The 144179-nt window shown below is 45.2% G+C and overlaps 4 protein-coding genes and 1 long non-coding RNA gene across 8 annotated transcripts in view; 3 read left to right on the top strand and 2 right to left on the bottom strand.

The window, feature by feature from the left end:
* Positions 1-38107: 38107 nt before the first annotated feature.
* Positions 38108-38617, top strand: LOC138769851 (uncharacterized). Its single transcript, XR_011359331.1, has 3 exons — positions 38108-38161; positions 38315-38383; positions 38548-38617. It is a non-coding gene; the product is annotated as an uncharacterized lncRNA (long non-coding RNA).
* Positions 38618-40581: 1964 nt separating this feature from the next.
* LOC138769783 (sulfotransferase 2B1-like) lies at positions 40582-87322 on the bottom strand. Of its 3 annotated transcripts, none has more exons than XM_069948467.1 (7): positions 87299-87322; positions 60999-61210; positions 50399-50610; positions 47275-47401; positions 44951-45045; positions 43320-43500; positions 40582-40744 (listed from the first exon to the last, which is right to left on the bottom strand). In XM_069948467.1, the coding sequence occupies exons 2-7, from the start codon at positions 61132-61134 to the stop codon at positions 40626-40628; spliced, it is 870 nt and encodes a 289-aa protein (XP_069804568.1). In that variant the 5' UTR covers positions 61135-61210; positions 87299-87322; the 3' UTR covers positions 40582-40625. The 3 variants fall into 3 exon arrangements, with proteins under 3 accessions (XP_069804568.1, XP_069804567.1, XP_069804569.1); XM_069948466.1 differs by lacking the exon at positions 87299-87322 and adding an exon at positions 83742-83819; XM_069948468.1 differs by lacking the exon at positions 87299-87322 and adding an exon at positions 77284-77305.
* On the top strand, positions 87155-97215 carry LOC138769782 (uncharacterized). Of its 2 annotated transcripts, none has more exons than XM_069948465.1 (5): positions 87155-87398; positions 89956-90115; positions 91587-91846; positions 94051-94575; positions 96374-97215. In XM_069948465.1, exons 1-5 carry the CDS (start codon positions 87306-87308, stop codon positions 96896-96898), a joined length of 1563 nt encoding a protein of 520 aa, XP_069804566.1. In that variant the 5' UTR covers positions 87155-87305; the 3' UTR covers positions 96899-97215. The 2 variants fall into 2 exon arrangements, with proteins under 2 accessions (XP_069804566.1, XP_069804565.1); XM_069948464.1 differs by having other exon boundaries at positions 94048-94575.
* A 1576-nt stretch (positions 97216-98791) lies between these two features.
* On the bottom strand, positions 98792-108549 carry RPL18 (ribosomal protein L18). The gene is made up of 7 exons (XM_069948470.1): positions 108441-108549; positions 105854-105940; positions 105663-105770; positions 104254-104352; positions 100921-101044; positions 100103-100172; positions 98792-98919 (listed from the first exon to the last, which is right to left on the bottom strand). The coding sequence occupies exons 1-7, from the start codon at positions 108441-108443 to the stop codon at positions 98844-98846; spliced, it is 567 nt and encodes a 188-aa protein (XP_069804571.1). The 5' UTR covers positions 108444-108549; the 3' UTR covers positions 98792-98843.
* A 14785-nt stretch (positions 108550-123334) lies between these two features.
* The window catches only part of SPHK2 (sphingosine kinase 2), a 21125-nt gene continuing 280 nt past the window's right edge, over positions 123335-144179 (top strand). The window contains exons 1-6 of the mRNA XM_069948463.1: positions 123335-123726; positions 129561-130235; positions 138704-138853; positions 138936-139030; positions 142361-142476; positions 143370-144179. The exon at positions 143370-144179 is cut by the window's right edge and continues 280 nt beyond it. Coding sequence (XP_069804564.1) covers positions 129821-130235; positions 138704-138853; positions 138936-139030; positions 142361-142476; positions 143370-144179 — 1586 coding nt within the window. The 5' untranslated portion in view covers positions 123335-123726; positions 129561-129820. The remainder of the gene's footprint in view (positions 123727-129560; positions 130236-138703; positions 138854-138935; positions 139031-142360; positions 142477-143369) is intronic.

The following is a 144179-nucleotide window of genomic DNA, read 5'->3' as shown; positions in this document are numbered from 1 at the left end:
TTATCGCTCTGTGTAATAAATGCAACGATCAGCCGATGACAACGATCGGCGACTAACGATATACATTACCCATCCACGTTCCAGGGCTGCTCCTGCCATCCGCTTCTCCCGGGGTCCCGCGCGCTCTAGCTTCACAGAGGCCTGTCAGCTGATAGGCCGCTCAGCCAATCACAGGCCGCGGCGGCCCCGGCCTGTGATTGGCTGAGCGGCCTACCAGCTGACAGGCCGCTGTGAAGCTAGAGCGCGCACGGGACCCCGGAGAAGTGGACGGCAGGAGCAGCCCTGGAACGTGGATGGGTAATGTATGCCAGTTTAGCAAGGGCTGCAAGGACATCGGTAACGATGTCCTTGCAGCTCTTGTCAAACGATTATCGGGCCGTGTAATAGGCCCAGTAAACGAGCAACGATCTAGCAGATCGCTGCTCGTTTACAGGTATTATCGGGCCCTGCTCGGCCCGTGTAATACCACCCTAACTCTGCAATGCTTTACCGTATCCGCACATTCTGAGACTGTTTTCCCGTGACAAATTGCACTTTATGTTATTGTATTCAATTGGTCAATATATTAGGTGTCTTTTGAGAAAAAAATGCTAAATTTTATGAAAAATTTGCATTAGTATGACTGAAAATTTCGGCTTTTAGGGTGCATTCACACGCTCAGGATCTGCAGCAGATGTGCAGCAGATTTGAAGCTGCAGATTCAAAGCAAATCAATTCTGGGCCATCAAATCTGCTGTGTATCTGCTGCAGATTCAAATCTGCACCATCAAATCTGCTACAGATCTGCTGCAGATCCTGTACGTGTTAACGCTCCCTTAAAAAAATTAGTCATGCCACATAAATGAGTTACTGTCACATTAGCAATAAGTCTGCTATGTTTTGGCGTGATTCGGTAAACATGTTTTACTTTCTTAACATGTTACAAGGCTTAGAAGTTTATCAGCAATTTTCAAATTTTCATGAACATTTCCAAAATCTATTTTTTTAGGGACTAGTTCATTTGTGAGGTGAATTTGAGCAGCTAGTATGTTAGAGTCCACCATAATTCACCCCATATTAAAAACTGCACCCCTCAAAGATTTAATCGAGAGGTATAGTGAGTATTTTGACCGTACAAGAGTTTGAGGAAAGCATTTCTCATTAGGACATAAAAATGAAAATTTTAAAACTATTTTTCTCCATTAATATTTTCTTTTAGTTTAAAATTTCATATTTTCACAAAGAACCAAGACAAAAATGCACCCCAAAATTTGTAACACAAGTTCTCCTGAGTACAAAAATACCCCATATGTGGGCATTAACCGCTTTTTGGTCACATGGTAGGGCTCGGAATGGAAGGAGCTTCCTTTTTACATTTTTAGTGCAGATTTTGATGAAGCAGTTGTTTTTGGGTGGTCATATTCTGACAGCTATAATGGTTTTACTTTTTTAGCTGATATAGTTGTATGAGGTCTTGTTTTTATGGGAGAAGCTGTACTTTTTGTTAATATCAAACTTGTGATATGTGCGATCTTTTAATCATTTTTGTTCTACTTTTTGGGGGTTGAGATGACCAAAATTAGCAATTCTGGTGATATTTTTTAGGGTTTTCTTCCCCGGTGTTCACCAAGCACAATAAAACTTAATATGGTTTTAGAGTACAGCTCATTACGAATGCGCCAATACCAAATATGTATGTGTTTTTTTTTTTTTTTAGCTTTTTGTAATGCCTTTATTGGGGAAGGATCACTTTTTATATTTTCACTTTATTTTATTTTTATTTATGTTTTTACACTTTTATTTTTATTTATGTTTTACGCTATGTTTATTATATTTATTTTTTCACTTTATTATTTTGTTCCTCTAGGGGACTTAACACTGGGATTGTTGGATTGCTAATATAGCACATAGCAGTACATTAGTTTTACACTGACAGCCTGTGAGACAGAGTCTGTGGCTCGATCCCACAGGTTACCATACTTGGGGCCATGTTCAGCAGGTACACATTGGGACCCTGTACTTTAATACTGCTATGTGCTATACCTGACACTGACAGGTATAGCACATAGCAGTACTGATGTAGTGCTATGTGTTATACTAGCCATCACAGGGTCCCAATGTGTGCAATCTATAGGGGTGACAGGAGGAGGGAGCTCCCCTGTCACCCATGGGCACTGCCCGCAGTGCGATTGCGCGGTCTGAGCAGGCTAATTTAGCCTCTGGCGCTCTGCATCTTTATCTGATGTGGCCCCCCTGATGTGTTGGATGTATATTGTTGACAGGAGGTGGGGCACCCCCTGTCACCCATTGCGACCCCCGCCGTGCGATCGTGGGGTCCCGATTTGTCTCTAAACCTACTGATTCAACTGCAACCTGGGAGATCAGCTGCACCCTCTGACAGGCTGTCAGACACTGACACTTACAGAGCCTGCGACCAATCTCACAGGCTTCCGTAGCTGCAGTTGCCGGTTGCAGTTGAATCAGGAGGTTCAGAGACACATCGGAACCCCACAATCACATGGCGGGGGTCCCGATGGGTGACGGGGGGGCGGGTGACAGGGGGGGCGGGTGACAGGGGGGGGCTCCCCCCCTCCTGTCAGCAATATACATCCAACACATCTAGGGAGCCACATCAGATAAGGATACAGACAGGGCCGTATTAACAGCTGCTGCTGCCATAGGCACTAAACCTGAATACGCCCCATCTTCACTCCTCATCACATTGATATCTGAGCAGTCTTAGGCTACGTTCACACTGCGTATGTTTCCGTCCATAGTGCGAACCGCGAATATACGCACGTAGTTTTGAGGTTGATGCGTTCGCTTGAAAGTATACGATATACGCCCGCACAGTTCACACTACGTATGAGCTTACGGCCGGATCGTATACGGCGCCGTGAAAAATTAACAAGACGGAAATGTTGAAACTCACGGCCGTGGATCTCAGTGCGGACCTGTACGAAGTACTTATTTCTGCCAAATTGAACTTGATTTTTCGATCCAAAAGATTCTGTGTGTTTTATTGGGCTGGGCGAAGATTTCCAAGTAAATGACCTGTTTCAGATCGCTACGAAACAAGCTACGGGAAGCATAACTGTACTACGGGCGTATGTTCGCGGTTTGTACGCATCCGGCCGCATGTCTACTTTTCCCACACCCGTAGTTTCAGCCGCACATGTACGGCAGCGTACGAACTACGGCGGGACTCATTCGCAGTGTGAACATAGCCTTAGGCTGCATTCACACATTAACTGTACGTCACCACATGCAGCAGATACCAAACACTCATGCGGTAACCAATAGGCGTATGGTCAACAATCCTGGTAACAGCACATGACTAGTGGGGAAGAAATGGGAGGCTGGTTTCTGCCACATGCTTAACCCCAACACCCCACCACCACCTTGAAAATACACCAGATGTACTGGCATGTCTGAAGGGGAGGTGGGAGAGTAAAAAAAAAAAAATAAAGTTTTTTTCTTCCCCCTGCTCCCTGGTGCTGCCCCCCTGAAAGCTGCTGCCCTAGGTACCGGACTACGAGTGTCTAGTGATAAATACGGCCCTGGATACAGAGTGCCGGGGACATGTTCTCCACATCGGCAGATACACAGCCCCAGGCGCCACAGGTATCCAGCAGGCTTGGGCATATATCGGGACCCTGTGATCGCACTGCGAGGGTCCCGATGGGTGACAGGGGGGCTCCCTCCTCCTGTAAAACCTATAATACTGACCATGGCATCTATAGGGTTAAACTGACCGGTTTTGTCTCCTAGCTGTTGCTAGGAGACCCTGGGTCCTGCCAGTAGCCGGGAACAGTAAACATCACCTTGCGATTTTGCATGGTGCAGGTTTACATTCATGGCGTCCTGGGACGTCAAAATACATTAAGTACTGGCATTTCATGACGTCCAAGGACTTCATTCTGGGGCAAGGAGTTAAAAAAGATGTCAGTCAGTCATTTAATATAAGCCATGGACAGCAAAGGACATCGGTGGAACAGCGGCAGAAAATATATAAACTTTCTAATAAACCATTTACCACATTCAGATACCCTGTGGGTCTCTGATGGCAATGCCCCTTTATAGCAGCATTTAAAGATCTCATCATAATACAAAATATTACATGTATGTGATATTTATGGCATATTTTATTAGCCTGTTTTTGGAAATTTGGGTTATGTAACATTAATGTATAATAATAGCATAATGTTATATATTAATAGAAGGATAATTCATATATTGAGAGGTATTTGAAAAAAATTATTTTCCCTCCATATAATCATTCTGTCCATGCATAAACAGCTGCTAGTTATCAGTATTATATAGGAAGATGCAGCATCATTAGCATGTATGTATGTATGTATGACATCATGATGATGTCACAATGCTGAGCAGGGGTAAATTCCAGCTGACACGCTGGCTGTTACCTTTGATGGGCAAAGGATGGCGTGGAGAACGTCGAGGGATGGTAAGTATCACAATATATTTATGTTCTGTCTATGGGCAATGGAGAGAATTTATATGGATACAAATTCTCTAAATAAACATTCTAAAAACAATTCTTTCTTTTTCAGGGATTTTAGAGCTGAGATTTGCGTTTTTAATTATTTTCATAATTCTGTTCCTGATCTTCCTGGGATGGCTGATCGAGTATCTGTGGTAAGTTACTGTGATGTACTGTATGTTATATCTTGCCTTTGTTCTGTAATGGGAGTCACTCCTTATGGTCTCTGTTGTTACCGTATAGCACAGGGACATCTTTATAACCTTCTGCATTTCCTTTTTAGTATGAAATTCATAGCCTGGAGAGAGATAAGGGCTGCTAAACTGCCTGCCCAAGGTAAGTCTATTTTTATGACCCATCTATCAATAATATAACTCATCTACATGGTGTCCATGTTACTGTCAGGAGTGGAAACTTGTCTTTTTTACCTGTCTTATGTACAATTGCACCATTCACACTGTAAAATAATTTACATCTTCTATTTTACAGAAAAACCTCAGAAAATAATTCCTGAGGATGGGGTCATCGTATGGATTCACTCAGTGGCAGGTTAGATTGGTAAGTATATACTATAATTCATCATCATCATCAATGTAAAGAATATCATGAACATTATCATCAATGTGATTTAGAACACCAACATGATCTGATGTATTGTCTTATTATCTAATCTAACCTTATCTATTATCTAATCTATTTTTTTATTTATTTTTTTAGAACATCCAGAATCCTGAAGCAGAGGGAAGAGGGGAATATATTTTACATCTTGCCGACACCTGCTTTTCCAAAAGTGTTCTTAACTTGTATTTACAGGTTTTTACCAGTAAACCAAGTTATCCTGGTTAAGCTATTGGACTCTGGTCTATTTTGTCACACCTGCACCTATACACCTGTTCACACTTGGGTTATCCTCAAACCTCAAGCGCAGAGCCGGTTTATCTGGGGTTGGGTTGCAGCGGGGAGAGCGCTCCTTACCTGCCTTCCTCTATTGGTCCTTGCCACCTCTCTCCCACTGCAGTAATTGAGCAGCAGGAGAGAGGCGGCAGGGACAGATAGAGGAAGGCAGGTAAGGAGCCCTCACCCTGCTGCACGGCACAAGGCAGCAAGGGCGGGCGGGAGGGGGGAAGGCACATGAGTGGGCATCGGGCAGCAAAGGGAGGGAGGCACATGAACGAGCATCGGGCGACACGGAAAGGGGGGAAGGCACATGAGCAGGCACCGTGCAGCACGAGGAGGGAGACTGGCACATGAGCGGGCACAGGGCAGCACAGGGAAGGGAGGCACATGACCGGGTAGCACTGGGAGAGAGGCTGGCACATGAGTGCGCACAGGGAAGCATCGGGAGGGTCAGAGGCACATGAGCATGCACCGGGCAGCACGAGGAGGGAGACTGGCACATGAGCGGGCACAGGGCAGCACAGGGAAGGGAGGCACATGACCAGGTAGCACTGGGAGAGAGGCTGGCACATGAGTGCGCACAGGGAAGCATCGGGAGGGTCGGAGGCACATGAGAGGGCACCGGGCAGCACGGGGAGGGAGGCTGGCACATGAGCAGGCACAGGGCAGCATGGGGAGGGTGGGAGGCACATGAGCGGGCACAAGGCAGCACAGGTAGAGAGAAAGGCAGATGGGAACAGGATACATGGAAGGGGGGGCTATTATCAAGATTCAGGTTACTAGGAAGAAGCAGTGTGTGTATTACGGCATAGATTGGTGTTGCACCCCTGACAAATAATGTTCTCCTGAGTACAAAAACATCATTCAGTGACTCACAGGTGATGTCTTTTTTGATCTGAGGCGTCACTTTCCTTTTCCTCTCTATCTGGCCCAGGCCACCAGGAAGATTTCTTGCAGCTACAATTCATCTCTTCAGAACCTGCCAGACAAACATTTTAGGCTCCGCATATTTCTAGTAACTTTCTAGCCTTTTACTCTCCTATAGGCCCCCAAACTGTAGTAATTCTGCTGCTTGGTGCACTAAAGTCAGTAGGTATGTGGGTTGCCCTCTGCTGTTCCTCCCATATAAGAGTAATGTCCCCCTGCATTGCCCCACGTATACTAATAATGTCCCCCTGCATTGCCCCCATATAGTAATAATAATGTCCCCTGCATTGTCCCATATACTTATAATATTGTTCAAATCCTCCAGCTTCCGGTTTTTACCTTAAATTGGTCGAATAGATGTTTTTCAATAATCAAATACTTGTTCCCATAGACTTTAATGGGATCGAATATTCGATCGAATATTCGGGAGATATTTGTACGAATATCGAATATTTTACTATTCGCTCATCACTAATATAAGTATAATAATGTCTTCTGCATTGTCCCATATACGTATAATAATGTGCCCTGCATTGTCCCATGTATGTATAATAATGTCCCCTGCATTGTCCCCCCCAAAATATATATGTTGAGCCTGGTTATATACAACATTGGCAGTGTTATATACAGAGCCTGGTTATATACATTGGCAGTGTTATTTACAGCCTGGTTATATACAACATTGGCAGTGTTATATACAGCCTGGTTATATACAACATTGGCAGTGTTATATACAGAGCCTGGTTGTATACAACATTGGTAGTGTTATACTGAGCCTGGTTTATTACAACATTGCAGTGTTATTTACAGCCTGGTTATATACAACATTGGTAGTGTTACACTGAGCCTGGTTATATACAACATTGGCAGTGTTATATACAGCCTGATTATATACATTGGCAGTGTTATATACAGCCTGGTTATATACAACATTGGCAGTGTTATAAACAGCCTGATTATATACAGCATTGGCAGTGTTATATACAGCCTCGTTATTTACAACTTTGGCAGTGTTGTTGGCAGGTACATAGACAGAAAAATTTTACCTGATACAACTCTGAAGCAGCAACATACAATTGTCCATGTGGAAAACAAGCAGAATCCAGATTTACGCTGCCACCTGCAGTGATCAGACTTGGGCCCTGTTTATTGCCATTGCAAATTATGCTTAACAGGAAACTGCAACGTCTAAAAGGTATTGTTTCATGTGAGTTAATAAATTGAATTAGTGTATACCTGTAGTGTATAGTTGGGGGGGGGGCTGTATACCTGCAGTGTATAGTTGGTGGAGGTCCTGTATACCTGTAGTATATAGTTGGTGAAAGTGCTGTATACCTGTAGTTTATAGTTTGAGGATGGTGGATACCTGTAGTTTATAGTTTGGGGGTCCTGTATACCTGTAGTATAGAGTTTTGAGGTCCTGTATACCTGTAGGTTATAGTTGTGGGGTCCTGTATACCTGTAGTGTATAGTTTGGGGGTCCTGTATACCTGTAGTGTATAGTTGGTGAAGGTGTGATATACCTGTAGTGTATTGTTTGGGGGTCCTGTATACCTGTACTGTATAGTTTGGGGATCCTCTATACCTGTAGTATATAGTTGGTGGAGGATCTGTATACCTGTAGTGTATAGTTGGTGGAGGTCTTGTATACCTGTAGTGTATAGTTTTGGAGTCCTGTATACCTGTAGTGCATAGATTGGGGGTCCTGTACACCTGTAGTATAGAGTTGGTGGTGGTCCTGTATACCTGTAGTATATAGTTGGTGGAGGTATTATACCTGTAGTGTATAGTTTGGGGGTCCTGTATACCTGTAGTATAGAGCTTATGGAGGTGCTGTATACCTCTAGTATAGAGTTTTAGGGGTCCTGTACACCTGTAGTGTATAGTTTGGGGGTCCTGTATACCTGTAGTATATAGTTGGTGGAGGTCCTGTATACCTGTAGTGTATAGTTTTGGGGGTCCTGTACACCTGTAGTGTTTAGTTTTATGGTCCTGTATACCTGTAGTATATTGTTTTATGGTCCTGTATACCTAGAGTGTATACTTTTGGGGTCCTGTATACCCGTAGTGTATAGTTTGGGGGTCCTTTATACCTGTAGTATATAGTTGGTGGAGGATCTGTATACCTGTAGTGTATAGTTGGTAGAGGTCTTGTATACCTATAGTGTATAGTTTTGGTGGTCCTGTATACCTGTAGTGTATTGTTTTATGGTCCTGTATACCTGCAGTGTATAGTTTTATGGTCCTGTATACCTGTAGTATAGAGTTGGTGGAGGTGCTGTATACCTGTAGTATAGTGTATAGTTTTGGGGGCCCTGTAAACCTGTAGTGTATAGTTTTGGCGTCCTGTACACCTGTAGTGCATAGTTTGGGGTCCTGTATACGTGTAGTATATAGTTGGTGGAGGTCCTGTATACCTGTAGTGTATAGTTTTGGGGGTCCTGTACACCTGTAGTGTTTAGTTTTATGGTCCTGTATACCTGTAATGTATAGTTTTATGGTCCTGTATACCTAGAGTGTATAGTTTTGGGGTCCTGTATACCTGTAGTGTATAGTTTGGGGGTCCTTTATACCTGTAATATATAGTTGGTGGAGGTCCTGTATATCTGTAGTGTATAGTTTTGGGGTCCTGTATACCTGTAGTGTCCTGTATACCCATACCTCCCAAGTGTCCCTCTTTTGGAGGGGCAGTCCCTACTTTTGACCCACGTTCCTCTGTCCCTCTTTTCCAATTACATGTCCCTCTTTTTGACCTAGGAATTAGATTTGCATAAATAAACCTTTCATGTTGCTCTAGAACAGGGGTGTCAAACTCAAATACACAGTGGGCCCAAATTAAAAATTTAGACAAAGTCGTGGGCCAACCTTGATATTTATTGAAGAGGGCATGCGGCGCTCCTGGCACTGTCAAATTAGCGTGCTATGTTCCTGGCACTGTCAGTGGTGTGTATCACCCAGCACTGTGCACTATGATAAATGATAAGATAAATTGCTATGACATGGATAAACCCCAACCCCAATGGTTACCCATTATTTTCCCCCAAGCAGTAGGTAATCCCATAACTGTGCCCTATGCAGTAGCCAACCCCTCCAATAGTGTCCCACACAGTAACCAGCCCTCCCAATATTGCCCCACATAGTAGCTAGCCCTACTATTGGTGCCCCTTATTGTAACCGTATAGTAGCCAGCCCTCCCAATGGTGACCCATATAATAGTCTACCCCCCTCCAAATGTCCCATATATTAGACAGCCCTCCCAGTAGTGCCCCATATAGTAGCTAGCCCCCAATAGTCCCTTATATAGAAGCCAGCCCTCCCCAATAGTGTCTTTTATAGAAGCCAGCTCTCCCGAATAGTCTTATATAGAAGTCAGCCCTCCCCATAGCCTCCTATGTAGTGGCCAGCCCTCCCCAAATCTCATATATAGTAGCCAGCCCTCCACCATAGCCTCTTATGAAATAGCCAGTCTTTCCCCATAGCCTCTTATTTAGTAGCCAGCCCTCCCCAATAGCCTCTTATGTAGTTGCTAGCCCTCCCCCATAGCCTCGTATGTAGTAGCCAGCCCTCCCCCATAGCCTCTTATGTAGTAGCCAGCCCTCCCCAAGTCTTGTTTATACAAAGAAATAAAACAGTGCTCCATAGCACAGGTCAGACAGTAGGGTAGGTAAGAGCACAAATATAGAAGCTCTCACCTGGTGTGGTTGTGCAAGGGGAGGCACAATACTCACAGATGGCTTGTAACAGGACAGCAGCCTCGCCCCAGATGAATCCAAACAGGATCATATGCAATGCAGAAAACACCTCCTCTCCGATTAGGGAAGTACAGGGGCGCAGGTCCAAGAATAGCCAGCCCTCCCCCATAGTCTCTTATGTAGTAGCCAGCCCTCCCCAAGTCTTGTTTATACAAAGAAATAAAACAGTGCTCCATAGCACAGGTCAGACAGTAGGGTAGGTAAGAGCACAAATATAGAAGCTCTCACCTGGTGTGGTTGTGCAAGGGGAGGCACAATACTCACAGATGGCTTGTAACAGGACAGCAGCCTCGCCCCAGATGAATCCAAACAGGATCATATGCAATGCAGAAAACACCTCCTCTCCGATTAGGGAAGTACAGGGGCGCAGGTCCAAGAATGGACCTGTGCCCCTGTACTTCCCTAATCGGAGAGGAGGTGTTTTCTGCAAGTCTCGTTTATAGTAGCCAGCCCTCCCCCATAGTCTCTTATGTAGCAGCCAGCCCTCCCTCATAGCTTTTTATGTAGTAGCCAGCCCTCCCCAAGTCTCGTTTATAGTAGCCAGCCCTCCCCCATAGTCTCTTATGTAGCAGCCAGCCATCCTCTATAGCCTCTTATGGAGTAGCAAGCCTTTCCCCATAGACTCACCCTTCCTGTAGCCCCAGCCGGTGTGAGAGGCGCCCGGCGCCAGATGCGCGCGATGACGTCACCGCATTTCCGGCGTCTGGACGCTTCTTACATACTGCTAGGCCGCAGGCTAAAAACTGCCTGTGGCCTACAAGATTATAATATGGGAGGTCTGAGTGGCCGTTCGGACCTCCCATATTATAATCTGTCATGTCGGCGGGCCAAAATTAATAAAAGAGTAGAATAGTGTGGCGGGCCAAAAATAATGGTACCGCGGGCCAGAGTTTTACATGCCTGCTCTAGAAAGTGTCTGGATTCTTACTGTATAATAGACCCAAACTTACATATTATCATATGGTGCAAGCTGGATCCTAAAAATTGTTATATCCACATAAATCATGTGACATTATGATTCATGATTCTATGGCCCCATACACACTCTGTAGGTGTTTCTGATCCATTTGGGGACATGATCCATGCTAAAACAAAACGATAAAGCCATTGTGCGTCTGTGTCACCTATATGACAGTGGGTACCTGCAAATGCAGACAGGAACTGAAACACATTTGTAATCCTGTCCACAGTTTTGGGTCCGCAATTACAGACAGTGTTACTGATGTGTGGGACCTAAGGATGCAGTCACACTTACAGGATCTCCTGCAGATCTTTTGGGCTTAGGGTCAAACGGTTCAGGCGTTTGGAAGTCTATAGGGGGCAGACGGACAGACAGACAGACTTTCATTTTTATGATTATATACATATATATATATTGTCCCCTAATAGATGGCCCCCTCTCCCCTATGTTGCCCTCCTTATACATGGCCCCCTAACTTATATACCCCCTTATAGATGACCCCCTCTACCCCCTTCCTTATAGATGGCCCCTCCCCCCCCCCCTTACTTATAACCCCTTATTGATGGCCCCCTCTCCCCCCTCCCTTGTGGATGGCCCCTTCTCCCCCTCTTATAGATGTCCCTCTCTTCCCCCCCTTATAGATGGCCCCCTCTCCCCTCTGTGCACAGCACATATAAAAAAACATCACCTGACAACCTGCTCCCCCATCGAGCCTCTCTCCTCCTGGTCTGCCCCCAGTTGATGCGCGGCTGCTGGGGGTGTCCTGTCCTATCCTCGGCAGCGCACGCATCAAAGAGCTCCCTGTGCGCCGTGGCTGGGACTTCTGGCACAGGGAGCGTCTTTAACAATCGCTTCCTGTGCCGGAAGTCAGGGCCACAGGCTCATGCTGCCGGGGATAAGACAGGACACCCCCAGCAGCCGCTCATCAGATAGGGGCCTGTAAGAAATAGCCTCTTGTTACCATAGGCAAAACAATGCTTGCGGTCACAAGAGAGTGCAGTGGATTGGCCCCCCTCGTTGCGGGCTGGGTTAAGAGGGAGGGAGAGTGGTGCCCACATCCCAAAGCTCACTGGGGTCAGGGCTCTGGGGGGGGGGGGGGGGGGGAAATAAACGGTGAGTGCGCCTGGTCCTAGAAATGCCCCTGCCTTGAGATTATTACAAGCAGTGAATGCTGTGACCGACCTCCGTCCAGCAATAGTTATCGTTCTCATGTCTTTTTGTACGTCGGTGTTTTAGTTAAGTCAGTACACTGCATTGGTTTCTACATGTTTTACCTGACTGCAGTCCAATTGTATCAGCAATCGCAAATACAACAGAATAATCAATTTCTGGCAGAAGCCAAGTAGCCCTGTGCTCCCTGTCCTGCCCTTCATGTGATGTAGAGCAGAGCGATTAGCTTCCCCACTATTACACAGGATCCAGACATGAGCAGAAGAGGCCAGAGCAGGAACCACGAACAGGGAGCTTTACCCCTCACAACAACTACAACCCCCATCATATCCGGCCAGCAGCTCATGATAAGAGTTTTGCAGCTTGTCTCTCCACATTGCAGAACTACAAGCCCTATCAGATCCTCCTTGCTGTGTATGATGGGAGTTGTAGTTTTGCGCCCTATGTCTCTTCATGCTGCAGCACTACAGCCCCCATCATGCCCTGCTGGTAGTCCTGATGGGAGTTGTAGTTTTCCAGCTTTTGTTTCTCCAGATTGTAGAACTACAACCCTTGCCATGTCCTGTTGGCAGCTTATGATGGAAGTTGTAACTTTGCAGCCTGTGTCTTTTCAGGTTACAGCAGTACAACCCCCATTATCAGGGCCGGATTAAAGTTGGTGGAGGCCCTGGGCGACAATTTTGGTGGAGGCCTCCCCCCCTCCCTCCCCAAAAAAATAAAAACAAAACAATATCGCGATCTATACAGATGTCAGCTTACTGTAGGCGACTTAGCACAGACCCCCTCCTCGCTCCTGGCTGTGTGACTCAGAATCCTCCTCTGTTGTGCAGAGGAAGATGCCAGGCCCTAGAGACAGGGAAGGGGTGCGGGAAGGGGGTGAGTATCAGGGTGGGTTCTCACATTGTGTTTGTGTTAATAACGCAATGTGAGAACCCAGCACTTTCTGTGTGCTCTTAGCCACTGTGTTAGTGCCATATTATATAGCCTGATCTCCAGGGTAAGTAGCGCCGTCCTTGCTTATAGAGCCTATGATAAGGCTCGATCAGCCATCAGTCGCGCATCACTATTAAACGTAGCGATGCTGTAGTTCTCCCCCCCCCCAATCCCCAGTGGTGTCCTGGTAGCTGTAGTTCACCGCAGGACCCTGCCATAGATGCAGGCCTGTATTTAGAATTCATGCTGCCCTAGGCACTTTGCATGCTGAGGCACCTCCCCCCCCCTGGGGCCCCAGCGTGGTGTATGGTGTATGCATGGTGTATACCCTGGTATGGCTGGCAGGCTGGCACCCCAGCAGCGAATACTCAGCACCCAGTACTACTGAGCGGCACCCCCCAGCTGTTAGTAGTATTGGGTGCTGGGTACTGGGGTGCCTGATGCTCTGCTTGATGCCCGCTCTTCTCATCAAACAGACGTGAAGGAGGAAGGAAGGGTGCAATCTGTGGGTGACAACCATCAGCCCTGAAGGTCCAGCAAGCAGCTGGGGTGACAGGGGGAGGGGGAGCAGCTGGGGTGACAGGGGGAACAGCTGGGTTGACACTGACAGGGGGAGTGGGAAAAGCTGGGGGGGAGGGGGAGTAGCTGGGGTGAAAGGGGGAGGGGGAGTAGCTGGGGGACAGGGAGAGCAGCTGAGGTGACAGAGGGAGGGGGAGCAGCTGTGGTGACAGGGGAGAAGCTGGGGGGCAGAGGGAGAAGATGGGGGGCAGCTGGGGTGATAGGGGCAGGGGGACAGGAGGAGGAGCTGTGGTGACAGGGGAGAAGATGGGGGGCAGCTGGGGTGATAGGAGAGAAGCTGGGGGGCAAGTGGAGAAGATGGGGCAGCTGGGGTGATAGGGGCAGGGGGAGAAGCTGCGGGGGGCAGGGAAAGAAGCTGGGGAGGCAGAGAGAGAGGCTGGGGGGCAGGGTGAGAAGCTGGGGGGGCAGAGAGAGAAGCTGGGGGGCAGGGAGAGAAGCTGGGGGGCAGGGATTGAAGGTAGGGGGCAGGGGGATTGGCCGAGGGGCTGGAGGTACAGGGAGAAAACTGGGGGGCAGGGGGATCGGCCGAGGGGCTGGAGGGGCAGGGAGAGAAGCTGGGGGGGGGGCATAGAGAGAAGCTGGGGGTAGGGGGATCGGCCGAGGGGCTGGAGGTACAGGGAGAGAAGCTGGGGGGCAGGGGGATCGGCCGAGGGGCTGAAGGGGCAGGGAGAGAAGCTGGGGGGGGGCAGAGAGAGAAACTGGGGGTAGGGGGATCGGCCGAGGGGCTGGAGGGGCAAGGAGAGAAGCTAGGGGCCGGGAGGATCGGCTGAGGGGCTGGAGGGGCAGAGAGAGAAGCTGGGGGCAGGGGGATCAGCTGAGGGGCTGGAGGGGCAGGTAGAGAAGCTGGGGGGCAGGGGGATCGGCCGAGGGGCTGGAGGGGCAGGTTAGGCAGGCTGTCCAGGTGAGCTTCCGGCAGACAACCTGTTACACACAGGCACGGAAGCTCACAGCAGCTCAGCGCAATGATGTCACTGTGCACCGATGCCGAGCAGGAAGTCGGGGCAACGCGGGCTGCTGCTGTGAGCTTCCGTGCCTGTGTGTAACAGGCTGTCTGTTGGAAGCTCACCCGGCTGACACCCCCACCCCCCGGGCACGGACATTACCGGAGGGGGGCGGCAGAGGAGGGGGGTTGAAAAAAAAACAGCCAGAACCCGGAACCCTGCTTCCGAGTTTGGGTTGGTGGGGGCCCCGGGGGCACGTGCCTCTGATGACCATTCCTTAATCCGGCCCTGCCCATCATGCTCTGTGTCTTTCCTGATTGCAGAACTACACCCCATCATGTCCTGCAGGCAGTCATGATGGGAGTTGTGGTTTTGCACCCTATGTCTCTCCATGTTGCAGCACTACAGTCCCCATAATGTTCTGCTTGCAAATCATGATAGGAGTTGTAGGTTTGCAGTCTTTGTTTCTCCAGGTTGCAGAACTACAACCCCCATCATGCCCTGCTGGCAACTTATGAAGGGAGTTGTAGTTTTGCGGCTGGAGAATCAAAAGATCGGGAAACAATTAGTGCTGGGTGAAGAAGGCAAATCGAATTCCAACAAATTTAAATAGCCAAACTATAGTAGCTACAGTACTGGGAACTATTAAAGAAGGATAAATTTGTTAAAAGTGTCAAAAATTTAAAAAAATCTAAATTTAAAAAAGGTGTCAGTCAGCCAGTCACTTATTTAATATAAGCCATGGACAGTGGACATCGGTGGAACAGCGGCAGAAAATACATAAACTTTCTAATAAACCATTTACCACATTTGGATACCCTGCGGGGAACTGGTGTAAAGTGAAACAGGCTCAGTTGCCCCCTAGCAACCAATCAGATTCCACCTTTCATTTCTCAGAGATTCTTTAGAAAATGAAAGGTAGAATCTGATTGGTTGTTAGGGGCAATTAAGACAATTCTACTTTATACCATCTTTGATAAATCTCCCCCTATGGGTATCTTAGAGCAAACTTCTCATCATAATACAAATATTACATGTATATGATATTTATATCATATTTTATTAGCTTGTTTTTGAAAATTTAGGTTGTATAACATTAATGGATAATAATAGCATAATGTTATATATTAATAGAAGGATAATTTATATAGTGAGAGGTATTTGAAAAAAGTCCAGATATTTTCCCTCCATGCAATCATTCTGTCCATGCATAAACAGCTGCTAGTTATCAGTATTATATAGGAGGATGCAGCATCATTAGCATATTGCATGTATGTATGTATGACATCATGATGCTGTCACAGTGCTGAGCAGGGGTAAATTCCAGCTGACACGCTGGCTGTTACCTTTGATGGGCTAAGGATGGCGAGGAGAACGTCGAGGGATGGTAAGTACCACAATATATTTATGTTCTGTCTATGGGCAATGGAGAGAATTTATATGGGTGCAAATTCTCCAAATAAACATTCTAAAAACAATTCTTTCTTTTTCAGGGATTTTAGAGTTGTGGTTTGCATTTTTTATTATTTTCATAATTCTGGTGCTGATCTTGCTAGGAAGGCTGATTGAGTATCTGTGGTAAGTTACTGTGATGTACTGTATGTTATATCTTGTCTTTGTTCTGTAATGGGAGTCACTCCTTATGGTCACTGTTGTTACCGTATAGCACAGGGACATCCTTATAACCTTCTGCATTTCCTTTCTAGTATGAAAATCATAGCCTGGAGAGAGAGGAGGGCTGCTAAACTGCCTGCCCAAGGTAAGTCTATTTTTATGATCCATCCAACAATGATATAACTCATCTACATGGTGTCCATGTTACTGTCAGGAGCGGAATCCTCCACTATTACTTGTCCTTTTTACCTGTCTTATGTACAATTGCACCATTCACTCCGTAAAATAATTAACATCTTTTTTACAGAGGACAAGGTTATCATATGGATTCACTCAGTGGCAGGATAGAATGGTAATTATATACTATAATTCATCATCATCATCATCATCATCATCATCATCATCATCAATGTAAAGAATATCATGAACATCATTATCAATGTGATTTAGAACACCAACAGGATCTGTTGTACTGTCCTGGACCTAATCTTATTATTAAAACTAACCTTATCTATCATCTAATTTTTTATTCATTTTATTTTTTTCAGAACATCCTGAAGGAGAGGAGAGAGGAGATTTTTTTAAAATAAAATATTTTTTTCTTAAATTCTGCAAATAAAAACTTTAAAAAAACCTATCTGTAATGGATTTTCTGTCAAAGTTTATGATAGAGTGGAGAAAAAAAAAAGGGGATAGTGCCTAAAACGTAACTTCTAATAAATATGATTAAGATGCACCGATAACAATGTGCCCATCACCAAGCTACTTATGATTTACAGTATTGGTTGGATCGTCGCACATCCGGAATGTGTACAAAACCAACCAAAAATTAAAAGTATATTCATATATACAAGGTGCTGAGCTGTCCCGCCCCAAAATAGATGTCCAATATAACGCTTAGATCTTCCAACGCGTTTCTACCACTGGTCAATGTGGCGTCATCAGGGGAGTAGAACCAGCACACGTGCCACGTATGGTGGATACAGGTGCTTATACAGAAGAATACAGAAATACCCACAATATATTTATAGTGCACTGTTTATATATATATGTGTATCTTGATTGAAGGGTATGCTGTTGTAATAAGTAAGGGCTTAACAGTATGTGTTAAATGAATCTTGCCACTATGCGGCTACTCACTAGCCCTTGTTAGTACCGTGCGGGGTGTAGGTGCACAGGAGACACTGCAAAGAACAATAATAAACAGTTTTACCATCAGGTATACAATTATTGTCTGACATGAGAAAAAAAGATCCCTGGTGGGTTACTCACTGTGTACTCCCACGACCTGTAATAGGGCTGTGCTGAAACGCTGCATTGGCAGCACTACAGCATACATCTAGAGTATAAAAATGAAGCTCATGAAGAATATGACCCACACAAGAGCAAAACATTAAACTCGCCCCACATCTACTTACACATTCCCCGACACGGTCTCCGAATACAAAATCTAGTCTGTGTCTGCAGTGGCAGATCACTGACTGGGCACGCCAACGCTACCTATAACAAGTACTACGTCCCGCCCGCACCATGACGTCAGGAGCGCGAGCTTCCAAACAGGACCGCCCCCTGGGTCATGTGACAGTACTGTGTCACCCGCTGTATGGAGAACCTCCCGTCCCATGTATGTTCAGGGACGCCCCAGGAGGATGTGTAAGATATGTGGTGAAGCGCCGCTATTCACGGTACTGAACATGGTGCAGTGTTGGGAGTGATTCATTGAAACCGGACATCGCACTAAATTGCTGGCTATGTAAGTAACCTACTGGTAAATGTGGAATGCTTTAAATCAGGCATGTCCAAACTTTTTTCGAAGAGTGCCAAATTTGATGAAGTGAACATGTGCGAGGGCCGACCATTTTACATGCTACATGCTATATGCTTTATAACACAGGCAGATAATAGCAAGCTGGATACCTGGGGGGCCGTAAAAGTTCGGAACGCGGGCCGCAAATGGCCCTCCGGACGGACTTTGGACATGCCTGCTTTAAATGAACTCGAGTGGCTAAAGGACACTACTATAGAAATATTAAATAGATAAATACAGGGGGAGGGAGCGACACAGGAATGTAGCGAAACATGAGCGTCTCCTTGATGGAAATGAATATAAATTTTTGTTGCCGAGGGTCCCCACGATACCAACGTTCTATGCCTTGCCCAAAGTGCATAAGGGGATAAATCCCCTTAATGGAAGGCCGATTGTATCCGGCATAGGGAGCATCACACAGAACGTTGGTATCTATATTGACAAGGTTCTTAGGGGGTTTGTTCACTCTCTACCCTCTTATACGAGGGATACTATGGATCTACTCCAAAAATTAGAAGGCCTTACAATTGACCCTAATACTCCTCTGGCCAGTATCGATGTAGAAGCCCTTTATTCCTCAATTCCACATGAAGCAGGTTTGAGAGCTGTGGAATTTTATCTTTCCACCATAGGAAACCAGTTTAGGGCACATAACATCCTGATACTTAAGCTACTGGAATTTACTTTAACAAAGAATTATTTTATGTTCGAAGGGAAGATATACCACCAGCTCAGGGGTACTGCTATGGGGAGCCTTTGTGCCCCCACATATGCAAATTTGCTCCTGGGCTGGTGGGAGGCCACCACAGCCTTCTCGGACGAGAGGGAATTTTTTGGCAACATGGTTTTACAGTGGTCACGATATATAAACAACATATTTATTTTGTGGGAGGGGCCATCCTCAGACTTTGTAAAGTAAGTTGAGTTGTTGAATGATAATGCCATTGGCCTTCATTTTACATTTGAAATCAACCCTCTTAGTCTACCGTTCCTGGATGTCAAGATTACCAAAACCGCCTCAGGGGGACTGGAAACTACCATCTTCAGGAAGGACACGGCCACTAATAGTCTCCTGAGATGGGAGAGCTGTCATCCAGCCCCCCTGAGGCGAGGCATCCCCAAGAGGCAGTACTTAAACCTAAAGGAACTGTTCCAATGAGGAAGATTTTAAGAGGCAGGCCAATGATTTACAATCGAGATTCCATGAGCGGGGGTATCCAGATTATATCCTTAGAACCGCCTACAATGAGGCAAGTAAAAGATCTAGAGGACAACTGTTGGTCCCTAAGACCACGGACACCTGGGACCGAACTAATATAAAAATATAACTGGGACAGCCCTGGAAAAAATTAAAAAAAATAAGAATATTTAGATGGAGTGCACGTCTCACCGCACAGGACCCTTCCGTTCGGCTTCAATCCAATAGTAAACGTAGGAGACAGCACTTCTTGTGAAAAAACGTGATTTTTATTCACATCAGACGCAACGTTTCGGCTGGTACTTCAGCTATTCTCAAGCGCTTGTCTATTACTTTTACTACCTGGGACCGAACTGTCCGGATGATAGGGACCTTCGATAGTGGGTCCCCAAGGGTAAAAGAAGTGTTCCAGAAATATTGGAACATTTTGACGATGGACCCCGATCTGCTGGATGTCATTGGAGATTATCCCCAAATCACATACAGAAAGGGCCGAAGCATTGGTGACCTGGTGACACACAGTCACCTATCGCCGGAACAACAAGTACGAACATGGCTTAATGCTACGAACTTGGTTGGCTGTTACAAATGTGGGCACTGTAAGGCATGTGCGAATGTCACCAAAACATTAACATTTAACAGTAACAGGACCAACAATACATATAAAATCAAGCAGTTCATTAACTGTAGCTCAAAAGGGGTGATCTATTTAGTGACCTGCCCGTGTTCAGCCCAGTATGTGGGAAAAACTCTCAGGGAGCTCCGTAGGAGAGTGTTGGAGCATCTGGGGGACATCCGGAATCACAGGGATACTCATCATGTAAATTCTTGTCAAGCAGGAAAGACGGGTCAACTCAATTTTGTGGGTATAGAAATGTTGAAACGGTCACTGCGGGGAGGGGATTTTGACAAGGTTCTGTTGCAAAGGGAGTGTAGATGAAGGGGAGACGGTGGGAAGAAGGAGGAGGCCGGAGGGGAGAGGTAGGATGCCGAAGGGGAGAAGGGGGATGCCGAAGGGGAGAAGGGGGATGCCGGTGGGGAGAAGGAGGAGGCCGGTGGGGAGAAGGAGGAGGCCGGTGGGGAGGAGGCCGGAGGGGAGAAAGGGGAGGCCGGAGAGGAGACATGGGGGAGGCCCCAGGGGGGAGGGGAGGGGAATAGACACTTGGCCTGCTGGTTCCTTGGAGGGGTACTCCGGGCTGGGGGCCCCCAGCCTGGAGTACCCCTTTAATGCAAAAGATGTGTGTGTTGGGGGTCAGGCAGTGTGTGTGTGTGTGTTGGGGGTCAGGCAGTGTGTGTGTGTGGTGGGGGTCAGGCAGTGTGTGTGTGTGGTGGGGGTCAGGCAGTGTGTGTGTGTTGGGGGTCAGGCAGTGTGTGTGGGGGGGTGGGGGCTCAGGCAGTGTGTGTGGGGGGGTGGGGGTCAGGCATTGTGTGTGTGGGGGGTGGGGGTCAGGCAGTGTATGTGTGTGTGGGGGGTGGGGGTCAGGCAGTGTGTGTGTGTAGGGTGGGGGTCAGGCAGTGCGTGTGTGTGTTGGGGGTCAGGCAGTGCGTGTGTGTGTTGGGGGTCAGGCAGTGCGTGTGTGTGTTGGGGGTCAGGCAGTGCGTGTGTTGGGGGTCAGGCAGTGTGTGTGTGTTGGAGGTCAGGCAGTGTGTGTGTGTGTGTTGGGGGTCAGGCAGTGTGTGTGTGTGTTGGGGGTAAGGCAGTGTGTGTGTGTGTTGGGGGTCAGGCAGTGTGTGTGTGTGTTGGGGGTCAGGCAGTGTGTGTGTGTGTGTTGGGGGTCAGGCAGTGTGTGTGTGTGTTGGGGGTCAGGCAGTGTGTGTGTGTGTTGGGGGTCAGGCAGTGTGTGTGTGTGTTGGGGGTCAGGCAGTGTGTGTGTGTGTGTTGGGGGTCAGGCAGTGTGTGTGTGTGTGTGTTGGGGGTCAGGCAGTGTGTGTGTGTTGGGGTCAGGCAGTGTGTGTTTTTGGGGGTCAGGCAGTGTGTGTGTGTGTGTGTGTGTGTTGGGGGTCAGGCAGTGTGTGTGTGTATGTGTTGGGGGTAAGGCAGTGTGTGTGTGTGTGTGTGGTGGGGGTCAGTACCGACATTCAGTACCATTTTGTGCCAACAAATGGTGTCACCAGGTCTTTAAGTTTTTGATCCGAAAGGAATTTTACTACAAAGTGTCCCCATTTTTTAAAGATTCTTGTAGCGTTCACCTCTTTCAGTCTCTCACATTCCACTCTATCAAGAAATAGATAATGTTTCATCTGCGGCAACGCTTCGGTCACTGATGGGAGAGAGGGTTGCAACCATTTTTGTAAGATACTTTTGGCAACTAGCAAAAAGGCCTGTAACGCCAATTACACCCATAACGATTCCGGGACAGAGAGGAATAGGAACAGCTGTGGAGATATAGGCAGTTGTATCTGCCACTTAGTCTGAAGTAAAGTTGCTAGTTGGGCCCAAAATTGCTGTGTATATTGGCAGGTCCATATACCATGAGTCAAATCGGTAGCTGCCTGATGGGTTTGGACATGCCAATAATCTGTCTGGTGCTCAAGGGTGAGGAGGTATGTTAAAGCCATATATTGCTCTATGCATAAGCCTATATTGCGTCTCTCGCCATCGCTCTTTAGGAACCACTCTTCGTATAACGGCCCATCCCTCCAGGATCTTTTTTGGTAAGTTGTTATCTTCAAATGTATATACACAAAAAGGTTCACTGGTAGATAAAACACAATAACCCTGTATAAATATGTAGGGCACAGAAATATACCGCAACCCCGGGCGTCACTCTACCATACAACCAGAACAACCCACCAACAGAATGGATACACAACAAAAACTATGGGCATAGAGTCTGAATAATACCAAAATTTTTATTTATCATGAAACATTACACAACATGATTTAAAATCGATATTCCATAAAAATATATATATTTTTTTTAAAAATAACCACACACTAATAAAATTACATGTATAAAATCACCCACATAGAATGAATAGTATAACAAATTGCAAGTGTTAACGAGTGTCTACTTCAGTGCCAGAGATATGTAAACATAGCCAACATATTAGTAAAAGGACTATACAATTATCTACAGACACTGCAAATCTCCATAGTATTTACCACTCACCCATATTCACTATGTGGGTCTCAACTGTCCCTACGATCGTTTCGCCAGCACAGGCTTCCTGAGGTGTTCCCCGAGAAAGCCTGTGCTGGCGAAACGATCGTAGGGACAGTTGAGACCCACATAGTGAATATGGGTGAGTGGTAAATACTATTTGCAGTGTCTGTAGATAATTGTATAGTCCTTTTACTAATATGTTGGCTATGTTTACATATCTCTGGCACTGAAGTAGACACTTGTTAACACTTGCAATTTGTTATACTATTCGTTCTATGTGGGTCATTTTATACATGTAATTTTATTAGTGTGTGGTTATTTTTTAAAAAACATATATATATTTTTATGGAATATCGATTTTAAATCATGTTGTATAATGTTTCATGATAAATAAAAATTTTGGTATTATTCAGACTCTATGCCCATAGTTTTTGTTGTGTATTTTCAAATGTAGTTGCCCATTTGTTAAACATGTTAGCACTAAGAGAATGATTAGAACTATTTCCCAGCTTAGAGTATAAATAGGATAAAGATGGGTTAGCTGGAGGGTCATTAATCATCGCATCCATCCAAGATAAGTCCCTCAGTCATGAGGTTAAAATGACTGTACCACCAGGCCCAGGCAGAAGCACTGGAGGCGGGCCGACCCACCCTTAGTAAAAGGAAACCCCTGCTCCTCTATGATAGGGTTCCATTGGTTCTAATGGAGTCACGTCATGGAGGGGCTTAGTTTCTTCTCACTAAGGGTGGGTGGGCCTGCCTCCAGTGCTTCAGCCTGGGCCTGGTGGTACAGTCACTTTAAAAACCTCATAACTTATAAATAGGCCAAAAACTGAGATGGTTGTAGAAAATACCTGGAGCTTAGACAAAGAGAAGAATCTGTTGTCTTGTTGGTGAAATAACTGGTGCAGAGAATTAATCACTGCCAACCTTCATTTCCTAAACATTGGGTTTTCTTTACCCTGAATAAATTCAAGATGTCCCCAAAGGAGAAGATGCCTGGATAGTAATTGTGGCAGAGCGTACAGTTTTCTCACAATCTTCCAAGTTGCTATAGTATCGTTCAGTATTAAAGTGACTCTGTACTGTACCCACAATCTGTTCCCCCAAGCCACTTGTACCTTCGGATAGCTGCTTTTAATCCAAGATCTGTCCTGGGGTCTTTTCGACAGGTGATGCAGTTATTGTTTTATAAATGACTTTTAATCCTGCAGCGCTGTGTCTAACGGCCGGGGCCTACATTTGTATATGCATTAGGCTGGCACACCCTCTCTGTCCTTCCTCCCCACCCTCCTCATTATTAGGAATGCTCCAGGCAGATTGCTTCCTATTCGCCTTCTGTGTGCATAATGAACATGGGCTGGATCGTTAAGACACCTGTGCAAAGCTCAAACAGCAGTTAATGTTCCTGGATCATTCCTAATGCTGAGGAGGGACGGAGAGGTTGTGCCAGCCTAATGCATATAAAAATGTAAGCCCCGGCCGTTAGACACAGCGCTGTAGGATTAAAAGTTGTTTTTAGGACAATAACTGCATCACCTGCCGAACGGACCCCAGGACAGATCATGGATTAAAAGCAGCTATCTGAAGGTACAAGCGGTTTGGTGGGGTCAGATTGTGGGTACAGAGTCGCTTTAAGTTTAGTTTAATCCCAGGTGGTAATGCTGAGCATTTTGTGTGTAGCAACGCTGGTAGGGACCATGGAGCGGCCAAATCTGCCTCCAGAGCCAAATTGGAATTCGTAGTTGATCCCTGGATCCAATCTATGCAATGTCTCAATAGGCATGCAATATTGTATCTCCTTAAGTCTAGGAAGTTTATCCCACCTTTAGATCTGGGGAGCTGGAGCTTAGCTAATGCAATCCGCGGTCTCTAGCGGTTGGTATAATCTGATTTTAAGCACATACTATATGCACAATGTGCCCCCAGTTTTTGTATACACATGTAGTGTCCCAATACAGTTTTTAACACCTGTTTAAAGGACAACTCCACCCTAAATCTATTATTTAATATGTTATTAGCTAAGCAAAGTCAAACAAATTCCTAATGTACACTAATTATGGGAAATGTACATATAGAGCTATTCCCCACTATTTAGTAGATCAGACAGGCTTCAATTTCTCTAAAAAAAAAAAAAACATGGTCACAAACCGGGTGTATTTACCTGAAGAGTCCAGCAGGGGGTGCAGTACATGTAAAAGTGTATGTAACAGTATAGAAGTAGAAGTCTATGCAGTGCAATCATCCCTAGCCCCAGCCCCCTCCCATGAAGTCGGTAAACTCTTTAGTTACCATCTGTACCATTCCTATCTGCCTCCCTCTCTCCCTGTGCTGCCCGCTCATCTGCCTCCCTCCCTGTGCTGCCCATTGCCCGATCATATGCCAGCCTCCCTATCCGTGCTCCCCAGTGCCCGCTCATATACCTCCCTCTCTGTGCTTCCTGCTCATGTGCCAACCTCACTCCCCTGTGCTGCCCAGTGCCCGCTCATGTGCCAGCCTCCCCCCTTGTGCTGCCTGTTGCCTGCTTATGTGCCTCCCCTTCATCTGCCCGCCCTGTGCTGCCTGGTGTCGTGCAGTGGGGTGAGCGCTCCTTACCTGCCTCCCTCTATCGGTCCTTGCCACCTCTCTCCCACTGCAGTAATTGATCAGCAGGAGAGAGACGGCAGGGACAGATAGAGAAAGGCAGGTAAGGAGCGTTCCCCCTGCTGCACGGCACAAGGCAGCAAGGGCGGGAGGGGGGGGGCGCACATGAGTGGGCACCGGGCGGCACAGGGAGGGAGGCACATGAACGAGCATCGGGCGGCACAGGGAGGGAGGACAGGACATAAGCAGGCACCGGGCAGCACGGGGAGGAAGACTGGCACATGAGCGGGCACAGGGCAGCACGAGGAGGGAGGCACATGAGCGGGTAGCACTGCGAGGGAGGCTGGCACATGAGCGGGCACAGCGCAGCACGGGGAGGAAAGCACATGAGCGAGTAGCACTGGGAGGGAGGCTGGCACATGAGCGGGCACAGGAAAGCAATGGGAGGCACATGAGCGGGCCTCGGGCAGCACGGAGAGCGAGGCTGGCACATGAGTGGGCACAGGGGGCACATGAGTGGGAGGCACATGAGTGGAAAACAGGCAGCACGGGTTGGGGAGGGAGGAAGATGGGAACAGGATAGATTGTACGTAAAGAGTTCACCTGCTGCATGGGAGGGAGCTAGGGACAGGGATAATTGCACTACATATACATCTGCTTAGACTTCTACTTCTATATTTCTACATATACTGAGCCCCCTGCTGGACTCTTCAGGTACTTAAACCCCGGTTTAACAGTTTTTTTTTAGAGAAATTGAAGTCTGTGTGATCTACTAAATTGAGGGAAATAGCTCTATATGTTCATTTAAGTGTACATTAGAAATTTGTATAACTTTGCTTATCTAATAAGATATAAAAAAAAAAAAGATTGTGCCCGGAGTTTTCCTTTAACCATTAGAAGACGGGGCCAATAAAAATTTTTGCGTTTTCGTTTTTTCCTCCTTGTGCTTAAAAGGCCATAGCACTTGCATTTTTTCACCTAGAAACCCACATGAGCCCTTATTTTTTGCGTCACTAATTGTACTTTGCAATGACAGGCTGAATTATTCATAAAGAACACATTTCTTTTATTTGGAGGGTATTTTTATTTACGCTGTTCGCCATGGGGTAAAACTGACTTGTTATATATGTTTCTCAAGTCGTTACGATTACAGCGATATGTAACATGTTTAACTTTTATTGAAATTCAAACCATTGTACCATATTTGTTCCTTAAAATCGCTCCATTCCCAGGCTTATAGCGCTTTTATCCTTTGGTCTATGGGGCTGTCTGAGGTGTCATTTCTTGCGCCATGATGTGTTCTTTCTATCTATACCTTGATTGCACATATGCAACTTTTTGACCACTTTTTATTACAATTTTTCTGGATTTGATGAGATTAAAAATACGCAATTTTGCATTCTGGGATTTTTTTGCGCTTGCGCCGTTTACCGTGTGAGATCAGTAATATGATTAATTTAGAGTTCTTGCGATTAAGCATGCGGCGATGCAAAACATGTTTATTTATTTATTTTTAAAGGGGGGTGATTTGAACTTTTATTAGGGGAGTTTTTTTTTTATTAACAACAACACTTTTTTTTTCTTCTTTTACACTTATACTAGAAGCCCCCCTGGGGCATATGCACACTGATCTCTCATTAAGATCAATGAGATAGGCAATAGGTTGCTTCCGGCTGCTGTAGACCCTGGCCGAAGCCGGACGTGTGGATCACTCCTCTGGGACAATGTCCCGGGGAGGGGGGGGGGGCATCCACCTCACTAGACACCAGGAAAGGGCTGCATAAGGTAATCGGATGCAGCTATCCGGGACCGCGAGGGTTCACAGTGCGGCCCCGCTCTGAACACCCATTGACGGCCTTTGACGTACAGGTACGCCCAGGGTCGTCGAGGGGTTAATGCTAGGTTTTCATTTATAATCAAATAATTGTATAATATTGTATACAATTTAGATATTTAAATGTAAATTCCATATAAGTGTATATAAAATGACCAGTGCACTGTGCAAACGATGGAGCATGTGAAAAAATATACAGAAAGTAGGGATGAGCGAACTTTTGAAAAGTTCGTTTCGGTTCGATCCGGCGAACTTTCATTAAGTTTGGCTTCGTCCGAACCGAAAACGAACCTTGCTCTAACGGCTGAATAATTGCAGCTACAATAGTGGGAGTCTGATAGGGTATAGTTTCGTTTAGTTGCAGTTGCTATTACAATGAAAAAAGGGGAAAAAATTTAAGTGCAAAAATAGTGAAAAAAAAATTGCCAGCAATAATACTGCACTAGTGATGAACGAATAGTGAAATAGAGGTAGCATATGAACCATCCCAAAATTGGTGACAGCAAGCAAGGTTACTGTGTATTTCCATTCAGTGACAGCAAACAAGGACAATGTGTTTCCATTCAGTGACAGCAAGCAAGGACACTGGGTGTTTCCATTCAGTGACAGCAAACAAGGTTACTGTGTGTTTCCATTCAGTGACAGCAAACAAGGTTACTGTATGTTTCCATTCAGTGACAGCAAACAAGGACACTGGGTGTTTCCATTCAGTGACAGCAAACAAGGTTACTGGGTGTTTCCATTCATTGACAGCAAAGGTCTAAGTGATTACACGGGGGATAGCACACACAGTTACTTGGACCCAGTAGGGTGGAAAACAGACATTTGACAGTGGAACCAGCAGCAGTAATAGGACTGTATTGGACCCAGTGTGGAGGAGGGGGAGGAGGAGGCATTAGCACTTAGCTAGGGGGAGACTGCACAACCCACCAGGGTGCTGCTTAGGGCATACTAACTGTAAAACCACAACTACAAAACCCAAAAAAGGAGTAAGCCCATAACAATGCAAGCGCACACCCGGATAGAAAAAAATATAAACAAATCTTTATTGGAAATACATCATCAATTATTACACAACAGCATTTAAGACTAGGATCCCTATACATGATTAAAAACAATTAAAATCAGAAAACAACATGGGAGAACCAGACAATATAAGGAAACCCCCAGGTCTACAACCCAATTAAGATGTATACCACAACCTTCCCAATGAATAGACACACATATACACAAGGTATTACCAATAAATATATTATAAAGTGCTGTGTCTGAAAGTGCTAGTCAAAAATATTTACCACTACAATATACAGAAACACAAATCCAAATACTACATAGTGTAAAAAAAAGCCAAATTCACAAAATTAAATAAATAAGCTATATAGCCAAACAAGTCATATCACCATGTGCATGGGAAGTAGGTGCAAATTGGGGTGACCCATGATGCCCTACGCGTTACGTCCACCAGGAACTTCGTCAGAGGTAGGGAATATCGTATGGGGATCCTATTTATACACAGTTCACATATGTGTTCATTTATTGATTAATCTGGAGCATACCTGGTGTATTGAATACATCATAGTCCTGCGTCCTATTTGGCCGGAGCAAAATGGCGACCACGGCGTATATTAAAATGTACTGCGCATGTGTCAGAGGAAGACTGGAGAATCAGAAGCCCCTATCCGGCTTCATGTGGGCAAATTGCATCATTTCCGGTTATACAGACTTACGCCTATCATCGTAAACGTTCGCAGTATGTAAAGAGAGCTGCGCATGTGTGCGAAAAGGACTGGAAAGACAGAAGCCCATGTTCGGCTTCTTATGGGCAAAATACATCACTTCCGTTTTTACGGACTTATGCTTATCATTATAACCATCCACAGATATCATATGTCTATCAAAAGGAAAAAAGAAAACATATCTACTCTCTTGCCGGTTACTGATGTCTACCAAAGCCATGGGAAAAGTTCCTTTTCCTTTTAAGCTATCTTCCAAGTCAATAACAGACTGGCATTCTGGTGCTCCTATCCAGCATCAGATGGGCAAGAAATCATTTCCGGCCCTAATCACACAAGGTTCAAGAAGGCAGACTAATTCAATGCCGAGCTAAAATATGTGCAATAATCATATTCATAGAGGGCAAATGCCTCGTTTATCGATTTATCTCATCCTAAGGGTAGCTTCACACGTACCGACTCGCAGCGTTAATAATGCTGCGAGTCGGCTAGGTCCTGGCAGATCACTTTCACTACATACACGCAACGGTCTGAACGACCGCTGCGTGTATGTAATTCTGCCGGCCGCTTAACCCCTTCAGTTGCCGCCCGGCTCCCGCTCTGTATACATTACCTGTCCTCGCTGCACGGGGTCCCAGCGTACTGCTCTCCCGCCCGGCCAATCAGTGGCTGCGGCAGGGCAACACACTAGCCTAACTTTGCAATGCTTTAACGTATGCTCACGATTCACATTGCAATTTGTTATTGTATTCAATTGGTCAATATATTAGGTGTTTTTTGAGAAAATGTATGTATAGTATGGCAGAAAATTTCTGCTTTAAAAAAGTTAGTCATGCTGCATAAATTACTGTCACATTAGCAATAAGTCTGCTATGTTTTGGCGTGATTTGGTAAACATGTTCTACTTTCTTAGGCCATGTCCATATGGCGTATTGTACCGGCCGTGTACTGCAGGCAGTTACTGCAGTACTGGCCGGATGATCTTTATGGTCGTAGAGTTCTGCGCGCCCGCATCAGAACTCCCCATAGCACCCTATGAAGCAAGCGGCCGGAGCGGCTCACTTCATAGTGTGCACTGACATGGTTTCCTACGGGCGCTATTCACTGATTAGTGGCCGCAGAAAACTGACATGTAAGTTGTTTGCGGCGACACGAGGGGTCCCGGCCGGGGCGTATACTATGTGCATACGTTCCGGCCGGATCCCATAGACACCATATTTTTCGTAGTTTCTATGGCCGTTTTTGCCGCATAAATACAAAAAAATACGTTGCATGAACATAGTCTTAAGATGTTACAGGGCTTAGAAGTTTATCAGCAATTTTAAAATTTTTATGAAAATTTCCAAAATCTATTTTTTTAGGGACTAATTCATTTGTGAAGTGAATTTGAGCAGCTTGTATGTTAGAATCCACCATAAGTCACCCCATATTAAAAACTGCACCCCTCAAAGATTTAATCGAGAGGTATAGTGAGTATTTTGACCGTACAAGCATTCCTTATTTTTCTCCATTAATATTTTCTTTTTGTTTAAAATTTCATATTTTTACAAAGAACCAAGACAAAATTTACCTCAAAATTTGTAACACAAGTTCTCCTGAGTACAAAAGTACCCCATATGTGGGCATTAACTGCTGTTTGGTCACATGGTAGGGCTCGGAATGGAAGGAGCGTCCTTTTGAATTTTTAGTGCAGATTCTGATGAAGCAGTTGTTTTTGGGTGGTAATATTCTGACAGCTATAATGGTTTTACTTTTTTGGCTGGTATAATTGTATGAGGTCTTGTTTTTTTATGGGACAAGGTGTACTTTTTGTTAATATCAAACTTGTGATATGTGCGATCTTTTGATCATTTTTGTTCTACTTTTTTGGGGGTTGAGATGACCAAAATTAGCAATGCTGGTGATATTTTTTTTCGGTTTTCTCCCCCGGCATTCACCAAGCACAATAAAACTTAATATGGTTTTAGAGTACAGCTCATTACGAACACGGCAATACCAAATATGTATTTTTTTTTTTTAATTTTTCAGCTTTTTGTAATGCCTTTATTGGGGAAGGATCACTTTTTATATTTTTTACTTTATTTTTATTTATGTTTTTACACTTTATTATATTTATTTTTTCACTTTATTATTTTGTTCCTCTAGGGGACTTAACACTGGTATCGTTAGATTGCTAATATAGCACATAGCAGTACATTAGTACTGCTATGTGCTATAGCTGTCAGTTTTACACTGACAGCCTGTGAGACAGAGTCTGTGGCTCGATCCCACAGGTTACTGTACTGGGGGCCATGTTCAGCAGGTACACATTGGGACCCTGTGATGGCTAGTGTAAGACAAAGCAGTTCTTTAATACTGCTATGTGCTATACCTGACACTGACAGGTATAGCACATAGCAGTACTGATGTAGTGCTATGTGTTATACTAGCCATCACAGGGTCCCAATGTGTGCAATCTATAGGGGGACAGAAGGAGGGAGCTCCCCTGTCACCCATGGGCACTGCCCGTAGTCTGAGCGTAGTCTGTTGCGCGGTCTGAGCAGGCTGACTTAGCCTCCGTCGCTCTGCATCTTTATCTGATGTGGTCCCCCTAATGTGTTTGATGTATATTGTTGACAGGAGGGGGGCTCCCCCTGTCACCCATCGTTACCCCTGCTCTGCGGTCGCGGGGTCCCGATGTGTCTCTAAACCTCCTGATTGAAATGCAGCCTAAGAGATCAGCTGAAACCTCTGACAGGCTGTCAGACACTGACACTTACAGAGCCTGCGACCGATCTCACAGGCTTCCGTAGCTGCAGCTGCCGGTTGCAGTTGAAATAGGAGGTTCAAAGACATATTGGGACCCTGCGATCGCATGGCAGGGGTCCTGATGGGTGACAGGGGGAGCCCCCCCTCCTGTCAGCAATATACATCCAACACATCTAGGGGGCCACATCAGATAAGGATACAGAGCGCTGGGGGCATGTTCTCCACATCGGCAGATACACAGCCGCAGGCGCCACAGGTATCCAGCAGGCTTGGGCATATATCGGGACCCTGCGATTGCACTGCGAGGGTCCCGATGGATGACAGGGGGGCTCCCTCCTACTGTCAAACCTATAGATTCCACGGTCAGTATTTACCACAGCATTTATAGAGTTAGGCTACGTTCACACAGAGCAAAAGGGGCGGATTACGCAAGGAAATATTTCCGCCTGAAATCAACTGACGCTGAATTCCGAGCAGAATGTAAGCAGAATCCCTGCGTATTCTGCTAGGAAAGTGTTCAGCTCGTAATCAGCTCATGACAAATTCAGCGCGGAATACTCAAAGAATCCGCGCTGAATCCGCATGCATTCAGCGCTGAAATTCAGCGAGTATTTGGTGAGTAAACTAGACTATACCAGAACATATACTAGAATCCTCCTCCCCCCCCTTTTCCCCATTTCCGCGCTGATTCAGCGAGTAATTTCCACTTGTATTACGCTTGTATTCCGCGCTGAATACGAGTGTATTCCGCGCTGAAACAGAAAATCAGAGCCCCATTGGTTTGTATAGGTTTCCGCTAGTGGAAGAATGAACATTCTGGCGGAAAGCGGATTAGTTCAGTGCGGAAATTCCACTGTGTGAACTGCAGAGCAGAATTTCCATTCAACACAATGGAAATTAGCTCTGCACCTATTTTAACGGCTGAAATTTCAGCGCTGATTCAGCGCAGAAATTCAGCTGCTTTTGCTCAGTGGGAACGAGCCCTTAAACTGACCGTCCGGGCTTGGGTTTGTCTCCTGTGTAGCTGTTGCTAGGAGACCCTGGGTCCTGCCAGCAGCTGGGAACAGTAAACATCACCTTGCACGGTGCGTGTTTACATTCATGGCGTCCTGGGACGTCAAAATACATTAACCCCTTAGTGACCGCCGATACGGCTTTCTACGGCGGTCACTAATGGGCCTTATTCTGCTGCCATCAGCTTTTTACGGCGATGGCAGAGAATAAGGCTGCGGGGCCGGGACGGCCCCCACCCCATCCCCCCGGCTACCGGAGGTAGCTGAGGGGTTGGGGCAGTGTGTGAGGTCCGTCCCGGCCCCCCCCCTTACCGACGATCGCCGCTATTAACGTTATAGCGGCGACCGTCGGTAAATGAGAGTACCGGTGCCGCCGCCACCTTTCATCTCCCCCCGCCGTGAATCTACGGCGGGGGGAGATGAAATAAGTGTCCCCCAGACCTCAGATCAGCCCCCCCTAGTGCCCCGATAACTAATCCCCCTCCCCCGGCGGCCATCATTTCCAAGATGGCCGCCGCTATCGCTGTGAACCGACTAACGTCGGTTCACAGCGATTAAAAGGTTAAAATGAATGAAAGCCCCATGCTCTCCGCCACCGGAGGTAGCGGAGAGCATGGGGCAGTCATCGGGGACCCCCCTGTGGGGTCCCGGTACAAGCGATCAGCGGTATATACTATATACCGCTGATCGCTTGTGCCATGTGCTCCCGGCACTTTTTATCCCCTGTCACCATGAATGATTGGTGACAGGGGATAAAAAGTGATGTCCCCCCACCCCCCAAGTCGCCCCCCACCCCCCCTGTCACCCCCGTCCCCCAGTCACCCTCCCTTCCCCATATACTCACCGGATCCACGGAGCTCCTTCCTCCTCGACGTCCTGGCTGGTTATGAAGTGCGCATGCGCTTCACAACCAGCCAACTCTGAAAATTTAAAGTGACAGAGACCAATTTGGTCTCTGTCACTGAACTATGATTACTGAGATAGAAAATATCACAATAATCATAGTAATACAGTGAAAATGAATATGTAAAGTACAAAAAGTGACAAACATACAAAAAAATAAAACACACACTTTTTATTATAGTAATAATTGCAGTTTACTCCCAAATTACCCCTAACCCCCCCCCAGATTACCCGTAACCACCGCACGTTGCCCGTAATCACCGCACGTTGTCCGTAACCACCGCACGTTGCCCGTAACCACCGCACGTTGTCCGTAACCACCGCACGTTGCCCGTAACCACCGCACGTTGCCCGTAACCACCGCACGTTGCCCGTAACCACCGCACGTTGCCCGTAACCACCGCAAATTGCCAGTGACCCCCTCCAGATTGCCCGTAACCACCCCAAATTACATGTACCCACCCCAGATTACCTATAAGCACTTCAGTTTATCAGTAACAATCCCAGATTGTCTGTAACCCTTCCAGGTTGCACATAACCCCCCCAGGTTCCCCGTAATCACGCCAGATTACATGTAACCCCCCCAGATTGCACGTAACCACTGCGCGTTGCCTCTGACCACGCCACGATGCCTCTGACCACGCCACGATGCCTCTGACCACGCCACAATGCCTCTGACCACGCCACAATGCCTCTGACCACGCCACAATGCCTCTGACCACCGCACGTCGCCTCTGACCACCGCACGTCGCCTCTGACCACCGCACGTCGCCTCTGACCACCGCACGTCGCCTCTGACCACCGCACGTCGCCTCTGACCACCGCACGTCGCCTCTGACCACCGCGCCTTGCCTCTGACCACCCCAAATTGCCAATGACCCCCTCCAGATTGCGGTGCCCATGTCAGATTACAGGTACCCACCCCAGATTGCCTATAAGAACTTCAGTTTATCCGTAACCACCCCACATTGCCCGTAACCACCCCAGATTGTCAGTAAGCACTGCAGGTTGCGCGTAACCACCCCACGTTGCCCGTATCCACCTCAGATTGTCTGTAAGCACTGCAGGTTGCCCGTAACCAGCCAACGTTGCCTGTAACCACCCCAGATTGTCTGTAAGCATTGCAGGTTGCCCGTAACCACCCCACGTTGCCCGTATCCACCCCAGATTGTCTGTAAGCATTGCAGGTTGCCCGTAACCACCCCACGTTTCCCGTAACCATCCCAGATTGTCTGTAAGCACAGCAGGTTGCCCGTAACCAGCCCACGTTGCCTGTAACCAGCCCACGTTGCCTGTAACCAGCCCACGTTGCCTGTAACCAGCCCACGTTGCCTGTAACCACCCCACGTTGCCTGTAACCACCCCACGTTGCCGTAACCACAGCAGGTTGCCCGTGACCACCACACGTTGCCCATAACCACCACACATTGCCCGTAACCACCCCGCGTTGCCTGTAACCACCCCACGTTGCCTGTAACCACAGCAGGTTGCCCGTGACCACCCCATGTTGTCCGTAACCACCCCAGATTACCTGTAACCACCTCAGGTTGCCCATAACCACCCCTGGTTGCCCGTAACCACCCCACATTACCTGTAATCTAATTTTTTTTATCTTATTTTAGTAACTGCGCTATTCTAATAACCATTACTAGCTGCGGTTTTGCTCCTGTAAATCGGCGCTCCTTCCCTTCTGAGCCCTGCTGTGTGCCCATACAGTGGTTTATGCCCACATATGGGGTACCGTTGTACTCAGGAGAACCTGCGTTACAGATTTTGGGGTACGTTTTCTCTCCTGTTCCTCGTCAAATTGAGAAATTTCAAACTAAACCAACATATTATTGGAAAAATTCGAGTTTTTCATTTTTACTGGCCAATTTTGAATACTTTCCTCTAATACCTGTGGGGTAAAAATGGTCACCACACCCCAAGATGAATTCTTTGAAGGGTGCTCTTTCCAAGATGTGGTGACTTTTGGGGGGAATCTATTCTGCTGACACTACAGGGGCTCTGCAAACGCACCTGGCGCTCAGAAACTTCTTCAGAAAAATCTGCACTGAAAATGCTAATTGGCGCTCCTTCCCTTCTGAGCCCGGCTGTGTGCCCATGCAGTGGTTTATGCCCACATATGGGGTACCATTGTACTCAGGAGAACCTGCTTTACATATATTGGGGTGACATTTCTCTCCTGTTCCTCGTGAAATTGAGAAATTTCAAACTAAAGGAACATATTATTGGAAAAATTCGAGTTTTTCATTTTTACTGTCTACTTTTGAATACTTTCCTCAAATACCTGTGGGGTCAAAATGCTCACCACACCCCAAAATAAATTCTATGAGGGGTGCACTTTCCAAAATGGAGTGACTTATGGCGAGATTTTACTCCGCTAGCACTACAGGGGCGCTGCAAACGCACCTGGCGCTCAGAAACTTCTTCAGCAAAATCTGCATTGAAAAAGCTAATTGGCGCTCCTTCCCTTTTGAGCCCTCCTGTGTGCCCATGCAGTGGTTTACGCCCACATATGGGGTACCATTGTACTCAGGAGAACCTGCATTACAAATTTTGTGGTACTTTTTTCCTCTTGTTCCTCGTGAAATTGAGAAATTTCAAACTAAAAGAACATAATATTGGAAAAATTCGAGTTTTTCATTTTTACTGTATACTTTTGAATACTTTCCTCAAATACCTGTGGGGTCAAAATGCTCACCACACCCCAAAATAAATTCTATGAGGGGTGCACTTTCCAAAATGGAGTGATTTATGGCGAGAATTTACTCCGCTAGCACTACAGGGGCTCTGCAAACGCACCTGGCGCTCGGAAACTTCTGCAGCAAAATCTGCATTGAAAAAGCTAATTGGCGCTCCTTCCCTTCTGAGCCCTCCTGTGTGCCCATGCAGTGGTTTATGCCCACATATGGGGTACCACTGTACTCAGGAGAACCTGTGTTACAAATTTTGGGGTACTTTTTTCCTCTTGTTCCTCGTGAAATTGAGAAATTTCAAACTAAACGAACATATTATTGGAAGAATTCAAGTTTTTCATTTTTACTGTCTTCTTTTGAATACTTTCCTGTAATACCTGTGGGGTCAAAATGGTCACCACACACCAAGATGAATTCTTTGAGGGGTGTACTTTCCAAAATGGGGTGACTTATGGGGGGTTTTCTCTCTGCTGACACTACAGGGGCACTACAAACGCACCTGGCGCTCAGAAACTTCTTCAGCAAAATCTGCATTGGAAAAGCTAATTGGCGCTCCCTTCCTTCTGAGCCCTGCTGTGTGCCCATACAGTGGTTTACGCCCACATATGGGGTACCGTTGTACTCAAGAGAACCTGCATTACAAATTTTGGGGTGCTTTTTGTCTCATATTCCTTTTGAAAATGAGAAACTTTAATCTAAACGTATATATTATTGGAAAATTTAAATTTTCAATTTTTTTACTGCCTAATTGTGAATACTTTCCTCCAGCCCCTGTAGGGTTAAAATGCTCATTATACCCCTAGATTAATTCTTTAAGGTGTGTAGTTTCCAAAATGGGGTCACTTATGGGGGTTTTCAGGATACCAGACTTCTAAATCCATTTAAAAAAAGAACTGGTCCCTAAAAAAATCTGTTTCACGAAAATGTGATAATTTGCTGATAAATTTCTAAGCCCCATAACACCCTAAAAAAGTAAAATATGTTTACCAAATTATGCCAGAATAAAGAAGACATATTGGTAATGTGACTTAGTAACTAATTTATGTGCTACGACTTTCTTTTTTTAGAAGCAGAGAATTTCAAAGTTCATAAAATGCAAATTTTTTTAATTTTTCATGATATTTTGATGTTTTTCACAAAAAACACACAAAGTAGTGACCAAATTTTGCCACTAACATAAAGTGCCATATGTCACGAAAAAACAATCTCAGAATCGCTAGCATACGTTAAAGCATCACTGAGCTATGAGAGCATAAAGTGAGACAGGTCAGATTTTGAAAAATTAGCCTGGTCATTAAGGCCCAAACTAGCTGCAGCACAAAGGGGTTAAGTACTGGCATTTCATGATGTCCAAGGACTTCATTTTGGGGCAAGGGGTTAAAAAAGATGTCAGTCAGCCAGTTATTTATATAAGCCATGGACAGTGGACATCGGTGGAACAGTGGCAGAAAATATATAAACTTTCTAATAAACCATTTACCACATTCAGATACCCTGTGGGTCTCTGAGGGCAATGCCCCTTTATAGCAGAATTTCCTATGAGAGAAAATACCTCATCATAATACAAATATTACATGTATGTGACATATTTTTAGCCTGTTTTTAGAAATTTGGGTTATGTAACATTAATGTATAATAATAGCATAATGTTATATATTAATAGAAGGATAATTCATATATTGAGAAGTATTTGAAAAAAAAACCCCATCCAGATATTTTCCCCCCATATAATCATTCTGCCTATGCTAGTTATCAGTATTATATAGCAGGATGCAGCATCATTAGCATGTATGTATGTATGTATGACATCATGATGATGTCACAATGCTGAGCAGGGGTAAATTCCAGCTGACACGCTGGCTGTTACCTTTGATGGGCAAAGGATGGCGTGGAGAACGTCGAGGGATGGTAAGTACCCCAATATGTTTATGTTCTGTCTATGGGCAATGGAGAGAATTTATATGGGTGCAAATTCTCCAAATAAACATTCTAAAAACAATTCTTTCTTTTTCAGGGATTTTGGAGCTGCAATTTGCATTTTTTATTATTTTCATTATACTTGTGCTGATCTTCCTGGGATGGCTGATCGAGTATCTGTGGTAAGTTACTGTCACCATATACTGTATGTTTATCTTGTCTTTGTTCTGTAATGGGAGTCACTCCTTATGGTCTCTGTTGTTACCGTATAGCACAGGGACATCTTTATAACCTTCTGCATTTCCTTTTTAGTATGAAATTCATAGCCTGGAGAGAGATAAGGGCTGCTAAACTGCCTGCCCAAGGTAAGTCTATTTTTATGACCCATCTAACAATAATATAACTCATCTACATGGTGTCCATGTTACTGTCAGGAGTGGAAACTTGTCTTTTTTACCTGTCTTATGTACAATTGCACCATTCACACTGTAAAATAATTTACATCTTCTATTTTACAGAAAAACCTCAGAAAATAATTCCTGAGGATGATGTGATCGTATGGATTCACTCAGTGGCAGGTTAGATTGGTAAGTATATACTATAATTCATCATCATCATCATCATCAATGTAAAGAATATAATGAACATTATCATCAATGTGATTTAGAACACCAACATGATCTGATGTATTGTCTTATCTAATCTAGCCTTATCTATTATCTAATCTATTTTTTTTATTTATTTTTTTCAGAACATCCAGAATCCTTAAGAAAAGGGAAGAGGAGAATATTTTTTACATCTTGCCGGCACCTGCTTTTCCAAAAGTGTTCTTAATTTGTATTGCACTGAGGTTTTTACCAGTAAACCAAGTTATCCTGGTTAAGCTATTGGACTCTGGTCTATTTTGTCACAGAGTGATAAGACATATTATACGCAAGTATTTCTACATCCCCTTCTTCCAGTACTGAGAGCTGTATCTGTGTGCAGTCGGCACCACCTAATGGAGCTTTCCTAGAGCATGCAGCTCAGTTTGAGCTTGTACACAACCGATGACAGCTGCACCAGTTAAGTTAGGGTACTATTACACTGGCCGAGGAAGGCCAGATAATAAATGTAAACGAGCGCCGATCTGCTAGATCGTCGCTTGTTTACTGGGCCTATTACACAGCCCGATAATCGTTTAACAAGGGCTGCATGGACATTGTTACCAATGTCCTTGTAGCCCTTGTTTAAACTTTATACATTACCTGTCCAGGCTTCAGGGCTCTGTGTCAGCTGACAGGCCACTCAGCCAATCACTGGCCGGGTCCGCCGCAGCCAGTGATTGGCTGAGCGGCCTGTCAGCTGACACAGGCCGCTGTGAAGCTGGAGCGCGCGGACCCAAGGAGAAGCACAGAGCAAGAGGAGCCCTGCAGTCTGGATAGGTATTGTATTCTTCTTAGCATATCGTCAGCGCCGGTCACGCACCGCTATTACACGTAGCGATAAGCAGTCAGTGCCCGACAATTATAGGTCAGGACCTATATCGACGATCAGCCGATGACAACAATCATCGGCTGATCTTTGTCTTTATTACACGGAACGATAATCGGCCGGATAGGGCCGATTATCGTTCCATGTAATAGTACCCTTACCTTCTGTGGGACGCACCTCTTGAACATAGAGTTATGAAGTGCCACTTTTATGAAAGACAGCAAATATTTGAGCAATTTCACTCCAGTCCAGACTGCTCTTATAAACCGTAAATTACACTGAAATCCACAGGCTGCTGTTTTTCCTTTTTTTCAAGATTTATATTTTATGGAAATAAATTACAAATTTGGCACACAGGTACATTTATTGTCTGGGAAGGTCCTCATAAGGCTCTGGAGATTGACAGATGTATACAGCAGTTGCTCCCTGTTTTTCTCTGTTTGTCAGAAAAACTATTATGTTTTACCCTGTATACCTGATGTGCTGCTAAAATAAGCTGATTTAAAGAGGCCCTGTCATCCCTCCTGTCAATTTTAGCACATTCATGCAATGCTCATTAAATAACAATTCTTAATCACCTATTTGTATAGCCCAGTTTCTCTGTAATTATGACTCCATTACCAGCTGGGTGTTCCCAGTTGTGGGGGAGTATCCCTACACTGTCTGACACTATTCAATTACAGATGACAGTGTAAGGACGCGTAGTAGTTAAAGAGATTGTCAGGGATAAATATATAGTTAGCGATCCTGCTGGGGCTGCGGGGGACATGATATATATTCACCTGTCCCGCTCTGGTGCAGTTGCTGGGGTGCTTGCTCCCTGTTGCTGTCAGCTTTTCAGCAACATCCAATGGCGTGCTGCTCCCACTGAAAATGGTCGCTCAGCATAGACAGTATAGAATCTTTGGTGAGCGGCCATTACCGGTGAGAGCAGCACGTCAGCAGCAGAAAGTGGGTGGTCCAGGAAAAGGTAGCTGAAACATAGCGGGACAGGTAAGTATGCATCACTGTCATGTCCCCCGCAGCCCTAGCAGGATTTCTAATTACCAATTTATCTAGGACAACCCCTTTTTTGGAAGCTCTATGTTTACAAAAAACGTACCACTATTGTTATGATCCATGTGGGTGGCACTGTAGAGGCAAATGAAAGCGTTTTCGGCACATTTATTAAAAGAAGGTTAAGTGTCCATGCATGTGCATTTATGCTGTGTGTTGGGGTATAATCCTGAATCCTGCTATACCCTGACAAAAGTCAAAGTTTTGATGCAGGTGGTCTGTAAAAAACACATTGAGGACATAAATTTGTTGTTAGTTATTTATTTATTATTCTTCTTTAGATAGTTAGATCTGCAATTGTCATACACATTCATCCCAGCTGAATTTAACATCAAGATCTTTCATTTTCTCCTTGTAAATAACAGCCATATAATCTATTTGTTTCTGAGTAAAATGGTTTTTCCAATCACCAACGATTCCTAAAAAGAAAAAAGTGAATAGTTCAGACATCTTAAAGAGTAGTAGCTGTGAAAAGAATTTTCTTCCATTCCAGTTTCTTCTATTTTTGCATATGTTAGGGTCCTTTTACTATGGCTGCTTATCTGTAATGACCGTTTCTAGGAAAGCTCATTTACCCCATAATCGAGCCCTCCTCACACGTTTTTCCATACTATACAGTGTGTATAGGGGCTACAGCAGCTTGGGAAAAGTCTGTCCTAAGCTTTAAGAGAACATCTACAATTAGAGATATCACCTATGAGTCAGTGGATTTCAAAAAGACTTGCTGGCTCTCCTGATAATGTCTGTTTTAGTAAATACTTATAGTTCACAAAAAGTATACAAAAAGTCTCTGTGATGCCCAGCCTTATATCCACTGGGTGTTACCAATCCTTTTGCCAATAAGGATGTGCCAGTGTAAGGCCAGGTTCACACGCTGTAAAACACTGTCCGTTCTGTGACACGGCCAGGTCACAGAACAGCTGGTGTCAGTAAAGATCCTCTCGGCCAGTACTGCCGTACAGGCCGGATGAACTTCATTTGTGCTGAATTGGCATGCAGGTGCATCCGTGTACACCCGCATCCCAATTCACAATAGCACCCAATGGAAAGTGTGGCCGGATCCACACTTTCCATTGTGTGAGTTGTCAGTGTTGTGCGGCTGCTATTCAATGAATAGCGGCTGCAAAAAACTGACATGGCAGTTTTTCGGCCACTAGGGATACTATGTGTATATGTATACTATGTGGATTCCATTGACTGTAGTGAAACATAAATATCCTATTAATCATGGCTGTTGTTGCAAATTGGCAACAACAACCATGATTAATAGAAAATTTACGTTGTGTGAACATAGCCTAATGGTGTCAGTAATGATTGAACACTGTGTGTCAGACTGTGTAGGAACACATAAAGTAGATGGTAGCCCATTCAGATTCTGTCAACTGAGGGCTATATCACACAATCCCCCTGTACTCATGAACACTTATGAGTTGGCCAAATATTCACGTGTTCTGTATGGAGAGAGAAGAGGAAGGTCACCGCCAGATAGCTCTGGTGGCAGTTTATTTGTCCAAAAACAAAATGGTCAGGCAGTTGTCATCCAACTTGCCCATTCCTTCTCTCATACCAATATCATCCATTGGGGAAAGTTGAAAGGCCTCCATACATACACAGTAGACAGTCAGCTAGTCCTGCTGAAAGAGCCGGGTCTGAACGAGTGCTTACAAACGTGCATGCTTTTACACTCAGATTGCAATATATTTATACAAGCAGAACAAAGAAATACTGTTTAACCAAAATGATACTTGCCAGCAAAGAAATATATTGTTGATTATAGACACCGCATGGTACAAGAGCAATAGGGCAGGAAGGGGGCCCAAGATTCATAAACTGGTCAGGGCCTCTGGTTTACTTTAACACACTTATCTGACTACATCCCTACAGCTTCTACCTTTCACTCCTCCCATTACTACTTTTCTTTTCCCCACCGTACCCTACTATTCATAAGGGAAACAACTTTTGTCAACAGAGGTTTTAACTCTGTGTGGTGAAAGTGTGTAGCCCTGCTAGATTTTTAACTATGCTCCCCTTCTTTACATTACATTATTTGGTCCCCCAGCATAACCATCATAAATCCATGGTACATTTCGTACCCCTCCTTTCTTGTTACCTTCATTGGTTTCTTTGTCCTCTCTTTGGTTATTGTTGGTTTTAACAATATAAATATAAAATGCTCTTACTGTTTTCTGTTCTGTTTTAGGCTATGTGCACACTGAGGAAAAGGCGAGGAATTCAGCTTGAAATTCAGCTTGAAATTCCTCCCGTAAAAAATGTGCAGAGCAAAGTCCCATTGTGTTCAATGGGTTTTCTGCTCTGTTGTTCACACTGCAGAATTTCCGAGCATAATTTTCTGCTGTAGATCTGCTAGAGGAATCCTATAGTAGTCAATGGGGGGCTTAAATTCTGCTTGAATTCTGCCTGAAAACTTTCAGCTACAATTCCTCGAGAATTGCTCAGTGTGCACATAGCCTTAGGGTTTGTGCACACTGAGGAAAAGGCGAGGAATTAGGTGAGGAATTGAAGAGGAATTTCAGCTTGAAATTCCTCCTGTAAAATATGTACAGAGCAAAGTCCCATTGTGTTCAATGGGTTTTCTGCTCTGTTGTTCACACTGCAGAATTTCCGAGCAGAATTTTCTGCTGTAGATCTGCTAGAGGAATCCTATAGAAGTCAATGGGGGGCTTAAATTCTGCTTGAATTCTGCCTGAAAACTTTCTGCTTCAATTCCTCGAGAATTGCTGTGTGCATATACCCTCAGGGTATGTTTACACTGAAGAATAGGCGAGGAATTTAAGAGGAAAGTTTTCTGCTTAAAATTCCTCGCCTACTCAGCTCTGGCAGAATAGGAGCAGAATTTGAGCGGAATTCAAGCAAAATTCAAACCCCATTAACTTCTGTAGATTTCCTCTAGCGGAAAGAACTGACATGTCAATTCTTGAGGTGGAACGTGGAGAAAAATATCTTTTCTGTGCTGACTACTCGTTTGCTCTTTACCTTTTCTCATAAAATGGTTGTTTTTCGGATCTATGATGTAGTCTGGAACGAGGCTGTTGTTGGACATGCTATTGTTTTTCATGCTGCTGAAGGTAGAATGCTCCACAATTAAGTCAATAACTTGTTCTTCCAGCTCTTTTTCAAGGAATGTACAAATCTTTTTTATAGTTCCTCTGTGGTCCTGGAATAGAAAAAATAGACTTTGATGTATAATAAGTCTATATTCACATAAATAACATTCGCATATAATATTTATGAGCATTATTTGCAACCATTATCAGCAAATAACGGAAGTTATTTCACCTAAAAAGACGTTGTGGGAACATTGCCCAAAACTTTATTGTCCTAGTTGTTTGTTCTGGACAAATTACACCATTAGCATCCAAGACAATTTGGGCTACACTTTTGACACAAAACAAAAAATGTTTGTATTGTGAAAGTAAAAAAATATACCCACGAAACCATATATATTCTAAAAATAGACAACTTGTACAGTATCAGGCTATGTTCCCACTACGTGAGAGACTGGCTACTCCGTGACCCGGCGACCTATCAGCGCGCGCCCGCATCAGAACTTCCCATAGCACACAATGAAGCAAGCGTCCGGAGCCGCTCGCTTCATTGTGTGAACTGACAGGTCTGTTCTTTGCGGTGCCACATGGGATGCCACTATGGGCATGGGGTGCCACTATGTGTATACGCTCCGGCCGGGATCCCATAGCAGTAAAGGCAGTGTTCCACACCGTACAAAGTACGGCCATACTTTTATGTAGTGTGAACATAGCCTCAAAATGCCTTTCTTACGTGCACCTTCATGTAGTTTTACATTAAAGTGAAATTTAAAAACAAAAAAAATTTAATGCAAAAAGTTTTAAAAATGTATTAATGTTTTAAATTATTTTAAAAATAGTAAAACTTGACAAAAATAATAAAAGGTGAGGAAAGACGTTTTTACAATCAGCAAAGACGCAGATTCCTTACTGTAAGAGCAGTGATACTATATAACTTTCTGCCACATGATGTTGTCATGGCTGATTCATTAAATAAGTTCAGGGGAGGCCTGGATGCTTTTCTTGAAAAATATCATATTACAAGTTATAGGCATTAGATTTCTGGTGATACGTTGATTATTCTGATTGCCATTGGAGTCGGGAGGGAATTTTCCTCCTGTGATGGGACAATTGTCATCTGCCTCATAGGGGCTTTTACCTTCCTCTGGATCAAGCCAGTAGGGTTTCTCTAGGTTGAACCTGATGGACTCTTGTCTTCTTTCAACCTTATTACTATGTTACTATGCATGTATGTTACTGGGAAACCGAGTTGGGTATTAATCTAATCTTCCTAACCTTAGGAATATAGATAATGTCAATTTTACCAAACAGTAAGCAGTGTGTATATACTTCCACATCACCAACAATTTTATTTCTGCTTTGCAGTGTATTTTATGGTAATGTGAAATATATCATTCCAAAGTACAATTGGTCACACAAATAACAAGCCTTTATATGGCTCTGTAGGTTAAAAAAATATATACTGTATATACATTTCTGGTTTCATTAAAAGGATTAAATAGGTAAAAAAAAAGTATAAATGTATGTAAATCTGTCCTAAGGGTAAATATATTCATTTACCTGAATTAAGTCTTCATATGTAACAAACAAGAAGTTTTTGTTGTCTTTCATCTGCATCCAGCCCTTTAGGTGTTCAAACCAGGAGCCAAATGGCACTGATGGAAAATAATATAGATCAAATACATAGAAACAAATGAACTTGAAAGGAAATAATAAAAACATTTTCAGTACATTTTATAAGCCAAAATTGGAACAAAAAAATTACAGTATATAATATATACATACAAACGTATGCATCAAGTTATGTAGTCAACTTAATCAAAAGACAGATGGTGAAATAAAATACACACCACATATGCCCATCCGAAAAATCTTATTACAGTTTACGATTGCAACATTTTATTTTTTATCATAACTGTGCATTTTCAAAGGGGTTGTCCAGCGAAAATGTTTGGTTTTTTTTCAAATCAACTGGTGTCATAAAGTTATATAGATTTGTAATTTAATTCTATTAAAAAATTTCAAGTCTTCCAATACTTATTAGCTACTATATGTCCTGCAGGAAATGTTGTTTTATTTTCAGTCTCAGGGTATGTGCACACTGTGGAAAAGGCGAGGAATTAGATGAGGAATTGAAGAGGAATTTCAGCTTAAAATTCCTCCTGTAAAATATGTACAGAGCAAAATCCCATTGTGTTCAATGGGTTTTCTGCTCTGTTGTTCACACTGCAGAATTTCCGAGCAGAATTTTCTGCTGTAGATCTGCTAGAGGAATCCTATAGAAGTCAATGGGGGGCTTAAATTCTGCTTGAATTCTGACTGAAAACTTTCTGCTTCAATTCCTCGAGAATTGCTCAGTGTGCACATACCCTCACACAGCACTCTCTGCTGACAGGAACTGTCCAGAGAAGGAGAGGTTTTCCATGGGGATTTGCTGCTGCTCTGGACAGTTCCTGTCTCGACATGTCAGCAGAGAGCACTGTGTCAGACTGAAAAGAAAACATTTCCTGCAGGACATACAGCAGCTGATGGGAAGTAAATTACAAATCTATATAACTTTCTGATATCAGTTGATTTGAAAGAAAAAGATTTTACCTGGAGATGACCTTACTGTTTCAGACTATGAGTTGTACCTGACTAAGACACACTTTAGATTTAGAGAACAGAAAATAGTTAATAGAATATACAGATAATAGTAAAGAAACATTTCAATTTCAAAGAAAAGTGCATTATGGGAAAAAATTTTGTGGATTGCAGACAAAAAAAACTACTATGGTCCCTATGTGTGCATGCAGCTGTAGACGACGAGGAGAAAGGAAAAAAATTTTGGGCATCAAATACAAAATGTTCCCCAATTATATGGTTTGATTTGCAGAGAGCAGAAGTGGGTAGTTTATTATGAAGGTGAAGGGAGACTAAGGGTACTAGTATACGAAACGATAATCGCGGTTATCGCTCCGTGTAATAAAAGCAACGATCAGCGATGACTACATTTGAAAGTATAATTGTCAGGCTCAGACAGCGTAGCGTTACATGTAATAGCGGTGTGCGGCCGGTGGCTGACGATATACATTACCTATCCAGGCTGCAGGGCTTCTCTTGCGGTCTTCTCCCCGTGTCCGGCATGCTCCAGCTTCAGAGCGGCCTGTCTGAGCTGACAGGCCACTCAGCCAATCACTGGCAGGGAGCACCGCGGCAAGTGATTGGCTAAGCGGCCTGTCAGCTAAAAAAGGCCGCTCTGAAGCTAGAGCGCGCGGGACCCGGGGAGAAGACCGCAAGAGGAGCCCTGCAGCCTGGATAGGTAATGTATAAAGTTAAGCAAGGGCTGCAAAGACATCAGTAACGATGTCCATGCAGCCCTTGTTAAACGATAATCGGGCCATGTAGTAGGACCAGTAAACGAGTGCCGATCAAGCAGATCGGCGCTCGTTTACAGTTATTACCGACAAATCTAACCTAGCCTCATATAGCGCCTGGGGGCGCTGAGGAGGAACGTACAGTATGTGTCTTACCTTCCTCCCCAGAACCGGACTCACGCTGTTAGTTGGGGTAAACTCCACTCAGGAGCACCGTCACGTCATCCAGCCCGCTCCTTCTAATGATAATCAATGGAGGGGGGTGGGCCAGATGACAGAGCAGTGCTCCTAAGGGTGCTCTGGGACTGAGTTTACCCCGATTAACAGTGTTGGACTTACGCCAAGAAGAAAGCTAAGACACATACCTTCCTCCTTAGTGTCTCTGGCCCTATAGGGGGCTATCAGCAGGTTATATAAGTCTAACCTGCTGATAGTTCCCCTTTAAGAAGAGCAGTATAATATTTACAGTGACATAATTCTGCTCCAAATACTGTACTGCTAAATTTCTGCAGAACTCATGGTACCTACCTCTGCCCTGCAAGAAGTCCTCCATGAATTCATCAAAGCCATTAGGTTTTTTAACAACATACGACATATGAGCAAAATGGTAAAGAGACACCAGGACATCTTTTGGGTTTCGAGCTATGTAAATGATCTATTAGTACAATAGAAAGAGGAAGAAAGATTTTTAAAGATACCAGCAATATCCCACAGAATTTCAGTGATTCCCTATGATGTATGTGACTGTAAATAATTGTCAACATTTGAAACATTTTTTCCAGGGACACTTTGGCCTTAACAGAGAAGGGTGTGACTTTTTGTTGGTGTACTTTGTGGGGTGTGATCTATTTTGTTTGCAGGGGATGTTTTTTCAGATTTTCCCTATAATATTCTCATTGTATGGATATACATGTTACAGGACCCCAGCATATTACACACCAAAGTATCAGGCCACCAGCATATTATAGACCCTAATATCAGATCCCCAGCATATTATACACCCCAGTGTCAGACTCCCAGCACATTACCGACCCCAGTATCAGACTCCACACATATTACTGACCCCAGTATCAGGCCCCCAGCATATTACAGACCATCAAATAGTACTTAGGCCCCTCTATTCCCTCACATAGTAGTAACCCCTCCCCCCATTTGTATCCTCACATAGTATATAAGCCCCCTCTATGCATTCATATAGAAGATAAAAACCCATCTGTGCCCTAATATAGTACTTATGTACCCTCTGTACCTCCATATAGTAGTAACGTCTCTTTTTTCCCTATTTACCCCATAGGTAGCCTTCTCTGACTAGGCATCCCTTGATGTAGAATTTAAAAAAACAAAACCAAAGCCATACTCACCTGAGACTCAAGAGACTCATCTCCCTGCTCTGCATGAGTGACGTCATCATGTGCCAGGAGGAGAGTGGGCTCTTATAACCAGAGGCAAAATACTATCTGCAGCCAGAACAGGTACTGGCAGAGCCGAAACACAATTAATTCTAGCCTTATCAGTGCACTGTTTAACTACAAGCACTTTTTAGGAGTGCTTATAGTTAATAGCATGAGGCTGACCCAGGGGGTAGGGCTTCCTGGGACATACCCTGGACATTGGGACTGTTGGCAACTTTGGAACTGTTGGTAACTATGTAAATGTATGACAAATACAGAGTAAAGTTATGTATCCTCTAGTTTCTTCTCTTCAAGAGAACTTCTTGTGCCTTGTTTAATCTATTATAGCTTTTACTATTGGTCAGGGATAGGGAACTTTTGGCCAGCTGTTGCAAAACTATATTTCCCATCATATCCTATATTTATAGCATTGATGTCATTACTATGCATCAATAATCACACGTTTTATTCAAATATTCAGAAATATATCGATATCACCAATACTGGCACTCTGGATTGTTGAGTATTAAAAAGGAAATGGGCAGAAATTACGATTGATGACCGGACAAGTATTTAGTAGTAACTGCACATTATTTCTGTTGCACTTCACAACTGAGCGCGCAGCCGATTGGACTAGCAGGATTCTCGGGGATCTGACTCAGGACAATAACATAATTATGGTATTATATGCTTTTACAATGTTTATTTTAATTGTTATTGTGATAGTTTACAGTTGCTATTTAGCACATGGAGGACATGGCAACCCGGAAGGGGTGGGTAACCACTTGTTTCTAACTTGTTATTTAAGGGGTGTTTTCTTTTGGCTCTGTTAGATGTGCTGTGTCGAAACGAGTGGCGAGAAATAAATTATTTATATGGTACTTGGACATATTACTAGAGATTAATACAAACAGATGCGACAGATGCGTTTTTGATGTGTTACCTGCACACACACCTGCGCTTGGTACCTGTTGATATATTCCTTTGGCTCGACCAGCCTAAAGTTGAGCACACTATTTGTTTCCAAGAAACATTGGAGTTTTCCCCCAATAAAAATGCTATCCCCCCACCCCCCGAAAAAAAGTCATGCCTATATGCATATAGGTTTTTTCCCCAATTCTTCAATAGAAATTCTGGAATCACACATCACATGACATTGTACGGAAAAAAAAGCAGGGGATAAGATGCCAGGAATAAAAAGACATATCCTAATTAAGGCTATGTTCAGACTGCGTAAGAGATCGACCGTTCCGTGACCTGGCTGGGTCACAGAACGTCCGGTCTCTGAAAAGACCATTCCATCCAGTACTGCAGTACCGGACGGATGATCTTTGCAGCCGCAGAGTTCTGATGCAGGCGCATCCGTGCGTGCCCGCATCAGAACTACCCACTGCACACTATGGTGTGCACTGACAGGGTTTTCTGCAGCCGCTATTTACTGAATAGCGGCCGCAGAAAACTGACATGTCAGTTTTCTACGGCACCGCAAGAGATTCGGACGGGATCCATAGAAGACAAGGCAACACATCTTTTCGTAAAAAGTACAGCCGTTGTTGCCAATTGCAACAACGGCCATACTTTTACGAAAAGATAAGTTGTGTTAACATAGCCTAACACTAAAATGAAAAAAACGTCAGGAAAAACTACTGGCAGTTTTTTGTGGCATTTTTTCAGCCACAAAAATTTATGTCTGAGGGAAGCCTACGGGATAATCTAAAAATGATTTAAAAACCTAGCATCGGACCTACTGACATTAAGTGACCCATCATTATTTACACATTTAGAAGGAGGGAAAATGTAACCGTGATGCCAGAGAAATATTACTATGTTTAAAGGGTGAGGGTGAAAATAAGGAAATCATGTAGGTCAATGGAAAATGGATCCTAACGGATGGCACACAACTGCATCTGTTTTTTATTCTTCCATAAAAAAGGTATGTTAAATGGACAGAAAAAAGTCAGTGTGAGCCTAGCCTTAGGCCAGTTTCACACGTACCACATTGCAGTGGATTTCATGCTGCTAGTTCTATGCCAGGTCATGTGAGTATGGGGGGGGGGGGACACATAAAATTTATGGGGTCCTGTACAGTTTCTTGCTATGGGGCCCCATGAATCCTAGCTACCCTCCTGATTGCCAAGGATCGGTGGCCAACAGCCCAGTCCAGTTTTTACATGATTGTGCTGGAAGGTGTTGATTTTATAGAGTAGTGAAATGAGTTTTGTGTAACATGTCCACTCATTATCTATCATTGCAGTCCTTACCTTTGCTTTGGAAGAAAAGAAAGACTTTGGAAAGCACTGTATTGGTAAATGTGATGCAAGAAAGCGTGGGGATTCACATCCATCAACCAATTTTTCCCCAATCCCACTGACATCAAGCCAGGGGATTCTCATGAAATTTGGGACTTCGCGACACCAGGTAAAATCACCGCTTCTACGTATCAGGCTCAAAATTTCTATCATCCATGTGGTTCCTACAGAAAAATAAATAAAAGAATAGTTTGTGGTTAGCTGCGACTATAAATGCTATTGAAGAACCCAAATTTGTTGTGCAGTCTTTTGTGGTTATATGTCTGTCACTGGATATTGTGTACTGAAAATCTGTGGACCTGTGTGGCAGCCATCCATTGCCATCTACCGGCTGCCAAGTGCTCTTAAACAACAGATACCCTTTTAATTAGTGGTGCCAAAACATACTGAGGCAGAGGCAGCACCATGCACTATGTCCCGCTCTCTGTCTGTGCGTGTAATACCGTGTTTCCCCAAAAATAAGTGTCTTATATTACTTATTACTCCCAAAGATGTGCTGGGTCTTATTTTCAGGGAATGTCTTATTTTTCCATGAAGAATTCACATGTCACATGCACAGCAGTGACAGAGCGCATGGTATGGGCTTCCAGCCACCAGGGGGAGCTCACCACAGCACACTCATACAGAACAACAGGGAAAGTGTACAGTATGGCATCAGGCGATGTGGTAACAGCAGACTGTATGCAGCTTTACATCTGCTGGTAGGGAACAATGGGGATGGTGGCAGGCAATGGGCCTCTAGATGCCTTGGCTGCAGATTTGCAAGTTACAGCTGCAGAAGGGAACATCAGGGTTGGTGGCAGGTGACGGTTTTCAAGGTAGGGGACAAGGGCGGCGGGGTTAAAAAATAAAAAGTTGCATGTCCTGCCTGGTGCCTGGTGAATGTGAGGAGACAGAACCTGTTAATGCACTGCTGTACTAAGCTACCTGAATTCTTCCTTGGGTAGGAAAACCATACCGGAACTAAAAAAAAAAGTAAGAGCCATGTTCTTTTTTAACCATTTATTTTTGTTATCACTCTAGCCTTTCTCTTTACCACATCTACTAAAAAACACCCCAGAGCACTAGTGTACTGTATATACCAGTCGTGCCAAAATCTAAGGGAGCCCATAACTTAATTGTAGCTATCTATCAATTTGAGATGCATACTATCCAATATGGTTGTGCTTCCAGAATTGTTGGTGAAGCTCAGCTAAAGAGTGATTATTGCAAAAGTGATCGCATACTGCACAGGCCTTTCTATGGTTGTATGTTTCTGAGGGGCGTTATTAAGACCAGTGTACTCATATGACCCCCACCCCCAATTACCCTGACGGATTTACTAAGAGGTGTACGCCTTTTAGTAAATCTGGCGGGACCTGTAGGTTTACTGTGATAAATTAGGCGCTGGGGCCACACCTCCTCCCCACCTTGCCGTTCACCCCTGCAGCCCATCAGGTGAGCAGGGCTTACGCTTGGCATACACCACGAAAGAGACAAAAACCTGTGCCGTTATTATATACCAGGGGTACTCAACAACTTTTAGTGAAGGTCCACTTACCGGGGTCTATTGTCAGGTGAAGGTCCGAGCTGAACATCAGTAGGAAATGTGTTCTGTTACTTTGTCACAAACGTTCAACTATTTATATACAGAATTGCTGCTTATTAGCGGGAAAACTGGCATTTTTTTCTCTCTCACCAGACCTTTGATATTAGGTACAAAGGGGGTGACTGCCCTGGTAGTATATAGCCCCCCTGTTGCTCCCCCAGTAGTGTATAGCCCCCCCCTGTGCGCTCTCCTTCAGTAGTATATAGCCCCCTGTTGCTCCCCCAGTAGTATATAGCCCCCCTGTGCGCTCTCCCCCTGTAGTATATAGCCCCCTGTGAGCTCCCCCCAGTAGTATATAGCCTCCTCGTGCGCTCTCCCCCTGTAGAATATAGCCCCCTGTGAGCTCCCCCAGTAGTATATAGCCCCCCTGTGCGCTCTCCCCCTGTAGTATATAGCCCCCTGTGCGCTGTCCCCCAGTAGTATATAGCCCCCTGTGCGCTGTCCCCCAGTAGTATATAGCCCCCTGTGAGCTCCCCCCAGTAGTATATAGCCCCCCTGTGCTCTCCCCCTGTAGTATATAGCCCCCTGTGAGCTCCCCCCAGTAGTATATAGCCCCCGTGAGCTCCCCCCAAGTAGTATATAGCCCCCCTGTGAGCTCCCCCCTGTAGTATATAGCCCCCTGTGAGCTCCCCCTGCAGTATATAGCCCCCCCGTGCGCTGTCCCCCTGTAGTATATAGCCCCCTGTGAGCTCTCCCCAGTAGTATATAGCACCCCTGTGCTCTCCCCCCAGTAGTATATAGCCCCCCTTGTGCTTTCCCCCTGTAGTATATAGCCCCGTGAGGTCCCCCCTGTAGTATATAACCCCCTGTGCGCTCCCCCCAGTAGTATATAGCCCCCTCAGTAGTATATAGCCCCCTGTGAGGTCCCCCCTGTAGTATATAGCCCCCTGTGCGCTCCCCCCAGTAGTATATAGCCCCCTCAGTAGTATATAGCCCCCTGTGAGGTCCCCCCTGTAGTATATAGCCTCCTGTGCGCTCCCCCCAGTAGTATATAGCCCCCTCAGTAGTATATAGCCCCCTGTGAGGTCCCCCCTGTAGTATATAACCCCATGTGCGCTCCCCCCAGTAGTATATAGCCCCCTCAGTAGTATATAGCCCCTGTGAGGTCCCCCCTGTAGTATATAGCCCCCTGTGCGCTCCCCCCAGTAGTATATAGCCCCCTCAGTAGTATATAGCCCCCTGTGAGGTCCCCCCTGTAGTATATAGCCTCCTGTGCGCTCTCCCCAGTAGTATATAGCCCCCTCAGTAGTATATAGCCCCGTGAGGTCCCCCCTGTAGTATATGACCCCCTGTGCGCTCCCCCCAGTAGTATATAGCCCCCTCAGTAGTATATAGCCCCCTGTGAGGTCCCCCCTGTAGTATATAGCCCCCTGTGCGCTCCCCCCAGTAGTATATAGCCCCCTCAGTAGTATATAGCCCCCTGTGCGCTCCCCCCAGTAGTATATAGCCCCCTCAGTAGTATATAGCCCCCTGTGCGCTCCCCCCAGTAGTATATAGCCCCCTCAGTAGTATATAGCCCCCTGTGAGGTCCCCCTGTAGTATATAGTCCACCTGTGCGCTCTCCCCTTGTAGATGCCCCCCAGACAGAAAAAAAAAATAACAAAAACAACTCACCTAGCACCTCGTTCCCCGCTGCTGCTGTCTTCTTCTCTTCCCGTTGGTCCGGCCCCCGGCTGATACGCGCTCTGTAGGGATGTCCCGGGGATTCCCCAGCAGGGCGCGCATCAGTGACCTCAGCGTACGCCGCCGGCCTGCACTTCCGGGAAGGACAGGCCGGCAGCGTACACTGAGGTCTGTGGTGCGCGCTCTGCTGGGGAATCCCCGGGACATCCCCAGAGAGCGCGTATCAGCCGGGGGCCGGACCGACACTGCCCCTAGCCCCACAGGCGTACTGACATCTAAGGACAGTACGCCTATGGGGCGGGAGGCAGTGCGGTGGGGAGCGGGACGGACCGGATCCAGGGCGGTTAGGAGGTCTGACCAGGGGTCCGGACAGCTGGCCTCCGCGGTCCGGGTTCGGACCGCGGTCCGCCAGTTGAGGACCCCTGTTATATACGGTGTGTGCACTGACAACCAATTTCCCACTGACTTCAATGGAGCACATTATTATATTAAAAATGATGCCATATTTTACCTTTATTTTACAGTAAGTGAACTTAGCCTTATTTTACTTTTATTTTATGCTGTGTGACCAGGCTCGGACTGGGCCACCGGGGGGCCGGGGAAACCCCCGGTGGGCCCCGAGCTGGAGTGGGCCCCCTGCTCCTAGGGGGGCCGGGGGCCGCACCTCCCTTTTTAACTGGAAGCGATCGCAACAATCGCTTCCAGTTAAATGAAAGCAGTGTTGTGATTGACAGGGCGGGAAGCCTACGGCTTCCCGCCCTGTCAATCACTCTTGTGACCGCAAGCAGAGATTTGCTTGCGATCACAAGAGTTACGCAAGCTCCGTTGCGAAGTCCCGGCAGCGTCATCACTGACCTCAGTGTGCGCCGCGGCGGCTAGGACTTCCGGTTCATGCAGCGCATACCGGAAGTCCCAGCCACCGCGGCGCACACTGAGGTCAGTGAAGGCGCCGGCGGGACTTCACATCGGAGCTGCTGTCAGAGAAGAGGACACCGGCGACCGACGGGGGATCGTGTGGTTAGGTGAGTTGTCTTGTGTTTTTTTTTTATTTTTTATCAGAGGGGGCAAGATAAGGGGGGGGCTGTATACAGGGGAGGACAACATAGGGGGGCTGTATACAGGGGAGGACAACATAGGGGGGCTGTATACAGGGGAGGACAACATAGGGGGGCTGTATACAGGGGGGAGGACAACATAAGGGGGGCTGTATACAGGGGAGGACAACATAGGGGGGCTGTATACAGGGGAGGACAACATAGGGGGGCTGTATACAGGGGGAGAACAACAGAAGGGGGGCTGTATACAGGGGGAGGACAACATAGGGGGGCTGTATACAGGGGGGAGGACAACAGAAGGGGGGCTGTATACAGGGGAGGACAACATAGGGGGGCTGTATACAGGGGGAGAACAACATAAGGGGGGCTGTATACAGGGGGAGGACAACATAGGGGGGCTGTATACAGGGGGGAGGACAACAGAAGGGGGGCTGTATACAGGGGGAGAACAACAGAAGGGGGGCTGTATACAGGGTGGAGGACAACATAGGGGGGCTGTATACAGGGGGAGAACAACATAAGGGGGGCTGTATACAGGGGGAGGACAACAGAAGGGGGGCTGTATACAGGGGGAGGACAACAGAAGGGGGGCTGTATACAGGTAAGGACAACAGAAGGGGGCTGTATACAGGGGAGGACAACATAGGGGGGCTGTATACAGGGGAGGACAACATAGGGGGGCTGTATACAGGGGGAGAACAACATAAGGGGGGCTATATACAGGGGGAGAACAACATAAGGGGGGCTGTATACAGGGGGAGAACAACATAAGGGGGGCTGTATACAGGGGAGGACAACATAGGGGGGCTGTATACAGGGGGAGAACAACATAAGGGGGGCTGTATACAGGGGGAGGACAACATAAGGGGGGCTGTATACAGGGGGAGAACAACATAAGGGGGGCTGTATACAGGGGGAGGACAACATAAGGGGGCTGTATACAGGGGGAGGACAACATAAGGGGGGCTATATACAGGGGGTGGACAACATAAGGGGGGCTATATACAGGGGGAGGACAACATAAGGGGGGCTGTATACAGGGGGAGGACAACATAAGGGGGCTGTATACAGGGGAGGACAACATAAGGGGCTGTATACAGGGGGAGGGCAACAGAAGGGGGGCTGTATACAGGGGGGGGAACAACATAAGGGGTCTGTATACAGGGGAGGACAAGAAGGGGGTCTGTATACAGGGGGAGGACAACATGAGGGGGGCTATATACAGGGGGAGGACAACATAAGGGGGGCTATATACAGGGGGAGGACAACATAAGGGGGGCTGTATACAGGGGGAGGACAACTTAAGGGGGCTATATACAGGGGAGGACAACATAAGGGGGGCTGTATACAGGGGGAGGACAACATAAGGGGGTATATACAGGGGCAGGACAACATAAGGGGGTATGTATACAGGGGGAGGACAACATAAGGGGGTATGTATACAGGGGGAGGACAACATAAGGGGGGCTATATACAGGGGGAGGACAACATAAGGGGGCTATATACAGGAGAAGGACAACATAAGGGGCTATATACAGGGGCAGGACAACATAAGGGGGGCTGTATACAGGGGGAGAACAACATAAGGGGGCTGTATACAGGGGAGGACAACATAAGGGGGTATGTATACAGGGGGAGGACAACATAAAGGGGTATATACAGGGGCAGGACAACATAAGGGGGGCTGTATACAGGGAAGGACAACATAAGGGGGGCTGTATACAGGGGGAGGACAACACAAGGGGGGCTGTATACAGGGAAGGACAACATAAGGGGGGTATATACAGGGAAGGACAACATAAGGGGCTGTATACAGGGGGAGGACAACATAAGGGGCTATAAACAGGGGGAGGACAACATAAGGGGCTGTATACAGGGGGAGGACAACATAAGGGGCTGTATACAGGGGAGGACAACATAAGGGGCTGTATACAGGGGAAGGAAAACTTAAGGGGGCTATATGGGGCAAGGACAACATAAGGGGGCTATACGGGGGAATAGACAACATAAGGGGCTATATGGGGGGTAGGGATGGCCAACATAAGGGGGCTATCTATATGGGGGGATGGATAACACAAGCGGGCCAGTTATAAGGGGGATAACACAGGGAGCCATCTATAAGGGACACTGGTTGGGGGCAATTTATAAGGAGGACAACACTGAGGAGGCATCTATAAAGGGCACTACACAGAGGGGGACAACAATGGGGGGCATCTATAAGGTTAACTATACTGGGTGCGGTGTGTATACAATAGGCTATAGGGGGCATCTACTTTAGTGGACTACACAGAGGGGTCATCTATAAGGGGACTACACAGAGGGGGCCATATACTATAGGGCAGGAATAGGGAACCTTGGATCTCCAGCTGTTGCAGTTGTTGCAGGCATGAAGGGAGTTGTAGTTTTGCAACAGCTGGAGAGCCAAGGTTCCCCACCCCTGATAATAGGGAATGCACAGAGGTTGTCATCTACTATAAAGGGATTACACAGAGGGGGATCTCTACTATAGTAGAGGCACACAGGGACACAGGGCCATCTATATGGAGGACTGAACAAGGGGCCATCTACAAGGTGTGTGCACAATATATGTATATATATATATATATATATATATATATATATATATATATATATATATATGAACACACACACACACAATAGTCAGGGCTAACCACTGAGAGAAGGTGTAAAGAGGCCAATACAGATGTGCAGTTTGTAGAGAGATGAGGATGGTGACAGAGTAAGGAGCCTAATATATTTCTCTGGCAGATTCTGTGGATTCGTGGCTCGGAGAAGTTCTCATAACGGCCCAGGGCAGATGGAGAAGTAGATGAAAAGGGAAGAACTCCGATCAGAGAAGACGTCCCCTGTGAGTCACTAAATCTATGTGCACTGTAACGTATATAGTGTAGAGCTGGGGCTACCTCTGTATGACTGTATGAGGGGATATTGATCTTTGTTCAGAGGATTTTATTCAGTAGCAGCTGGGGTGTTAGTCAGTAAATGGCGGTGTTAGTCAGTATGTGGGGGTATTATTTGTTACTTGTAATCTGGTGCGGTGTTCATTGGTCTTAGTATACCAGATTTGGTCAGTAACAATATGGTGGTGATGGTTGTGGTGTGGCGGTAATATTTCCCCCTTGTGTACTGGTAATTTTGGTCTCAGTATACAGGATTTGGTCAGTAACAGTATAGCGGTAATATGTATGGTGATACTATTTCCCTCCTGTATACTGGTTTATTGGTAATATCGGTCTTGATATACAGGATTTGGTCAGTTACTGTATAGCGGTAATATGTGTGGGGATATTTGCTCTTTATATACTGGTGTTATTGGTAGCATACAGTGTTATCATGCAAAGAAAATTGTCTTATAGCGCGATTACACCGGCCAATAATCGGTAACAAGTGCTCCTAGGAAGTCTATTCAGCCGATGATCGGCCCATGTAAAAGTGCCAGAGATTGGCTGACATGCAAGCAAATGCCCCATAGTCGGCTGATTTGATCTTTTGTGCGGCTAAGATCATTGCTGTCGGCTGCACATCTCTATATATTCCTGCCCTGCTGATTAGCAATCATTTGCAGCCCTACACTGCCCCATATCACGCCGTGTTAATGTACCTTTATTAATGTTACCATAGATAAGTGTGGTGGCAGAAGGGTGGGCCCCAAGAATGATTTCCCCTGGTGGGCCAAGGCACTCCAGTCCGACACTGTGTGTGACTATAGGTTGATGTGGTGTAAAACTAGAGACTAGACAGTTTTAGGATGCATTCACATGTACAGGATCCGCAGCAGATTTGTTGGCGCAGATTTGATACTGTGTTCCGTTATTTAGTTACACTGATATCTGCAGTATAAAATCTGCTGTGGATCCTGTACGTGTGACCCATCCTTACGGATGCAACAGATTTTCACACATCTAGAGACACATATCCAGAAGTGGACCCAGCAAGAATCAGAAGCATAATTCTTTATGCTGGTCTCACACATGGCAGTTTTTTGGAAAACTGCCAGTGCAGTTTTTGTGCCAAAGCCAGAAGTGGATTCAAATGGGATGAAAAATATAAAGAGAGGACTTGAACCTCTCTTTTCTTTTTGATTCAACTTCTGGTTTTGGCCAAAAACCGCAGAGGCAGTTCTCTATAAAAACTGCCATGAGTAAAACCAGCATTATAGTTCCAATTCCTTCTGAATTCACTACTGCAGCAGTTTTTCGGCTATGGGTGAATGTGTCTGCGGCTATGGGTGACCACTGCTTAAAGGTACCTATACACCTTAGAATTTAGATGGCGGATTTGGCTGTCAATCTAAGGTGTATGGGGCTCTCCTAAACAACCACTGACAGATGATGTTATGGAAAAACACTGCCGACCCCTTTGTTTTGGGAGAGATAAGCTGCAGTGACAACCCCCCTCCCCCCATAGAAAATACAGGAACAGTCAGCCATGCCAAACATTACTGTATGTGGTGAGGACAAGTGGCGGGCTGGAGATTGTTGGGCCATCAGTTATTAAAAGTGTATGGGGACCTTTAGAATGTTTAGTTACCAAAGAGTTCACAAGGCATACCATCCTCTGTAAGTATCTTTGGTGATACCAAGTTCATCTGGATAATGCCACATGAGCAGCCAGTGTAATGCTTCCAGAACACGAGGGCAATGGTTGCACAATTTTGGCCCAGCCAAGATTGGCCTAAGCCAATATAAATCTTAATATCTTAATATAAATCTTAATATAAAAAAAAAACACAGTCATGTCCTTGGACAAAATAGTCATTGGATTACCAAGAAACACCCAGTGGAATAGTAACTTCCATGCTGGCATCATGGATTTGCCATGTTTTTGGAATGCTGCTGTAAACATTTTTTTTCTGTCAACTTGGAAAAATGTCTTAAAAATGCATAATGGCAACACATCCTAAGGCTATGTTCACACACACTATTTTTACTCAGTATTTTTCAACTAAAACCAGGAGCGGTTTAAAAAACACAGAAAGACTATGTTCACACATTATTGAAATTGAGTGGATGGCCGCCATTTAATGGCAAATAATTGCAGTTAATTTAGAAACAATGGCTGCTGTTTTGAAATAAGGTCCGTTTTTTTGCCATTAAATAGCGGCCATCCACTCAATAGTTCAGTAGTGTGTGAACATAGTGTTTTTTTTTGTTTTTAATCCACTACTGGTTTTGGTTGAAAAATACTGATCAAAATACTAAGCTAAAATACTGTGTAAACACAACCTAAATTATCATTAAGATTTATTGGAGTCTTTTAGCACCCATTACTTTCATCATTAATGTCATTGTTATCTCCTTACAATTTCATAATGCCACGTAAATGGATTTCATACACTATAATTAGTGATAACTAATAACCAGCACAGAGATGCTTTGTGAAGTGTTTTATACAGCACTACTAATTATAACTTGTGTTTAGGTCTAAATACCATGCAGGCTTATTTACTATACTAGCAAAAAAAGTGACGTAAGTGTATGATAGGACTAGACACAGTTTGCAAATGTGTTTTATATAAAGGGGTGTTTTATATAAAAGGGGTTTTATACAAATATGTTTTTAAATCAACTGGTGACAGAAATATAGATTTGTAAATTACTTCTATAAAATGTTTCAGTACTTATCAGCTGCTGTATGTCCTGCAGGAAGTGGAGTATTCATTCCAATTTGACTATTGGCTGCCACCTCTGTCCAGAGCAAGAAAGGTTTTCTATGGGGATTTGCTCCTGTCATGGACAGAGGTGGCAGCAGAGAGCACTGTGTCACTCTAGTAAAAATACACCACTCCTTTCAGGACATGCAGCAGCTGATAAGTAATGGAAGACTGGAGTAGATAAAAGTAATTTACAAATGTTTATGCCTCCAGGCATCAGCGTCACAACATTGGGAAATGAGTTCCAGCGAGGGTCCTTAAGCCTGTGACATGGCACTTGGGCGGCACAGGGAAAGATGAGGAGATCATTTTCTCCAGCCTTCTCCTGTAACATTATTGTCCTATGAGGGATTGTGCTGCCGGCAATCAATACTTTATAAATTCATAAAAGAATAATTTGTTATTGATTAGAGAGATAGAGAGATATGTTTATATACCAAGCAATGATTGTGGACAACCTATAGGAACGACTATTTGGGCGACAATCACCGTCCGTAAAATGCCTTGAACTTCTCCCCATCCTGGAGTCTAATAACCCATCAGAATAAGTACACAACATCAGTAGCTCATAACAAATCTTAGCAGTTTGTAAGACTACAGTAAGAATCATACCTGACTTGGGATACGACACAAGGAAGACATCATCGTCACGGACTTCAAATTCATTCTCCAAGTATTGCAGCCTTTCTTTTGAATATATTAAAGAGGCAAAGCAAATCTCTTTGTGTTGGAAATAATCGGTGTCCATAGTGTCTTCACAGATCAGAAAAGATCAGCAAAAAGCCACCAAGAAAATCATGCAGCTTTCTGGTTGAGTGGAATAACTAAGGGAAGATAGTGGAGAATACTAGCAGCAACTTATTGTCACACCAGCAGAACACAAAGACTGTGTCATGCTAATAACTTTGTCATCCTTGTCATCTACTACTGAGCTTTACCACAACACAAAAACAAGTTAAAACGTGAAGTGCTTCAAAGATAGGGAGGACATGAAAGAAAAATCATATTTATAGATACTTACTTTGAACGCCATGCCCATCCCATAAATATGACTTTACAACATTAGACCTGCCCAGCTGTGTCATAGTATTTGTCTGCACCCTAAAATCATTCTACTACAGTTTTTCATCTATGTTTTCAGTATTTATAAGTAAAAAAAAAAAAAAAAAAATTCAAGGTCTTTCATAAAATTTCATTAAGTCAGTAATTATTTTATTTTATTTTTACTAAATAACTTTCGCTTTTTTGGGGGCCGCGTTTAGGCAGTACAGCTGATTTTAGTTATGGCCTTGCACCGGCTCTTTTCAAAAGAATCGTCACGAGCCCGGAACTTCCCAGCAGGCTGAGCGGCGGGATGGGATCCCATGATCCTTTGCCAGCTGCTCTGTCAATACACTGTGAACTCGCACTATCCAGCACGAGATTGCTGTGAATAACTGTGTCTCTAATATGTGGCTATAAGTGTCTGTAAATCTAACTATAAAGATACAGACTGACTTTGCAGTCTGGATCCTGTAGTGGATTATAATAGGGGCGTTTCGGGCGGCAACCCATGACCACCCAAAAAGACTTATACTTTCAGTTGTGTACTGTCTCCTGGCTACACTTCCGCCATGTGATTTGCAAAAAATCACAGGGTTTTTATGGCAATTTTGCACAAATCAGGACATCATGACATTCTCTATACTGTACTATAATCGCAAGGCTAGTGCTGCCATAGTTACAGTGGGGTGGGGGGGCCCCAGGCTTTGTGAACAGCCCGGGGCCTATGGTAAAGTTAATCCGCCCCTGTCTGTATCTAATACTTTACGTGATCCTGTTTCCTTGCTGTACTGACGGGTGCGGCAATCATGGTGACGTCACTGCGTTCCCGCGGTGCATTCTAGCGCTGGAACGCAGGGACATCATCAAGATGGCAGTACCCACTAATACAGCCAGAGAACAGAGGATCAGGTAAAGTATTAGATACAGACTGCAAAGGCGGTCTGTATCTTTATAGTTAGATTTACAGACACTTATAGCGACATGTTAGGGACAGTAGATAGATAGGTGATAGGTTCTCTTTAAAGAGTTACTGTGATTCAAAAACTTTTGACATGTCACATAACATCTTACTGCTGAGACCCCAATTGGTCTCAAGATGTAGCCTGAAGCATGCCACTGTACGTTTCACTCCCCGGCTCACCGCTTAGCCTGACTGGTTGCAGGAGATGGGCTCTATAGATTTAAAGGTGTTATTCACCGCTACAAAAACAGCACCACACTTGTCTCCAGGTCAGGTGTGTTTTGTAATTAAGCTCCATTCTCTTCAGTGGAACTGAGTTATAAATCCTGCACCCAAACTGGAGATGGTGGAGGGGTGGTGCAGTCTCTGGAAGAAAGTGGCCATGTTTTTCTCATGCGGGATAACCCCTTTAAAATAGAGCCAATCTCCAATGTTGGACTGATAAGCAAGTCAGGAAATGAGACACACAGCCACTTCTTAGTCTTTTTTCAAGTACCCTGGCATACAGTTTAAGGCTATGTTCACACTACGTATATGTACGGCCGTAGTGCGAGCCGCGAATATTCGCCCGTAGTTTTGAGGTTGATGCGTACGCTGGAAAGTATACGATATACGGCTGCACAGTGCACACTACGTATGAGCCTACGGCCCGATCGTAAACGGACCTGTAAAAGATGAACAAGACCATTGTTTGCGTCCGGAACTGTGCAAATTCACGGCCGTGGATTTACAGGCGGTCCCGTACGGAGTACTTAAAAAATAGCCGGCAATAATGCCGATGCCTCCTAGTTAATATATTAAATTAATAAAACACATTTTCGTTGTAAAAGTCTTTTTCGTTGTTCAATAATTTAATTCTAACAAATCCACCATTGTGCAATTAAATATACTGTTAAAATAAATATATATATATAAATATATAAATGTATATTTATATATATATTTATTTTTTTTACAGTATATTTAATTGCACAATGATGGATTCGTTTAAATTAAATTATTGAACAACGAAACTGATTTTATTACAACGAAAATGTGTTTTATTAATTAAATATTAATTATTACATGAAGCTCTTTAAGCCGTTAATTCATATTGCCGGTAGAAGAGCAAACTGTAATAATCAATACTTTACTTTAATTAAAACATCAAATGTTTCTTCTAATTATGTTATCACAATAGCATTATTAGAAGAAACATTTTGAATTATATGTGCGCTCAGCTGATTGGCTGAGCGCACATATAAAGAGCCGGTCCGCAGTACAGTGACTTCATTGTGCTGCGGACCAGCGAAGAGGACACATCGGGGTGAGTATAAAGCTCTCCCCACCCCCTCCCTAGCACTGCACCCATCCCAGTAAGGAAGGGGGGTCACTTAACCCCTTCCTTGATGATATGGGTGCAGTCTGACATCAGTCTGGCCCCCAAGGGGTTAAGGGGGATGCAATGCATCCTCCCTTAACCCCTTGGGGGCCAGACTGTAAGCAGCGATCTGTAAAGATGCTGCTTTCTGTAAGGAGCACAACACCGCTCACAATGATGGGTGTTGTGCTCCTGTTTGTGTGTTTTTTGTGTGTTTCTCCCTTTTTATTTTTCAGATATCGGTATCCAGTGGATTACGTCAGATTCCATGCACTACGTCGATGACCGGCGTTTTTTTTTTTTTTTTATAAAATGGTCAATGAGGGGTGTGGGGGTGTTTTTATTTGAATAAAAAAAAAATTTCACTTGTGTATTGTCTTTATTTCTTTACTTTATAGACTTAGTAGTGGAAGCCGTCTAATAGACGGAATCCATTACTAAGTTAGGGCCTAGTGTTAGCCGGTATAAAATGGCTAACACTAACCCACCATTATTACCCCAGTATCCAATGCCACCAGGGGTACTGGGAAGAGCCGGGTGCCAGTGGTCCCGGAGCGTAAAAATTGGCGCTCCTGGACTGGGGCAGCAGCAGGCTGGTAAGATTTAGGCTGGGGAAGGCCTAAACCAATGGCTCTTCCCACCCTGGTGTTACCAGGCCGCTGTTGCTTGGTTTTTAACCCGGCTGGTTATGAAAATAGGGGGGACCTTATGCGTTTTTGTTTATTTTAATTTTTTTTTTTTTAAACACATAGGGTCCCCCCTATTTCCATAACCAGCCGGGTTAAAAACCAAGCAACAGCGGCCTGGTAACACCAGGGTGGGAGGAGCCATTGGTTTAGGCCCTCCCCAGCCTAAATCTTACCAGCCTGCTGCCGCCCTAGTCCAGGAGCGCCAATTTTGACGCTCCGGGACCACTGGCACCCGGCTCTTCCCAGTACCCCTGGTGGCATTGGGTACTGGGGTAATAATGGGGGGGTTAGTGTTAGCCATTTTATACCGACTAACACTAGGCCCCGACTTAGTAATGGATTCCGTCTACTAGACGGCTTCCACTACTAAGTCTATAAAGTAAAGAAATAAAGACAATACACAAATGAAATTTTTTTTTATTCAAATAAAAACACCCCCACACCCCTCATTGACCATTTTATAAAAAAAAAAAAAAAAAGCCGGTCATCGACGTAGTCCATGGAATCTGACGTAATCCACTGGATGCCGATATCTGAAAAAGAAAAAAAAAAAGGGAGAAACACACAAAAAACACACAAACAGGAGCACAACACCCATCATTGTGAGCGGTGTTGTGCACCTTACAGTATGCAGCATCTTTACAGATCGCTGCTTACAGTCTGGCCCCCAAGGGGTTAAGGGAGGATGCATTGCATCCCCTTAACCCCTTGGGGGCCAGACTGATGTCAGACTGCACCCATACCAGCAAGGAAGGGGTTAAGTGACCCCCCTTCCTTGCTGGGAGGGGTGCAGTGCTGGGGAGGGGGTGTGGAGAGCTCTATACTCACCATCCGATGTCCCGATGTTGTCTCTTCGCTGGTCCGCAGCACAATGAAGTCACTGTGCTGCGGACCGGCTCATTATATGTGCGCTGAGCCGATCAGCCAATCAGCTGAGCGCACATATAATTCTAAATGTTTCTTCTAATAATGCTATTGTGATAACATAATTAGAAGAAACATTTGATGTTTTCATTAAAGTAAAGTGATGATTAGTACAGAATGCTCTATTGCCGGCAATATGAATTAACGGCTTATGGAGCTTCCTGTAATAATTAATATTTAATTAATAAAACACATTTTCGTTGTAATAAAATTAGTTTCGTAGTTCAATAATTTAATTTAAACGAATCCATCATTGTGCAATTAAATATACTGTAAAAAAATAAATGTATAAATATACATTTAATTATATGTATATTTATTTTAACAGTATATTTAATTGCACAATGATGGATTCGTTTAAATTTAATTATTGAACAAGGAAAGGGACTTTATTACAACGAAAATGTGTTTTATTAATTCAATATATTAACTATGAGAGGCATCGGCATTACTGCAGAGGATCGCAAACCCCGGTAATAGCGATTCATGTAAACTGTTTCCCTGCTTTCCCAGATGCATCCAGAGGTGTTTGCATCACTTTAAGATTTTATTTGTTATTTTTATTTGAACCAGATTTCCAAGTAAATGACTGTATGTTTTCAGCCGCATGTCTATTTTTTCCCACGGCCATAGTTTCAGCCGCACATTTCCGGCCGCGTAAAAACTACGGCCGTAAATATACGTAGTGTGAACATAGCCTAAAGGGGTTTTCCGGGCCGGGGGGGTATTTTGGAGGATCGCCAGGGAGGGACTAGAAATTCGAGCTAGAGGTCACTTACCTCCCCCGTTCCAGCGTCTGTGTCCGGATGGCGTCGCCCGGTACTCCCGTCCTGCGACCGCTTCCTGGTCAGACCTGCCGCATGAGACGTGAGCTGTTGCCTTTTTCTGTGTTTTTGTGTGTTTGCTATTTCAGCCATGGCAACGTGCTCCTGCCTAGTGTGAACAGTGTTCTAGGAGAGCTGACCAATTTTTTCCTTTTTTTTCTGTTTTCCAGTTGGGGGAGTGGCTGCCTCTATTTGGTCGTGCACTCCACCTGTCTCACCCAGGTGATGCAATTATTTTTGCAGGTATTAGACGGATCTTGCATGCCCAGAGCATAGGCGTATTATACGCCATGGAGAGGCCATAGTGTACATACAGTGTAGGGTCTGCCTCGATATGAGTCCACCTTATCGTGGTGAGGCAGTTTACGCTGTTTGCAAATAGTAACCAAGAGACTCATTATTTTTGTGGGAATTTTTTGGGCAGTTGGGGGGGCTGCTTTTAATCATTTTCATGTCTATGGTGGGTCTGTATCTTGCTGTTGCGGTGAGCTGTTGCCTTTTTCTGTGTTTTTGTGTGTTTGCTATTTCAGCCATGGCAACGTGCTCCTGCCTAGTGTGAACAGTGTTCTAGGAGAGCTGACCAATTTTTTCCTTTTTTTTCTGTTTTCTAGTGTGAACATAGCCTAAAGGGGTTTTCCGGGCCGGGGGGGGGTATTTTGGAGGATCGCCAGGGAGGGACTAGAAATTCGAGCTAGAGGTCACTTACCTCCCCCGTTCCAGCGTCTGTGTCCGGATGGCGTCGCCCGGTACTCCCGTCCTGCGACCGCTTCCTGGTCAGACCTGCCGCATGAGACGTGACGTCTCAAGGCAGCTCTGCCATTCAGTGGCCAAGGCAGGACTCCGGAGTCCCGAGGAGGGACTCCGCTATGGCCACTGATTGGCAGAGCTGCCTTGAGACGTCACGTCTCATGCGGCCACTCTGACCAGGAAGCGGCCGCAGGACGGAAGTACCGGGCGGCGCGATCCGGGCACCGGTGCTGGAACGGGGGAGGTAAGTGACCTCCGGCTTAAATTTCCACCCCCTCCCCGGCGATCCTCCAAAATACCCTCCGGCCTGGAGTACCCCTTCAAAGTCTATGTTGAAAAGTGAAATTGCCCTTAATGGTTCAACTACTTTAGGGTCTTTATCCTCCTTTTGAATCAGTATAATCCTGGCTTCTCTCATTGATGGCTTCTCTCTTCTTTCACTGCCACTGTCATTACAGACTGGTTGAACATTTTCATTATAAATCTAACGACCAGTATAATAATTTAACCATTAACAATTTCCTCTTGTGCAGTTATAAAACATTTACCAAAAAGAATAATAACCACTGACATACCTGTTGTGCATACCCTGTTTTCCCATGGACACTGACTCCTATGCTAGAAGCAAATGCACCATTGCATCATCAATTATCTTCACAATCAGTAGCATTGAAAGGACACAGAAACTCAGTTCCCCATACAGGCTGTAACAGCACACGGCCGTGTCCGTTAGCCCCTACCTGCTCTGGGTAGCACTGTGCTGTAATAATCTCCCTTTTTTTAGCCTGTTTGTCCTCTGGCTGCTTCTCTTGCTCTGAGCTGGCCTCCTGGGGGATTAGGCTCCCTCTAGTGGCAGGCATACGCTTGTCCGCCTATACTTTTTCCTAGTTCCAGCTCAGCTTCAGTCTGAACTATGTCCTAACATTGTAACCTGCACTTCTAACAGAGAGGAAGAGCACCAAGTTCCGGACTCCAACACTCAATTCTTCAGTCTGTGTTCACCAAGATCCTTCTCTAAGGGTGGCGACCTGGGAGTTTCCCAGAGCGAAGTCAAATCAGCCTTGTGTCGGGCACTGGTGAAAATGGGGAGCTCTTAAGACTCGAGGAAGGAATGTCAGCATTCCTTGTTGATCCAGGGGATCTACCACCTCGTGTTCTGACCTTCCAATGCATGGACAAACCCTGTCCTTAAAGCGACTCTGTACCCACAATCTGACCCCTCCAAACCACTTGTACCTTCGGATAGCTGCTTTTAATCCAAGATCTGTCCTGGGGTCCATTTGGCAGGAGATGCAGTTATTGTCCTAAGAAACAACTTTTAAACTTGCAGCCCTGTGACTGGCTTACAGTATCTGTGCCCTAACTTTGCACCACCCTTCCGTCCCTCCTCCCCACCCACTTCATAATTAGAACATTTTCTCCTGTCTGAACATTGCACAGGTGCCTTAACGATCCAGCCCATGTCCCGGGCTGACACAGGTGATGAGGAGTAGAAAATCTGCCTGGAGCCTTCCTAATAATAAGGAGTGCGGGGAGGAGGGACAGAGAGGTTGTGCCAGCCTAATGCATACACAATCTAGGACACGCCCGTTGGGCACGGGGCAGCCAGTTTAAAAATTGCTTTTTAGGACAATAACTGCATCACCTGCCAAACGGACCCCAGGACAGATCTTGGATTAAAAGCAGCTATCTGAAGGTACAAGCGGTTTGGGGGGTCAGATTGTGGGTACAGAGTTGCTTTAACAGCCAATACCCTTGTCTGATATGCAACCTGTATTCTTTTGGTACTTACATTAAAAATAAAGTTTACACAGACATGGAAACCATTGGCCAGTTGATCCCAATCTGTTGCTACTAAATTTACCGTATTATCAATATCTTATTATATAAATGATTTTACAATTTTCCAAATGCTAAAAAATAACTTACATCAAGCCTTACTGCATATTCAGGACTGGGTTTCAACATGTACCTTAGACTTTGGAAAAAATGCAAATACAAATAGGGCTATGCGTAATAAGGATATTTATTATAAATGTAGGCTACTGTTAGTTAACAATCACTAACAGTCAGCAAGAAAGATAAGTCTCCAGAACAACTATGTACAATTATATACAGAGACAACGACTGTTGTCGGTTGTCTGTTAGTATCAACCGGTCTGTGTGTATACAGTTCGTCTCTGTTAATGACAACTCTAGTCACAATGACCAGTGTCACGTCCTGTCACAATAGTCACAATGACCCGTGTCAGTCCAAGGTAGCCAATGACCTGCATTGGTCCAAGTTAAGCAAATTATGACCCCTGTCGGTCACTACAGCCAAAACGGCTAAAATCACATGTAAAGTGCTGCAACACACACCCGTACTCAACGTGTTTCAGTCAAACTGTAATAATGATATCATCAGGAGTATTCAGGTGGTAAATATTATACGGCAGTAAGTAAGCAACACATATAATTATAATATGCAATTAGTAATAAATTATGGACACAGGTTCCGACAGCAGTACTCACTGTCCCACGAGGATAGGACTAGGACCATCTAGATACAGTATAGCAGTGGCTATCACCGATCTAAGTCCCCAATTGTCTCTTGAAGTGTGAGTATATTGTCGGTCTCAAAGTCTGGTGGTGTACCGGTTGTGTCCAGTGTAGGGAGATGTGTACGCTCCGCTCTTCTGTAGTGGCAGAACCTGTGTCCATAATTTATTACTAATTGCATATTATAATTATATGTGTTGCTTCCTTACTGCCGTATAATATTTACCACCTGAATACTCCTGATGATATCATTATTACAGTTTGACTGAAACACGTTGAGTACGGGTGTGTGTGGCAGCACTTTACATGTGATTTTAGCCGTTTTGGCTGTAGTGACCAACAGGGGTCATAATTTGCTTAACTTGGACCAATACAGGTCATTGGCTACCTTGGACTGACACGGGACATTGTGACAGGACGTGACACTGGTCATTGTGACTAGAGTTGTCATTAACAGAGACGAACTGTATACACACAGACTGGTTGATACTAACAAACAACCGACAACAGTCATTGTCTCTTTGTATATAATTGTACATAGTTGTTCTGGAGACTTATCTTTCTTGCTGACTGCTAGTGATTGTTAACTAACAGTAGCCTACATCTATAATACATATCCATGTCGGGAAGGGGGGGGGGGGGGGGGGAGGGGTGTCTGCTGTTGTTTTTTCATTTTTTTTGGGGGGGGGGGGGGGGGGGGGGGTGGAGATTGATCGTCCCGTGCCTTGAATGGTGAAAATTGTTTTTTGAAATGCCAGAGGGATTAATGAAAAAATTTAAAGATATGCAGTTTTAAGAGAACTCTTGAGGCACCTCCCGGCTATAATTTGCATTACAGAGACGCATCTGGATGTGGATAGGGTTCAGGTCCTAGACCGCCGATGGGTGTCTCAACAATACCATGCTGTGTATTTAAAATATGCAAGAGGTGTGAGTCTTATGATACATAAATCCATTGATCTGTGTCCTATTCAAGTGGAAGTAGACGTAGAGGGTAGATATATCTTTATGGCCTGCAAGTTGGAAGCGGTCCCGGTGGTTTTTGCTTTTGTGTATATTTCCCCCCCCCCCTAGTTAAAAGGAAAGGACCCCAAGAGAGTAGTTGCAGAAATTAAAAACCATGAGGGCTTGATCATTAGAGACTTGGAGAGTATTCTAATAGTGTTTGTAAGATTCTTTGAGGAGTTATATGAATCTAGATGGCAGAGTGCATCTGATATAGATGAATATTTGCCATCTAGGAAGTTACCGAAATTACTGGAGAAGCAAAAACAATGGTTGGATCGTCCAATTGAGGTGGAAGAGTTGTATAACACACTAAAGGGGATGGCGGCAGAGAAGACAGAAGGCCCTGATGGGCTACCGGTGGAAGCACTTAGACAGTATGACCAATGATAGCACGATTTCATAAGGTACTGTGTGAAGCATATGTGAGGGGTTGTCTCCCAGAGTCCCTGTATAATGCAGAAATAATACTGATCCCTAAAGTAGATAAGGATCCACTGGAGCCTGAATCATATAGGCCTATATCGTTAATTAATACGGATATGAAATTGTTGGCTAAATTGTTGACAAATAGATTAGTAAAGGTTTTTTCTACTCTTATAGGGAAAGATCAATGTGGTTTTGTGCCAGGGAGAACTACACACATTAAAGGGGTAGTGTGGTGGTAAAAAATTATTCACAGAATAACACACATTACAAAGTTATGTCTGTGAATGGCCCCCTTCCCCGTGTCCCACCACCCCCACCCATGTACCCGGAAGTGTAGTGCATTATACATACCTGATCCGTGCCGACACGCGTCCGCCATCTTGTGCCAAACGTCATCTTCGGCCGGCCGGCCCGAACACCTCCGATCTTCCCGAGTGCCGGCCGCGTCATCAGCCGCTGAGCCGCGATTGGCCGAGTGGTGGGACACGGGGAAGGGGGCCATTCACAGACATAACATACATTACAAAGTTGTATAACTTTATAATGTGTGTTATTCTGTGAATAATTTTTTACCGGCGCACTAACCCTTTAACATTAGAAGGGTGTATGCGAATATCCAGTATGGGCCACTCCATACTGTCTCTTGATGCAGCAAAGGCGTTTAATAATGTGGAGTGGCCCTTTCTCTGGAAAACGCTGAAAGAATTTGGTTTCGGAGATGTTTTTTTGAGGTGGATGCAGATTATTTATTGTAAGCCCAGGGCGAGAGTGTCAGTGAATGGTCGGTCGTCTGGTTATTTTGAACGTGGTAGGGGAACCAGTCAGGGATGTCCTCTCTCCCCCCTGCTCTTTGCCCTGGTTATAGAACCGTTAGCAAGAAGTATAAACAACAACGCTGAGATTGAGGGTTTTGGAGCCGGGGGGACAGAGGACAAAATAGCTCTATATGCAGAAGACATGTTATTGTTTTTTGGGGAATACACAGGTAGGGTCGGATGCAGTAATGAAAGAGATAGGTAGGTTTGGAAAATTTTCGGGTATAAATATAAACTGGGGGAAATCTGTGTTGTTGTTATTAGATCCAGATATTAAGCTCAATCAGCAAACGGAGCTTAAGGTGGTGGGCTTGGAGGGATCCTTTAAATATCTGGGGGTGTGGATTACTGCAGAACTGAGTAAATATGTGAGCCTGAATCTGTCACCGAGACTAAAAAAGATGAAACAGCAGGTGGGGGTTTGGAATAAGCTTCCGCTGAGTAGGGCCGATAAGGTGGGCTTGATTAAAATGATATGGCTCCCACAGATCATTTACATGTTGGGAGGTGCCCTGGTGTGGATTAACAAGAAGATCTTTTCTGAAAATAGATGATCTTATTAACGAACTTATTTGGAACCGAAAGAGAGTCCATCTGAAGCTGAAAATTCTTGCACTACCAGAGGAAGAAGGGGGTCTATCTGTTCCTGATTTTTTAGATATTTCCTGGCAATTAATTTGGGAGCTGGAGGGAGGAGACATATCTGACTAATTGGATGGACGAACAGAAAGGGGCCATATCTGAAATTTTTGAATTACTTGAGGCTAAAGTCAAAACAAAATACCCTAAATTCTCAACGTACAGGATGCTAACCAGAGTTTGGTTAGTAATAAGAGATAAAGGCGATATTGTTGGGGTTTTTTCGTTTAAGCCATTGTGGCGAAATAGTCAGTTTCCCGGAGGTAGCTAAAATTCCTGGCCCACGTTATTGGATAAGTAGGGGTTTGAAATATGTGCACCAAATATTTGAGGAAGGGTTCTTTAAAAATGATGTAGAACTGTGCAATAGTTTAAACACAGAGGTGTGTCACTTAAGATATCTGCAGTTGAAGAGTGCAATATTGGGCACGGAACAAAGGGTGGAGTGGAAGGTAGAGTGTTCAGAAGGTGTTAATAAAATTATGCAGTTTTCCAGTAAGACAAAAGGGAGAATCACTAAGATATATAATGTATTGGGGGATATATGTGTAAGTAAAGTTATTATTGGTTCTAAGAAGAAATGGGAGAAGATAATTGGTAAGAAGGATCATAAATTTTAGGAAAAAGCTTATGGGAATGCTAAGAATTATATAACTGATAAAAAAACACAAGATTACACAATTTTTTTGTATGTATTATTAATTTTTTTTTTATTTTTATTTATTTATTTTTGTGTGTGTGTGTGTGTGTGTGTGTACCCCCCTTTTGGCCATTGTTCTCTGACATAACTAAGCTTCTATAATAAGTTCGATAGATGGAGGTTTGTGTTTCTTGTGGGGCGGCTCCCTGTCCATCAGTGGCTTCGCTAGGCTTAATCATTCGGGGCCCAAGCCCGAGTGATTTCTGCCTAGCCCTGAAAGTCTTTTTGATCCCGCCAGCGCCGAAATAACAGCAGCCGGGGTCTGTGATAGATCACTATCAGAGGCCCCAGGCTGCTGTTACTTCAGCGCTGGCGGGCCGCGGGAGCAGGATCGGCCGGCACCACTACTGGATACCTCGTGACGTCACCCCTCTCTTCATTGGACGGAGGGCCGCAGTGGACACTGCACGCTCTGGCCCGCCTGCGCTCCAGGGACATCACAGCCGGCTGTAGCGGAGCCAAGCTTCTCCCCCGCCGCGCTCCTCCACCTCAGGCTGCAGCTCGGGGTGAGTATTGTAACCCCCGGGGGGGGTTACCGTGCATGTTGGGAGGGGGGGGGGGCTGGCAGTGAAGTGTGTGTGTGTGTGTGTGTGTAATATCAGGTGGGGGAGTGTGTGGGGAATAGTATTGGCACCCCGGGGGGGCGGAAGGCTGGCAGTGTGTGGGTATGGTGACCAGGTAGTACTCTGTGTGTGTGTGTATGGGGGGCTTAGATGGGGGTAGTAGTGTGTGTATGGGGGGCTCAGATAGGGGGTAGTAGTGTGTGTATGGGGGGCTCAGATAGGGGGTAGTAGTGTGTGTATGGGGGGCTCAGATAGGGGGTAGTAGTGTGTGTATGGGGGGCTCAGATAGGGGGTAGTAGTGTGTGTATGGGGGGGTTAGATGGGGGGTAGTAGTGTGTGTATGGGGGAGTTAGATGGGGGTAGTAGTGTGTGTATGGGGGGGTCAGATGGGGTAGTTGTGTATGTATGGGGGCAGTAGTGTGTGTATGGGGGGGGTCAGATGGGGTAGTAGTGTGTGTATGGGGGGCTCAGATAGGGGGTAGTAGTGTGTGTATGGGGGGCTTAGATGGGGGTAGTAGTGTGTGTATGGGAGATCAGATGGGGGTAGTAGTGTGTGTATGGGGAGGTCAGATGGGGGTAGTAGTGTGTGTATGGGGAGGTCAGATGGGGGTAGTAGTGTGTGTATGGGGAGGTCAGATGGGGGTAGTAGTGTGTGTATGGGGAGGTCAGATGGGGTAGTAGTGTGTGTATGGGGGGCTCAGATGGGGGTAGTAGTCTGTAGGGGGGGTCAGGTGGGGGTAGTGTGTGTGTGTGTAGGGGGGTCAGGTGGGGGTAGTGTGTGTGTGTGTGCGCGTAGGGGGGTCAGGTGGGGGTAGTGTGTGTGTGTGTGTGTGCGCGTAGGGGGGTCAGGTGGGGGTAGTGTGTGTGTGTGTGTGTGCGCGTAGGGGGGTCAGGTGGGGGTAGTGTGTGTGTGTGTGTGTGCCCGTAGGGGGGTTAGGTGGGATAGTGTGTGTAGGGGGCAGGTTTATTGTAGGCAGAGGGGGGAACTTTATTACTATGGTGGGTACAGTAGGTGCTATATTACTATATAGAGGGCACAGCAGTGGGGGCATTTTTACTAGGGGGGCTACAACTATGTGGGGGTAGAGAGAAGGCCTATACTATGTGAGCACAGATAGGGCACAGAGGAGACCTAATTACTGTGTGTGCTGGAGCTAGGAGCCTAAAATGTTTTTCCTGGCAGATTCTGAAGAGAAGGGGGTTATGGCTCCGGCTGAATGGAAAAGAAAGAAAAGTGAGCGAATCTGATCAGAGAAGACGTCAACTGTGAGTCACAATTTCAAATACTAGCCTATGTGATCATCTGTTTAAAAAAAAGTTACACACACACACATATATAATATATATATATATATATATATATATATAGCGTGTGTGTGTGTGTGTGTGTAACGTCACTGCAGAAATCAACTCAGGGGGCCCGTGCCCCGGATGTTTTAAGACCCTAGCAACGCCCCTGCTGTCCATGATATATGGGCAGGGGGAATCGCCCTGGGAGGGGCACGAGGGGGTCCGCGGGTTCTGTTGATCGGAGCTCTGCGGATCCTCTCTGGCATGATTGCAATTAGTTCTGGACATCAGTCATGCCCTTGAAAGGGGTGCGGGTGGTGTGAAGACAACAGAATGGATGAGTGAAAGGAGGTGCAGAGAGGAAGGTCAAAGGGGGTGTTCATTTGTTTATTTTTCTGGTTTACTTCTGCATAGGAAGATGCACGCAGGGCCGTTTTAATACACTGGTGGGCCCGGTGCAAATGCCCCAACAGTGGGCCCTCCTCCTTTTGGCACTCCACAACCCCCACCCCACCCCCGAACCCAGTGTTTTCAGAATCGGTGCTCCACAAACAGTATATTGTCCAAAAAGTGCCACCGCACTGTATTAAGAGCCCCAGTACATATGGTAGTTATCCTATAACACTACTTCCATCATACAGTGATTACATATTGCCCTAAAACAAAACAAAAAGATTTCACCAATGATACCATTACATAATACCGCTACACCATGACCCCTATCACTACAACCCTATAACAGACTGCAGTTACATCTAGGCACTTTGAATGCTGATGTGCCCAGAAGTGGGGAGGGCTGAGTCTTAAGCTATGTTCCCACATTGCACTTATGTTAAAAATGCAATATGGTGCATTTTTAACATAAGTGCATTTAAAGTGCCTAGATGTAACCTAGATGTTTCTACACTTTATGGGTGCTCTTTACTGTCTCTTTAAGAACTGTTCAGTAAAGCATTCAAGTGGTTAAAGGGGTTGTCCGGCGCTAAAAAATTATTCACAGAATAACACACATTACAAAGTTATACAACTTTGTAATGTATGTTATGTCTGTGAATGGCTCCCTTCCCCGTGTCCCACCACCCCCACCCGTGTACCCGGAAGTGTGGTGCGCTATACATACCTGTCACGTGCCGACCACGGTCTCCGATCCTCAGCAGTGACGTCTTCTTCGGGCGGCCGGCGGATCTTCCCGAGTGCCGACCGCCCTCTGCAGCGTCATCCGAAGCTTAGCCGCGATTGGCTGAGCATAACTCAGGTGGGGGTGGGGGTGGTGGGACACGGGGAAGGGGGCCATTCACAGACATAACACACATTACAAAGTTGTATAACTTTGTAATGTGTGTTATTCTGTGAATAATTTTTTAGCGCCGGACAACCCCTTTAAGTAACCTGTGGTTCATCTGCACTACATGTAAAATCTTAGAAGAGCGAGTGGTTGGGATCCAGGGAGGGCATACACAGTGTATACACAGCATACATACATATATACCAGCAGTGTATACACAGAGTACATACATATATACCAGCAGTGTATACACAGCATACATACATATATACCAGCAGTGTATACACAGCGTACATACATATATACCAGCAGTGTATACACAGCATACATACATACATATATACCAGCAGTGTATACACAGCATACATACATACATACATATATACCAGCAGTGTATACACAGCACACATAAAAATATAAAAGCTGTGACCAGCATTCCCCTTCACCCATGCTTTATAGTTGATTACCTCTCATGGCATGGGGGGAGGACAAGGAAGATGATAACCTATAAAGGATTAGAAGGTGCAATGGTGACGAACTATAAAAGCATGGGTCCCACTTCATCACCTTATCCCTCACAGTGCTTTATAGTTAAACTCTCCTGGATATGATCAATTCAGGCACCTGAGAAAGCTAAGTGATACAGGCTGCCATCTGACAAGTAGCTAAATCCATTGATATTACCACTTCATCTTTTCCAGGCTCCTGAATGGTATACCCATCTAGTAATAAAGATAGGGGGAAGGTGAAGCAGACATCGCATCACTTATCTGTCTTATTCTGTGATCAGGGAAAGCTGGATGATAACAGGAGAGAGGTGCTGGGGCAGTGGGGCTAGCCTTCAAAGCACATGGCCAAACCAAAAGCCATACATCCAATCACATAGCAGCCTGTTACCAACTGCCCCCTCTGACCTGGAGCATGTACCGACACTCATCAGCAGCCTAAACTACACTTGCTGGGAAGGGGGAAACAACTAGGTAAGCAGATAGCCCAGCGGCAGTATGCAATGGGTCTTCAATCAGCAAGAAGCCCACAGCACACCAGGCCCCTGCGGCTGCAGTTGTATGTTGGTCCTTACCTCATTAGTGTGACGCAGTCAGTCTGGCGGGAGGAGGGGACATCTCTTCTCTGGCCCAATGGTGGGCGGTCCTGACTCACAGCTCCTTCCCTCATTGGTCCCCCCCCACACACACACACACCCACCAGTGCGGCCATAAACTGCAGGCGGATGAGTGAGTGTGTGTAAAGGTACCTAGTGGCAAATAGGGTCCTGCTCAGGGAGGCCCCTGTCATGTGACTTTAATCAGTGGGCCCGGTGCACGTGCACCATGTGCCCTCTGGTTAAAGCGGCCCTGGATGCATGTGTATATATGTGTGTATCTACGTGTATATGCATTTATAAGTGTATTTATTTTCTCCTTATTTATTTATTTGTTTATTTATTTTGTGTTGTGTGGCAAAGTTGGGTCGGTTGTGGGGTCGGCTCTGGCCTGTCGCCTGGCCTTTCGGAGGGGGGATGGGGCAGGACCGCCTATAGGAATATGGTAGTCATTAATGTAATTAGTATAGTAATAGGAGGGGTGGTGAAGGGATGAAGAATTATTTAGATTAGGTCATATTGGCGCCCTGCGAAGTATACTGCATCAGGAAGTTAGTTGTGTTGTTTATGGGAGTGTATTTCTGTCTAACGGGGGGGGGGGGGGAGGGGGATATATATATATATATATATATATATATATATATATATGGTTGTCTTTGTTAATGGTGTTCATTGATTTTAAAGTATTCTATATGAAAACAATAAAAAAAATTATTCAATAAAAAAAAGAATATCCTTATTACGCATAGCCCTATCTGTATTTGCATTTTTTCTGATATATATTGCGAGGGCCCTATGATCTATATGGTGTTATGCATACACACTGGTATTTGATACTTTAGACTTTGGTTACTTGGTCCATCAATCTATTACCCATGTCCTTCCTAGACGTGTCATCATTATTCCTAACGCTCAATTATACTTCTTTACTTGTACATTAGAAACATATAATTTTGCTTTAGCTATCAGCTCAGTGCTTACAAATTGTCAAATTAATAATGAGTTTTATAAATGAGATTAAATCCGATTACATTCATCACCTTTCCAGATTACATCCACAAATTTTACACATTAATGTAGAACCATTTAACCATAACTTTCCATACATTATTTAGATTTTCTGCAGCGTGATATTTTTTCCATTTGTGCTTCTCCATGCATCATCACTAATACTATTGCTTTATTCTTTAGTGACCCCTCCATACGTGTTTTTACGGTAGGCAATAAGGGCATTTATGCTAGGCCGTCGATTTTATGGTGCAGCCTAGCAGCCCGGCCTCTGCACTAACTTCCAGTAAAAGCCTTCCATGCAGACTCCAAAGAAATCTCCTTCTGTCCAATCCATTCTGCTGTTTCTTTGTAATTTAAACCCACACATACAAACCCACTGTTAGTTTTCCTACAACCTCCTACATGCTGTAGTGAAAACACGACCGTAGCAAATCAGTTGGTCTCTCCTAACCCCTGTGTTGTTTATCCCGCCCTAGGAAAACTTTCTTAGTAAACTGAGCCAAACTACTCTGAGAGATGGTGTGTTTACACAGAGAGATTTAACTGACAGATCTTTGAAGCCAAAGCCAGGACCAGACTATAAACAGGACACAAGTCATAAATGAAAGACTGAGATTTCTCCTCTTTTCAAATCCATTCCTGACTTTGGCTTAAGAAATCTGTCAGATAAATCTGTCTATGTAAACGCACCAAGAGACTTTATAATACACCAATCTGAATAACTACAGACCAACTGGGAACAGTGTACAAGGCCACAGTGGGTAAGATTATCTTACCGTGCGTCTTTCCATTTGTAGAAGCAATGGATCAGGTACTCTCTTCTGGGTGTAATGGGATCCAACAAGAAACCCTTGATGTGTGAATTGCTCTGCTTGGTGTGCAGTGTATTGTATGTGGCTAGGATAGTGGTATGAGAAAATGAGTGAAAATAAGTTAATTCCCCACATGTATAGCTGAGACAAGGGAGTGCCACCTTTAAAACAAAAAAATACACCAATATTAAAAACCTGATAGCGCCAAATGGCCTGTTGAGCTGTTCCCTCTGGGCCCAAATTGAAATCAGATTCTTAGTGGATCTTTGCAGAAGTGACAGATAGCGCTCTTTGGCATGATCTTTGCCTAGGTTAGTTTTCTCACAAGTCTGGGTCATGACCAAGAAATGCACGTCCAGCCAGGGTGAGACAATGTGTGTTGTGTGCGATTATGTTTCCGGCTGCTTTGCATACTCACAGTAACAGGTAACAGGAGCGGCACAGGTCCTGGAGGTGTCTAAGCATCAAAGAGGGTTTGGGTTCTTGGGCACTGGCATGTCTCAGGATGTATACTCAGGAAGAGGACAAGGGGTTAGGGCCCTATTCCACCGGAGGACTATCGTTCAGATTATCGTTAAATCGTTGGAATCTAAACGATAATCGTTCGGTTGAAATGCAGTTAACGATTAACGACCGAACGGGAAATCGTTGATCGCTTTATAAGACCTGGACCTATTTTTATCGTTGCTCATTCGCAAAACGTTCGCAAATCGTTCGCATTGAATAAGACATCGTTCGGTCGTTTGCAGTAGATACGAACGCAATAGCGAATAAATAGCGAAGAAAAACGATCGCAATTACGATAGTAAGTAACGATTATCGTTCCATGGAAATGAGTGAACGTTTTCATGTCTTTCGCAATAGCGGCCGTTTGAGATCGTTAACGATTATACAAACGATAATCGTCCGGTGGAATATGGCCCTTAGATAATCCTCAATTTATGCTGTGAAGAATAATGGTTCAACAACTTTCCAGTAGGAAATGTAAGCCGATTAGTAGAGATATTTTGTATAAATTTAGTAACAAAGTGGAACTAATTGCAGTTGAACAAGTTGTTAGTTATGAGAACATTCTGAGGGTACATACTGCTGAGACAAACAGCTGCAGAAAATTCCGCATATACATGGCAGGCCTGTGGTCCTTCAGAAAGCCCCTGGTTGCCATTTAAAACCATTGGTTTAAATCTGTAACCAAGCTGCCGATGGGGTAAGAGAAACTCCATAATACACCAATCTATGTTTCTGTGCTCTGGCTGCTTTGAGGCACACGGTCACTATAGGTCCTGCTCAGCCAATCAGTGCACAGCCCTGCCGCAGTCACTGATTTGGCTGGGCGGGAGCTGGGTGCCTCAGATGCAGCCGGAGCGCGGACCAGGCACAGTATGCACCAGGCACGGCAGGTTAAGAAGGTCGGCATTTAGATACTTGCAGCGGGACGGCAAACCCACTGCAAGTAAGTAATCTCATTAAAAATTACAGTTTGATAGATTTTGCTGCAGACTGCCGGCCAGTTTGGTTCTCACTGGAAACTGACTCTAGGCTTTGTGATGAGGAACAGAGATCAGCAAACTTAGTTAGTTCGGCTTTGTCCAAACTCTCTGCATTTGATTCCCAGTAACTGAAAACATAAATGCAGCCATAGGGCTGCCTGGAAAACATGTACACAATGATAATCTATATCCTTGTTTACCAGGAAGCCCTATGGCAGCATCTATCTTCTCCAGCCACAAGGAGGCAAATCCTGAGCATCCGGGACCAAGCAAACTCAAACCTTCTATAAGTTTGTATTAGATGTTAGCTGGAAGTTAGTAGGGAAACTTTATTCATTCCTTGGTTCTCAAGACCAAAACAGTGGTCTCCCATTGGAAATAATGTAACTGTGCCTAAAGTGTACCTGTGGCTTCAAAAAGCTGTTGACATGTCATAGAGACATAGAAGGCAAAAAGAGTCAGCACTCCACTAACACTTGCTTACACTGTACAGTTTGCATGCGGCCATGGCTAACATCCAGGAAAAAAAAAACGGAAAAAAATGTTGCAGCAACCTACCTGCGTCTTCCCTCTGCATGTTAGCCATGGCAGTGTGCTAACTGCACAGTGTGAACAAGTGGTAGTAGAGATCTGGCTATTTTTTTTTTCCTTTTTGTGATACATAAGGGGTGTGTGGCTACTTTCTTTTAGCTTGCACTCCACCCATCTCCTGTGGGTGTTTTAAACAGCTTAACTGGATACTATATTCCCAGTTTTGTAGACTTATAGTCCAAGAGAGGCCATTGCTAGTATAGGGACCATCTGTCTGAGGTTCACCTTAATGTGGTGAGATTGTACATTTATATGATTAAATGGTTTGCTATTGGTCTGGCTCCAGTAGAAAAGTTTGAAAAGCACTGACCTAGTGGGACAGTAATATAAACTGCAAAATAAATTAAAAAAAACAAAACAGTAAGGGTGGCTTCACACTGAGGAATTCTCGCGGATAAATTCCGCAGAATTCCGTCGGCTGTACGCGCGCACGGACGCACGCCTTTCCGTCGGCTCCATAGACACCATTCTATGGCCCGGCTGATTCCGCATTACGCCGAAAGAACTGACATGTCAATTCTTTCGGCGGAATGCGGAATCAGCCGGCCAATAGAATGGCGTCTATGGAGCCGACAGAAAGGCGCGCGTCCGTGAGTGCGTACAGCCGGCGGAATTCCGCGGAGTTTATCCACAAGAATTCCTCAGTGTGAACCCACCCTAAAAAAGTAAAATAAACACAAAATTCCCACGTTCCCCAATGCAAATAATGTAGAAAAAACACTTATTTGGTACTGACGCTGCAAAACAACGCTGGCAATAAAATTATCACATGATTTAACCTGCATGGTGACTGCAGAAATTAGTTAGAAAAATGTTCATTTTGCAAGTATTTCATGAAATAGGGGCATATTCACAAGAAAATTGTACAAATATTGGCTAAAATTTACTTCTAACCTAAAGTACAATATGTCACAAAAACACATCTCAAAATTGCATGGATAAATTAAAGAAGTGAGAAAATGGGCCCTGGTCATTAAAGTGTCACTGTCCTTTAAAAAAAAAAAAAAACTTTCACATTTCAGAGATCCATGTCAAAATGTTTGATCAGTCTGGGTCTGGATGTTCATGCCCATACCGATCGTGAGAATGAGTGGGGAGAGGACCATGTTGCAGTGCCTCCACTCCCTGCTCTGCCAGTCAGACTTACTTTATGAGCCTCACTCATCACGTGACATGACACAGCGCGGGAGACGACCGCGCTGGGCACATTCTACGCCTGGATCATTCCCATGTTCTTGAACACTCACACCCAAAGTCAAAACTTTTGACAAATCTCTATGATATGTCAAAGTTTTTTAAAACGACCATGACATTTTAATGCCATTTTTGGCCTGGTCTTGATAGGGTTTAAGAGGTTCTCTGGGCAAAGGTAAAAAATCCAGGGCAGGCAGGGGTGGTGGGAACATAATAAAGAAGCATATACTTATACGTTCCTGTGCCCCCACAGGGTCACGGCTCCCAGTCACCTGCGGAGCTCCTGAATCTCCCGAATTTCTGTTTCGTCATGGCACCACAGGAATTACGCACTCAGCCAATCAGTGACTGCAGAGATGCCTGCCTCACTGATTGGCTGAGTGGGAATGTCTGAGCGGGAACGTGACTTCACAGGACTGGGAGCTTCAGAAGCAGTGATGTTGCACTGTGGGAGCACAGAGACACTCACCCTGGATTTTTATCTTTGCCCAGAGTACCCCTTTAAAAGTCTCCAATTTTTCACAGTACAAATTCTATACATTATTGTGGCATGCTAGAAAAACATTTGACAGGCTGCAATACACATGACAACCACTGGGTGGCCGCACAGACACGTATGGCCTATACTGTACACTTTCATGGAATGAAATCTTTTGTTCTGAAGGGGTATTTCAGTGGGAAAAAAATTCTTTCAGATCAACTAGTAATTTACTTCTATCTACTTCCAGTACTTATCAGCTGTTGTATGTCCTGTATAAAGTGGTGTATTCTTTCCAGTCTGACACCGTGCTCTTTGTTGCAACCTCTGTCTGTGACAAGTTCTGTCCAGACCAGGAAATCTTACGCTTATACATCTTGGTTTATGGTATACGACTGTGTTTCTCAACTCCAGTCCTTAAGGCCCAACAAGTCATGTTTTGAGGATTTTCTTAGTATTTCACAGGTGATATAATTATAGTGCGTGCATCAGGTATCACCATAGTTGTCCTTTGTATGGGATTGCCTTAAATCCTGACCTGGTGAGGGGCCTAGAGGACTGGAGTTAAGAAACACTGGTATGCAGTATACATCGGCAAAATGTATATGTGAATGGACAGGCCCCATGAGTTCAATGTCTGAATGTAGAAGAACTTCACACAAATCAAAACATGTATATATTCAAGGAATGATCCAAACACAGGCTCGGACTGGCCCACAGGGGAGCAGGGGAATCCCCCGGTGGGCCCTACCCTATGGTGGGCCCCCAAACAGGAGGTGGGTCTCCCTGTATGGCAGCTCCAGGAAGGATGACATATAATCATCCAACACTGCTGCACATGCCTTTCACCTGGTCACTTACTGCCTCTCATCATCATCATTATCATCATAAGCTTTACAGCAATCGAGCAGCTTTATCAATCTTCCAGAGACAAAACACGATCTGATTCGCCTATAGCAACCAATCACAGCTCACCTCTCATATCTTAACAAGCTCTTATAAATTAAACCTGAGCTTTGATTGGTTGCTATGGGCAAGTTAGACTAAGTTGTGCATGGCAACCAATCACAGTTCAGCTTTTATTTTACCAGAGTAATTTGAGAAACAAAAGCTGAGCTGTGATTGGTTGCTATGAGAAACATCAAACCATGTTCTTAGTGTGGCCTAACCATAAGCTGTTTGCTTGGTCACATGTGTTTAGTGACCTCTGCAGTAATGCCAGTAAGCACATTGCCAGCCATTAATGGGTTAATGCTTCAGATGTCTTTGCCTGCAGTAACCATGGCAACCGTGCACTGTGATGACAAGCGCTTATGTCATAAAGAAGGTTCCATAAAGCAATGCACCGCGCCCTGATCAGTGCCATCTTGGATGCGCCAGAGGACCTTGAGCTTGACTAATTTATTGCCCCCCCCCCACCCTTGATGTAATTTGGAGGTTCGAGCAGGGGAAAAGGGGTGGTCTGCTTTAGACTACCCCTTCATCGAGTCTACATCTTCTTGAGAAGTGGACCTGGATCTGTAAGAGAGAAGATATACATCCGCCAGCCATCAATAAGGTGACAGGTATTGCAGCCATATTTCTCTCCCATCCAGTTTATTATAATATGGTATTACCCTCTATGCCCAGGGGAGGGGCAACTCTCCAGCCATGGCTCCCTTGAGGTTTCCCCCACAGGGGTTTTTTCCTCGCCTGAGTGCTGGAGGGTGACTCTTCGTGAGTCGGGGGTCTGCCATTTTCAGTGTCATGTAATTTTAAATAAAATTTGAAGCCTTTGACACCTGATTACAATGTGTTGTGTCTTTATTTTGCGTTCTTTGGTGTAACTTATTATGCTTGGGAGTAGGGGATCCATCACATATTGCAAAATCATAAAGCTGGACATCTGCCTGCTACACAGATCTATCACCTGTACAATGTACACAAGTAGGATGGAGCAGTGGATAGTAGAACTCCTGCATGTATGTGCGTACCCCTGGACTAAAAAGGGACACAAATCTTGAAAAAAACACACATCTCAAGGATTATACCTATATCTGCGCTTGCCAAAAGGTTTGACAACAGGGTCACACTAATCATAGCATAACATAGAAACATGGACACCACCATAAATATACATCATATATATGTTGCAGCGAAATGATAAAATCAGGGATTTTATAAAATCCCTAAGGATTTGATGCACGTATTGTGTGTGTGTGTGTGTGTGTGTGTGTACTATATATGCATATAGGTGAGGTGCATTTCTTTATATCTGTGTATGATGTGCGTATATATTGTGCATACTTATATGTAATATGTATGTTCACGTTATGTTCACTGATTTGTAACTCCCCCTCCCATACCTAAACCTGCTGGGGACTAAGCGTCCAAGTGTCATTTAAAAAGGGAAAAACCTCTTTGACTCTTTCTACCATAGAATAAAAAAAAAATTTATGCAATAGAAGCACAGACAAATATATTTAAGGTACCATGTGTCTTCTTGATGTAACAGCATCTAACAGTGTCAGCAGTTTGGAACACGAATTACAGCTGACAGATTCCCTAAAGGAGAAGTCTTGTGAAACTAAATGTCAGGCAAGGCAGTAGGGTGTGTGAAGATAATAAAGAAGGTATACTTACCAGTCCCTGTGCCCCCATAGCACTGCTCTCGGGTCTCTCTTACAGCTGCCAGAAGTAATTTTCGCCCGGGTTCAGTGTACATCTCAGCCCTGGCTCCTCCAGCTGTAATGTTACGGAGCGGCTAATGGATTGCCTGCTCAGCCAGTCAGTGACTGCAGCGGTGTCCTGTCCCAGTCACTGATTGTGTGGATGAGCCATCAGCCAAATATGTGGCGTTGCAGCTGGAGGAGCTGAAGGAGCTGAATGTCGTTAAGGAAGCGCTATGAGGGCATGGGGTCAGGTAAGTATACTTTCGTTATTATGTTCCCGCGCCCCTCTGGCTGCCTCAGATTTGTTAGTTTCATGACACTTCTACTTTCAAGAAAATTAAGTGGCACACTATACTGTTTGCATAGAGTGACTGACAAGTTACTAGCAGTGAGCTAGTATCGCTAGTCACATACACAGCGCTGTGCAAAGCTGCTATAGTAATGTGAAAGGTTTGGTGCTGGTTATATCTGGTATATTGAATTCCCTGGTGGGCCCAAGGTACCCCAGTCCGACACTGAAATTGAAATCAATAAGGCCTGTGCCACCAACTGCTCATATAGGTATCACATTTTGACAGTTTGCTGATGTTCACAAGCCTCCAATGGCACAAATGTTATATGAATGAGCTATAACTAAAAAAAAAAAACAACCTTCTGCTTAGTGATTGTGAACTCACTAGGTATATATTCAGTGAAGATCTTAAAGGGGTATTCCGGGGAAAAGTAGGAGATCGCGGGGAGTCCGACCCCTGAAACCCCCCAGCAACCTCCATATCGGACCCCACCGGCCCTGTAATGAATAGAGCCCTGGGTGCTGCATAGGAATGAATAGAGCTGCAGGTCACGTGCCAACCCCGGGCTCTATTCATTACAAAGCTGGTGGGGTCCGATACGGAGATCGCTGGGGGGGTTGAGGAGTTGGAGTCAACTTTACCTCGGAATTCCCTCTTTAATGGAATCCTGTTATATTGACCAAGTTCACACTATGCATGCTGTTTTTCTGCCCCATCATAAAAGTAGAAAAATGGAAGTTAAAGGGTTATTCCAGCAAATGATCTTTTTAGTTTTCTTTCAGAAAGTTACTTAACTTTGAAATACTACGTTAATAAAGAACATTTCATTCTTTTTCACATCCACTGGTAGCAGCAAGGGGTGACACGGCCCCAATGGTTGTGTTCGGAACTGCAGGGCTACACAAGCCCTGGTCTAGACCCAATCACATATTACTGCTGCTTGCAGTGTTACCGATATGTTACCCTTATGTATATTAACATTGCACTCTGTGAGGCTGTGTCAGTACTGCTGCAGCCACAGCACAGTAATGCAGAGGGAACCCGGATCACTGCCAATCACCATACAGACTGCCATGGCTGCAGTTATATGTCACTGTGCTGGGACCAGGGCTTGTTCAGCCCTGCAGCTATAACGTACGACAAAAAACGCAGTGTGTACCCCTGCCAGCATTTACAAGTATGCACTATGACTATAAGCGCTGACATGAACCGGAAGTGTTTCTCTTCACCCTGTAGGTCGCTTGCCCTGACCGTATCTCCCCGCCCCTCTGCCAGTACATCGGTTCTCTAGCGCCATGTTTTAAACTGGCATACAGCCGGCAATAGGGCACGTTCACGTCCGCCATCTTGTTTTCAAAGAGAGGCTGATGTCAACTTCCGGTTTGTAATCTGACCTGTATCCGTGGTCGTTGGCGAAATATAATATAAATATATGTATAGACATCCATATTTCTATTACGTCCGATAAACTTACGGAGAATATGGAGGCGCTCGGCGAGAATGATAACGATAAGGCGGCCACTATGGAGCATGTTCATCCTTCCACCCCTAAGCCCAGCTGTCTGCTCCATCAGGTACCGCACTCCACAGACTCTACAGCTCCCAACTCCTGTCACTGTGTGCACTGTGTGTGTCTGTCACATTGATGGCTTACGGCTGTGTTGTTTATTGTGTGTGTGTGTGTGTATATATATATATATATATATATATATATATATATATATATATAATAGATTAAGGGAAAGATCTATTTGATATTCACATAAATCTGCAGGATGAAGTTACAGTAAGGAAATGCACAATGTTATTTACTTCTATTGGACAGATAGATGTATTTGTACAATATTTACACACAATTATACTTTATACAAAACTGTCTAAAGAAAATAACTGTTTTTATAGCAACCAGTCATAAAGCTTTTCTGGAATCTGACTGGTTTAAATACATAAATATTATTATTAGTTGCAATGGGTAACATGGCTAACTTTACTGTAAGGAGATGTTCACATTAGCTTAAATCAGTCTCCATATCCCATAGAGTTTTAATGAGGAACGTTAAAAAAACAAACCACAAACAAACACATTCTGTGGGGAAGTCAGTGGGGGCTTTAGGGCACGGCCCCCGACACAGACAGAGTGGATTATGTGTGTATGCACATCTACTATTGGGCTACCAAGTATGTCATTGTATCCCTATACACAAAAACACAGAAAAGTGCAACAGCTCACCGCAACAGCAAGATACAGACCCACCATAGACATGAAAATAATTAAAAGCAGCCCCCCCAACTGCCCAAATAAATTCCCACAAAAATAATGAGTCTCTTGGTTACTATTTGCAAACAGCGTAAACTGCCTCACCACGATAAGGTGGACTCATATCGAGGCAGACCCTACACTGTATGTACACTATGGCCTCTCCATGGCGTATAATACGCCTATGCTCTGGGCATGCAAGATCCGTCTAATACCTGCAAAAATAATTGCATCACCTGGGTGAGACAGGTGGAGTGCACGACCAAATAGAGGCAGCCACTCCCCCAACTGGAAAACAGAAAAAAAAAGGAAAAAATTTTTGCTATTTCAGCCATGGCAACGTGCTCCTGCCTAGTGTGAACAGTGTTCTAGGAGAGCTGACCAATTTTTTTCCTTTTTTTTTCTGTTTTCCAGTTGGGGGAGTGGCTGCCTCTATTTGGTCGTGCACTCCACCTGTCTCACCCAGGTGATGCAATTATTTTTGCAGGTATTAGACGGATCTTGCATGCCCAGAGCATAGGCGTATTATACGCCATGGAGAGGCCATAGTGTACATACAGTGTAGGGTCTGCCTCGATATGAGTCCACCTTATCGTGGTGAGGCAGTTTACGCTGTTTGCAAATAGTAACCAAGAGACTCATTGTATCCCTATGGTCATGTTCATTGCACAGCACCATATACAGGATCATGAATATGCAAAAAAAGAGCCCGTGGAACACAGGAGTAGCCAGATATCTCTCCAGGAAGGACCCAGCCAAGGGGTGGCTCCTGTAGGGAAACCACCATAATAATTGGCCCTATAAGTCATTTTAGTGACAAGGGAAGAACCAAGGCCAGGTATCCATCCACAGACAGCTGTTTGGGGCTGTTGCCCCTCATCAGTGTGGAGCAGGATTCTGGCTAGGTGGGAGCAATGGTTTGAAGAGAGGAGAAATCTCAGTCTTTCCTTTATGGCCTGTTCTCGGTTTATAGTCTGTTTCTGGCATTGGCCTCAAAAGTCTGTCAGATAAATCTGTCAGATATTTGTGTAAACGCACCCTATCACTATGCCTACTTTGTGCCAAGCGCCTAGGTCTGCAGATTGATTTGCTATTTTTACTCTGTGATCCGTGAAAAAGGTTCATAATTGCTTCCATGGTGCATCCGTATCCGCAAAAATGGTTAAACTGGTAAAACTGGTTAAAGAAAATGTATATTTAACTTGTTTGCTTAGATTTTATCTGTGTTTTTCACACATATTTTACAGATCCGTGTTTTACAGATGTAACATCGATGAAAAACACGGATCCCTTAAAGATCTATTGGCTCATCAAGATCAGCACTTGGACATGTCCTGTCTTTTCACAGAATGGATTGCTGATATGAATGTGTAATGGAGTGTTTACACAGACAGATTATCTGACAGATTCTTGAAGCCAAAGCCAGGTACAGATTATAAACAGGGAACAGGTCATAAAGGAAAGACTGAGATTTCCCTTCTTTTTAAGTCCATTTCTGGCTTTGTCTTTAAAAAAATCTGCCAGATCTGTCTGTGTTAGGGTCCATTTACACAGAAAGATTATCTGCCAAAGATTTGAAGCCAAAGCCAGGAATGGGTTTGAAAAGAGGGGAAATCTCAGGCTTTCCTTTATGACCTGATCTCTGTTTATAGTCTGTTTCTGGCTTTGGCTTCAAATCTTTGGCAGATAATCTGTCAGATAATCTTTCTGTGTAAATGGACCCTAAAGCACCATAATAGAAATCAATGGGGGTAAATTGATTTGTGATTGCAGAGAGACAATTGTGATGTGAATGTGCCCTTATACTACTGATATGTCACACTAAAGATCTGTATAATTCTTTTATTCACTTTCTTCTTTTTTGTTTCCATCAGGACATTGCAATGTCTAGCATTTCTCCTGCTGAATATGACCTGGAGCAGCATGTGGTGGTAGACAGACCTGCACCAAAGAAAAAGACCTGCAAGAGAAAAAAGGATGCGATTGGTAACCGAAAGAGGGCGATTTTCTGCTCTCAGGTTCAGAAAGAAGTAGGTAAGAGCTGTGTATTGATTGTTTAGTAACTATACATTGATATAATTACCGATTGAACATTTTAATGAATAAATCTACTAGAAAGCCAGTTTCAGGTATCCGGACCCCCTGTAATTCCGCTATTCTGAGTGTAGATCACCAGAGGGTTCTGTGGGGATATAAGCTTGGTTTAGTAGAACCACAGGAGACAGAAATGTTGCATCCATAATCTGGACTCTGTAATGCGCAGGAGTACAGTCATTTATTACCAGCTGAATGAATTTAGTGGATCTGTCACATAGCGCCATCTACAGGCAGTATATTATAGAGCAAGAATAGCTGAACAGGTTGATAGTGGGAAAGAGTCCTTACAACTTGCAATTCATTGATTCTCTTCCATGTTTAGGGTATGTTCACACTGAGGAATAGGTGAGTATTTAGCGAGGAATTGAAGAGGAAAGTTTTCTGCTTGAAATTTCTCGCCTATTCATCTCTGGCAGAATGGCCCGTTAACACTGAGCAAGAACGTCAGAATTCTGCGGCGGATCTCTCAGCCGCACTCAGTGTCCTGCTTTGAGTGAAGGAGAGGGCGAGATGGGATTCCTCTAGCGGAATCCGCCCAAAGAGTTGTCATGTCAATTCTTCAGGCGTAATGGCGTAATTTTCAGAGTGGAAAATCCACTGTTTGAACAACAGTGCGGAAATCCTATGAAAATCAGTGGGACAATACTAAGTTCGTATTTTACGGGCGGAATTTGAAGCTGAATCCACTGCAAATTTGCTGCATATTTCTCAGTGTGAACATACCCTAACATTCTCCATGGTTGACAGCTAGCTATGTATGTATAGAAATGGCTCAGAGAAGAAAGCCAGGTTTATATATATATATGATCCACTTTAAAGGGAACACAATTGTGCTGACATGGCTCCCAGCTGCATCTTGCAGATCTAGGATGCAGCTCTCCTAGCATACGAGTAGCGGCTGCCGGGGGAACTTTATACCAGGGAAAAAAAGTGTTTTACTGTGGGGTGTGAGGCCGGGACAGGGGTGGCAACTAGTCATCTGGGTGGAGAACCACCCGTGATTAGTGACAGCTCTCTGTCTGTGCGCTCAGTGCAGGGATGATTGACAGGCAGAGAGACCCATTAGTGGTATAAAGTTCCCCCAGCAGATCCTACAGATCTGATTGCTTCCCTTTAATATGAATGTCAACCTTTAAAGGGGTTATCCAGCGCTACAAAACATGGCCACTTTCTTCCAGAGACAGCACCACTCTTGTCTCCAGTTTGGGTGGGTTTTGCTGCTCAGTTCTATTGAGTTGTGTTGTTTCTGAAAGAAAGTGGCCAAGTTTTTGTATCTCTGGATAACCCCTTTAAACTTAATTCAAGAGGAGCAAAATATCCTCTAGAATAGTTATTTATGAAGAACACTTAAATTGCAAACATGGACATATCATGTATAAACTCTGCCTTCTCACCCCTCCTGCTTTAGCTGAGGTTCAGTCCAGCATTGGTGACTTGGTTCTGGCTGCAGAGTTGATGGAGAAAGCAAATGAGGCAAAAATCCAAGATCTGGGTGATAGGAATAAATATATTTTTCATGACCACGGAGATTACTGTGTACCCAATGACCCTGAGCTTCTGAAACAGATGGTGAGAGAACTGAAGAAGACCACTCACCAGCAGAGCCAGATACTACAATCATTGCAAGAAGCGCTGTACAACAAAGAAATGCAGTGTCAGCAACTCCAGGTAATTCCAAGACACTCGTATAATTTCCAGGCAACTAATAGCATTGATCTGAAACATTGCTTATAGATTAACCCTCTCCTGCCGCTGCACAGTAAATTAATGTCGCTGCAGCGACGTTAATTTACTGCAGAGAATGACACAGGCATAGGAGCTACGCCTGTGTCATCCGCGGCAGGTCCCAGGTATCAGTGATAGCCGGGGACCTGGCGGAACTATAACCCCATAGATACTGTGGTCAGCAAGACCGCAGTATCTATAGGGCTCGAGAGAGACAATTCTCCCTCTACAGAGGGAGAATTGTCTCTCCGGTGTCCATCGGGGCTCTGCGAACTGATTGCAGAGCCCCGATGGTAGCCATAGAAACCTGAGGCTTCTGGTTTCTAGCTACGGAGGCCGGTGGGGGGGAGGGAGGGAAGGCAGGTCACGCTCCAGGCGCGCGGCTGGGCGCTCTGCCCCCTCCCCCTGTGAAAAGATTATGACAGTGACGGCACAGCGGAGAGGGGGCAGACATAGGGACATCAGCTATGGGATCATTATGATCCCATAAGCTGATGTCAAATCACGACCTGGGCATTGAGGCATCAATGATCCCAGGTCGTAAAATGGTTAAAGGGTCCCTGTCATAAAGAAAAAGACAAAACTTTTGACTTGTCAAAAGTTTTTAATGGTCAGGGTCTGGGTGCTGAGACCTCTACCAACCCCTTTAAATGACACGCAACCTTCCCAATCACTTTTTAACAAATACTCTTTGAGGTAAAGATGTCGTCGTCATCTGTTCCAGATTTCAATGGTGGGTGATAACTTTGCATTATAGTCACATTTGGACTTCAGAAATCTTTCATTTTTGGGCCATGTTCACATGGCGTATGAGACCGGCTGTTCTGTGACCTGGCCGTGTGACAGAAGGGCCGGTGTCACAGAAGATCATCCTAGCCGGTACTGCAGATGAACTTCATTCTGTTGAATTGGGATGCGGGAGCACCCGTGTGTGCCCGCATCCCTATTCACCGACGCACACAATGGAGCGTGGGGCCGGAGCAGCATGCTCCATTGTGTGAACTCATGTCTTTGCAGCCGCTGTTCAATAAATAGCGGCCGCACAAAACTGAAATGTCAGTTTTTCGTGCGGCCGGTTGGAATCCTGGCTGGAGCGCAACTATGTGTATATGCTCCGCCCGGGATTCCATTTATTCACATACAACGTACCTTCTGCATAAATCACAGCCGTTGTTTCAAATTGCAACAACGGTCGTGATTTATGCAGAAGATATATTGTGTGAACATGGCCTTAGGCTGTGCTTCCACATTTGCAATCTGAGCACAGGCAAAGCCATGCCCCTATTTTTTAACCAAAAAACGCATGATGATGCCGGTAAGACAGCTGCTATTGGTTAAGAAATAAGGGCTTAGTGTCAGACATGTTTGTGATGCATTTGAATTAGCTTAAAGTGTACCTGTCATTTTCTGGGTTTTTTTGCAGAAATCAATAGTCCAGGCGATTTTAAGAAACTCTGTAATTGGGTTTATTAGGCAAATATGCCATTATCTGCATTTAAAAAGACTTTCCCCGGGTCCCCCCCCCTCCTCTTTTCCATTCACTGCAAATAAACCAGGAAATTGTGTCTTGTTACATCAGCCCCTGTCTGTTCTATGGAGAGGGGGAGGAGGGGGGAGGAGGAAGGAGGGCGATTACTCACCAGCTGAGAGCAAAGAACAAAGGATTACACAGCCAGGTGATGTAGCTGTAAATTAACTCTTTGTTGTCCTGTTTTGGTGCCTCATCTCCTTCCACCCCTCCCCTCTCCATAGACAATCATGAAGACGGGGGAAGAGCTTCAAACTGCTTTTTCATTATAAAAATGCATTTTTCGGCTAATAAACCCAATTGCAAAGTTTTCTAAAATCACCTGTACTATTGATTTCTGCAAAAAAAAAAAAATGTAAACGACAGTGACACTTTAATTCACATAGGAAGAAGGCTCTCTGCTGCCACCTATAGGATTTCAGTAGGTCACTGCAGTAGTGTTTTGTCCCATTAACGTGATATCGGAGTTACATTAGCTTCATGCACCTTTGTTCACAGACCACATAATGAGCTACTTTTGACATGTCAGGAGATAAAGCTGCACATACCCTTTAAGCTTACTTGCAGATCATGCATTTGCTGTGTTTGTTATCTAATTGTTTTTCCAACATTAAAGGAGAAGTGGGAGAATGAGAAGTGGCTGCTGCTTTCTGATATGGGCCAGCAGATTACTCAACTGGAATCGGAGGTACGGAACTTAACTTGTGAGAAGGAGATTCTGGAAAAGAAGAACAAAGACTTGCAGGACCAGCTGGAGAGAAGCTCTGGTACAGTTCTGTATTTGGGTCAGCAAGTGAAGCATCAAGAGCACAACAGGGAGGATTCCACCTTCTGTATGAACAGCATTAAAAGGGAAAGCAAATGGGTGCGCTTCTATACAGGCTTTGATAGCTACGAGCATCTCGTGGACTTCCTTGGCTTTCTTACAGCGGACCAAAAACTATGTACTGGCAGAATTCGGAAAAAAACAGAGGTGGGCCCTCAGAGTGCCCTAACCTTAGAAGATCAGCTCCTCCTTGTGCTCACGAGATTGCGCTTAGGCTTACTGCTTCAGGATTTAGCATTCAGATTTAGAGTATCAGAATCCACTGTCTCTCGGTACTGGTTAAACTGGACAGAACTTTTACATGCACGTCTCACCCAGGTAAGCAACAAGAATGTATTTCATTTGCGGGAGGAATTCTGGCGTGAGGATGGTTTGCAGCTGAATCTTCATTGACAACTGGAAATGTAGAGGTTAAAGGGGTTGTCCAAGACAAAACAATTATCAGCCTATCCACAGGATGAGGATAGTTGATCACCCAACACCACCCAGAATCTGTTTGGTGGCAAAAATACTGTGTGGAAACATAGCCTAAGGGTTTATGCAAATTGTCACTGGAAACTATATTGCCTCTCCAATATATGCTTGGGCGGATTCCGCTATCTGCCCAAAGAATTGTTGGTTGCCAAGTCTAGTCAATTCTTTGGGTGGATGACTGAATCCGCCCAAGCATATAATAGAACTGCCAGAGAGGGAATCGGGAGCGCACGGGGACGAGCACCGGATTCCGCACAAGTTTTCCCTTTAATCCCCCGCAGCGTACATTACCTGCTCGGCGCTGTGGCTGCATGTGAGGCTCCTGGCTCCAGTCAGTTCCGCTCAGCCAATCTGTGCACGGCCCTGGAGCAGTCACTGATTGGCTGAGCGGGACCCAGGGAGCCTCACATGCTGCGGGGGGTTAAAGGGGCCGGGTTACATACTCGCAGCTAAATGAAAATTCCGCTGCGGGTATGTAACACCATTGAAGTGACAGTACCAGGATTCGCAGTGCATTTTGTTGCAAACTCGCAGCGTGAAATCCGCTGTGAATCCTGTACATGTGAAGGTACCATAAAATGATATTCCACCCAAAAACTAAAAAAATGAAATGCTTACTAGTTTTTTCTAAATGCTGGTCTATATCCAACATGGTGCCAACAGGGAAACTACATTTCCTATCGTGTCATGTGCTTCTCCCTGATTGGTCCATTCACAAGTCTGCACCCTTAGCTTTCCTAGCTTAGGTTCTGCAACAGCTGGGAATACCGCTATACATCTATAAGGAGAGATAGTAAAGCCCAGCACAGATTACATACAGAACCACTGCCACGTTTCAAAGTAAATCATAGCTGGGGTGCCTGTCACTTTGAAAACTGACTTTATACAGAATGATTACTTTGTACAGTTCTGAGGATCTCAGCCAGTCCGCAGTATATCACAACAGCAGCTGATCCTATTGATCCATCTATATGGCTTTTATCAGAGCTCCAACAAAGTGCCATCCAGCTGTCCTAAAGCCCTGAATGGCAACCATGCCAGATCATGCACAGTAGTATGGTATAACCAGACAGCTGCACAAGAGCCAGGCTCTGGGGATGATGGGTGGTGTGGTTGTCACCCAGCTATCTGTGTAGTGCAGAAGCTTACTGACACAGCACTGTCTGTTGTAACACCCAGACATAGGGAGAAGCGGTAAGTAGCGTTACACAGCTTCTCCCTATGTCTGGGTGTTACAACATACACAGTGCTGTGTCAGCGAGCTACTGCACTACAGACAGCTGGGTGACAACCACAGGACCCACCATCCGCAGAGCCTACTAGGCATCATCTTGCAGGGTCACCATTCAGAGCTGTAGGAAAGCTGTCTGTCCAGTGACAGCATCAGTAGGTGGCTAGCCCAACCCACTAAGGAGACACAATCCAGGTCCAGAAAGGTGGGGGCCAGGAGCAGGGAGCAAGATGAAGAGGATTCAGTTTAGCAGTTTTTCTGCATCCAGAGGGGTCAAGCCCACATAAAAGGGTGGGTGATTTATTCATGTGAACATTTGGGGTTGAATACCCCTTTTAACCCCTTCTACAATGGGCTAGATTAAATCTTCAAAGTTTAAGAAAAAAAGTATATATGTTTTTTTAATTACAGATCCCCATCCTGTACAGTGCCAGATACCTAGAAATTTTTGAGCCAAAGAGAACTGTGCAATATCAAGGCCTTACTTGTACAATCATGGACTGTACAGACCTATTTTTTGAAGTACAAGCCAAGGACCGTGCTAAACCTGCTCCCACCCATCCTTCCCGAAATCATTATCTAAGACGAGGTTATGCCATTGCCTCTTCTAACGGCTTCATCACTTTTTCATCTAGTTTACCATTTGGAATAGCTACTAAAGTAATGGACGGCCAGCCACAAGAGGAGCTATACGCAGAGATAAGTCCACAGTTACAGCTACCGCCTTTTATGCAGAACGTTCCTGCCCAGCTGTCCGAGCAGCAGAAAGAGATGAGCAGACAGGTTTTAAGTATCTTAAGTGTCATAGGCAAAGCTCTTAACTTTCGATTTTTAAAGTGTGTATATCCACAGAATATGGAAGCACAAGTAGACAGAGCCTGGACAATCTGCTGCTACTTGGCATGTTTACTTCATGACCCTATGGGATTATCCTAAAAAAAATTCTGTTCTAAATACAGGTTTTTAAGGGCTTAAGCTATTGCATTGCACAGAATAACCTTGGATGTTTATTTAACGGAGCACTCTCTTTACTGTATTCTGCTACATTTACAGGTTAACCATTTTTCCATGTTAAGTTGTCAGTATGTAATCCATGGGGGTCCTACAAAGTAACACACAGAGCATGGAGTGTACGGCCACATCCCAGCTCATTCCACTGATCAGTCAGGGTCTGAAGATGCAGAGGAAAAAGTTTCACATGTCAAAAGCTTTAATGGTTCATTGTTCTTCAGTTGTTGACTACAGGAGTAGAGCTTAAATCAAAAGGATTCAGCCATGTGTCTGCGTAATTATATAGATTTACACCAAAACAAGGTTTGGCAGGGCATAGGAAACTGGACCACTTATATGAAAAGATTGGAAGCTGCCTATCAAAATGCCCAAAAGGTTAAAGTGAACATACCATCAGGTACATCGCTTTGGGTTTTATACCTTGAGGGTAAATTGACACAGGCGGATCCACCGGGAGTCTAACGCACAAAATCCGCAACACACATAAGTGTATTGCGGATCCGCCCGTGTGAATTTACCCTAAAGGGGTTATCCAGCGCTACAAAAGCATGGCCACTTTTCCCCCTCTCGTCTCCAGTGAGTGGTGTTTCAAACTCAGTTGCAAAACCACACCTGAACTGGAGATAAGAGGGGGGAAAAGTAGCCATGTTTTTGTAGCCCTGGATTACCCCTTTAAACAATCACCGCTGGTGCAGGGATGCTTTTTTGTAGCACCAGCCCGCCTCTATGCACCAGAGGCAGGCCCGTTGGCCTCCAGTGTAATGATCTCCCCCGACCTTTGAGATGCAACTCCATTAGATTCAACGGAGCCGAAGAGTCAGTGGAGAGGGGGTTTTGTCACACTCAGGGCCAACGGACCAACCACAAGTGCTCCCGAGAAGACCGGCATAGTGTGCGGGAACTGGGTGGCAGGTAAAAAAAAAAAAAAAAAAAAAAAAAAAAATCTCATCCATTCAGCGGGTATAAGACCCAAAAGGGATTGACCTGATAATGTATTCATGAAGACTTATCAAGGATTAGAAAAACAGAATTTGTCCAAGAAACAGCACAACACTTGTCCTTAGTTTGTGGGTTGTATTAGAATTTGGCCCAGATAACCCCCTTTAACCACACAGTCTTTTTTACTGATTCAGGTCACAGGATTAGAAGATTGGGTCTCCTATGCCTGTAAGGGCCCATTTACACAGATTATCTGACAGATTATCTGCCAAAGATTTGAAGCCAAAGCCAGGGATGAATTTGAGAAGGAGGAGGAATCTCAGGCTTTCCTTTATGAACTGTTCCCTGTTTATATAGTCTGTTTCTGGCTTTGGCTTCAAATCTTTGGCAGATAGTCAGATAATCTTTCTGTGTCAATGGACCCTAATGGTGTGTTTACACAGACAGATTTATCTGACAGATCTTTGAAGCCAAAGCCAGGAACAGACGTTAAAAAGGGATCAGGTCATAAAGGAAAGACTGGGATCTATCCTCTTTTCAAATCCATTCCTGGCTTTGGCTTCCAAAATCTCTCAGAAATCTTTCTGTGTAAACGCACCATTACCTGCATCAATAAAGTAGTCTTTGGTTGAAATGGGGGTCTGTAATGAGTCACTACATGATTTGCTGGCTGTTGTGAGCACTGGCTGGTATAACACATGACTTCACATTAATGTATTATATAAGCCACATTTCCTAGTAACAGGATTATGAACATTCCCCACTGTTACAATAGAGCAATACAATGGCACATTTTATTACGTTTGCGTTACTGATAGCAATTTCAAGACCATTCCTTACTTTTAGAAAGTTGTGTATGAAATAAAAGTGAAAAAAAAGTTGTTTGGAAAGACGTAACATCTTTATTGTGTACAAAGCATGGACAGTGAGTTTAGTTCTTGTAGCCTCTGCTTGCTCTGCGTCCTCTGGCACGCTCAAACTTTCTACCCTTGGAACGAACGTAGGGTCTAGAAGAAAGGGGAAAAAATAAGTAATAAACAGATACTCTGTCACAATAGAAACAGACATACCATGACATACCCCACCCCCAAATAAAGAAATCTCAGATAAAAGACTAAGTATGTTTAAAGTAGCCATTCAGTTAAAAGGCTTTTGTGACCTTGATGGCCTATCCTTACCAAAACCTGGCATCCCTGCCCATCAGCTGTTTGCCAAAGCTGCAGAGTCTGCATATACAATAGAAAGACAAAAGTAGGCAGTTCTGTATATTGTGCAGAGGACATGCTGGGGTACTGCAACTCACTTCAATGGAAGCTGAGCTGAAGTAACAGAGCATGGCCACTACCCAATATACAGTGCTGTCTACTTTTACCTCTGTAAACTGTATATGCAAACAGCAGATCAGTGGGGGGTGCTGGGTGTCTGACCCAGACTCATCAGATCCTGAGGACAGATCATAAACATCCCAACAAATCTTTGACCTCTGGATTGTTTGGAATCATACTTGACTGAGCAGCTTTTAAGCTAGCTTCACATGTACCAGATTACCCGCTGCAAGTTTGAAGTGAAATCCGCTGTGGATCCATGTAGTTACATTCCGCAGCGGAATTTTCATTCCACTGCGGATATGCAAGCCGGCCCCTTTAACCCTCTGCAGCCCCCGGCCCGGAGCATACATTACCTGCTTGGCGCCGCAGCTGTGTATGAGGCTCCCAGCTCCCGTCGGTCCCCATCAGCCAATCAGTGCTGCTGTGCAGGTGATGTATGCTCCGGGCCAGGGGGTTAAAGGGGCCGGGTCACATACTGGCAGCGGAATGAAAATTCTGCCGCAGGTATGTGACCCATTCAGCTTCACACTACCAGGATCCGCAGTGGATTTCGCTGCAAACTCACAGCGTGAAATCCAATGTAGATCCGGTACGTGTGAAGCTACCCTAAATGACTGTGGTACTGTTAATAAAATTACAGACTACTAATGTTAAGCGGATCTGTCAGAATGTTTAGCCAGCGATTTCCAGGAGTCCCTAGGGCAGCATCCAATCATGCAGGGAATCAAATGCAGAGCGTTTAGGTTCTGCAAAGTTATCCAAACCTGAACATTTTGACAGATCTGCCAAACACTACAGACTACCTGTGCAGTCAGCCGGTTTACACAAAGAAATTATACATGACATAGGTTAGTCCACTTACTTGGTGTGACTGTGTGGGGTTCCAGGAGCCTTTCCAAAATGTCTGTACACCTCACGACCCTTACGTGGACCTAACAGAGAAAAAGATGTTTAGCATCTACACATTTTAACATTACCATTGGATGTAGAAACATAAGAGATTGACTGTAAAAAGACTACATGGTGCATCTAGTCTGCCCTATTTTCTATTATTTTTATCGTAGGGTCGATGTGTTTCTCCCATGTCACATTTACTGTTTCAACTACTACTGTTTCATCATTACAAGGTGTGTTTAATACAATGGGAGAACAAATCTAAAATCTAGCCGTAGACAGGTATTTCAAAACTGCAAGACATTTCCCATTCAAATGAGTAACTAGCTGCTTTTATGGGAAGACCACAAGTGGCACCATATACAGCATAAAGAGTTTGCTGTGGACTCACCATGGATGTGACCCCTGTCAGCTGAAGGTATAAAATCTGCCACAAAATGTGACAGATGGGATTTTGAAATCCATACTGCATGTCAACTTTAAAATAGGAAAGTGATGCAGCATGTAGGCCATGTGCTACGATTTAGCCTGCCACTGATTTTACCAGCACTGAAAGGATAAGCCGCCTGTGAATTTATCCGTAACAGGGGATGCCTTCCCCTTCTTCAAATGCCATTTAAGGCATATGTACTTTAGCAGATCTGCCCGAATAGACTCAGACATGATAGATGCAAGTGATCAGTTGGATTGCTTTTAAATGATACTCAGTACATTTAACTACGGATGTGCAAATAGATCTGACATGGACTTGTACACCTGCTCATAAGACCAAGAAATATCAGATACCTGACAGGAGAACAGTGTTCTGGCCTTTAGGAGTTGCAAGAGCCAGTTGGTCGAAAGTCAGGATTTGGCCTCCAGATTTCAGGATTCTTCTCCGAGCTTCAGTGGACACTCTAAGTGCACAAACCTAGACAGAATAAAACAGAAAAACTTAGCAATGGTGTCACAAGACTGCATAATGTAAACACTTTTTCCAAAAATCTTTTAAGTATGTCACATTTTAAGGGGAATCTATCAGTAAGCTAGATAATCTTAACCTGCTGATAAGATTTCTATTACGATGTATAATAAAGCCACAGCGCACCAATAGTTACACTCAGCCTCCCTGCCCTATTAGAACCTACTGACTCCAACAGCGCTATATTCATTCATGATTTTACATAAAGTTAAAAGGATATTGCAGGATTCTTTGTTAACCCTTAGGGGACACAGTTTATTTTTGCGCTCTTTTTTTCCTTCATGTAGATAAGACCATAGCACTTGCATTTTTCCACCTAGAGACCCAGATGAGCCCTTATTTTTTGCGCCACTATTTGTACTTTGCAATGGCAGATGTAATTTTTGCCTAAAATATGCCGTGAAACCAGAAAAAAAAAAAAATTGTGTGGTAAAACTGGGAGGGGGGGGGGGGGGGGGGAACTGACTTGTTATACATGTTCCTCAAGTTGTTACGATTACAACAATATGTAACTTGTATAAATTTTATTTGATGGGTTTAAAAAAAAAACCTTGATTGCGCATATGCGGCTTTGATTGCTTTTTATTACAATTTTTCGAGATTTGATGTGACCAAAAATGCACAATTTTGCACATTAGAATTTTTTTGTGCTTACCCCATTTACCATGCGAGATTGGGAATGTGAAACCAAACATGTTTATTAATTTTTTATTTTATTTTTTTTACTTATAAAAAAATGGGGAAAGGGGGTGATTCTGTACTGATAATTTTTTTTTTTACACACACATTAGAAGTCCCCCTAGGGTTAGGGTTATTCCCCCTAGGGGACTTCTAGTATGATTGCTCTGATCTCTCATTGAGATCTATGCAGTTCTGGTCTCTATTGCTTTTGGCTGCTGCAGCCGAAAGCAATAGAGTGCCAAGCCGGGATCAGCCCAATTACGGCGCAGACCCCGGACGGTTTTAGATGCGGGGACCACCACATTTCAAGATCCATAGGGTTTTTATCTTGTGTGACGGAGCTGGTTTGGGGCTAATTTTTTGCAGGAAGATGTAGTTTTTATTCGTATCAAGTTTTACATATATCATGTTTGGATCTCTTTTCTTAGACTGATTGATAAAATACAGCAGTTCTGGTGCCTTTTTATTAATTTTACAGCGTGCATATACAGCTTGTGCTATAAATATGGTTTTATAGCTTAGTTACTGACGTGACGACAAAACCTATACGTTTGCTATGAGTTTCACGTAACATTTTATTATATATGGGGAATATAATGCATTTGGGGAGGGCGTTTTTTTTTATTTTTATACTAGAGTACATTACTGTACACTAGTGTATTACTAATCAGTGATCTGCTGATCACCGATACAATACACTGCACTATTACTGTCGCGCAGTGTATGGTCTATGTCGTCAATGAGCTGTGTGGAGGAATATACATGGTAATCCCTGGGGCTTTCAAAGGGCTACCATAGACTATCGTTAGCCCGGACTTCACCGTGGGACCTCTGATCATGTGAGTATACCAGCGCACGTGACTGGAACCAATTACATGCTGCTATCATGGCATTTAACGGGTTAAACAACCCGGAGCTGAGGATTCTCTGCTCTGGGTAGTTACAGGGGGAGATCAGCTGTCATACTGATGATGTAAGTCTGTAATGGTCCTTTTACACTGAACAATCTAATTCAAACGATAATCATAAGTGTAAACGCAGCGAACGATCAAACGACGAGCGAGAAATCGTTCATTTTGATCTTTCAACATGTTCTCAAATTATCGTTGGTCGTTCACAAAAAATTTGCAGATCGTTCCATGTAAACAGTCTTTTAACGATTTCACCTATGTGTGAGATAGGCTTAAGCGATCGCAAAACAATTTTTCTGTACGATATATCGTTCCATCTAAACGCCGATTGTTATAAAAAAAACACATCGTTCATTCAAAATTGTTAATCGTGCGATCGGGCGAATTATTGCTCCGTGTAAAAGTACCATAAGTCTATGGAGTGTCTTTCTTACACAGCGGTCTTCTCCCCACTCGTTCTAACCATCGGTACGCGTCTGACCACTCAGACCTAGACTGATGAAAACTTTTGACATGTTTCTATGACACATTCGCAAAATTACAGTGACACTTTAAACGTTCACCAAACGATCACTTTAATAAACCAATAATCACAGCAAATATATCAGAACAGTTTGCAGTTTCCAGTGTTCTGAAGGAAGGTGCAGGTACAGCTCACGATGGGCAGGTTGCTGACCTCTAGGAAATTTGTACATTTTATGGTAAAATAAAAGGCATCTGTGCAAAGTACTATTGGTCCTGGAAAAACAATGCCCCATTTTGTACATGGAAAAATAAGTTATGGCTTTTTTGCTATTCTTTAAGGTGTTCCTCCCCTTTTTAGTTAAATGGTGGGACCATTTAGCAAACTCGCCTCCTTCTCCTGAAATGTTGTTCCTTCCCTACCATTGTTGACAGCTTCTTGTCCAGGGTTTTGACACTGCTCTAAATGCAGAGATAGATGGAATGTGGATGTATGGAGATACAGGCCCAGATTTATCAAAGGGTAAAAATGGTGTAAACTGCCCATAGCAGCCAATCACAGCACAGCTTTCATTTTACCGGAGATGAAAGTTGAGCTGTAATTGGTTGCTATGAGCAGTTTACACCACTTACCCCCTCTTGATAAATCTGGGCCATAGTGTATGTATACAACACAACACTGCTTTTAAAGAAGAGAGGTGGACAGTAACGTAGACCATAAGCGGTCAACAACGGGGGGGAAAGGAGCAGCATATCAGGGAGAGGAGGCAAGTTTGTTAAATTAGTGTATTCGCAAAAATATTACACGTAAAGGGGTATTCCGGAGAAGAGTAGGAGATCGCGGGGTGGGTCTGACCCCAGTACCTCCCAGCGATCTGTTTCGGGTCCCTCCGACTCAATTCTAAATAGCTCTATTCATTCCTGTGGAGTAAAGGAAAGAGCAGAGTACAGCCATCTGTTGGGGCGGCTTGATGAGTGGAGCACTGATCAAATGAAGCGCTTCGCTTCATTAAGAAGAGCGATTCGCTCATCATTATATACCACAGAAGTTTGCATTGGATGAGTGTCAACCCAGCCTAAGTTACACACAATAGTAGTTCATACCTTCAGTTTGGGGATATTCTGAATCCTGACATCATCGGTGATGCTTCCTACCACCACAGCAGTTTTGGTTTCACGTCCAGGAAGCTTCATCTTGCGAATCTGTTAATAAAGAATGAAATTCATGAAGCAGACTAAAAACACAACTCAATCCCCAAAGTCCTTCACCACTTATCTATGCGTTATTAATCAGTGTTTGTGTCATTAGTTTTCACAAAGTGGCTCCTAGTTTTGGTTCCTGGAGAGGAATCTGCTACTTCCTGTGTTATGGACAATTATTTTGGAGCACTGCACAAATATCAGACTTTGTACACCGGTTTTCCAGTAAAAGCATTTCTACTGTCCCCCTATAACTTAACAGTCATCAACGTCGATCTTTGAGACCTTCAGTGATAAATATAAAGCTGCCACCGAGCAGATTCAGTGCGGCAGTCTTTTTTTCATGCAGGGCAGAGACACCAGAGTGTAATGCCATATCATAATATAGTATCACTTTGAGATGGTAACACCTCTTTAACAAGAGAAAACTGCACCCAAACTTGTAACTAATTTTAGTAAACAAGAGAACACACAATGGTTAATAAAATGCACGCACCCAGGAAAAACCTGGCCGCAAGAACACCATGAACAATGACTGATATAAAATAGAACAGATGGTAAATATAGTAAATAGGCACCGATCTTGTATAGCCATTACACTGCATAAGTGTGGGATGGGGAGGGTGTCTGTGTGGCCCTTTACTGCAATCCGTTGTCAGCTGCACATTCCCTACAACAGGAAAGTCTGACCAACGGCCGATGATTTCTTGACATGTAAAAATGAGATCAGCTGCGCATTTGCTCGTTCGTTGCCAGTTTGCTGGCTCTATTACAGAGGGCGATATTGGCAGATAGTTGTCTCATGTAAAAGTGCCCTTACTGACACCTGCCATTCAGACTGGTACGTTATGACATGATCCTGGCCACAGTCATGTTATTCACAGAGGCATCATGCCAAGCAATGTGATTTCACTACTGCCATGTAACGCACTAGCACAAGACAGCAGTGAAAAGGTAATCAGTGTATACAGGGAAGCCTGCGATTTAAGCAGGCACCAATTTATTTAAGCTGTATACCTAATACCCACCCAATCCCTCAAACATGCACACTGCAACTTGCCAAGTATTAATGTTTCCAGCCATAAGGAGAAGGAAAATGTCACAATCTAACATATAGAAGTTTCATACGCTCAGTTCTTGCTTTGTGACTGCCCCTTCATATAACCTGTACAGCTCACATTACTCCATGCACATCCACTAACCAGGAAAATATTAGCTGATAATTATGACTATATCACGACTAGATGACCCAATAGCTGGGCAGCACTGAACCAAAGACAATCTACAAACCAGTGAAGGGACTATTCACTCACCAAGCGGGACAGAGAGAGGGGTGGCCTGTTGGTCCGGCTCATGAACAGACGCTTGAGGACCACTCTATTGAAGTTGGAGTGGGTACGACGGGCCAAGAAGCGGTAAAGCTGAAAAGTAAAAACAAAGCAACTTGTTATTTTTCCATACAGCGGAACGATTGGAGATTAGCCACACAATAGACAGTACTGACCTTAACCAAAAGCCTCAGGTAGATATCCTGACTTTTGGGCTCCTTTCGCCGCACCTTGCGGTCCTTGTTGTGGCGGATATCTACTCCCTAAAACAAAAACATATGTTAAATTACATATGAGTACACAGCCTATACACTAATATGCGGTACCGGTAGATACAGCTGCCCCACACTGCTCTCAAATAGTATATGCTGTATAATGAGAGACAGCTCTGTGACTACAGACGATTGCTACTTGCAGATGAAGCTGCCTGTGCGGGTGCTGGTGTCCATACAAGTAAGCACCAAATGCAGCAAGGTAGAGGAAACTCCAGCACTCACCGCTCTTCATTGAAAGGCATCCATCTTCATTTGCAGAGCAGGAAGGGGATGGAATGGGGAGCAGGAGGCGTCTCCTGAGCTATAACTATACCCTTCTACCTGGAGTGCCAATGATCTAAGGAGGAGGAGGCCTGGAGTGCTGCTGAATGCTGATCTAACAGGGGCCATGACCGAGAGCTGGAGTGACATGAAGGGTCCATTTACACAAAAAGATTATCTGCCAAAGATTTGAAGCCAAAGCCAGAAACAGACTAAACAGATCAGATCATAAAGGAAAGCCTGAGATTTCTCCTCTTAAATCCATTCCTGGCTTTGGCTTCAAATCTTTGGCGGATAATCTTTCAGTGTAAATGGACCCCAAGTCTAAAAACAGGCCATGGTGGAGGCCTGGAGTGACACTGACCTAGATGGGCCATGGTGTAGGCCTGGAGTGACTGTAAGGGCCACTTGAGGTTTAGAATGCTGTGGAGCTAAGGGGTGCCATAGCTGTGGGCTGAAGTGCTGCTGTTCTAAGAGGGTGCCATGGCTGAGGTGCTGTGGGTTGGGGTGCCGCTGCTCTAAGAAGGGACCATGACTGGGCTGCTGTTGCTCTTAGGTGGTGCTGTGGGTTGGGGGGCTACTGCTCTAAGAGGGTGTCATGGCTGTGAGCTGGGGTGCTACTGTTCTAAGAGGGTGTCATGGCTGTGAGCTGGGGTGCTACTGTTCTAAGAGGGTGTCATGGCTGTGAGCTGGGGTGCTACTGTTCTAAGAGGGTGTCATGGCTGAGGTGTTGTGGGTTGGGGTGCTGCTGCTCTAGGAAGGTACCATGGCTGGGCTGCTGTGCTATTGCTCTAAGAGGGTGCCATGGCTGTGAGCTTGGGTACTACTGTTCTAAGAGGGTGCTGTGGTTTAGGGTGTTGTAGCTCTAAGGGGAGCCATGGCTGTGAGTTGGGGCACTGCTGCTTTACCAGGGTGTCGTGGCTGGGGTGCTGCCGCTCCTCTAAGAGGGTGTCGTGGCTGGGGTGCTGCCGCTCCTCTAAGAGGGTGTCGTGGCTGGGGTGCTGCCGCTCCTCTAAGAGGGTGTCGTGGCTGGGGTGCTGCCGCTCCTCTAAGAGGGTGTCGTGGCTGGGGTGCTGCTGCTCCTCTAAGAGGGTGTCGTGGCTGGGGTGCTGCTGCTCCTCTAAGAGGGTGTCGTGGCTGGGGTGCTGCTGCTCCTCTAAGAGGGTGTCGTGGCTGGGGTGCTGCTGCTCCTCTAAGAGGGTGTCGTGGCTGGGGTGCTGCTGCTCCTCTAAGAGGGTGTCGTGGCTGGGGTGCTGCTGCTCCTCTAAGAGGGTGTCGTGGCTGGGGTGCTGCTGCTCCTCTAAGAGGGTGTCGTGGCTGGGGTGCTGCTGCTCCTCTAAGAGGGTGTCGTGGCTGGGGTGCTGCTGCTCCTCTAAGAGGGTGTCGTGGCTGGGGTGCTGCTGCTCCTCTAAGAGGGTGTCGTGGCTGGGGTGCTGCTGCTCCTCTAAGAGGGTGTCGTGGCTGGGGTGCTGCTGCTCCTCTAAGAGGGTGTCGTGGCTGGGGTGCTGCTGCTCCTCTAAGAGGGTGTCGTGGCTGGGGTGCTGCTGCTGCTCTAAGAGGGTGTCGTGGCTGGGGTGCTGCTGCTCCTCTAAGAGGGTGTCGTGGCTGGGGTGCTGCTGCTCCTCTAAGAGGGTGTCATGACAACATTTCATTCCCATTGAGTGACCAGAAGCCACCAATAGGATGACATGTCAGGATGAGACCTGCCATTACTGCACACATCCCATAGCAGAGCTGGCAGCCAGTCACACTATGCTCAGTGCTGTATGGTGGTCAGTAGGAGCTCTGCAGAGTCCAGGCAGAGACTGAGGAGCCACATGACAAACTCCGCTCTGCTGCCCCGGTAAGTGTGCACTGCCCAGCAGCCTCCGGTACCAGCACATCCCGGAGCCGTGCACGTAACATCAGATACCAGTGCGGCAGAGGGAGGACATGGGCACTGTACACAGCCGGTGCCCTCAGCACACCGCACCCCGGGCTGTACACAGGAGAAGCGGCCACCACACGGTACCCTGCCAGGCCCTGCATAGAGCTGCACAGCCACACAGACCGGCGGCGGTTGCGCCACACAACCTTCACTATACAAATGCCCGCCTCACACTCCCGTATAATACAGGTCCAGGCCGGAGGCCAGCAGTAAGATGGAGCCCCCAGCGTCTGAATAACCAGGGATACCGGCAATAAGGGGCGAGATGGAAGCAGATTCTAATCAAACCCGGGTTCTCACCATGATGGCGGCTGTAGCAGCAGCGGCTTCTCGGGGAGAAAAGGAAGGAGGAGGCGAGCCGCGGGGGCTTATGGGAAGTCACAGAGGCAGGAACTTGTCAGCGCGAGAAGAGGCCGTTCTGTCTTCAACGCTCTATGGTTGGAGGACTAAACAAGTTTCTTGTACGCGATGTAACTGTCGCCATGGTTACCGAGCAGCCGTGACTGTTGTGACTGATAAATATGTAGAAATCACACAAAATACTGTATGGAAAAGTGATTTCAGGTCCTCAGTATACAGATTCAACCATGTTATGGAAACCACTGGCGCCTTATTGTGACATAACGTCATAATCGTGACAGACATTCTATGGCTGTGTTCTCACAACCTTTTTTTCCCTTAAAGGGGTTAACCAGCACTACAAAAACATGGCCACTTTCCCCCTACTGTTGTCTCCAGTTTGGGTGGGGTTTTGAAACTCAATTCCATTGAAGTAAATGGAGCTTAATTGCAAACTGCACCTGAACTGGAGACAAGAGAGGGGAAAAAGTGGCCATGTTTTTGTAGCGCTAGGAGGACTGAATAAAAAGCAAAATGCCTGAATATATGTCTGTATTCTCTTTACACTGTAAGACATAACATGTCAAAGTGATGGAAACCTTGAAGCGGCTTATTATGATGGATGGGGTCCATGGGGGGCTGCTGGGACACGTTATATAATGGATCCATGAAACCGCTCCCTGAGGGCTGGGGAAGTGACCTGGGTAGTCTATTCCTGACTGTGAGCACAACCTGCAGCGCTCCGGGTATTGTAAAACGACAATTCCCATAATGCTAGACACTAGAGAGGAGTGAATCTCGAGTACGCTCAAGCGTCTGAACTGGAGCATGCAGCATTTGATTAGCGGTGGCTGCAGAAGTTGGATGCAGCCCTAAGGCTGCCTGGGAAACATACAGCCATATGTTGTAACCACGTTTTCCAGGACTCCCTAGGGCTGTGTCCACCTTCTGCAGCCACCAGTGATCAAATGCAGCACACTTGAGTCTGGATGGTTTGCTCACTCATCTCTATTAGACACCATTCGGCTATTCAAGCATGATGGGAATTGTAGCTTTGCAATAGCTGAATGGCCGCAGGCTGTGCTTCCCTGCTTTAAACCATCACTTTGATACTACCATACTACCTAAACCATGAATCATTAGGGTGGTCCCCAGTGGCATTTTCCTGCCCTACTAGCCTTGATTGATAGAGCTCCCTTATACCCAAACACGGGGAGATCTATTAAAGGAGTAGTTCTGAGATTTGTAATTTACTTCTATTTAAAAATCTTAAGTCTCCCTTTACTTATCAGCTGCTGTATGTCATGCAGGAAGTGGTATTTTTTCCAGTCTGGAGAGCAGTTTTCTGGGGATTTGCTACTGCTCTGGACAGTTCCTTTCACAGACAGAGGTGGCAGCAAAAAGTACTGTGTCAGGGTGGGTTTACACTGAGGAATCAGGGCGAAGAAGTTCCAGCAGATTCTGCCACTCGCCCCTGCGCACTCCCGCTCGCATCTCGGCCCATGCCATAGACTCCATTGTAGGCTCAGGCGGATTCCGCCGTCCGCCCAAAGAATTGACATGTCAAATTCTTTGGGTGGATGGCTGAATCCAACTGACCATAGAACAGAGTCTATGGCACGGGTGGAGATGAGCGCCGCTGGAAGCAACAGAATCCGCTGGAACTTCTTCGCACGGATTCCTCAGTGTGAACCCACCCTCAGACTGGAACGAATACACCACTTCCTGTAGGACACACAGCAGCTGATAAGTACTGAAAGACTTGAGATTTTTTTTGAATAAAAGTAAATTACAAATCTCTGGCATCATTTGATTTGAAAGAATTTTTTTTTGCTGAACTATCCCTTTAATTAAAGCCTGCGGGGCAAGGATCAGACAACGGGGACCACCATGATGACTCGTGGTTAAAGTTGAAGTCCGGCAAAGATTTTTATTAAAGTATTGTACTGACCTCCAAAAGTTATACAAATCGCCAATATACACTTATTACGGAAAATGCTTATAAAGTGCTTTTTTCCTGCACTTACTACTGCATCTAGGCTTCACCTGGATAAAATGGTGTGTCATTTCCTGGATAAAATGGTGATGTCACACCCCGACTCCCAGAGCTGTGCGGGCTGTGGCTGCTGGAGAGGATGATGGCAGAGGGATGCTCAGTGTCCCTCCAGTGCCCTGTGTCCCTCAGTGTCCCCCTGCCATCATCCTCTCCAGCAGCCACAGCCCACACAGCTCTGGGAGTCGGGTCGTGACATCACCATTTTATCCAGGAAGTGAAGCCTTGATGCAGTGTAAGTGCAGGGAAAAAAGTATGATCATAGCTATTCCCAGTTTTATATAATTTTACTTTGGTTTTACTTTTAATACAAAGGCATCATCAGCTATTGTGTTAAACTGGCAGGATCAGAATGAAGTCTGCTTCCAGCAGTTACCAGTTCGCCCACCCACACTCCCGCTTGACTGTCCGCCTGTCTCATAGACTCCATTCTATGCTTGGGCAGATTCAGCCGTCCACTCAAAGAATTGACATGTTGATTGTTTGGGCATACTACTGACAGGGCCGGGACAAAGGGTAGGCCAGGGTAGGCGATGGCGTAGGGTTGCCATCTCCTGCTTAATTGCAGGGGGCGCAATTTTCACCTCTTTTAAAAATCCCCCCACCTGACCTCACCCGCGGCAGCATCCCTTCCCCGTTCTGCCCTACAGCTGCTGAAGGCTTCAACCCCGCGGCGGCAGGCACCTGTTCTCCTCTCTTCTGCTTGTCTCCAGAGCTGAAGATAAGCTTCTAACCAATGTCACATGATGTATCTGTGTGTGGTAATGGAGTGTGTGAGTGTTAGTGCTCATGTGTGGCTGAGGTAGAACTACAACTCCCAACATGCACCTGTGTGGCTAAGGTAGAACTAAAACTCCCAGAATGACCCTGTGTGGCTGAGGTAGAACTACAACTCTCAGCATGATCATGTGTGGCTGAGGTAGAACTACAACTCCCAGCATGCTCCTGTGTGGCTGTGGTAGAACTACAACTCCCAGCATGCTGCTGTGTGGCTGTGGTAACACTACAACTCTCTCAACATGCTGCTGTCTGGCTGTGGTAGAACTACAACTCCCAGCATGATCCTGTGTGGCTGTGGTAATACTACAACTCTCAGCATGATCCTGTGTGGCTGTGGTAATACTACATCTCCCAGCACAATCCTCTGTGGCTGTGGTAATACTACAGCTTCCAGTATGCTCCTGTGTGGCTGTGGTATAACTACAACTTCCAGCATGATCCTGTGTGGCTGTGGTAAAACTACAGCTCCCAGCATAATCCTGTGTGGCTGAGGTAGAACTACAACTCACAGCATGCACTTGTGTGGCTGTGGTAGAACTACAGCTCCTAGCATGCTCCTATGTGGCTTTGGTAGAACTATAACTCCCAGCATAATCCTGTGTGGCTGTGGTAGAACAACAACTCTCAGCATGTTCCCGTGTGGCTGTGATAGAAATACAACTCCCAGCTAGATCCTGTGTGGCTGTGGTAATAGTACAGCTTCGAGCATGCTCCTCTGTGGATGTGGTCAAACTACAACTTCCAGCATGATCCTGTGTGGCTATGGTAGTACTACAGCTCCCAGCATGCTCTTGTGTGGCTGGGGGGGCACCATTTGCCTTCTTTGCCTAGGGCACCAAAACTCCTTTGTTCCGGCCCTGACGACTGAATCCACCTGACCATAGAATGGAGCCTATGGGATCGGCAGAAGTGGGGGGGGCGAGCAATGGAATACGCTGCAAGTTATCTGCGGCATTTCCTTAGTGTGCAAGAGCCCCAACATACAACAAGAACCTGTTGCGTATGTAGCTTGTGGACAGTCTCCCATAGATTGCAACCCCCCACCATGAATAAATTGAATGAAGCATGGTGGGAGTAATCCATATTAGGCTTCCTATAAGGGACATTATTATACTATAGGTACATATTATAGTATTATACAGTGCCCACAGAAATAACATTATACAGTGCCCACAGAAATAACATTATACACTGCCAACAGAAATAGCACTATAGAGTGTCCACAGAGTGTTATACAGTCCCTAATACTGACCATACAGGTATTCAGGCTTATTGTTTATTATTTTTCGTCGCAGGGGTCTCGGCAACTCAATAGAATGCTATACATTCACCATACTCTCATAGAGAATGAATGGAGCTGGGGGTCACATGCTTATTTGCCCCTCTGTTCAAAACAAAGAAGCCAAGGAGCCAATCTAGAGATCCCCAGGGGGTCCAGAGATCACATCCCCCACTTTCTCATACTTGTCCCCAATTCTGGGGAATCGGAATAAAACCAGGTGTTACAAATCTGGCAGATATTACATGTATTTGTATTATTTTAAAATCATATCCAACATAAAAAAAAAATCTTTTCCGCACTGTCAATCGTCTTCTTCCGAGATCTACCACACAGATCTTAATGGAGCTGCCTAGATGGAAATTTCTTCAAGTTTGGAAGTTACATGCGCTTCCAGGCACTTCTCCCAGATTGTTCTCCACTGATCAACACTTCTGACATGTCCCTGTGACAGGCAAATATGACAGGGGTGGTTTGGCAAATATATACAGTATTAATTTTCTTAAAAGGATCAGGGTGGGTTCAATGGGTATCCAGGCGCCTCTTATGTCCTCAGGTTGGGGGAGGTATTAGAACTTGGCTCCATTGACATCAATGGAACTCAGCTGCAAAACCACTCACAGAGGTCGCTATAAGAAACCAGTCCAGGATAATACAATGAAAAAAAACTCACTTATTCTAAAGGCCCTATTTATCTGACAGATTTTTGAAGCCAAAGCCAGGGAGACTATAAACAGAAAAAGGCCATTATTGGCTTCAATAATCTGTCAGGTAAATCTGTGTTTATATTAGGGCCTTAACCCCTTCAAGACCCGTCCCAAAATGCCCAACATGACAGCGCCAATTTAAATTTTTGCATTTTCGTTTTTTCCTCCTCCCTGTTTTTTCCTCCTTGTGAAAATAAAAATTGGTGAAATTGGAAAAAAGAATACAATACTGTAACATTTGGCATAGCATTGATCAGTGTTATCAGTGCTCTGCTCGTACAGCCTGCCTGTGGCAGACTGAATGAGCAGAGCGCCTATCGGAAAGCACGAGGAAGGTAAGAGACCTCTGCTGCTTCGGCACAGCGATCGGAACCCCCGCAGTCACAGATTGGGGCATTTAAGGGGTTAATGACAGACTGCAGCGCGATCAGTGCAGCCTGTCTTTAACGGTGAGGGCCCGGCTACTCACTGCAGCTGCCCCCCACCTGCTATGAAGCGCACTCCGCTCCTGAGTGTGCTTAAAAGCACATCAGCAACTCAGCACGTACGGGTTATTACATAAACATAGGGTCCTTTTACACAGAAAGATTATTTGACAGATTATCTGCCAAAGATTTGAAGCCAAAGCCAGAAACAGACCATAAACAGGGAACAGGTCATAAAGGAAAGCCTGAGATTTCTCCTCTTTTCAAATCCATTCCTAGCTTTGGCTTCAAATCTTCGGCAGATAATCTGTCAGATAATCTTTCTGTGTAAATGGACCCTAATGCTACGTTTACAAGGAACGATTATCGGGCAAATTTGCGCGATAACGATCGAATTCGAACGATAATCGTACGTGTAAACGCGGCAAACGATCGATAAATTGTTCATTTTGATCTTTTAACATGTTCTTAAATCGTCGTTTGCCAAAAATTCGCCGGCCGCCCGCCCGGCCCCCCGCTCATCCGCAGCCCCCTGCGCCGGCTCGATCGCCCCCTGCCACTTTGATCGCGCCGCCGGCGCTCCGATCTCCCTCCCGCCCCCTGCCGCCGGCGCTCAGATCGCCCTCCCCCCCCTGCCGCTTTGATCGCGCCGCCGACGCTCCGATCGCCCCGTCCGCCCCGGCCACGAGCATACGTTACCTGCTCCGCGTAGCAGGTGTTCGAAATCCCCGACTCCCCTGCATTGATTGGCTGAAGAGGTGAGACGGGAATTTCAAACGGCTCCTCTTCAGCCAATCAGTGCTCCTCTTCAGCGCCGGGGGTGGCGATCAGGGCGGTGGTTGAGCGGGGGGGCGGGCTGCGGGCGCGCGATCGCAAATCGATCGCAAAATGATTTTTCCGTACGATATATCGTACCGTCTAAACGCTGATCGTTATAAAAAAAAAAATTGTTACTTCGAAATCGTTAATCGTACGATCGGCCCAATTATCGCTCCATGTAAACTTAGCATAAGGGCCCATTTACATAGAAAGATTATCTGACAGATCATCTGCCAAAGATTTGAAGCCAAAGCCAGGAATGGACTTCAAAAGAGGAGGAATCTCAGGCTTTCCTTTATGACCTGTTCCCTGTTTATAGTCTGTTTCTGGCTTTGGCTTCAAATCTTTGGCAGATAATCTATCTGTGTAAATGGACCCTTATGCTAAGTTTACACGGAGGGATAATTGGCCCGATCGCACGATTAACGATTCCGAAGTAAGGATTTTTTTTTTATAACGATCAGCGTTTAGACGGTACGATATATCATACAGAAAAATCCTTTTGCTATCGTTTTGCGATCGGCCGCCCGCAGCCTGCCCCCCTCGCTCGCAGCCCGGCCCCCTGCTCATCCGCAGCCCGGCCCCACGGTCAACCACAGCCCCCTGCGCCGCTCCGATCGCCACCCCCGCGGCCGCTCCAATCGCCACCCCCGCGGCCGCTCCGATCGCCACCCCGCTCCTATCCCCCCGCTGCCGCCGCTCCGATCACCCCGCCCCGGCCACGAGCATACGTTACCTGCTCCGCATAGCTGGTCTTCGACATCCCCGACTCTGCTCTTCAGTGCACTGATTGGCTGAAGAGGGGAGCCGGGAATTTCAAACGGCTCCTCTTCAGCCAATCAGTGCTGCCTTGCATTGATTGGCTGAAGAAGGGAGCCGGGAATTTCAAACGGCTCCTCTTCAGCCAATCAGTGCTGAAGAGGAGCACTGATTGGCTGAAGAGGAGCCGTTTGAAATTCCCGGCTCCCCTCTTCAGCCAATCAGTGCACTGAAGAGGGGAGTCGGGGATTTCGAAGACCTGCGACACGGAGCAGGTAACGTATGGTCGCGGCGGGGGTGATCGGTGCGGCGGCGGGAGGGGGCGATTGGAGCGGCGGGGGGGATCGGAGCGGCGGGGGTGGTGGCGATCAGAGCGGTGGCGGCGGGGGTGGCGATCGAGCCGGCACAGGGGGCTGCGGAAGAGCGGGTGGCCGGGCTGCGGGCGGCGCAGACGGCTGGTCGCACGACGGCTGTTTACACGGAACGATCGCCGAATTTTTTGCGATCGACGAACGACGGTTTAAGAACATGTTAAAAGATCAAAATGAACGATTTTTCGATCGTTCGCCGCGTTTACACGTACGATTATCGTTCGAATTCGATCGTTATCACAAAAATTCGTCCGATAATCGCTCCATGTAAACGTAGCATTAGGCTGCGTTCACACTACGTATATTTCAGTCAGTATATGTATATTTCAGTCAGTATATTTTAGTCAGTATTGCAACCAAAACCAGGAGTGGATTAAAAACACAGAAAGGATCTGTTCACACAATGTTGAAATTGAGTGGATGGCCACCATTTAACCCTTTGAGGACCAGGCCCAAAATGACCCAGTGGACCGCGCAAATTTTGATCTTAGTGTTTTCGTTTTTCCCTCCTCCCCTTCTAAGAGCTCCAGCACTTTCAGTTTTCTATCTACAAGCCATGTAAGTGCGTGTTTTTTACAGGAATAGTTGTACTGTGTAATGGCGTCATTCATTTTGCCTCCGCCTGGAGAAAAAAAGGTTCAATCTCCGGAGGCGACAAGCCTTCTTTACCATGAGAACTGTGAATCTGTGGAACAGTCTACCGCAGGATCTGGTCACAGCAAAAACAGTAGAGGGCTTCAAAACAGGGCTAGACAAGTTCTTAGACCAAAATAATATAGATGCATATGTATAGAACCTATCACCCCTCCCCCTTCCCTGTATCCATCCCCTCCTTGGTTGAACTTGATGGACATGTGTCTTTTTTCAACCGTATTAACTATGTAACTATGTAACTATATAACATGTATGATGGAATTCCAAATATATTATTAATGAAGATATAAATAGGTGAAATCGTAAAAAAAGAATGCAATATGGTAACTTTTGGGGGGTTCCTGTGTCTACGTAATGCACTATATGGTAACAGCGACATGATACCATTATTCTATAGGTCAGCCCGAACACAACCATATGCAGGTTACACAGATTCTCTAATGTTATATATATTTTTTTTTATAAAATCCTTTTTTTTGGCAATTAAATATTAATAAAATGGGCCTATTGTGACACTTATAACGGTTTTATTTTTTCACCTACGGGGCTGTATGGGGTGTCATTTTTTCCGCCATGATCTCTAGTTTTTATTAATACCATATTTGTGAAGATTGGACGTTTTGATCACTTTTTATTGATTTTTTTTAATATATAATGTAACATAAAATCAGTAATCCGCACACTTTTTTCCCTCTTTTCGTGTACGCTGTTCGCCGTTCGCAATGACGCTTGTTATATTTTAATAGATCGGACAATTATGCACGCTATGGTATATTATATGTTTATCTATTTATTTATTTTTATATGTTTTATTTATATTATGGGAAAGGGGGGTGATTTCAACTTTTATTGGGGGAGGGGTTTTGGGGTAGTGTAATAGTGTTTTGAACTTTTTTTTTTTTTTACACATTTGAAGTCCCTTTGGGGGACTTGTACATACACTACTTTGATTTTTACACTGACCATTGCTATGCCATAGGCACAGCATTGATCAGTGTTATCGGCGATCTGCTCATTGAGGCTGCCTGTGCAGGCTCAGTGCAGCAGATCGCCGATCGGACCGCACGGAGGCAGGTGACTGCGGGGGTCCCGATCGGTAAGTGACAGGGGACTCCCCCTGTCACTTGCACTTAAACGCCGCGGTAGCGCCGCGGCGTTTAAGGGGTTAATGACACGCTGCAGCGCGATCGCTGCAGCGTGTCATTACCGGTGAGGTCCCGGCTGCTCACTGCAGCCGGCCCCCACCTGCTATGAAACGCGCTCCGCTCCGGAGCACGCTTCATAGCCGGAGAAGCACCCAGGACGTAGGGTTACGTCCAGGGTCGTCTGGGGGTTAATGGCAAATATTTGCTGTTATTTTAGAACAATGGTTGTTATATTGAAATAATGGCCGTTATTTACTGTTATATGGCGGCCGTCCACTCAATTTCAACATTGTGTGAACAGATCCTTTCTGTGTTTTTAATCCACTCCTGGTTTTGGTTGCAATACTGACTGAAATATACTGACTGAAATATACATATACTGACTGAAATATCCGTAGTGTGAACGCAGCCTCAGGGTGCATTTACACAGGCAGATTTATCTGACAGATTTTGGAAGCCAAACCCAGGAATGGATTTGAAAAAAGAAGAATTCTCAGTCTTTCCTTTATGACCCATTCCCTGTTTATGGTCTATTCCTGGCTTTGGCTTCAAAAATCTGTCAGATAAATCTGCCTGTGTAAAAGTACCATTAGTTAGACAAATTCCTAATAAACACTAAATTGGGGAAATGCACATATAGAGCTATTTCCCTCAATTTACTAAATCAGACAAGCTTCAATTTCTCTAAAAAAAAGTGACAACCCTACTCCCCAGTCTATACCTGCAGGATCCAGCAGGGGGCGCGGTATCTGTAGAAATGACATATAATGGCCATTCCTGTGCTTTTCTACTGCTACTTTTTATGCGATCAGGCAGCCAGGGGTGTTTGGGCCCCTTTGAGGGGCTAGTGCAAGAACTAGGGGCTCCTCTCAGGGCGCAAGCTGTTCCCTACACTGGGCAGGACTTGTAATGGGATCGGGTGGAGGGGGGGTATGGTGTTTGGGGGGCTTTGGGGGATGAATGCACTATGGGTTTCTGTCAGGGCAGGGGGGGTTGGGGGGCAGGTAGCTGAATTTTGGGTAGAAAATGCCACAGGAATGGCCATTACATGTACTACATATACTGCACTGGTGCACATGGGATTTATGTAGAGGCAATGCGCCTCTACATAAATCTCCGTAGTGTCTGAGCTGCGGGGACATTTTTAAGTACAGTGCAAAAAAACAGCCCCACATGGCTAAGGTGAGCACAGGTAGTGAACTGGCCCATTTGTGTTGCATATACATGGGCACAACCCTAGTGTATGTCTGGGGCTGCAGCTTCAGCAAGGCTTATGCACCAAGTTTTTAAAGCACACTTTGTAAATCCAGGGGAATCACTGGTCAAAGAAGCTCTGCTCACAAAGAAGTAGGTGTGAGCAACTTTATTGGCAGACATGTTTGAAAATTTATCAGATTTCTCAAGTCTGATACGTCAAACATAAATGAATGTGTCTTATTACAGGTTAAATGACCCAGGACCAGAACTAGGAACAAATTTACAGTACAAAGGAAACAAATCGCTGTTAGCTCGCCGATCTGCTTATCAGCCTTCTGCCTTTGAAGTCCATGCCGCTCTGCCACAGGTGCCTGGAAAAGCTGGATGCAGTCCTGGGAGAAGTTTCCCAGGACTGGATCCAGCTTTTCCATGGACCCGGGGTGGAGCGGCATGTACTTCAAAGGCAGAAGGATGAGAAGCAGATTGCCACGCTAACAAAGCGATTTGTTTCCTTTGTATTGTAAATTTGCTCATCTCTAACCAGAACTCTGCTCCTCAGGGTCACAACACTAAGCTTAAAGGGGTTATCCAGTGCTACAAAAGCATGGCCACTGTCTTTCAGAGACAACACGACTCTTGTCTCCAGGTCAGGTGTGGTCTGCAATTAAAGGGGTAGTGCGGCGTTTAACTTTTATTCACTAAATAACATACATTACAAAGTTATACAACTTTGTAATGTGTGTTATTTAAGTGAAAGGCCCCCTTCCCCGTGTTCCCCCCACCCCGGAAGTGTGGTGCATTATACTTACGTATTTGCTGTCGACCCCGGCCGCCGTCTTGGGTTGTTGATGTCATCTTCGGGAGGCCGGCCGGACCGCTCCAGCCGCCCCCCCTCTGCCGCGTCATCAGCTGCTCAGCCGCGATTGGCTGAGCATAAATTACGATTGTGCCACCTGTGGCAGGTATATGTTGGCAAATAGGATGCTGATGTATACGTGCATGGACAGACACAGGCTTCATTGACTGGTAGGGTTGGGGGCACTGAGAATGAAGGTATTTTCTTACTTTTATGCTCAGCTGTGTTTTTGTTAAATCTTCACTTTAATTAATTACATTTAGGGCCCGTTCACACTGAGCAAAAGTGGCGGAATTCCAAGCAGAGCCCATGCTCCTCTGCTCTCTGCCCAAAGAATCAATGAGATAGGCGGATTTTCAAGCGGCATCAGTGGCGTGAGCTCTGCTTGAAATTCTGCCACTTTTGGTCAGTGTGAATGGGCCCTTAAAGGGAAATTATCAGCAGGTTTGTCCATACGAACCTGCTGATACCTCCCTGTAGCCGCTTACCTCTAGCGCTACTTTGGGTTTATTTGTATGTCCCACCTTTTTTGGGAAATTCTGTCCAATATATATACGCTAATTAGATCATTTGGTACACTAGCACAGTTCCTCGGCCCCCCAGAGCGCAGTTCCGCCTACCCGCCGCCTATTATGTTCATGTCTGCTTATGCATTTTCAGGGGTACACAAGCAGGGTGTCTCTTACTGCGCATGCGCAGGAACAACAGCAGCAGCCTGTCTCCGTACAGGAGACCAGTCTGTTTATGCACACCTGAATATGCATAAGTAGGAGCTGGTAGGTGGGGCCATGAACGTCCCCAGTGCACCAAAGGAGCTAATTAGCATATTTCATTTGGACAGAATTTAGAAAAAAGGGCGGGACATATAAATATAGCAAAAGCAGTGCTAGAAAGGGGAGGTAAGCGATGTCAGGGAGATTTCAACAGGTTCGTATAGTTTCCCTTTAAATAAATGAGGGGGGCATCCTCAGTGCACTGATTTACCCCACCCTCCCCATGATTACTTATCCGATGCTCTGCAGTTATGAGTGTCAGAGTGACATAACTTCAGAGCGCCGCCTTAAGATTTACGAGGGGCCGGTCGGTGATGTCGATCAGTGCACTGAGGGTAGTATTCCTGTCCCCAGTGCAACAAACTGCCTAATATACATATTTATTAAACTGAAGTTGTAGGGGGAACTATCAGCAGGTGTGCACATACAGTACCTGCTGATAGGTACCTGTACCAGCAGATCTGTTGATTCTAGCACCAGTCTTCTTCTTCTTTCTGTGACATAGTTTTCCTGTAGTTTAAACATGAAAATCTTTTTCTTTCAAATCAACTGTTTTAGGAAGCTACATAGATTTGTAATTTACTCCTATTTAAAAATCTCAAGGCTTTCAGTACTTATCTGCTGCTGTATGTCCTGCAGGAAGTGGTGTTTTATTTACATTCAGACACAGTGCTCTCTGCTGCCACCTCTGTCCATGTCAGGAATTATCCAGAGCAGGAGAGGTTTTCTGTTTTAACCTTTTTATAAAATTTTTCCCAATTCATCGTATATTGCTATGTAAGATTGTAACAATTGTCAAACTAATATTAACAAGGTATTGGAAATCACCCAATATTCCCAAAATTACAGAAGTTACCCAGACTATTAATAATACCTACAAGTACGAAGAAGCAGGAGAGGTTTTCTATGTGGATTTGCTGCTGCTCTGGACAGTTCCTGTCTCAGACAGAGATGTCAGCAGAGAGCACAGTGTCAGACTGAAAATAAAACGCCACTTCCCGCAGGACATAAAGCAGCTAATAAGTACTGGAAGACTTGAGATTATTTTTAAAATTGAAGTAAATTACAAATGTATATAAATTTCTGACACCAGTTGATTTGAAAGATTTCTGTCGGAGTACCCCTTTAACCCCTTAGCCTCCCATGATGTATCTGATACGCCATGGTGACGTGGGGGGGGTTTCAGAGAGGGGTCCCGCCGGGGAGCGCCTCTATTACCTGGCACGGGTCCCGTTGCCACGCCGGCTAATTAAGCATCTAAATGCAGCTATCAAACCTGACAGCTGCATTTAGATGCTTTGCTCCCGGTGTCCCTTGTGTCTAGTGGGACGGATCTCCCCCCCCCGCAATGCGATCGCAGGGGAGAGATCTATTCTTCTGGCCAGGCTGGGACTCAGCGTCGCAATGATACTGATCCCGGCTCGGCAATACATTGCACTGGCCTGCAGCAGGCCAAAGCAATGTATGACCAATCTAATGGATCTTTGCTGTGTATATACACAGCATTGATCTCTATGAGCGATCAGTGCTGTGTATATACAAGTCCCCCAGGGGGATCAGTGCTGTGTATATACAAGTCCCCCAGGGGGACTTCCAGTTACAGTAAAATAAAGAGTAAAAATGTTTTTTTTATTAATAAAAAATCCCCTCCCCTAATAAAAGTCCAAATCACCCCCTTTTCCCCATGTTATAAATATAAATAAATAAACAAATAAATAAACATATTTGGTATTGCCGCGCGCATAATCACCCAAACTATTAATTAATCACATTACTGATCTCACACGGTAAACGGCGTAAGAGCAAAAAATTCCAAAGTGCAAAATTGTGCATTTTTGGTCGCATCAAATCCAGAAAAAATTTAATAAAAAGTGATCAAAAAGTCGCATATGTGCAATCAAGGTACTGATAGAAAGAACACATCATGGCGCAAAAAATGACACCTGACACAGCCCCATAGACCAAAGGATAAAAGCGCTATAAGCCTGGGAATGGAGCGATTTTAGGGACCTATATTTGTTGACGATGGTTTGAATTGTTTAAAAGCCATCAGATAATATAAAAGTTATACATGTTACATATTGTTGTAATCATAACGACTTGAGGAACATATATAACAAGTCAGTTTTACCCCAGGGTGAACAGCGTAAACACAAAACTCCCTGAAATGAAAAATTCCTTTTTTTTTCAATTTGACAGCGCAAATGATTTTTTTCCTGTTTCGCAGCATATTTTATGGGAAAATTCAGTCTGTCATTGCAAAGTACAATTGGTGTCGCAAAAAACAAGGGCTCATATGGGTGTCTAGGTGAAAAAATGCAAGTGCTATGGACTTTTAAACAAAAAGTGCAAAAACGAAAATTGGCTTTGACCTTACGGAGTAAATCCTAAAATAATATGCAAATGACTCAGTTTGGTGCACTGGAGGCGTCTCTTAGCTCCTCGGTGCACCCTCCTGCCTGCTTATTCATGTATGCATATAAGTTGGAGGGGGCCGGGATGGTGCACTGAGCAGCTAAGGAACTTTACCTTATTCTCAGTGTCCCTGGCCCTATGGAGACAGAACATCAGGCTGGTCTTCTAACCTGCTTAGTTCCCTTTAGGTGACTGTGATCAGGCATTCGTGTACATAATTTGCCCACATATCTGCACAATGTGAACATCACCTAACACTCATTATGAGAGAGATTAGTCTGTTGCCCATAGCAACCACTGCAATTTTTCACTTACCATTCAGCTCAAAGGATAGTTGCACTGTGATGGGTTGCTATGGGCAACAGTCACTGACTTGTCACTCTGCCCCTATATCTGTATCACTGTGCGGTTTAGTGCTGCATCCCTGTATAGAGGTATTACTAAATGCCATGGACTGAGCTGACAGGAAACAAATGCCCCAGGCACATAATGTATGGCCGGAGTCCCCAGTGTTGCGGTTTCCATGTGACCCCATAGTTACAGCTTCTACTGCACTGGACGGTGACGCAGAGACACCACAGCCTATCACAGCGCAGGACCACACACCCAGCCGTCATTATAGGAGGCTGGAGACACGCCCCCCGCCAATGCTGCAGGAGTGATGCTACTACAGGCGTCCTGACTCCAGTACACACCGCCGCCATGTGCGTCTCCAGAGATCAGCACCAGTTATCACCTCCCGTCACGTGGTCGGTCACATGGCCGCAGCGTCATCACTGGGATGAAGCCTCTACCCTCTCCAAAGAGTTGCGGCTCCTCTTATCACTTCCTGTTTGAGTAGAAGCTGAGTCAAAGTAGTGCGAGCCGGAGGCAGCGGAGGAGCCAGGACACAGAGCGCTTTGTGCTCACTGATGCGCCGTGTCACTGCCGGCTGATGGGCGCTGCACGGAGCATCACAGCTGTCTCGTCTGCCTGTAGTGAGACAAGTTATCTGTCCCTCGGGAGAACAGCAGGGTGAGTACTGTGTGTGAGTGCAGGGAGAGCAGTGTGTGCTGGGGGAGTAGTGTGTGTGTGTGCTGGGGGAGTAGTGTGTGTGTGTGCTGGGGGAGTAGTGTGTGTGTGTGCTGGGGGAGTAGTGTGTGTGTGTGCTGGGGGAGTAGTGTGTGTGTGTGCTGGGGGAGTAGTGTGTGTGTGTGCTGGGGGAGTAGTGTGTGTGTGTGCTGGGGGAGTAGTGTGTGTGTGTGCTGGGGGAGTAGTGTGTGTGTGTGCTGGGGGAGTAGTGTGTGTGTGTGCTGGGGGAGTAGTGTGTGTGTGTGCTGGGGGAGTAGTGTGTGTGTGTGCTGGGGGAGTAGTGTGTGTGTGTGCTGGGGGAGTAGTGTGTGTGTGTGCTGGGGGAGTAGTGTGTGTGTGTGCTGGGGGAGTAGTGTGTGTGTGTGCTGGGGGAGTAGTGTGTGTGTGCTGGGGGAGTAGTGTGTGTGTGTGCTGGGGGAGTAGTGTGTGTGTGTGCTGGGGGAGTAGTGTGTGTGTGTGCTGGGGGAGTAGTGTGTGTGTGTGCTGGGGGAGTAGTGTGTGTGTGTGCTGGGGGAGTAGTGTGTGTGTGTGCTGGGGGAGTAGTGTGTGTGTGTGCTGGGGGAGTAGTGTGTGTGTGTGCTGGGGGAGTAGTGTGTGTGTGTGCTGGGGGAGTAGTGTGTGTGTGTGCTGGGGGAGTAGTGTGTGTGTGTGCTGGGGGAGTAGTGTGTGTGTGTGCTGGGGGAGTAGTGTGTGTGTGTGCTGGGGGAGTAGTGTGTGTGTGTGCTGGGGGAGTAGTGTGTGTGTGTGCTGGGGGAGTAGTGTGTGTGTGTGCTGGGGGAGGAGTGTGTGTGTGTGCTGGGGGAGTAGTGTGTGTGTGTGCTGGGGGAGTAGTGTGTGTGTGTGCTGGGGGAGTAGTGTGTGTGTGTGCTGGGGGAGTAGTGTGTGTGTGTGCTGGGGGAGTAGTGTGTGTGTGTGTGCTGGGGGAGTAGTGTGTGTGTGTGCTGGGGGAGTAGTGTGTGTGTGTGCTGGGGGAGTAGTGTGTGTGTGTGCTGGGGGAGTAGTGTGTGTGTGTGCTGGGGGAGTAGTGTGTGTGTGTGCTGGGGGAGTAGTGTGTGTGTGTGCTGGGGGAGTAGTGTGTGTGTGTGCTGGGGGAGTAGTGTGTGTGTGTGTGCTGGGGGAGTAGTGTGTGTGTGTGCTGGGGGAGTAGTGTGTGTGTGTGTGTGTGCTGGGGGAGTAGTGTGTGTGTGTGTGTGTTGGGGGAACTGTGTGTGTGTGTGTGTTGGGGGAACTGTGTGTGTGTGTGTGTTGGGGGAACTGTGTGTGTGTGTTGGGGGAACTGTGTGTGTGTGTTGGGGGAACTGTGTGTGTGTGTTGGGGGAACTGTGTGTGTGTGTGTGTTGGGGGAACTGTGTGTGTGTGTGTGTTGGGGGAACTGTGTGTGTGTGTGTGTTGGGGGAAGTGTGTGTGTGTGTGTGTTGGGGGAACTGTGTGTGTGTGTGTGTTGGGGGAACTGTGTGTGTGTGTGTGTTGGGGGAACTGTGTGTGTGTGTGTGTTGGGGGAACTGTGTGTGTGTGTGTGTTGGGGGAACTGTGTGTGTGTGTGTGTTGGGGGAACAGTGTGTGTGTGTGTGTGTGTGTTGGGGGAACAGTGTGTGTGTGTGTGTGTGTGTGTGTTGGGGGAACAGTGTGTGTGTGTGTGTGTGTTGGGGTAACAGTGCGTGTGTGTGTGTTGGGGTAACAGTGCGTGTGTGTGTGTTGGGGGAACAGTGTGTGTGTGTGTGTGTGTGTGTGTGTTGGGGGAACAGTGTGTGTGTGTGTGTGTGTGTGTGTTGGGGGAACAGTGTGTGTGTGTGTGTGTGTTGGGGTAACAGTGCGTGTGTGTGTGTTGGGGGAACAGTGAATGTGTGTGGAATTCCTTCCATTATATGTTGTCATCACCTTCTGCTAATAACCCAGTGTCGGAGGTGTTATCAAATCACAATGTGATGGTAGCCCGATGTGAGACAGACTGGTTGCCAGTGTGCCAGTGAGTGAGCTGCTGCCTGAGAGTCCTATTGACAACCTGTTATCTCTGTTACCCCAAAGCAACGTGTCTCAATCTGGCACTGTGCAGGGGGGGAGTAGTAAGTCAGTCCCAGTCCTTATCACATATTTCTCAGATCTCGGCTGGATAGCCTTTGGCTGCACTGGAAAGTAAGTAAGAACAACAAAGGGGTGTCCCGACAGCACCAACTTTTTATATGTGGCTTAGGTTGCTGTAAAAATAAAAAAGAAGCCATATTCCCTGGCAGCTGCTGCTCCGTTGGCTCCTGGGAGATCAGGGCAAAGGAGTATGTGTGTTTTTTTTTTTTATACTAACCTTAGTCAAACAAAATATTCTGTCTGCCGAAATACCCCTTTAAGGCAATAGTAGGTCTGATTCTACCCACAACTGTTCTGGGATGCTACTTGTCAGAGCGAGTTTGTGCCCCTGGTGCTCGGTGTACATTGATGTCCTAGAATCAGTGGTTCTCTCCCTGGACCATATAAAGCAGTCATTCCTTCACTTCTTGGTTACCGCTCTTTACATTGTGCAATTGTTACATTCTTTGTTGGTGAAAACCTTACAGCGCTGCGGGTTTGTGCTTTGTCTGCGTCCTGGTGTTACAGGAGGTTACTGTGATTTCAACACTGAGTCACGCTATGAGCACATTAGTCATATGTCTGAACCATCTCCTGCTGTAAATAGGAATGTATAGATTTTGGCTTACATTGGTGTTTTTTTTAAAAAGGTGCCGTTAGTGTTTTTCTGTATTTTTGCATGTTAGACTCTTTTTATAAATGTGTATTGTGTAAGTAGCCCCAGAAAACAAGGACACTATAAAGGTAACATGGTGGTAGTCGAGCGGTTTATGTTATAAAGAAGGCCTGTTATCACTTTATTTTCTAAGTTAACATCACATTGCGGACAATTGGTCCTTTCTTATTATAATGTGTCGGATGGCGGCCTGAATTAGCTTGATCCTTGCTGTAGTGCACATGACACCACAAGTAAGCAACCATGCCTTGAGACTGAGGCTTTTTCCCAATGGGAAGGTGCATCATAGTATTAGAGAATATTGTAGAGGTTCTTGTGTATGTTATTGTGACAGGCCCAGGTTTTCAGCCATTTTGATTTCTATTCCCTAACTAAATGGGAACGTTTTATAAAGATTTAAAGTTTTAAAAGGGTTATGCAACATTAAAAAAAACACAGCTACCTTCTTGCAAAAAAACAGCACCACTCCTGTCCTCGGGTTGTGTGTGGTATTACAATTCAACTCTATTCACTTCAATTGAACTGAGCTACAAAACCCACACCCAAACTGAGGACAGGTGAGTTGCTGTTTTGGAAGAAAGTAGCCATGTTTTTCTAAGTCTGGACAACTCCTTTAAAGGGAACCAATCACGCTAAAATTGGCCATAAAGCTAAAGAAACGTGCTGGTACATCACCCAGCACGCTTCCCAAACATCCCCCTGTAGCCTCCGTCCCCTATACATACAGACCGCAAAGTTAGTTTAATAACCTCCCGCGCTCTATGTAAATTACCAGCCAAGTAGTCACGGTGGGCGGGTGGCTGGTTATCTAGTCACGGTCCTGGGCAGTTTCCGGTGCTGTAATCACGCCCCTCTGGGCGTGTTGGAAAGCGCCACATCGGCCACGCCGACGTCTTTACTTTGCTGCACGTGCGCAGTGCAGTCGGAGAAGACGCTGCTGTACTGCGCCTGCGCGGCATAGTACAGCAGCGGCTTCACCTACTGTACTGTGCATGCGCAGCATAGTATACACATCGGCGTGGCTGACGTGCAATGCCGCTCCCCCGGGTGACGTCAACATGCAGTGCTTTCCAACACTCCCAGAGGGGCGTGATTACAGCGCCGGAACCTGCCCAGGACCGTGACTAGATAACCAGCCACCCGCCCACCGTGACTACTTGGCTGGTAATTTACCAGGGGATGGAGGCTACAGGTGGATGTTTGGGAAGCGTGCTGGGTGATGTACCAGCACGTTTCCTTAGCTTTATGGCCAATTTTTGCGTGATTGGTTCCCTTTAAAGCACTAAGGGGAGGGATCTCATGGGAAATGATTTAATGGGAAGTCAACTGACTCAGAACAGACCACCTTTCTGAGATATACTAACCTATGTCATTTGTGTGGGTTTTTAGTGCTGGTCACGTGACCCAGCTACAGTACTGAAAGGTATGGTATGAAACAGATGGCAGTGTAGGTGAGTGTGCATTCTATAAAAATAAAACACTGGAGTACCACTTTAAGTTCACTCCAGTGACAGGGCTGACACCCGCTTAGTCATCAGCACAATGTCTTCTTAAGGAAGCAAGCCAAAGCAAACAACATTTTTCATTAGTCCCTGGCCACCCTCTGCAGCCCCAGGTCATGGGTAAGTATATATAATTATAGTCCAGAACAGATTAAGGGTATATTCACACGAACGGACTCGCAGTGAAGTTCTCGCTACGAGTCCCGCAGGTCCTGGCAGTTCCCACACACTATATACTCGCTGCGGTCGTTCAATGTATGCTTACAGTGGGGGAGCCGGGCGGAGCAGAAGAAGTTAAGGGCGGTAGAATTACATAAACGACCGCAGCGAGTATATAGTGTGTGGGAACTGCCAGGACCTGCCGGACTCGCAGCGAGATTCTCGCTGCGAGTCCGTTCGTGTGAATATACCCTAAAGACCTTACCTAGTTCTGGGGGTTTAAAACATTAGCAATTGTAGATAGTGGTTTTCAAGGCCTGTCTGTAGAGATGTAGGTATAGTCCTCCTGGTGGGTCAGCCACCGGCCAGGCTATAAACATCATATGTGATGGTGATAAATCTCAAGGTGACAAGGGGACTCTCACAATTGTGAGAGTCACTTCGCAGAACATGCTGGAAATGTCGCTTAACCAGCTGCGTGAGTGATCCTCTTCTAATCTAAAGCGTAAACATTTGCTATGTCTTGTTTGAGTTCTGCTCTCCATCGTCACAGCCATGCCTTGGGCCTGTAAAGTGAGGTGGAGAGAAGTCATATTTGTCATAATATTAAAAATACTAGAAATAGATACTGTAATATGCAATATGTTTGTGTCTGGGCAGTACATGACTGATGATTAATCAGCCTAATAGAGGAGTTTACTCCTACGGTTTGTATAGACAATACTGGATCATACCATTCACAATAGGTGATGGTCACAGCTCAGCTCCTCCCTCTCCTTGCACAATGGCCACTGTACACAGGTCACAGAGCATGCCTAGAACACTCATGTGTCAATGAGTGAGCTTCGGACTACAGGTTCCTATGGTCCATGTGACCGCTGTCAATATATATTTTCCTTCATAATTCTTTATAGACAACAGTATAAAAAAATCTACAACCAAAAGAATCACAAAACAGGCTTTTTTTTCTAATCTGAGTATCTGGTTTTAATTAGTAGTTATAAAAAGGCGTGTTCCCTGCTCTTTAATGACTTTCAGTACAGAACGTCCTTCTCATTAGACTTTGGTCTTGATGGTGAATGCTCCCAGTACCTGATCTGTTATCTTTGTTACTGGAGCGTGAACGCCATAAAATGAAGGCTGAAGTTAACTATACTGTATAGCTCTTGTGTTGCTATTTCCAGTATAAATTAGTCCTTTTTTGCTCTCTGTAGAAATGTCTCTGCAGTAGTTGCTTATACTGGATACCTTTACGAGCTTAGTTTTGACTAGTGACTGTGTGCTTACTGTATGTACTCATATTATGTGCATTGTAGATAAGCTGATATAGTATCAGTATTTGTTTTATATGGTTTTTTTTTTTTATGTTTTCTCCACAGCCACGCTCCTGAATGAACACGGCACTCTTGACTGCTGTGGATAGCACTAAAGGCCGGAACTGGTGTGTTTCTAAGTAGTCTTACTCCATCTTTCTGAGAATGTAGTGGGTACAAAGATTTAGCCCATACCTCTGAAGGTTTGCCTGGCATCCCCTCTGCCTTTATGCATCGCCAGTTTGAGTTTTATATACTTGTTCCATCTTCTTTCATTGATTGTATGATTGAGTCTGCACTGGTGTGCCACATACCACCTACGTAAAATGTCTAAGCATCACAAGCAGTCATCTGAGACCCTGCTCCATGGAGAATTTGGAGTCTACCCATCCAAAGGTATTCGCTATGCACTCAGTCTGACACCAACAGGCCTTCACATCCAGAGACTGGTCCCTAAGCCTGATGATGACCAGCGCACAGTTCTACCAATTCATGACATGGTGGGATGTCACACCATGCGCACTCGTGGCTCCAGTGATTCTTCCGCCTATTTTTCAATCTACTCTTATCCATTGAAAAAGAAGAAAGTTGCAATGGGTTCAACACGAACACGCCAAAGGCTGGTCCGCACGTTTAGGGTGGACGAGGCCTCGGATTATGAACGGAACCAAGTCATTGCTGAAAAATGGGCAACAGCAGTAAAGTGTCTTATTCAAGGAGTGCAGATCTCAAGTGACACAGGTAATGGCTCCACCAATCACTTCTGTCCGTCTATTTATTGTATTTTAAACCAAAATCAGGAGTAAATGCACAGAAGAGAAGTGTAAATGTTTCCTTTATACTTTGTGCTTTTCCTCTGTGCTTAGGGTTTGGTCTGGGTTTAGGTTTGAAACATCTGAAGCAAACACTGACTAAATCTGCAATGTGTGCAGGAGACTTAGGGCCCTATTCCACAGTAACGATAATCGTCCGAATTGGCCCCATTTGGCCCGATACGGCCGATTATCGTTCGGTGAAATAGAGAGAACGATCAGCTGATCATGTCATTGGCTGATTGTTTATTAAGGGCCAGACCTAAAATCATTGTTCCCCCACCGCGCATCGCTACGGTTGAATAGCGGTGCGCGGCGGGCGACCGACGATTTGACAGCAGCAGCATCATCATCATACATTACCTGTCCAGGCTTCTCCGCGCTGTCTTCATCCCAGGGTCCCACACTCTCTATCTTCTGAATAGCCTGTCAGCTGACGGAGCGCTCAGCCAATCACAGGCCGGGACCGCCGCAGCCTTTGATTGGCTGAGTGTGGCCTGTCAGCTGACCGGCCATTCAGAAGATAGAGCGCGCGGGAACCTGGGATGAAGACAGCGCGGAGAAGCCTGGACAGGTAATGTATTACTGCTGCTTTAACGGCTGCAAGGACATCGGTAAAGATGTCCTTGCAGCCCTCGCTCAACGATCATCGGGCCGTGGAATAGGCCCAGTAAACGAGCGGCAATCTAGCAGATCGCCTCTTGTTTACATCATTGATCGGGCCCTCCTCGGCCTGTGGAATAGGACCCTTAAAGGAAATCTGCCAGCTGTAATTCATGTTCCAAACTGCTGATGACACTGTTAGATAGCTGTTTAGGCAAGGAGACACATGGTACCTTTTGTATATCTGTCTTTGCTTCCAGGATGCAGCAGAATGCTTTTATTCTGTGGTACAAAGAGGCTTTTTGAAGCTCCTGGATAGCTGCAAGCTGGGATGTCTCTTCTTTCTCCCCTCCCTGCTTGATTGACACCTGGAAGCTGAGTCCCAAGCAGGGTCAGGTATGGGAGGGGGAGTAAGGAGGTGTTATACCTTCCTGCACTCCAGGAGCTCAGGAACACCTCTTTGACTCTTCTTACTATGTAATTAAAGCATTTCTCTTCTAGAAGCACAGATGGCTATATGAAAGGTAACATGTGTCTCCTGACCCAAATGGCTATCTAACAGTGTCTGCAATTGGGAACATGAATTACAGCTGACAGATTCCCTTTAAATTTGGTGTCGCATTAGTAATAGGTGTTGCTAAAATCTGCCAACTATAAAAAATTTCTTTCACCTAGCTCCAATCTGGTGCATCTGGCAGGGGCTTTAACTATAGAAAAGCCAGAAGAATTAGTACAGTATGATTTCACCTCATGTGTAGGCAGAGATCTCAGCGCTGTTCATTGCAGTGTGTCCTAGTGGATGGGAGACAACATCGAACTAGAATGTCAACTTGTGATCACTAACAGGTCTATCGTGATTTCCATAATATTAGGTTTTAAGTGTTGCAGTTTTAATGTTGTTGAGTTTACATTTCTTTAATAACATTCTTATTTTGTCACTTAAGGAAAAATAAATTAGAAAAACATGGCCACTTTCTTCCAGAGACAGCACAACTCTTGTCTCCAGTTTGTGTGGGGTTTTGTAACTCCGTTACATTGAAATGAATAGAGCTTAAAGGGGCACTATCAGCAGGTTCTTCCCAGAGAACCTGCTGATATCCCGCATTAGCTGTGACCCTCAGTAGTATATGGCCATTAGTTTCACCCCTCTCCGCCCCCGCATTGTTTCTAAAATGGCTAAATGCTCTCATGCAAATTACTTGCATAAGAGCATTTAGGGCGTTGCTCTGGGCCGAAGAGCATCGGCACATCCTGCCTGTCCCGCCCACTATGATTATTCATAAATGCGTAGTGGGCTCTATACACGGCGGCTGCGCAGGGAAGCAGTCCCGTCAGACAGGCTGCTTCCCGTGCATGCATGAATCCCCTGCGCCGCCGCCAATCCTCCCAGAGGTCCCTCAAGACGTAAGCCTATCTTATACTAGCGTCCTGAGGGACCTGCGGGGGGAGCGGCGATGGGACTGCTTCCCTGCGCTTCCCCCGTGTATAGAGCCCACTATGCATATATGAATATGCATAGTGGATGGGAGGGGCTCGGAGATGCTCTTATGCAAGTAATTTGCATAAGAGCATTTACCATTATTATTATTAATAATAATAATAATAATAATTTAATAATTTTTTTTTTTTTTTTTTTTTTTTTAAACAATGTGGGGGAGGAGAGGGGTGAAAGTAGTGGTCATATAATACTGAGGGACATAGCTACTGCGGCATATCAGCAGGTTCTGCTGAAAGTGTCCATGTTTTTCTAATGCTGGATAACCCCTTTAAAGGAGTATGCCCACCTGGGACACGTATAGCATGTTTGCAGGATGTTCCCTGTAACTATCTTCAGATCAAGGGCTCCCTGGCCCCCTCCAGCCTGTTTGCAGCCAACTGGGGTGATCGCTAAGCCAAAAACTGTAATTTACATAAGTCCCCTTGACTTGTGTAACTCGCTGGATTCTGCAGTTTTTGCCTTCCTGAGCACCCCTGTAAGTAGCATACAGATTGGACGGAATCTGGGACTCCTCGCTCTGAAGATAGCTATGGGACCTGCATTTAGGGGACACATTGCATATCCTGTGGATATGCCATAAATGTTCCAAATAGGTATACTCTTAAGAACAGAGGGCTGTCCCATGACCTGATCCTTGCTCACTCAATCATTGCTCACACTGCCACACACACCGCTAATGACAGTAAGCCTCCACCTAGAGTATTGTGTATCCTAATGCATTATAGCTGGTATTAGATTATACAGTACATCAGGGAAGGTGTAGACTGTAGCCCTTTCCACAATGTCTCAGCTAACATGCATTAAAATATACAATAAAGTAGGTGGCGCTCTGTCACTTGTGGTGTGTGCACAGCAGCACAAATGAGTGAGTGAGCAGGGACCAGGGCACGAGCAACCTCAATGTTCCCATCACAGATGTTCTTGGCAGAAGAGAGCCACGTGGTCTCTTCCCACTCAACCTTAATTCAGTGCTTTAGTATGGTAAAATTGCTAGTTAGTATTTTTTTTTTTTTTTGTTTCAGCCCTTTTTATATAGTGGTCCCACAACTTACAATGGCCTCAGGTTACAATATTTTCAATGCACAATGAATAGTCCTTTGTGGACCATTGTTACTTGAGACTAGATTAAACAATAAATGCTACAGTCAGGACCTGCGGAACATGTGAAGAACTAGATCGTTGACCAATAAAAGTGGCCATTTTACTGGTAAACCCCAGTATTACTGAAGTGCATACAGTGATTGTACTGTAGAGAGGAGATACTAGACAGCCAGAGTGATACTACATGTCCTGTACTGCTATGTGTGTCTAGTATCTCCTCCATACAGTACAGTGTATTACTAGACACACACAGCAGTACAGGACATGTAGTATCACACTGTACTGTAGAGAGAAGATACTAGACACACCAGTACAGGACATGTAGTATTACACTGTACTGTAGAGAGGAGATACTAGACACACAGCAGTACAGGACATGTAGTATCACACTGTACTGTAGAGAGGAAATACTAGACACACACAGCAGTACTGTACTATAGGGAGGAGATACTAGACACACAGCATTACATGAGGTAGTATCTCCTCCCTACAGTACAGTGTAATACTACATGTCCTGTACTGCTGTGTGTCTAGTATCTCCTCTCTACAGTACAGTGTAATACTACATGTCCTGTACTGGTGTGTCTAGTATCTTCTCTCTACAGTATAGTGTGATACTACATGTCCTGTACTGCTGTGTGTGTCTAGTATCCCCTCCCTACAGTACAGTGTGATACTACATGTCCTGTACTGCTGTGTGTGTCTAGTATCTCCTCTCCATGCCCTGTACTGCTCTTTACCTGTGTCAGCATGAGTTGCTTCTTTAGGCACCAGGTAGAGGCGGCTTCATTTTATTTTTCTGGGACCCTGTGTGGTCTGTACAGGACCCTGAAACCACTCCTATCCTCTACATTGAAAGCAATGTACAGTCTCCAGTAGCTCCTTCTGACTGTTGGATGTAAGGATTCACTTTATCCATGTTAGTTAGCTGCTTATTTTATTTATTTTAAATTTTTTGGGGTGTGACATTTTGGGGACTTCAGAACCACTTACCAGTTTTCCATAGAGTTTTGGTCTCAAGATACAATATTTTCAACATACAATGGTCGTCCTTAGCCACCATTGTGTTATAATGTCACCATATGTGGCTCCAATGAGGTGAATGCCAAATTCAGCACTGCTGTAGGTGTATTGGCTGATTTATGGAGATGGATTATATAAAGTAGCAAGGATCTCCCAAGACTTCAGCTGCTGTAGCTTGTGCTGACCCAGCTCCCTCTGCAAGCAATCCTTTGACCGTGGGAAGTTTTGAATGAAGCCTGTGGGTGGAACATGGCTGCCATTGATGTGCTTGTGTTCCTGGATTCTAGCCCAGGACTTGTATTTTCATCTCTGAGAAAAGCAGATTCTGTGTATGCAGGCCTGCCCTGAATAGGTCGTCTCGCCTGGTGCCCAGTACTACAATTCTTGTGCTGTACAAAAAAATTGTCTGGCAAAATTGTCCTGTATTGTTCATTTTAAGAATGTAACAGTTAACCCAATACTATATTATTTTGGCTCCTGTTCCATTTTATGTAATTTTTTTTGCATTGCTGCTTTTACTCCCTCATATTTAAAGGGAACCATTTGTGCTGATATTCTTCCCTGCAGCAAAGTATAGAGCTACTGGGCAGAACATGCAGCATACCAGCTGTAGCTTTACAAAGGGGTAAAAAGATGTTTTATTACACCACACAAGGCCATGAGAGGGGTGGCAACTAGTCATCTGGGCGCTGAGCCGCCTGTGATGCCGCACGCGGCTGATTCATTACAGCGTCGCACATATCAATATAGTTCTCCCCCGCTCTCAGCATCTTATCACATGCTGTCCGGGTGGAGGAGACTCCATTACAGGTATTCCTCGTCCGTGTTCCGTAATGAAAACGGAACGTAGGAATGCAGCCTAAAAGGGCCCCACCCCACTTCATCCTCAGTGTTTTCCTTCTCCTATCAGGACATAGCACGTTAGTTCTTTCCTCCTCCTTGTCCTGGGGCTGACATTGGGATCAGGGCCTATGCAGTCGAGGGCGTCCGGCTTAGTCTCCAGTCCTCCTCTTAGGCCTTTGTCGGGTCGCGCATTCCTTGTGCTTCCCGGTCCCATCTCTCCCCGCTGCCAGGCTTTGGGAGTTTAAGCAGCAGGGTTACAGCACTGGCTATGCCAGAAGCCAGGCCATGGGTGCACGTGTGGGTCTTACCCTGACCTCTTCCCATTCCGGTCTCAGTGGCAAGCGTGGTGTCTGACAATGCGTTATGCCCAGCAGAGCACCCTGGTACTGGAAGCTCCGCCCCCAACATGGCGCCGTCCTTTGCAAGCTCTAGGCTGGCACTGGGGCTCCGCCGGGTGGCACCAAATTCAAGCTGATCCGAGGTCTGAAAGCATATATAAGGTTAGGAGGGCTTATGCTCTCTTTGCCTCTATCACTATGGATGCCTCCCGCTCTGAATCTGTGGAGCAGGCCTACTCTGCCAGCCTAGAGAGTATCTGGCCAAGTGGTGTACTTTAATGGCGGCACAAACAATACAGGGATCATTCGTGCGACCTGGCCACTCGATTAGTTGTGCTGTGTAAGCGCAGATCGGTGCTCATTTGCTTCTGTAGACTGCCCCATATAAGTCTGTGTAAAAGGACCCTTAGGCCTTATTTCCAGAGAGAGTTCCGCCGCGGAATTCCGCCTATTTTGCTCAGTGTGAAAATACCCTTAGAGTGCGTTTACACATAGCAATACTTGGTACCATTACAGTCTGTGGCCATGCATTCTTTTATTGGATTTTCATTCTGCTGCGACAATGTAGTGATGCCCGTGTTAACTATTTAACTGCTGTGGGGTTATAAAAATAATAAACAGCCAATGCTTAGCTGTGCGCGATCCCCAGGTGTGCTCCTGCTTCAGTCTCCAGGTCCTAGGACAGCTCAGTGTTTGGCAGGTAAACATTGGCTGTTTATTGTTTTTTAACTCTGCGGCAGTTAAATAGTTAATATGGCCATCACTACTTTCTCGCAGCGGAATGAAAATCCATCGTGAGAATGCAGGGCCATAGACTGTAATAGTACCGATTATCTCAGCTGATCTGCCGCCAAACTTGCATCATGACATCACTGCGGACTTGCAATGTATGAACGCACCCTTAACAGGAGATGCTTTATTAAAGGGGTAGTCCGGGGACAAAGATTTTGTTCAGTATAACTGGTACCAGAAAATTTACATAGTTCTATTTGCTGCTATGTCTGACTGTGTCAGGAACTGTCCAGAGCAGAAGAGGTTTTCTATGGGGATTTGTTAGTGCTCTGGACAGTTCCTGTCATGGACAGAGGTGGCAGCAGGGGAGCACTGTGTCTCACTGAAATAATCCACCACTTCCTGCAGCACATAAAGCAGCTGATAAGTACTGGAAGACTTCAGTTTTTCTTTTTTCTTCAATAGTATTTCTTTTTTCTCTATAACCTAGACATAAGACATACAATCATATTTTTGGCTGCAAATAGTCTTTTTCAGCACTTTTGGTGCTCTGTATTTGATCAGTTTTCATTGACTTGGAGCAGAGGTCACATTATCATCTCTGCAGGCATCATCATCATCACCTGGAAAGGCATCAGTAGTTTTTCATACTTCTTCTTACTCATGAGACCATACTCTGAGACATAGACTGCAAAGTACAAGATAGAATAAAAAAGGCCTCAGAAGCGTGAGATTACCGAAACCATAATGGTTCCCATGGGTGGCAGTGGTACAAAGCCGCTTTTGTTGACAAGGATCACAAGGTCACTTGTAACTTTATTCCCATAGGAAAATAATAATGTTGTTGTGTTTGCAATAATGATGTGTGTGATCTTAACTGAAAACCTATGGTCCCCTAGTCTGTATGAGCCTTAACCCATCTTAATATGTGGCTTGTACTCTTGAACCTGAACGTAAAGGTTTTCATTTATATGCAATATTCATTTGTAGTGTTTTTTATTGTTTGGAACAAATAATTGCAGTTTGTTCTTTTTAATAGTCTTTTTTATCTTATCTCACTCACAAGTGTAAAGTACAAGGCTGCATGGCTTTAGGTAGTAGGAATGTTCATTTCCATTGTCTCATAGCTGTACCACTCTGTACCATGGAACAATACATAGTGTGCCATTAGACAGTGTCACTGCATGTCACAGGTTTTCGCCCCTTGAAGCATCTAGTAATTAGTAATATGACATTCAATGCCGTTTGGAATCTGACCTTAGAATTAAAGGGAAACTATTGGCAGGTTTTTACATAGGAACCTGCTGATGGGTACTGGTACCCACAGTCTGACCCCCCCCCCCCCCCCCCAAACAGCTTGTAGCTGCTTTTAATCCAAGATCTGTCCTGGGGTCCGTTCGGCAGGTGATGTGGTTATTGTCCTTAACAACTTTTAAACTTGCAGCCCTGTGGCCTAGATTGTGTATGCATTAGGCTGGCGCAACCTCTCTGTCCCTCGCCCCCCCCCCCCCCCCCCAATCCCATCATTAGGAATGCTCCCGGCAGGTATTTTCCTATTTATCAGCTGTGAGAACACGGCACATGGGCTGGATCGTTAAGGCACCTGTGCAGTGTTCACTGCAGAGGAATAGGAAAAATCCTGCCAGTGCCATTCCTAATGATGAGGGTGGGGAGGAAGGACGGAGGGGTGGTGCAAGGCTAGGGCACAGATACTCTTGGCCACGGCAGTTTGGCCCATGGCCGCTAGTTTAAAGTTGTTTTTTAGGACAATAACTGCATCAACTGCTGAACGGACCCGTGGACAGATCTTGGATTAAAAGCAGCTATCTGAAGGTACAAGCGGTTTGGGGGGGGGGGGGGGGCTCAGATTGTGGTTACAGAGTCGCTTTATTAGTTCTTATTTTTGTCTGCCACGTTGTTTTTCCAATATTTTTGTAAAATAAAAATATGTAAATAAACCTGTTTTGTGCACTGGGGCATTCTTCAGCCCCTCAATACACCACTCTGCCCGCTGGCTCATACGGCCTTCTACTTATGCATAGTCATATATGATAAGTATTGACATCTCTCTCTTCTCTCCAAATCTGGTGCATGTGCAGTAACAGCCCCATGTACTGTGCTGGGCTGCTCTGGAGAGAACAGAGACGTCATTACTTATGCACGTATATGAGTGGATGGGGGTTTCGGTGTTCTTTTTACTATACTTTGTAGCATTATACTGTGATTCATACATTTTTGACTCAACTTTTTTTTTCCCAGAGATTTCTCCAACTCTTCAGCCTAAACCCCGACGTTTAATGCTTTTACTGAATCCATGCGGTGGGCGAGGCAACGCTTTGCAGCAGTGTCACACACACATCTTGCCCATTATTACAGAAGCGGACATCAGCTATAACCTTATACAAACAGGTAATCTTTAACCTTGTACTATAGTGCAGGAGTGCTATGCTCTCTTATAGCTGCTTACCTTTATTTGTACGTTTCCTTTTAGAAAGACAGAATCATGCCCGGGAGCTGGTGCAGACCATTAATCTGGAAGAGTGGGATGGCATAGTAGTCATCTCCGGAGATGGACTCCTCTTTGAGGTAACCGGCCAGATCATTTTTATAAGCAGGAATGGTGTTGGATAAATGTTAGGCCTTATTATTTTATTGATCCTTGTGTTTCAGGATTTTCAGTCTGATATATAGTCTCCTGATGGGATGCGGTTGGTATATTGAGCTGCAGCTTTAGCCTCATACATTTAACTTGAAGCCTGTGCAAGGCTAAAAATAGGCAGTGCCTGTGATGGGGAATTGTGGGCTATGAAAATTATTAAAGGGACTATCAGCTGTTCAGTGCCTGCACTTATGGGGCTAAAAGCATTTGACGTCATTCACTGTGTAGTGGACAGAATTGGTTACTGCAGCTCAGCTGCCGTTTACTTGAGTGGGAGCTGAGCTGCCATTACAGGTTAATGAAGCCAACTGGTTCTGGGCCTGTATCCTGTGTAGTGCTGTGGCTTAACAGCTGATAGGGGTTGCTGGGTGTTGGAGCCACACAGATAAGTTGGTTTTGCCTGAAAAAACCCTTTAAGGAATTAGTAACAAGGCATGACAGTATTACCGAGAAATGCATGGCAGCATAACCAAGAAAATAGCACTAGGTGTCATGTTGTGCTTACAGCATTCATGTGTTTGATGGACTAAAGTGTGAAGCCTGTCAATCAGCCAAATGGGAAAGTTAGGTTATTGCACTGAGCACCACCGCTGTATATCACTATGTATAACCCTCATTGTTACAGTTTTTTGAGCATGGTGCAGTGCTGACTGGGAGTTATCCTCTTTAAAATTATTATAAGGGGGGGGGGGGGGGCATCTGACATGTCATATTTTGATTGGACACCCAGACCCCTAATCACTAGAACCAGCAGGGAGAAACGCTCGCTAAGCCAGTTCTCTCTTTAGTCTGTCCTTGCAGCAGGTCGCAGACATCCTAAGAAGTGTATGAGACCAATTCCTGCAGCAAGATGGGGAGCGCTCAGCCCTGCGCCTCTCCTTGTTAGTTCTAGTGATCATTGGAGGTCAGAGCAATCAGAGACTCTGACCAATCAAAAATGTTGACATCAAAAATTTCAGATAAACTTTAAGGCAGTCATAGATATAGGAAAACCACAAACAAAACACAGCGTGTGCAATTGCTATGGTGGGCACAATGTGAGGCCAGCTCTCTACATATGGCAAAGTGCAATACAGAACGCATTAAGAATCTTCTAGAAGACAACTGTGCTTCATGTATCTGTATTGTGTGGGTGTAATTCGCTCTCTATCTTGTAGAGAGATCTGGGTGTGCGTCTTATTGCGCAGATTTATTTATAACTGGTTTGTGGAGTCCAGGCGGACGCATAATCTGTAGCTTATGGCACAGCCCTAATATACGGTACATGAATCATCTTTATGATCTGCAGATTGAATATATAAAATTAACATAGTGGAGTAGTGATGCACATACAATCCCATTATCTTCTGTTGGGTGTGTAAATAATTTCTGTCTTCATAAATAAGGACGACTATAGCTAGAGTCTTATGAAGCATGGTTAGTAATTAAAGGGAACCTGTCACATTTGAAAATGTAATCCGTTTTGTATGCAGCATGGTCTATTCATCCCTTCCCATTCTGTGACAATTTGTACTTCAGTGGGAAAAGACGGTGGACAGAAATGATTAAAAATTGAGTATTCTTAGTAGTACATAACTTTTTCATGGCTAGCTAAGGAGGATGATGATGATGATGCAGGTTTTCAGGACTGCCTATAGACATGGTTTAACACAGTTACTGAATAATCACAAATTAAACTCGAAAGGACATAGGAATAGTGTGGTACATTATTCAAGTGATGGAAACAGACATCAGTATGTTCAGCAGATTATCGCTCCGTGTAATAAAGATCATTTTCAGCGTCTGATCGTCCCTTTTGGTCCTGACCTAAAATAATCAGCCACCGATCATGCACCGCTACATGTAATATCAATATACTGCTGATGACTGTGCAAAGATAATATTGAAGTATATACATTACCTCTCCATGCTCCCCGATGTCTTTCTGGCTTCTCCATGCAGTCGCCGGTGCAACTTCAGAGCCGGTCTCTTAAGTGACAGGCTGCTTAGCCAATCGATGGCAGGGACGGGATTGCCAAGGCCAGTGATTGGCCGAGCGGCCTGTCACTTTAGAGACAGAGGCTAACGTTCCACCAGCAGTTGCAGAGAGAAGCCAGGAAGTTACTGGGGATCATAGAGAGGTATCTATAAACTTTATTATTTTACAAGAAAGGCAAGGGCTGCATGGACATCGCTAACAACATATATAGCCCTTGCTGCATGATAGTTGAACCGTGTAATAGGCTCAGTAAGTGAGTGCCAGTCTAGCTCATTGGCACTTGTTTACATTGCTGATCCGGCCGTGTTATACAGCACTTAGGGTCCTTTTAGACGGAGTGATCTTCAGCCATCCATGACTGCAAACAAGTGCCGATCGGTGCTCATTTTCAGTGCTTTTACACTGCACAGCTAATCGAGTGGCTGGGCCGCACGAATAATCCCTGTATCATTCATACAGCTATTTAAATATATGGCTTTCTGCCATTTCCTGTTCCCACAGAGCGATGTGCGGCCGATAAACAATGATTTTATAGGGGTGCACAATAGATGCGATCAGCCGACGAGTGTTGCATGTTGACTCTGCTTACGGGCTTAGCAGTCTGGTTGGTGGTCCTGCTCAGTGAGTGAACAAGGAGTGAAAAAGTAGGCATGAGGCAGCACCTTGTGTGATACCACTTATTCAGGTATAGTAGGTGAACAAAATGGAGGCTCACCTTTACACCACTTAGGATTTGTGCATATCATCCACTAGTGGGGTATTCCAGGTAGATTCCGGCAGAAAGGAGGATTCCTGACCATGCATCAGGGCTGCCAAACTGGATTGGGCACTATAAATGGGATGCTCCTTGTATAGGGGTCTGTGCGACAAGTGACAAAGGAAAAACTATGCCATCTAAGGACCAGCACTACCCATAGAGACTATGCAGTCATAAATAGATTAAACAGGGTTTATTAAAGATTAGCAGAAAATGACGTGTTTCGTAAATACTTTCCCTCCTTTATCAGCTTTAACTGTATCTGAAGAAGAAAAGTATTCCCAAAACATGTCATTTTGTGCTAACTTTTTAATAAACCCTTTTTAATCTGAGATTTCATAGTCTTCTGTGGCATTGTTTGTCCTTTTTATTGTCATCTACGCAGTGTCTCAAAGCCTTCTCTGTATGAGCAGAAGAGGCGATGCTTTAAAGTCTACTGTTCTGTGGTTAAGGACAGATAGCAATGTCTACTCCATTTCTTATTTCATAATCTCCTACATTGTCTTTGTAAACTCTGTGCAGGTTGTTAATGGTTTAATGGAAAGACCTGATTGGGAGGATGCAATAAAGATGCCTATCGGAATCCTTCCCTGCGGCTCAGGAAATGCCTTGGCTGGAGCAATCAACTATAATGCAGGGTAAGGGATAGGAACCTTCTCATACTGGATTCAGCTTTTTTTTTCCAACTTAAAAATACTTTGTAAGTGATTAACCCTTTTATATGTGAGATTACTGTATATACAAAACACTGGGGGAGATTTACCAAACTGGTGTAAAGTAGAATTGTCTTAGTGGCCCCTGGCAACCAATCAGATTCCACCTTTCATTTTTCAAAGAATCTGTGAGGAATGAAAAGTGGAATCTGATTGGTTGCTAGGGGCCACTAAGACAATTCCACTTTACACCAGTTTGATAAAGCTCCCCCGAATGCACAAAAAATTCTGCAAGGACTTTTTTTTTTTTTTCCTTTTTAGAAAAGCTTTTTTAAGTTTTGCATTATTTGTCATTTAATAGCTATTATAGTGAACCTTGGCTTTTAGGACAAGGTTTTTTCATGTAGCTCCAACAGGGAGTGCAATTACAGGTTACCAACGCTACACAGTGTATGGAGACCAACTCTGTTCACTGTAGTGTGGGCACCGAACAACCGATTGACGTGGGTGCTGGATGTCGGAATCCTACCAATCAGTGACTGATGATTTATCCTTTGGATAGCTTATCAGTCTGTTTTTGCCTGAAAAACCCCTTTAAGAAAGCCAAAGATTTGTGGTAATTATTAGGGGGTGTGCACCTTCAAATAATGTGTGTAATTCAATACAACGCTCCTAAGACGAAGACTGGATTTCCATCATAATTTGGCTACCCAATGCATCTTACAATAGGATGCTATCATATCCATGCTCCGACTGGCAAGGAACCCATTCATTTCAATTCCTAAACATTGATTGGCCTTTATTTTAAGAAAATGTTATATATGTTTTATATTGTAATTCTTAATGTTCTTATACTTATTTACTTTATTTTTTTACAGGTTTGACCAGGCTATGGGGTCTGAGCTGCTGCTTAACTGTATCTTGCTGCTGTGCCGTGGTACTGTTATGCCTATGGACCTGGTGTCTGTGACAACCTGCTCAGGAGCTCGCTTTTTCTCATTTTTAAGTGTTGCGTGGGGCTTCATTTCTGATGTGGACATAGAAAGTGAAAAATATAGGCACATGGGATCAGCACGTTTTACTGTAGGGACCATGGTCAGGGTGGCTTCACTTCGCACTTACAGAGGCCGTCTGTCTTATCTCCCAGTACTAGATGCCCATCGTCCTATCTGCAGAAGTATCACCTTATCTCCTAATGGGAACCTTTCTCCACTGAAAAGGTCTGAGCTGCACAGAACCATTTCAGACATGGGTCTCTGTGAGGAGCGTAATATTATGTATAAGAGAAGCTCTGCTACGTTTGACACGAGTGAGCTGCCAAGCTTTGAGACTTCGCCTTCTCCAGGTTCACCAACTGCACTGCACACTTCCAGATTCACATTTGATTCTGTTTCCGATGACCAAATGCAACAAGATATTTTATTGCCAAACAACAAAGAGTCTCCTAAACATAATCAAGTGAATGGACCAGAAGATGACCTCCTGCCTCCCCTGAATCAACCGGTGCCCATGTCCTGGGTCACCATAGAAGAGGATTTTGTTCTAGTATTGGCTATATATCAGACTCATCTTGGGGCTGACTTATTTACAGCTCCGTTTTCCTGCTTTGACGATGGTCTTATACACCTATTCTTTGTTAAAGCCGGAATCTCTCGGACAACCCTTGTGCGGCTCTTTTTGGCAATGGA

Source organism: Dendropsophus ebraccatus, chromosome 12 (assembly GCF_027789765.1).
Source record: "Dendropsophus ebraccatus isolate aDenEbr1 chromosome 12, aDenEbr1.pat, whole genome shotgun sequence".
Taxonomy (NCBI): domain Eukaryota; kingdom Metazoa; phylum Chordata; class Amphibia; order Anura; family Hylidae; genus Dendropsophus; species Dendropsophus ebraccatus.
The sequence above is the reverse complement of the archived record's forward strand: the minus strand, read 5'-3'. Positions and strand labels throughout refer to the sequence as shown.

Excerpts from the sequence above, each read along its gene's own strand:
- LOC138769783 (XM_069948467.1), bottom strand. The coding sequence starts at position 61,134 with ATGGACACCGATTATTTCCAACACAAAGAGATTTGCTTTGCCTCTTTA. Across the intron at positions 47,402-50,398 it reads TCTTTTCTTCCAAAGCAAAG|ATCATTTACATAGCTCGAAA; the intron begins GTAAGGACTGCA and ends TTGTACTAATAG. Across the intron at positions 45,046-47,274 it reads GGACTTCTTGCAGGGCAGAG|TGCCATTTGGCTCCTGGTTT; the intron begins GTAGGTACCATG and ends ATTTTCCATCAG.
- LOC138769782 (XM_069948464.1), top strand. The coding sequence starts at position 87,306 with ATGGAGGCGCTCGGCGAGAATGATAACGATAAGGCGGCCACTATGGAG. Across the intron at positions 87,399-89,955 it reads CCAGCTGTCTGCTCCATCAG|GACATTGCAATGTCTAGCAT; the intron begins GTACCGCACTCC and ends TGTTTCCATCAG. Across the intron at positions 91,847-94,047 it reads TGCAGTGTCAGCAACTCCAG|GAGAAGTGGGAGAATGAGAA; the intron begins GTAATTCCAAGA and ends CCAACATTAAAG.
- RPL18 (XM_069948470.1), bottom strand. Across the intron at positions 100,173-100,920 it reads GAACACTGTTCTCCTGTCAG|GTCCACGTAAGGGTCGTGAG; the intron begins GTATCTGATATT and ends TTTCTCTGTTAG. Across the intron at positions 98,920-100,102 it reads ACCCCACACAGTCACACCAA|ACCCTACGTTCGTTCCAAGG; the intron begins GTAAGTGGACTA and ends CCTTTCTTCTAG.